Genomic DNA, 134915 nt, shown 5'->3' on the forward strand with positions numbered 1-134915 from the left:
CAGTGCAGCATTGACTGAAGCTTTTGAAAGGGAACTTAAGGTTTCCTGCAAGTAAAATCTGCATTGAGGAAACAGCATTGCATCAACCTTACTCAAGTCGGGGTTTTGAACTTTATTCATCTTCTTCCCCATAAGGAGTATTTCACTGAAATGTAAAATTTACTCAACATGTCTTGATTGTATCAGATCATTTTGATGTATCTGACCTGTGGTTTTACGGGGTAAAAAATTTGCATATGAAAAGTATTGTATGTTTAATCTGATTCATTTTCCTCTTCACGACCTTCATGTACTTTGGAGTTTATTTATTGACAGGTTTAAAACACCCTGTCTCGCACCGAACCAAAGTACTGAATAAAGTTTATTTTATTTACTTACTTAAAAAAAAAAATTTTTACTCTTAGGGCCACCACTGTTACAGTATGTTGACCTCATCCAGATTCAGGTCACATGTTAATGCCAAGTGTAAACGCAGCCATTGATACAAACAATTGATGATTGCATTTGAAGAAAGCATGAAATAAGTACAATTATGTGGTATTTTCATTTAGTACATAGGCTTGTTCATGTATTTGTAGTATACTTAGCATGAAATAAATTATTTTCAAATAAATTTTAGTATATTTATTTTTCACCAGGGAATTTAGGCCAAACAAAAAAACTAAAACACTATATAGACTCCACTGTATAAATCATACATTGATTCAGATTAAGGTTGAAACTACTCATCTATTGTTAGTGTTTGTATATGTTAACTGTTAATAATTTATGGGCACAGCTAAAGTAGCAATGTTTATGTAAAGGGTAGTTAGTACATGTTTGTTAACTAATGTATGAATTAACACTTCAGGTTAAGTTAAATGTAATTCTTTCTCTATGAGAAAGAATGTGAATTAAAAGTGCACAATTTAAAATTGACCACCAATTTACAGCTACATTACAAACACATTGGAGGTGCTGAATTATCCTCCTCATTTAACACACAAAAGCACACTAATAATTAAAATCATTATTTTAATCTCAGCTGTTGATGTGACACAGAATATGTTTAATTGCCTATGAATTCACATTTTCTTTCATTTATTGTTTCTGTATTAAAATTAACTTCCTGGTCTTGTAACTCATGTGTAAGTGTATTCATTTGTCTTTTTGTGCAATCGTGTTGCTTCTGTTGCCGAATAAAAATGACAAAAGTGAATGTGAACATGAGTCATGTACAGTATAGTCAATGGAGGTCCTCATACGCATGTTAATCTTTTTGACAAAAAGAGGAAGAAAGAGGTTCAAGCATGTTTTATTACGCCAGTAAATTAAATTTTACTGTTATAATGTTGACACTGAGTTGACATCACATGAAGAAGAAGCAACATCACCTGTGTACATAGTGAAATACTGTCAAATGTTCTGTGCTTATAATTTCCATAAATAGTCTAGTAGCCAACTAGGTGAACCCGGAAATGTTGAGTACACCAAAGTTTTATTGCAGAAATGTGAAATATGGCTCCCCAGCATACAGAAACTACCGGATGTTAATTTGCATATGTTGAGTAATTTGAATAATTAGTATTATTAGCATTATTATCTTAATCGCCCTGTTTTCATGGTAAACAAAATAATCTAACATTTCAGAAGCATAAGTGCTCTTGTGAATGTTGATGCATTGTTTTCAGGGTGTAGAGAGGCTGAGTCCCCTCCTGACACTTTTGAAGATTCAAAATTTCTTTTTGGAAAACAATGAACCTTTGTTAGGCTGAATGTTATGCATTTCTGGATGAAAAAGCAATGTGGGTATTTGACATATCTTGGATCCTGCAACTCTATGATGCATATTAATGGGGTAGCTTTTTAAGACCCAATGAGATGACATCACCTAAGCCCATCACCATGTGTGATCAACGAACTATGTACAAATATACACTATATACATGCCATACAAGACAGGCACTGCAAGTCGATCCAACGAGGACCCCGTTAAAACTCCGCCAAACGCAAGAGTTAAAACGGAGTCTGGGCAACCATAGTCAGCCCGCAAGGCTAACCAAGAGTGCCTCACCTCCACACCACACAAAGCACACACTGGCTACCACCTTCAAGCAAACTGCTATGCCTCAAAATTAATTAACAGTTAGCAGTGCACCTCTCCAGTCCAAATACCCGCAGGTACTTATCTGCATCATTTGAGGCATATTTGTCAGCTGACTTCTGGAACCGGAGGACTTCATCATCTGGTTACAACAAGACCATGCTCATTTAGGTTCCGAACCAGTTCTGAACTAGCATACTTATGAAGTTTTACAGCTAGCCCCAAAGTTGTCTGATTCCAGCTTTTACTGATGTGCTAATGGATGCACTGAGCAAGTGGGAGTGCTGGTTTGGTCACCGTTTCTTCCCTGGACACAAGACTGGAGACAAGTCTTAGGAGAGTTGGACTTGTATCTTGAAAGACCCTTTCATGCGTAAAGCTGCCAAGGTCGTATTCTGGACCCCTGCCCACACTTTTCTGACAACCTTGTTGACATCATCGTCATTGAAGAGGCCAGTTTGTCCTACTAATTTGAGTGATTTGCCTATGTACTGCCTACAGCCAACAATCGTCTGGGATCCTTCAACTCTCAGTACAATAACAGCATCACCATAATAATCACATAGGTTGGCTAGCATTTGCTTCCGACACAAATTTCCAGAATTATCTACAAAAACATCATGTAACTCGGAGACAGTCCAAGTCATGCACTCATGTGGTCTATGACCAAAGCTAGGCAGCTGTCAATTGGTTTACTAGCAGTTGCACAATAGGTCAATAGGTACCTTCCTGAAAGCATTGTAATACTTGGAGTGATACTGAGCATCAGCTGCAGGTAGGTCCATGATGCCATTCACCCGTAGCTTCACAACTTCTGCCCAATCATCCTGCCGTTCATCACATTTAGACAAAATCTCATCTTTGAAGGATGGAAGGCCTGACCTATCTAAAGTCTGACATTTTTCAAGTTCAAGTTCAAGTCTGCTTTATTGTCAATTTCCACATGTACAGTACATACAGATAATCGAAATTGCATTACTCTCAGACCCCGGTGCATACAGATAACATTAACATTAAAGCCTAAAAAATAACTAGATTAAATATAAAATGTAGATACAACTATACAATAAGGGAATGATAAAAAAAGACATATAATAAAAATAAAAGTTACAAATAAAGTTAAATAAAGCAGCGCAAGGTAAATGACAGATATAGTGCAAATCAATGAAGTGAACAACAGTGCAGTTAAAAGATTTTTTAGTGAAAAAAAAATCACTTATTGAAAATATCTTAAGTCTGATTAAAGTGACAAGTGACAAGTGACCAAGAGCAGTTATTAAACTGAGTGATGAGGTAGTGGAATAACGTCAGTTCCATGCCGAATGAGGTAGTGAGCAGTGAGTGAGCGGTGAGTGAGCAGACCAATGCTGCTGCAAGTGACTAGTGCATGTCATCATATAATTAGTGTGTGGGGGGGGTTCATAGTTCAGTGGTGCCTGGGGAAGAAGAGGGGAGGGGGGGCAGGTTTGGGAGGGAGTTCAGCTTCCTGACAGCCTGGTGGATGAAGCTGTCCTTCAGTCTGCTGGTCCTGGCCTGGAGACTCCTCAGTCTCCTCCCTGATTGTAGCAGGCTGAAAAAGCTGTGTGATGGGTGAGTGGGATCACCTGTGATGCAGAGGGCTTTGCGGGTGAGACGTGTTCCATAAATGTCCTGGAGGGAGGGGAGAGAGACACCAATGATCTTCTCAGCTGCTCTCACTATGCGTTGCAGAGTCTTTCGGCAGGACGTGTTGCAGGCGCCATACCACACAGTGACGCAGCTTATAAGGATGCTCTCGATGGTGCCTCTGTAGAATGTGTACATGATGGGGGCCGGGGCTCTGGCTCTCCTCAGTTTGCGGAGGAAGTAGAGACGCTGTTGTGATTTCTTGGCCAGTGCTGGGTGTTTTCAGTCCAGGAGAGGTCATCTGTGATGTGCACACCCAGGAACTTGGTGCTGCTCACTCTCTCCACAGTCGCACCGTTGATGGTCAGAGGAACGTGCTGAGTGTGTGCTCTCCTGAAGTCTACAACAATCTCCTTCGCCTTCTCCACATTCAGAGAGAGATAGTTGTCACTGCACCACCCAGCCAGATGGCTCACCTCACTCCTGTAGTTTGTCTCATCTTTGTTTCTAATGAGACCCACCACTGTCGTGTCATCTGCAAACTTAATAAAGAGGTTGGAGCTGTGTGACGGTGTGCAGTCATGGGTCAACAGAGTGAAGAGAAGGGGGCTCAGCACACATCCTTGGGGGGCCCCAGTGTTCAGTGTGATGGTGCTGGATGTGTTGCTGCCGACCCGTACTGCCTGAGGTCTTCCAGTCAGAAAGTCCAACAGCCAGTTGCACAGCGAAGTGTTGAGCCCCAGCTGACTCAGCTTGTAGATGATTGTGTTGAATGCTGAACTGAAGTCTATGAACAGCATTCTGACATATGAGTCCTTTTTGTCCAGATGTGTGAGTGCTGAGTGGACGGCAGTGGAGATGGCATCATCGGTCGACCGGTTGGACCGATATGCAAACTGGAAGGGGTCCAGGGAGGGGTTTTGGGCAGACTTGATGTGGTGCATGACTAGCCGTTCAAAGCACTTCAAGAGGATGGGGGTAAGTGCAACAGGATGAGTCATTGAAGCAGGATGGAGATGGCTTCTTCGGGACTGGGATGATAGTGGTAGTTTTAAAGCATGTGGGAACAACAGCCTGACTCAGTGAGATGTTGAAAATCTCTGTGAAGGCATCAGTGAGTTCTGCTGCACAGTCTCTCAGTACACGCCCAGGGTTGTTGTCAGGACCCGGAGCTTTGCGTGCATTGATCCTGCTGAAGGATCTCCTCACGCTGTCTGGGGTCAGCGATATCACCTGGTCGCCGGGAGGAGGTGGAGTCTTCTGTGCATTGGTGCTGTTTTGTTGCTCAAAGCGAGCAAAGAAGGTGTTCAGCTCATTCAGCAGAGAGATGTTGTTGTCACAGGTCCGTGGTGGGGGCTTGTAGTCCGTAATGGTCTGTATCCCCTGCTACAGGTTCCTAGTGTCTCTGCTGTCACTGAATTGGTGAGCTATCCTCCTGGAGTGTTGTCTCTTAGCCTCTCTGATGCCACGGGACAGGTTGGCCCTAGCTGTTCTCAGGCACACCTCATCTCCAGCTCTGAAGGCAGCGTTCCGTGTCTTCAAGGTGCCTGTAGACCTCCCCCGTCATCCATGGCTTCTGGTTGGCCTGGACAGTGATGGTTTTTGTGACCGTTACATCATCAATACACTTATTGATGTAGGCAGTAACAGTCTCTGAGTACTCCTGAAGGTCAGTGGTGTTATTGCATGTGGCAGCCTGTTTAAACATGTTCCAGTCAGTTGTGTTGAAGCAGTCCTGAAGAATCTCTGATGATCCTTCTGGCCACACTATAATCTGTTTGTAAACTGGTTTGGCGACTTTAATGAGCGGTCTGAATGCAGGTATTAGCATAACAGTCATGTGGTCTGAAGCTCCGAGGTGGGGGAGGGGGAGGGCTTTGTAAGCTCCTCTCTGTGTGGTGTAAACAAAGTCCAAAATGTTATTACCTCGTGTTGGAAAGTTGATGTGCTGGTGTATTTTTGGAAACACACTCTTAAGGTCAGCATGGTTGAAATCCCCAGCTATGATGAGAAAAGCATCGGGGTGTGCTGTCTGCTGCTCACTGATGTGCTGGTACAGTTCATTAAGTGCGTCGTTCCTGTTGCTGGTGATGTTGAATGGGGGAATGTACACTGAAATGAGCAGTATGGCAGTATATTCCCTCGGCAGATAGAACGGCCGGCACTTAATAATCATAAACTCCACCAGGGGTGAGAAGTGTTTGCTGATCACAACAGTATCGCGGCACCACACGTCATTGATGTAAACACAAAGCCCGCCGCCGCGGGAGAGCTCTGTCCGCTCAAAAGCACGTCAGCTGGTCGAGCTGAATAGTGCCGTCTAGAACGCTTTTGCTGAGCCATGTTTCCATGAACACTAAAACACAACAGTCTCTTACAGTCCTCTGAGTTGAGCGTAGTAAACAAATGTAGTCCAGTTTATTGTCCAACGAGCGTACATTAGCCAGTACGATGGTGGGGACAGATGGCTTGTGTGGGTTAGCCGTTAGCCTTGCCCGGATACCTCCGCGCTTCCCCCTCTTCTGTTTCCTCTCACGCCACTTGTGGCGCCTCCGCTGCAGGCGAGATGCAGTAGTGGGGGTCGATGATGGTGAAGGCCTCCGTAGCAGATCGAGATCCCGCAGCTGTTCCGCTTGCGCGGAGTTTAACTGTAAAAATGCGGTTCTGCCGACATCGAGCAGAAACTCGCGACTGTATTTGCGCTTACAGACAGGTAGACGCGACGACAACGTGCAAAAACACTGCGACTCACAAGACAAAAAACAAGAAAACACCGTTCTGTCGGGACAGAGAGAAGCCGCTGCGTGTGGACGCGCCGCCATCCATTTTTTAACTGGATTCCACCTGTTAGGATTTTTAGAGTCTTTTTCTTCACAAATAAGAACACAGAACAAGCACTGTTTTGAATACTCAAAGGCAGAGAGTTGAGAACGAATGATTCGCTTTCTGGGCTGACTCTGAAATGAGTCTGACTTGCGTTTGCTCACATTTCTAAAATGAGAAGTATATGAGCTGTAACAAGATTTGTGACATAGCACAGAAGCTGATGAAGCACCATCAGTAGCAATAATGTTTGATAAAATCTCATGTATGGCTGTGTCTCTGAGCTCCTCGCTCTTATTTAGCAGAGTAGCAATTCCTTTGGACCCAGATATTTTAAAGTCGCTATCTTTGCCACTGCATGGTGCAAACAGACACTTCTTTCCCGACATTTCGACCTAATCCAACATCTCTCTTTGTTTTGAAAGTACTTAACCCTAGATCCAAATGGTTAAATTAATACTCCACAACAACTTGAGAAAGCAGCAATAACACTGAATATCAACTGTTTTTAATCCTTTCCTGATCAAATCACAAGTCTGAATTTTAAAAAAAAGAATACAAAAATTTGAAACTATGTTAACTAATTTTAGAACACCAGATTCACCCACAAAATTGATCTTAATATACTGAACAATACTGTCATTATAACTCTGTCCACCTTTTATCTTAATGTGAAAACATAAATAATTTCAACATTAAAATGTCAACATTAAATCCCTTGACTGACTTTTGTACAAATATTAAGGTGATATAAGAACATAAAAATATTTGCAAGGGGAATTTGCTCCCTTGATTTACAACATGCTTATTATAACTACAACAGCTTATTTCCATAAAAACATGACTGGACCTCAAGAAATGCAAACAAATTGAGGTTGTCAACATTCAGATCAAAAAGCAAGAGTTATAAGCTAATAATCCTAATTATCCAAATTGCTCAACATATGCAAATTAGCATTTGGCAGTTTCTGTATGCTGGGGACCCATACTTCACATTTCTGCAATAAAACTTTGGTGTACTCAACATTTTCAGGTTCATAATGGAGCTCTATGGGCTGGCTACTAGACTAAAATTAGATGAATGTGTTGTTGCTATTGCTTTTATCTTTTATTTGCTTGTGTCATTACAATGTGTATTCAAAAACATAGATACCCTCAGTCTCTGCCATATTCAAATTAACATGCTTCCAGAGAATTACAGCAACAAAGATAACACAGAGAAAAATATCATAAAACATTAATGAGGAAGAACAAAACAAGCTTTTGTTTAAAGTAATACATGATGTGATGCTGAATGAGGGATGAAAACAGATATAATAATCACACAGACTGAAGCTGCAGACAGAAAGATCAGACTCAGGACAGAAACACACAACCTCTGAAGTAAGAGCAACTTGCATTTTCAGTCTTCAACTACAATTAGACTTTGACTTGATAATATAGTCTTCATCATTGTATACGGTGAATTTATCCCCCTGTTAAGATGGATTTTATGTTTTATACCAAAATTAATCTGTGAATATTTAAAATTTTGTTTTTGTTTCTTCCTCAGAAATGGACCAAACTCTATATTTCATTCTTCGTCTCACTGGTGAGTGTGTTTGTGGTTTTATTTCTGGTTTCTAGTTTCATTAGGTTTGATTCTGTTAAGAAAAGCATTAATTCAAAGCCTCTCTTTCACAGCTCTCTGCTCTGTATCTCAATGTGTTTTGCGTCAGTATCACTTTATAAATGAGAAGAAGACCTGGACTGGAGCTCAGAGATACTGCAGAGAGAAATACACAGATCTGGCCACCACTGATGACATGAACGACATGAAGGAGCTGAACAAGAGTGTGACTGATAAAAGTCTTGAGTATGTCTGGATTGGGCTGCAGAAGACGGGTCGTGATGAATGGCAGTGGTCTTCAGGTGAACCTGCGCTCTATCTGAACTGGGCACCTAAACAACCAGAAGGCAGAGATGAGTGTGCTGGGATGTTAAATGGACAATTGGATGATATGTCATGTATTAATAACTACCATTTCATCTGCAACAACAGTGAGTTTATTTTTAGATGCACCATATTCCAAATTTAATAATTATACTAAAGAGTATGACTATTTCATTTGATATTTTTATTATATTATATAAAAAATTTTTTTATTAATGTTTGTCACCCTTTCAGTGTTGAGACCATTTCTGTATTTGTCAGAATTGCCATGGAATTGAAAGCCATAGTTAATAATGAGCCTTTTGCCCTATTCAGACAGGACTAGTTTTACATTTCTTGTTAGAGAAATCTGTGTTTCACAGACATACTTGGTGATTTTAAACCCATTTGAATCTGCCACGTCAATGTTTTTCTCACACAACCTCTGTAATAATGATTATACTAATGGTAATCAATCTGAATGACTATAGCCTACGCAATTCTCCCATACAGATGGTGTCATCTCTGAAACTCCCAGATGTACAATACAGACCCTCCCACCTCTGTAACAAACACAGAAATGTTAGTCCCATCCGAATAGGGCTTTTAACAGAGATTTAAAACTAGAAATAATCTGAGCAGATCTGATACAAATGGGCAATGAGTTCCAAAGTTTGGGGGCAGCAACTGAGAAAGCACAAACCCCTCATGTCTGTTTTAATCTAGATCACTTAAAAAAAGATGGTCTGATGATCTCAAGGGTCTAACAGAGGAATGGCCATTTACTAATGTCTCAAAAGTATTTTGAAAGATTTTTGAAAGATTTTTTGAAGATTTAAAAACAAACAATACAAGTTAAATGTTAAATTCAGAGACAGGCCGGCAACCATTTAAGAGAAGACAGGATATGAGTAAAATGATTATGATTTCGAGTGCCTGTCATTAATCTTGCAGCCACATTTTGAACTTTCTTTAGACACGACAGGGCTTTCTGGCCAACTTCCATATAGAAAGTATTACAATAGTCTAAGAATGAAAACAATAAAGGTGTGAATAACTATCTCTAAGTCTCTAAAAGAAATTAAGGACTTCATCTTTGCTAAAAGTCCCAAATTAAAATTGAATTTTCACTGAATAAAAAAAAAAAAGGACATCGTCCAGTCCTTGATGTCAGTTAAGCAGTTCAAAAAGAGCTCATACCGGACCCATTAAAACACCCTGCTAAATATAGTTCTTAAAGGGAGTAAGTAGAGTGAGAACAAAAAGAGATGAGGACAAACCCTTGAGGGACTCTAGACTTTAGCTGGTGTTGACATATGTTCTCCCAGTTTAACTGCAAAACTCCTATCTGCTATATACAACTTAAACCATTTAAGAGCAATTTCATGAATACTAACATGGTTTTCAAGCTGAGAAACTAAAATATTTTGATCAACAGATTAGAAGGCTGCGCTCAAGTCCAATAACATTAGGTTCAAAGAGGCTCCAGAATCATTTTTTTTTTATATTTCCCCTAAAGTCAGATTAAAAAAAAAAAAAAAAAAAAAAAAAATATATATATATATATATATATATATATATATATATATTTTTTTTTTTTTATTATTATTATTTATTTATTTATTTTTATTTTTTTTATTGTAGTTGGATAAAAACTACTTTCTCCTTAAAAAAGAAAAGGCAGTTTCAAGATTGGTCTGAAATTGGATAGATCAGTAGGGTCCAAACCTATTCTTTTTAATACTGGCTACATTATGGCATGTTTACACCAAACCTGTCATCGGGTTATTTAAAAACTACAAAATACTGGGGCTGACAACATCATGTTTCAGTAACTGAATGAAAGATCCAATACTAGCAATTTTAACTATAAAAAAACTTTTGGAACTTATCACATGATCGTGCAGAGACTTCAAACCCTACTGAAGCAGGTGGATTCATCACTGCATTCAGTATATAGAATAAAAGGCTGAGATTACCACAACTTTTTTTTTTTATACAAAATCAGAAAAACAAAATGTGGCCTTTATGGTTTTAAAGGGTTAGTTCACCCAAAAATAAAAATTATGACATTAATAACTCACCCTCATGTCGTTCCAAACCCGTGAGACCTCCGTTTATCTTCTGAACACAGTTTAAGATATTTTAGATTTAGTCCGAGAGCTCTCAGTCCCTCCATTGAAACTGAGTAGGGTATACTGTCCATGTCAGGAAGGTAACATCATCAAAGTAATCCATGTGACATCAGAGGGTCAGTTAGAGTATTTTGAAGCATTAAAAATATTTTTTTGTCCAAACATAGCAAAAACTACGACTTTTTTCAGCATTGTCTTCTCTTCCGGGTCTGTTGTGAGTGCATTCACTGCAGTGTAGTGATATCCAGTTCGCGAACGAATCATTTGATGTAACCAGATCTTTTTGAACCAGTTCACCAAATCGATCTGAATAATTTTACACGTTTCGCATCTCCAATACGCATTAATCCACAATGCCTTAAGCTGTTAACTTTTTAATGTGGCTGACACTCCCTCAGAATTAAAACAAACCAATATCCCGGAGTAATTCATTTACTCAAACAGTACACTGACTGAACTGCTGTATAGAGAGAACTAAAGATAACGAGCCAGATAACGAACAATAGATTGACTCTCTTGAGTCAAGAACCAGTTGCATCGGTTTTCAGATCACCACAGTAGTTCCTTCGGACAGTTCGATTCAATAAACCGGTTGGAGAAAACGGTTCACCAGTTCTTTTGCACTCGACGTAATGCCGTCATTGGTGATGATTGCCCTTGATTCAAGCCTTCGGTTTACCCGCGCTCATAACACTAGCACAGAATCAGTTCAGAATCAATCACCAAAAGAATCAGTTCAGTTCAGACGCTCTGTGTGTCAGTCGGCTTCACACTGAATCACACATGCGCAGTATCATCGGCTCCTCTGTTCTAGAATCGGACGTGTCTGACAGAAACGGTTCTTGACTCATGAGCGAGTCAGTCTTTTGTTTGTTATCTTGCTCTGCTCCAAATGGTGTCTTGACCATTTAGACATTGTCTTATCTCAGTGTGCTGCTATGTTACTCCTCCCAATACATAAATCAACATGATATCTTTTCAGTCACATGATCAAAATTTTCCTGCTTTTGCAGTATACAGAGTATAATTTTGGACATGATTTCTATAATATGATACATTTAACAAAGAATTGATTGGGAAAAAAAATGTTTCATAGAAGAAGATTCAAAAAGACATACTAAACAATAATATGAATCATTAAGCTATTCAATAGTTATTAAAAATACATACACAATGAGTGATTAACAAATGTGTGGGTTACATGATACGGAGTTAAGCGATGGGCTAATACTCATTTATGTAAACTGGAGAATGTGTTCTTAGGAACAAAGGTCAAAAGGATTTAGAAGAAATTTCAGTCTGGTCCTTTTTCTATCTGGTGGGGGAACCTATCCAATGAAACTTTTGATTTCTATCATGGATTTACATGTGATGGTCATGATGTGCATCTCTTTGACCATCATCTTGGATATTTGCCCAGAAATTTGACAATCTCCTTCCTGAGTTGGGATTATCATTGTGTTATTTGTGTTCATGTTGAAAACTGTTCTATGAGAGAGTTGGCTGATTAGGCTTGCTTCAGACAGACTGGCTCTAGGATTGGATTCATGAACACCCTGTTATCTTGGGCCTCTTTGTGGAATTCGGCTCCTCATGTTCTAATACCCTACACTATACTTCTAAATGTTTCTCTGTGTGCGAATGAATGTCTGACTGTATGGGTATTTAATGGTTTGAATGCACACAATCCAGCCAATCAGAATCACATTTTTAGACAGATCATGGTATAACTGAAAATATCTTGAACCTTGTCAATTTTCAGTATATCACCAGCTGTAAAAGCAGCTCAAGTCTTTGAATGATGCGTTTCTGATGTTTCCACCCCTGCTTCTGTTCACATCTAATCCATAAAGCAACAAAAATAATAATAATCTAACAGCTTCATTAATCTTTTTCTCATTTGATTTTCTTAAAGTGAACACAGGACTAGTCCTTGTCAATCAGATGTTGAATTGGAGAGATGCTCAGAGTTACTGCAGACAGAATCACATTGATCTGGTCAGTGTGAGGAACCAGAATGAGAATCAACAGGTTCAGAAGATCATCAGTGATAATAACTCATCTGGATCATGGATCTGGATTGGTCTGTTCAGAGACTCATGGCAGTGGTCAGATCAGACTGACTCCTCATTCAGATACTGGAAATCTAATGAACCTAATAATAAAGGAGGTGATGAAAAATGTACAGTGATAAAACCAGACACCCAGGGACAATGGAATGACATCCCTTGCACCTTGTTTTTTCCTTTTGTGTGTCATGAAGGTGCGTAGATCCTCACAGAACACACACAATCCACATGTCTGACATGACTAATTCCTCCACAGTGTTTGTTTTCCATGTTGTTTCTCTCTCGTCTCTGCTTGTGGTTTGTTTGGTTTCCAGATAAACTGATTCTGATCAAGGAGAATCTGACGTGGGCTGAAGCTCTGAGATACTGCAGACAGAATCATGTGGATCTGCTCTCGGTTCATTCAGAAAGGATTCAGCATCGTGTGATGAACGTGGTTAAACGTGCGTCTACTGAGGCAGTGTGGTTGGGTTTACACAACTACTGCGTCATGAACATGTGGCTCTGGCTGAGTGGAGAGGTCGTGTGCTATCAGAACTGGGCTCCAGGGAACGGAACGACACGCGAAAACTGCAAATTGGAGAACAGAAAAGGAGCAGTTCAGTCTGGAGGAGATCAGCGCTGGATCAGCCTTCCTGAATCTCACAAGCTCAACTTCATCTGCAGCAGAAATTAAGAGCTAATGTGTTTATTTACATTAACAGTTTCCATAGGCCACTTCATTATTTTTCTGATTTCTTTTTAATGTTTGATTTGTTCTGTATGTTTTGCACTAATAATTTATTTTGAACACAAACATGAAATCACATCAACTGATATCCCCACAACATTGAATTTATATGTAACAAATGTCAAATTTATTTAATTGTATAATAAACCCATAAATTATAAAATCGATTCTCATCTCTAATAGTTTGATGAAATAAACTTGAGAAGAACAAAACTTTCTAACTTTAACTTAAAAACATAAGATCATTTACTGCTTTAAATTAGTCAAACTGGCTGCACAAATCATTTAAATTCACTTTAACTATATTAAACCGACTAAAAACAAATAACATCTTGTATAACAAAACATGTTGACAATTATTGATCACACCTTTATATATATTTGTGTGTGTATTTTTATAAGTAGACATATTTTCATTGATGACACGGGTAAGACAGTGTGAAAGTGATTTATGCAATGCAAAAAGCTTAAAACCAAAAAGGGGGTGTTATTTATTTATTTTTTTTTTATAAAAAAAATGCAGTTTCCATTGATGGGTATTTTTAGATGTAGGGCAGGGGTAACCAACCCTGCTCCTGGCGATCGGCTGTCCTGCAAAGTTTAGCTCCAATCCTAATCAAACACAACTGAAACAACTAATTAAGGTCTTCAGGCTCACTTAAAATTTAAAGGCAGGTGTGTTTGATTAGGGTTAGAACTAAACTTTGCAGGACAGTCGATCGTCAGGAGCTATTGGGTGCTGCCTGAAATGTGTGTTGAGATTGGTATTCATCAGGAAAAAGATAAATTGGAGGTGGCACCAAAAATAGAGGAATATCTTAATTCAATTAGTGGAAGTACTATGATTGTTTTTACAGATGGGTCTAGAGATACAGTTAGTGGGAAAGCTGGTTTTGGGGTATATGTAGAACAGCTAGGGTTGGAAATTGGTCGACGTATTTCTAATGGACGTTCTGTTCTCACTGCCGAATTAATGGCAATTGTATGGGCTCTATGGTGGATTGAGGAAGGAAAACCTAGTGAAGTCATTATTTGATCTGGTTCTGTAGCTGCTCTAGAAAATGTAAAAGTAGGAAAATCAAAAGCTCGTCCTGACATTATAAATGATATTTTAATTGTGTTGTTTAGAATTAGATTTGTCTGCAACATCAGGTTTTGCTGGGTTCCTGGACATGCTGGGATGAGGGGGAATGAGCGGGTGGATAAAATTGCAAAGGAGAGCTTAGGAAGAGAAGTAGATGTCCATGTATTATTAGGGAGAGTGGAACTGAGGGAACGAATTAAAGCGGGCTTAATAAATGAATGGCAGAGGGGGTGGGAAAAGGAAATTAGGGGTAGGCACTACTTTTCAATACAACCTATAGTTAAGAAAAGATGTTCATGTATCATTTTGCCCCGCAGGGATTCAGTTATAATGTGTAGATTGAGGCTGGTGCACTGTGCATTAAATTATTCTTTGTGGATTGTAGGAAAGCATGTTTCTGGATTGTGTGAATGTGGGAGTCTTGAGACGGTAGGGCATGTTTTCCTAAAATGCAGAAAGTATAGGGCAGAAAGAAATATGTTATTTTTAAAAATGGCAGGACTTGGAGTTAAGGCTTTTTTAGTCTTTTAACTTTGTTTGGTCACAGTGATGAGCATAAACTGATCTCCAAGGCAGTTCTTCAGTTCTTGCATGATACAGGACCGTATGTAAGAATTTAGTTTAAATTTTGACCTGTGGAGGGCAGTAATATGCTCAGCAGCGTCTACACTGCCGGAATTCTACAAGAAGAAGAAGATCGTCAGGAGCAGGGTTGAGAGCAAACAAAACCTCTACCATTGCTCATGTACAACCATATTCCTTATTCTGCTCTCTCTTCCTCTCCCTCCCTGAAAAGGTTTCACTCAAAGTTTAGTAAGAATATCTATATATATCATATATGATGTATCTTATGAATCTGTTGTTTTTCCCTTAATGTTTGTATCATTTTCTCAATTTCACAGAGTTCTGTTCTGCTGCAGAGGGGTGTGTCCTCCTCAGGGTCTGTGAGAATGTTTTCTTATCTCAAGGCCAGGTGCGACAATGGATCACGAAATCCTAAAAAAAATTTCAAGTTACATGTGTGACTTGACTTGAGTTGAATTCTTTGGTCTCCTACATGGAACACTTGGCTGTTTCCATTATGTTATTCTATTATGTTATTTACTCAATATGGTATTATTTTACTTAAAATATTATGCATGATCATGAAAGCAATCAATATGCTGAATTATTCCCAAATACTGGATGTCTTAAAGAGGATTGAATGTTTAAAGGCCCTCCCATATGGAGGTGCTGGTAGTTGTCCTTTGAATTGCACCTGTGAACTGAAATAACCCTGTGAACTATTGGTGACTTGGCCAAGTGAATTCTTAGCAACAGCGGGTCCTTAATGAATTAATAATTGAAAATGTTTAGAATATGCAATGTCTATAATAATCAAATATCTAAATTAATACATAACAATACCCGATTCCAAAAATATTTTATTCAGAATACAACATAGATGATATATCAAATGTATATTATCAAATATATCTTAAACTGAGAAAATGTATCAATGCATCAACACATCTCAAAAAAGATGGGACAAGGCCATGTTTGTGTGGCATCCCCTCTTCTTTTCATAACAGTCTGCAAACGTCTGGGACTGAGGAGACAAGTTGCCCAAGTTTAGGAACAGGAATGTTGTCCAATTCTTGTCTAATACAGGCTTCTAGTTGCTCAACTGTCTTAGGTCTTCTTTGTCACATCTTCCTCTTTATGATGCACCAAATGTTTTCTATGGGTGAAAGATCTGGACTGCAGGCTGGTCATTTCAGTACCCAGATCCTTCTTCTACGCAGCCATGATGTTGTAATTGATGCAGTATGTGGTCTGGCATTGTCATGTTGGAAAATGCAAGGTCTTCCCTGAAAGAGACGATGTCTGGATGGGAGCATATGTTGTTCTAGAACTTGGATATTCCTTTCAGCATTGATGGTGCCTTTCCAGATGTGTAAGCTGCCCATGCCACACACACTCATGCAACCCCATACCATCAGAGATGTAGGCTTCTGAACTGAGCGCTGATAACAACTTGGTTTGTCCTTGTCCTCTTTAGTCCGGATGACATGGCGTTCCAGTTTTCCAAAAACAACTTCAAATTTTGATTCGTCTGACCACAGAACAGTTTTCCACTTTGCCACAGTCCATATTAAATGAGCTTTGGCCCAGAGAAAACGGCTGTGCTTCTGGATCATGTTTACATATGGCTTCTTTTTTGACCTATAGAGTTTTAGCTGGCAACGGTGAATGGCACAGTGGATTGTGTTCACCGACATCATTTTCTGGAAGTATTCCTGAGCCCATGTTGTGATTTCCATTACAGTACCATTCCTGTATTTGATGCAGTGCTGTCTAAGGGCCCGAAGATCACGGGTATCCAGTATGGTTTTCTGGCCTTGACCCTTACGCACAGAGATTGTTCCAGATTCTCTGAATCTTTGGATGATATTATGCACTGCAGCATTGGGGGAATTGGTGATCCTCTGCCCATCTTGACTTCAATTCAATTCAAGTTTATTTGTATAGCGCTTTTTACAATACAAATCGTTACAAAGCAACTTTACAGAAAATTATGTTTCTACAATATTTAGTAGTAGCTTATGGTGTTGACTGTCAGTTTGTGCACGTTTGACAGGATTTTTAGAAAAATTAATACAAGACGTAGTCAGCCAGACGATGAACATTATTAATATTATTAATTAATAATTATTATATGATGCAGTCACACTTGTAGCAATATTTGTTAGTTCTGTTTGTTGATTCAGGGTTAGCATCATCTGAGGTCCTCTGATGGTCAGCATCATCTCTTCTCAGGTGTTCTGGATCCAGACTGGAGCTTGTGTAAATCCCATCCCGTGGCAAAACATAGAAACAAAATAGAGACATCATTAGCATAGCTGCTGATCCAACAAAGTAAAATTAGTTTAACCCAAGCTAATGAATAAGAATGCACATTTGATCAGATGCAACTACACTCAAAATTTAAGAGATACATTATTCGAATGCTTGGTGAAAGAGATGTGTTTTTAATCTAGATTTAAACAGAGAGAGTGTGTCTGAACCCCGAACATTATCAGGAAGGCTATTCGAGAGTTTGGGAGCCAAATGTGAGAAACCTCTACCTCCTTTAGTGGACTTTGCTATCCTAGGAACTACCAAAAGTCCAGCGTTTTTTGAACTTAGGGAGCGTGATGGATTGTAACGTGGTAGAAGGCTAGTTAGGTACGCAGGAGCTAAACCATTTAGGGCGTTACCAGGGAATTTAGGCCAAAGTGGGCAAAGATAAAAAAAGAAAATAAATTCTTTAATTTTGTCTTTGTTAATAACCTTTATGCATTGTTGGGGACGTTTTGGTCCACTAGGGTGTAAAGTTTACTCTTACTTTGGCCACAACTTTCTCTGTGTTTCAGCAGACGGAATGATTTTTAATGACAAATCTTATTTTTCACATATTTGACACATTCAGAAAAATTCTTTGAAAATTTTCAAAAACTCCACTATACAATGTGGCAAATTAACTACCCTTTTGTTATGTTAGTGGATGAAACATCCACTAAATTAAACTGCTGTAAAACTCTATCAGATTAAAAAAAAAAATCTAATTTCATCAATTCTAATAATCAACCTCAGTCCTGATCAAAACTACTAAATGTTGAAAAAAAAAAAAATCCAAATTCATAAATGATGTTACTGATTTGGGGAAAAACAGACACAAAACTACTATTTTTCAATATAAAAAGGGATTGTGGACTGGAATTTATTTTTTTTTTTTTTTACCTTTTATCACAGTCTTGGGCATATCAAAGATTAGTAGCAACATTCGCTTTGATGCATTGTTAGCTTTTGTGCATCATTAAATGTAAATAAAAAATTCTCCCTCATTTCTTGTTCGTGGCTATTTTTGCCACTTTGACTTCCATTATGATGAAATTTAGATCTATGCATAACCATTTCTAAAACTTCGGTACAAGTCAAGCTCTTTCTCATGTTGCTTGCTGCTCTTCTCAAAAACAAATGACCAGTAGGATGGCATCCAAGTGTTTAAATCAACTTACTTGTTTTTGTTTAGTCTGTACTTATCACCATCAAAAGGCAGCAGGTGCATAAATACACTTACTTTACTTTTAATTTACTCCATTCGTCTGAGAAAAAATCAAAATATGCACCTCAGCTCTCAGAACTACATCAAAGTGCACAAAGGTCTCTCTCACACACTCTCTCTCACACACACACACACACACACACACACACACACTATAATATACTGTTATACTCCATATAAATCCATACAAAAGCCAGAAACTAAGCTTTTTTTTGCACAGGCCTAAACAAAGGGTTAATGGTGCCACCTTATGATCAACAGTAAAAAATTAAAAATGTACCTCTTCCAAACAGGGAAAACCACCAACTATCAAGAATGCATGATTATATGGTGTCATGGCTTTGCAATCAAAAATGTCCATTATAATCTAAGTCAATTGGAGAAAAAATTATAATCTAATGCTGCACAAAAACTAACAATGCATCAAATCCAATGTTGTTACTAATCTTTGACATGCCCAAGACTGTGATAAAAGGTAAGAAAAAATCCAGTCCACAATCCCTTTTTATATTGAAAATAAGTCATTTTGTTTGTTTTTTCCCCCCAAATCTGTGACATAATTTATAAACTTGGCAATTAAAAAGTAATAATCCTGGATTTTATTTTTAACATTTAGTAGTTTTGATCAGGACTGAGGTTGTTTAACAGATTTATGAAAAAAAAAGTGAAAGAAAAAATATTTATCTGATACATTTTTACAGCAGTTTAATTTAGTGGGTGTTTTCATCCCGAACATAACGAAAGGGTTATGAATTTGAACAACGCACAAGGGTTAAAAAAAGAACACAAAACTAAAACACTATATACACTTCACTGTAGAAATCATACATTGATTCGTATTAAAGTTGAAACTATTCATCATTTTGTAAATGTTTGTATATGTTAAAGGTACAATTTGTAAGATATTTGCAGTAAAATATCCAAAAAACACTAGGCTAGTGTTCTATATTTTGTCCAGCTGATTACTGACAATATCTTAATGTATCAATATAATGTTTTCAAATACTTGTAAATCATGAGAAAATTCCCATTCTAAACAGTGACACGGGGCAGTGCAGTCGTCTGTCAATGACGTTAGTTCTTCTTCTTCTTCTTAGATTTATGGCAGATTGCAATCATGGCTTATCAGGTGTATACCGGCACATACTGTATCGGAGAATGTAGTATGGATATGAATCTAATGACGTAAGTTACCCTTTGTTACCGCCTTTACTGACCAAGAAACCACATGACAACAGTGTCGTGGACAACTGCGGAAGTAGCTTGAGTCATGTATTGGAGGTCCTCATATGCATGTTAATCTGCGGGGAAAAAAAAGGATGAAAGAGGTTCAAGTATGTTTTATTAAACCAGTAAATTAAATTTACTGTTATAATGTTGACTGTGAGTTGATATCACATGAAGAGGAAGCAACATCACCTGTGTACACATAGTGAAATAATGTCAATGTTCTCTGTGCTTATGATTTCCATAAATAAGGAGATGAATGTGTTGTTGCTTTAGCTTTTATTTGCCTGTGTGTATTCAGAAACATACATATCTTCAGTCTCTACCACATTCAAATTAACAATTATAGCAACAAAGACAACACAGTGAAAATTATAATAATATCATGCATGAGGAAGAAAAATGAAACGGGCTTTTGTTTAGAGTAGTAAATGATGTGATGCTAAACGAGGGATGAGAGCAGATATAATAATCACACAGTTTGCAGCTGTATACAGAAAGATCAGACTCAGGACAGAAACACACAGCCTCTGAAGTAAGAGCAACTCATAATTTCAATCTTTAACTAAAATTAGACTTTGACATGATAGTATTGTCTTAATAATATATGTACAGTGCATTTTCTGTTCCTGTTAAGATCAATGTTTTGGTTTTTCCTCAGAAATGGACCAAACTCTATATTTTATTCTTCTCATTGGTGAGTGTGTTTGTGGTTTTATTTCTGGTTTCTAGTTTCCTTAGGTTTGATTCTGATATGAAAAGCATTAAATTCAAAGTCTCTCTTTCACAGCTCTCTGCTCTGTATCTCAATGTGTTTTGCGTCAGTATCACTTTATAAATGAGAAGAAGACCTGGACTGGAGCTCAGAGATACTGTAGAGAGAAATACACAGATTTGGCCACCACTGATGACATGAACGACATGAAGGAGCTGAACAAGAGTGTGACTGATAAAAGTCTTGAGTATGTCTGGATTGGGCTGCAGAAGACGGGTCGTGATGAATGGCAGTGGTCTTCAGGTGAACCTGCGCTCTATCTGAACTGGGCTCTTGGACAACCACAAGATAAAGGAGAAGAGTGTGGTATGATGACAAATGGACAATGGCATGATTTGCCATGTAGTGATAACCAGCCCTTCATCTGCAACAACAGTGAGTTCATTTTTAGATTCACCTTATTCCAAATTTCATAATAATACTAAAGAGTATGACTATTAATTTGATATTTTTATTCTATTATATAAAAATATAATTTTGTATTAGTATTTGTCACCCTTTCAATGTTGAGACCATTTCTGTATTTGCAAGAAGAAAAGACTTCATTCACTGACCATACTTTAATCTTTTGTTGTCCCTCTTTATGATAATTTATCACAATGAAAACTTGCAATTAAAGAGCCTTAAAATCTTAAACATCAAAATTTATTTTTTAAATATAATTTTGAATGTATTATTTATAAAGCATTTATAAATTCAACTAGGATTGCCCAAAGGGCATAAACATAAAACAAGCATAACAGAAAACTAGAAATAAAACAAATACACATCTAAGAATTAATCTTAATAAACCTCCATATATATCTGGCCTCCGCATACCGTACTGCTAGTCTCATGCTCTCGAACCCACCCTTCCCTCCCTTTCTCATCCATTCAGCCAACCTTATCCCACGTTATATTTCTATCAGGTTGTATCGGGGGGTCCTCATTGTCTGGCCTAAATATATGATAGAGATGGTACCCCCCACCCTGAGTCTCTCTGAGCCAACAATTCAAGATGCCCCCATTCAACCCGACCATCATCCCATTCCCTCGACCCCTTCATCCTCTTTCTACTTCTCCCTAAACTTCTGGTCAATTAATAGTTTTATAGCTTGTTTGTGGCGTGGCCACAAACAATCCAGTACTTGATGACAGTTAAGCAGTTAAAAATTAGCTCATACTGAGGGTCACGTGGCTCTGGCGAAAGTTGGCTGGTTGATCGATTTACTACCCGCACACAAAGAAGTTGAATCTTCTGGAGGCAAAGGTTGAAGATTTAAAAAACCGCAGCAGGAGGAAGAATCTCTGAATATTCGGCCTCCGTGAGGTTGCAGAAGGCTCAAGGCCGCTCATGGACTTCATTAAGGACATGCTGCCTCGGTGGATGGAGACAACACCTGACACACCATTCTCTCTGGAGCGGGTTCACAAAAAGAACTGGTGTTTCGATCAACAAGACGTAGAGAAATCACCTACGATGCAACGAGGCAATATTTCTCCGAGGACTTTTCGCCTGAAACTATGCGACAAGCCGCAAGTTTAACAATGTGTAAGATTATCCTTGAACAGTCCATTCCCCATCGAATCATTAGTGCATCATAAAACACAGTCATGGTGCCAAGATGGCTAAAGGAGATGTCAAACCCCCTTTCCCTTTTTCTGCCTGTCTAATCTCATACCAGTGGCGCCAGCCAGCAGGAAAAGATTTCTTTTTGTTCACCAATGTTAAGTCCAAATGGCCAAGAAACCTATTCGTAGGGTTTTCTACCTCAGTTTTAGGATCTAATCTAATCTAATCACCAAAAGTTGCTGTATTATGCATGCTTTATATTATTCAAGTTAATTTTGTGTGTTAAACACTTATCACCGCTAAAACCTTATTTGATTCCAACTCAATTATGGGAAGTATATGTATTTTGGTACCTGCTTGATGGGTAAATGATTTCTAGAATTTTGATATAAAGTAGATGTGTTTAGGATGCACCATATTTAAACTATTAAGTTTGCATATTAAAGCGTTTAAACTAAACTCTCAGGAGTTTGGACACACACGATCATGTGGACATTACTCTAATTACATGCAAGAACCGGAGAACGGGCGTAGGTCCAGCCCAAGACAATATCTGATTGGCTGTCGCACTAAGAAGGACGGGTCAGATGGACACACTTATAACCCAATGACAAGCTTTTTGCCTTGCTTTTTGCCCTGCTTTTGCAGTGACTTTGCTCTTGCTTATGTTTTGTGCTGACTTTTCCATCGTCCAGCGTGTACTCTTCAAACCACCAAGAGCTCACTCAAAACTCAACTCTTCTGTAAGATCCTTTGCTGAACTTCGTCAAAGAAAACCCTCTCAGAGTCACTCCAGACTCCGAGGAAACTCCGTTGCATAGCAAGCCGCAATCCAGAAAGTCTCGCGAACGAAGCGCCACCCGGCAAAGCCAACCAACCACTCACGATTGCTGTCCATCAGAGCGCCAGATCAGCGCCAGAGATTCCGTCTCCAGCAACTTCCAGCAACACGCCCACAGGAGCATCCAAATGCAAGTAAATAAGTAACGTTTATTTATAGAGTGCTTTTCACAGATACAATCACAAAGTGCTTTACAAAGTACAACCACATTAATATTAAAATTAAATTAAAACAAAAAGTCCAAAGTAAACTTAAGCCCATCAACTAAAAGCTTGTTTAAATAACAGTGTCTTGAGTTGCCTTTTAAAGGACTCAGCAGAATCAGCCACACGGAGGAACAAAGGCAAGGCGTTCCACAGTCTGGGGGCTACAGCCTCAAATAACAGATCTCCCCGGGTTTTATAACGAGTCTTTGGGACAATTAAAAGACTTTTGGCCTGCTGATCAAAGGAAACGACCTGGGGAGTATGTGCAAAGCAAATCAGTGATGTACTGTGGGACCTGACCATTTAAAGCTCTAAAAGTTAAAAACTAATATTTTAAAATCAATGCGAAATTTGATAGGTAGCCAGTGTAGGGAGGACAAAATAGGGTTGATGTGAGCCTGTCTGCCAGATCCTGTTAAAAGCCTTGCCAGCAGCATTTTGTACCATTTGGAGACGATTTAGAGCAGATTTGTTAAGAAAAGTAAAAAGAGAGTTACAATAATCTAAATGTGAAGAAATAAAAACATGAATTACCATCTCAAGATCAGAGTCCATTAAAATCATCCTCAATTTAGCAATATTTCTTAGGTGATAAAAACAATTTCTGACCAGAAGTCTCGAATGGCAGTCCAAAGACAACGATTGGTCAAACCAGACACCTAGATTTCTGATGTTCGACTGGACATTGAGCTCAGAGAACCAAGGTGTTGGACAATTGGTGGACACAAGTACACAATATCTCCTAATTCTGGCTGAAACTGGTGCAAATCTTATTAAGAAAACAAAATAAGATTAAAGTGCTAGTAGATTGATTCTCTCAGGTTGCGGTCAAGAATAACATCCCTTTTCTCTGTTACTGTTTGAATGAATGTTTGTGTGTTTTCATTAGTTAAGTTAGTGTGTATTAGAGTAGTTCAATAAAGCCTGTGGTGTATTTTGCCGGTTCTCCAATGGATCAAACTCAGTCAGGGATTTTTCTCTCAGAAGAAAAGACTTTATTTTAAGCAAAACAAAGCCGAGAGCTCGTTGCAAGGAGATCTCCCGAAATGCATTATATACACTATATGGGGCGTTTCCAAATAGTCAAACTTCTCCTTATGCTTGCAATTTTGATCCCTCCCTAGGGAGAAGAGGCCCCCTTGCTTGATTTACTCTAAACACAGGCCCTTCCTGGCCATATGTTTCTCCTTAGTTCTGGACATTCCAGCACGTAAACATCTTCCTTTCTCTCCATTACCTATAGGATTATAATGGAAAAACAACTAGCAACAAAAATGGCTTGATTCACATTGATTATTCTTGATTGATTAAAATCTTACTAATAAAAATCTTCCACATATTCTCCCCTTTGAGACTTAATAAGTCTCACATTTGATTATTTTTATCCAGAGTGCTACTCCATAATCCAGTCATATTATTTACACTACCTAGTGACTAAATAAGTCACATTGTATTTTCACCAGTGACTAGATTATGAAATTCCACTCTGAGGGATTACTGGACCAAACATCTCTCTCCTAATTTGACAAGGAGTGAGTAAAAGATCCAGTCTCCCTAACCCCTCTTTAATAGTAGACATTGTTAAAAGCATGAATGTGCAATTGGTTCAACATTTGCCTGGTTATCACAGTTTTGTATAAAAGGCGTAAAAATACATACACATACAAATACAAATCACATCACACATTGAATATCACAAGATTATAAGAGTTGAACTTCAGCTTAGATACCTTATGTATCAATTTCCCATTATTTTGATATCTTTGAATTTAATTTGCTTAACTGTGGCTTTGTCTAGTAACCTCAATATAGGAAGTATACAGTAAAATAGTAAATATCCTGTCATTAATGCCATTCCTAAAAACTTTCCCTATTTAGTTATAAACTATGCTCCACATGCTCCTAACTGTAAATCGAACCAGTCTTACATTTTATTATCTTTTCCAACATTTTCTTTATCTACCATTCTTAGCCTTTTCAATTTGATCAGTTCTTCATTAAATGCTCCCTTATATAAATACAGCATTTTCCCCAAACATAACACATACTTTTCCTTCTTCAATTCACAAATCTTGAGCTTTTCTATTTTGCTCTTTTCATTCTATTTGTTGCATCCAATTGCTCTATTTTCCCTTCAAATCTTCCTACATCCATATTTCCCTTCTCATAACCTTCCAATTCTTCATCTACCATTACTTAAGATTCTCTTTCCATTTTTTCTTTTCTATTTGTTGGCTCATATCTGCACCCAAGTATGTTGATCTCAGTAGCAGTCCCATCACTCTCTCATTCCATCTTCACCAGGGAGACTCTTTGCGAGTCGTTGCAATGGTCTTTCCCTCGTTGGCAAGGGTGGGTCGTTACTAGCACGCCCTTCATCCCTCACTTCATGCTGTGTGGAGTTGTTGAAGCTGGTTGGGGTATTTTAAGGTTAGAGATGTGAACTCAGGTGTCACTCTGTAACCATTTTGCTGATTAATGCAAGGCTCTCTTGAGATCATAACTGCACCCTCATTGGTTCTCTTTAATGGAGCGAAGCATTCCTTGGTCTTACTGGAACTGCTGTCACCTGTAAATGGAAAACTTAAGAATTTTTTGTTAGTGTTATCAAGCATGCTAATTTGTTCATCTTGCCAGTCGTCCTTCTTGGTGTGACCTGTGGAAATGTAATGTGGGTTGAGGGCTGTCTTGGCCCCTTTTTGAGTTTTCACAATTTCAGTGCTGTCTTTACTATTTTTTTTTAATTCCTTTCAATTTTATTCTCAACCATTTGCTTATTTAGTTATCTCTTTGTTTTGTAAACTGAGTTCCACTATATCACTGGAAAATTTATCTAGGCCTATCTTGCTCAGTAGCATAGGCCTTTTGCCCTGGAAAACACTCAACCCACTGTATTTATTTTAACAGTCAGAAAGACAATATTTCATCCTTTTGACACAATCAGCTCCATCATGATATGCTGAAAAGAAAGTTAAATGTGGGGTGGACAGAGCAAGCTTGCTTTGCTCTGCCTTCCCATGTTATACGCTGCGCATGTGTGGCACTGTTTTTCTTTCTGCCACAACAAAGACCTTGGTACTGACCAGGAAACTTAACCAAATACATCCATGGTCATTATTTTACTGGGCATAAGTTTGCCCTGTGGGCCCACATTCAAATTTGTACACAGCTGTTTGGGCAAATTGATTGAATTGCCTCAGTGTCTCGTCAGACACTCTCTTTCATGCCATACAACACCATCATTCATACTTTTTCACACACTTAAACTCCCTCCTTTTCTTTTCTTTTTTTTTTTTTTTTTTTTTTCTTTTTTTTGCCAAAAACTTTTGTTTTCTTTCTTTCCTTCCTTTTTCAAAATCTCATAGATGAATTTGTTTAGAATATTAGGCCTAGGCATTGGGCATTTGAGAGAGCCAATTATCATTTCTCAAATGTCATGTGTTTGTCTAATTTAAAGTTTAATCAAATACTTTTTGTTATTGCTCATGAGCGACTCTGAGAACCGGATTGGAGATCTCTGCATAATCTAGGATCCATGGCCATCAACATTTCCATTTTGTTATCCCCAGTGATGACAGTATATGTGATTACATGATTTTGGATCTTTGGAATAATCTTTTATTCAATATTATTTTATTCAGTTTTACCTTAGAATATTACCTTTAAACAAAATGGAGTGACCAATATTTCTATTTTTTCAACCATATATATATTTTATATAGTGTTCATCAAGATACCCTTTTTTATTTATTTATTTATTCTCTTCTTTCCCAAAGCACTCAGCATTGTTGTCAAGTATTTAGTTGTGCATTTTCCCCTAGTTGTTTAATGAAACTGTCTTACTATGCCAAATCCAGCTCCATGTTTATCTGATTGGTGAGTCAAGTACTCACTTCTGTCTGTCAAAGTTATTATTTTTCTTTAAGACATGAGGCTGGACTGGAACCTATTGAAAAGCAGATTGAGAGAGTTAGTTAACACACAGAATTTAAGGAAGTGCTGTGAGACCAGTGAATAATCAAGATTAAAACATAGTAAATAACATAATGAAATAAAATAATTAACATTTGAAGCAGTCTCTATAGTGTTCACTGAATATGCAGCACCTGTGCACTGAAGGGATGGAAGTCCTTCTGGTTAGATCATCAGCCTGGGCTGTTGTACTGGGTCGTCAGTCTGTGATGGCACTCAAAGACCTGATGTTGTGGCGTACGGTCTCTGTTGTTTTTCTGCTTCTTCTCAGTCTGGCTTCTGGTTGCTTTCTACCAGAGTTTTGCATTTCATAATGTTCTTTTCAACCTCAGGAAAAGTCTCAAGTGAAAGATTCACCTTTTCCTGCTTTGATTCAGTCTTCTCCTTGCTGAAGTGTGTTCTTCTCTTTCAGGAGGCGAGGGGAACATCCATCAGCCCCTCCCTCTTCTTCTCTCTTCAGCTGTTTGCTGCTTTGCCATTCCTCGACAGACTCCATTTCATTGCTTTCCTTTGTCAAGGCACTGTTCCAGAAGTCATCTGAAATTTGAACACTCAGAGACTGCATTAATTAAATGTACCTATGTAACTTCTGACCAAATTGTTTCTGAGCAGTCAGCTCTTTTTCTAATTTTCACTTTTCAACCTCTTCTTTCAGTGGTCCCTTAATAAAAACTAAATCATCTGGTTGAAAACAGCAGTTCTCTTATTCTTTGTTAGTTAAGCAAGTTCTTCATTGCAGGAAAATAGCAAGCATTTTTCTTCTTTGCAAAATGCAGAAATCAGCTACCTTTATTATCTAAATATACTGCAATAAAATAAAATAAACCTTCCTTTTATATCAGCATGACATGCATATGGTAAAATAAAGACTTCAATCATATTTTTTCTTCTATATTTGCATACATGATTCAGAATAATCTGGTATTTGTGAATTAATGTTTCCTAACCAACATAAAATAATTCCTATTATTGTAAATAAAATAATTAAATTTAATTCTTTAAGCAACTAGTTTCCTTCCTATTGTAATATGCCTATAGCTTTTGAATCAAAATGTCTATTAACTTGGTCACCCAATCTTGCTTTCATTTCTTATTGCGCAAGTTATTTCTTTTATTTTTTACATTTACACAAGCCCAATCTCTGAAACTCTGTAATGGATTAACTTTCATACTGTCCCAGGGATAACAAGATACAAATTTTAGATGTCTTCACATATTAGATATAAAGTTTTAAGCACGTGCATCTTTTAAATTCATCTATTAATATAAGTTATTAAATAATAAATGCATATCTTATTTTAATTAATTTATTATTATATCTATATTCCACCATATCTGCCATCTCTATATTAGTCCATTTCTTGGAACATTTGTATTTATTTTTCTCTAAAACAACCTTCCTTTAGTTAACTTTATTGTTTTAGGGCTCCTGCATTCCTTTCTCAACACCAGTCTCTGTAACCTGATCACTCCCAAGTGATGGTCCAGGAGGGGAGAGCACCTCTTGCTCCACCCATGTAATACAACTTTACTGTGGAAACGTCCTCCTTTGTTCTCACTCCCACTGCACTGGGCTCAGAAAATTTTCTCCCCTTTGCCCCAGACATCCTAAATGCAAAAATCTATTATAGATCTTGGTTCAAACTTTATTGATGCTATTTTCCTAGCCTCATTCACACTTTCTGCACTCTTTATTGAGCCAGAGTGCTTATTCTTATTCTTTTTCCCTTCATTTAAGGGATAATCAGTCATTAATTGTCCTTTTATTATCAAGGCTCATCATACATTCATCCCTCTCAAGTGGATACCAGTTGCATCCAACTCCACCCAGCCACCCTGAAGTGACAGTCCAGGAATGGTGCGCAACCTTTACCAACCCAACACAGAATTTATTTGTTCACACATTCATTCGTCCGGACACAAATACATCCACACAACAAAACACAGCTCACCACTAGAGCTCCTTAAGGGCCCACCTATTTCTGTCCTTCGAGAATTTCACTTATACATTCTAAAAGCGGTATCCGTGGGACTTTTCCTCGCGATTCCTTAACTAATCTGCTTATCCGTTTATCACTGTCCTACCTAGGCCCAGCTATCCAATAAACACAGACGCACAGCATGCCATGTCTTTCTGCCTACACCATATTTGTCTTAAATCGAGGTTGCCTTCCAAGGCCTTCCTATTAATAACCCAAATATGTGCATGCAGTTATTTCTTCTGGAGTAAAACCCCTTTTTCAATTTAGATATCCTATTATTTTTCTAAATTTGGAAGAGCAGATTTTAAGTGTCCTTACCACTCAGAACTGACCAGTCAACAACACACACTAATTATATAAGCAAAAATGCTTACCTTATTCTATGGTGGCCACCACTGTGTGTGTGTTGCTCATCAGTCAGCTCAAAAGCAGTCGTCCACTCTGCTCCTTTCCAGTCCCATCTGGGTCGCCAAATCTGTGGTGTATTTTGCCGGTTCTCCAAAGGATCAAACTCAGTCAGGGATTTTTCTCTCAGAAGAAAAGACTTTATTTTAAGCAAAACAAAGCCGAGAGCTCGTTGCAAGGAGATCTCCCGAAATGCAATTTGGTTTCTCCTTATATACACTATATGGGGCGTTTCCAAATAGTCAAACTTCTCCTTATGCTTGCAATTTTGATCCCTCCCTATTTATTTAAAGTTTATTTAACAGGGACCATACAAGCAAACATAGTTACAATACAAAGCCTGTAACTGATGTGCAGCATATAGAGATTATAGCTAGTGCTAATTTTCAACTCCTGTCCCTGGTTGGGCATTTCTAAGAACATTATAAAACAAATACATACATAAAAACAAGAAATACTACAAAACTATGTATATATAGATATACACATATACACATACACATACACACATACATACATACCTAATCATACACAATTATAACAACAATTAAAAATGTATACAATTTTGATTTGTCTTTAGCCAGAGCTTAATCCTGGAAGTGAACTTTTTGAAGTCAGATATGGCCTTAATATCAGATGGTAATGCATTCCATAGCCTACAGCTCTTAACAGAAAAGGCAGTCTGTGCAAAGCTTGTCCTACAGTATGGTATTGTACAGTTATGATTTGTACTAGTTCTAGTAACTCTTTGGTTGTTCTGTATTTCAATAAATTTACTAAGAGGCTCAGGTGCTAAATTATTAATACACTTGAAGATTAACTTTAGGAAACATAAATTACTAAAGCTTTCAAAGCTTAATATTTTATATTTCTCCAGTATGTAACAGTGATGATAGCGGATTGGCTTTTTATCCATAATTTTTATTGCTCGATTGTAAAGTGAACCAATGTGTTTTGTTGCAGACGGAGCTGCTTGCCCCCAAACTGTCATGCAGTATGAAATATGTGAAAACACCATAGCATGCATGTACAGTAGGGCAGCCTGATTTGGTATATAGTGTCTGATTAATTTAAAACAGTTGAGATTTCTTTGTATTGTTTTAGAGATTTTCTTGATATGTTTAGTAAAATTAAGTTCTCCCTAGGGAGAAGAGGCCCCCTTGCTTGATTTACTCTAAACACAGGCCCTTCCTGGCCATATGTTTCTCCTTAGTTCTGGACATTCCAGCACGTAAACATTTTCCTTTCTCTCCATTACCTATAGGATTATAATGGAAAAACAACTAGCAACAAAAATGGCTTGATTCACATTGATTATTCTTGATTGATTAAAATCTTACTAATAAAAATCTTCCACAAGCCTTGGTTGATTTTACATACCAGTGTCTTGTGCTGTGTGCTTACAAGTTACTGCCTTAAACTGTAGATTCTGTTACCTTGCTCATAATCAGTTATCCAAATTTTATGCTATTATTACCGTACGCCACGGGATAATATTTTGTCCAGAATTTATAAAATACCCTAATCTCAATTTATCGGTGGACGAATAGTTGATAAAGTGTTAAATATTAATTCTGAATAATTTGCATACTAATTCGGTTCTTATTCACTATAATTCAATCCCCTTTGAGTTATATTGATCTTACTTCCTTTATTAATCTTACAAATGTCAAAAAAGCGGCACTTTATTGTGCTTTGTTATATTCTCAATGATGATGTTATCAGCCTAAGGGTTTTCTTTCTCTTGTGAAGGTGTTTCCTCTCCAATGTGTAAATAATGATTGTAAGAAAATAAATAAATAATTGATCACAAAAAAAAAACAATGTCAAAAAACTGTTAGTTGAAAAAGGGATCTATCGCGGATTCCTCGTCCAACCCTGTAAACTGTAAATTCTGCATGACAAGAGGATCAACCTGTTCTCATCTCACAAAGAACCCGAGGAGTTCTATCACAGCATTGGCTCAGTGTCCATGATGTGAGTAATGTTAACTGTCGATCGGATTTAAATGATGAAGAAGCTAGTTGGGGTATAGATATTGACCTTGCTAAAACTTATAAAGACTGAAATTACGAAACTAACTTTCTGTTTTGAAAGCTATTTTATGTTGACTTTTGCGTAAATACATGTTACTTCAGTATTATATTCTCATATCTTAGCATTGTTAGTCTTTGATATGACAGGACAAGGTCACTCCTTTATTTGTATTTATTTAATTTGTATTATGTTAGTTTGTGTGCTGTGAGATTTGAGCATGAGTTCACTGGTTATTATATGTCCAGATTTGTTCGATTATGGGCCTGCCTTGTCGTTTGGGGACAGGGCTCATGCCAAAAGGGAAAGGTGGTGGGAGGGAGACAGGAGTTTGCAGTTTGGTTCAGTGTACTGTATTTAATCTTTTAATTTTGAGTATACAAATGATCGGTCTGTGTAACCCAAGTACTGTTGTAAGATGGAAAATGTATGTAAAGTGATAACATGGATTGTCAAAGGTTTAAGCCACCCTATTAAGCTCAAATGAATGCTTACTTTCCTCAAGAAAGAAAAAGTTAACATTGCCTTTTTGCAGGAAACCCACCTGTCGGATATAGAACACTAAAAACTTAAGTGAGATTGGGGGGCCAAGTATTCTTTAAGCAATACAACTCAAAAAAGAGGAACAGCTATACTCATTCATAAAAATTTACCCTTTTTATTTGAAAAACAACTGAGTGATACAAAAAGATTTATTTTAATCAAAGGTACCCTATATAGTCGAGAGATTACTCTAATGAATATCTATCCTCCCAATACAGACACTAAAATGAATGAGTAATCAAAATGAATGAATAACTTTGTTACTTTCACGAGTTCACACTTACATACAATTAGCTGAGGTATGGTATGTGTATTTGGCATGTTGTCAGGGGAAGGGCTCTGAGCTCGGGAATGACCTGAACCTAGAGCAATTGAACAAAAAGGAGAGTCTAAGGGGAACAGTGTTGGAGCGTTGGAACAGTGAGCCCTACCAGCCAATGAGGAAGAGCTGTGTGGTTGTATAGCCACACCGGGAGGGCCCAAATCACCTACTGGCTGATAAGCCCCTGCAATTCAGTGGGCGAAAGGCAAATGGCTGACCGAGAGGGCCCATAAAGCCTGGAGATTAAGACTTTGGGCTGACCGACTCTTGCGACATCCAACGATAGATTGTTACTCATGGCATCGGATTAATGAGACTCGCTTGCAGGCAGCAAGTATAGAAACCTGAATGGGAGAACTCTCGCCAGATGTCTAAAGGGAGCAAACGCATCAGACAGGTAAGACTCGCAGGACGTGGAGAGAGAAAAGGAAAACCCAAAGAGTACTCTTGCCGGTGTTTGAAGGGAGCATGCGCTTCAGATGGGTAAGCCTCTCCAAGCGGGGTTAAAAGATGTGATGGTAGTTGAGAGAGTTTTAGGCAGGGTTTGACACGAGGTCGAGACTCATGGCGTCGAACAGTTAAGCCTCGCCTACCGTCAAATGGAAAGGTAAGTTGTGTGGCCGAGAGACTCTCGCCAGATGACTGAAGGGAGCACACGCATCGAACGGGTAAAGCCTCGCGGACCATAGAAAAAGAAAAGGTAAGGTTGTCTAGCCAGAAGGCCCGAAGGGAGCACATGCATTGAAAGTGTAAGCCTCTCCGGATGTAAGACAGAAGAGGTAAAGTTGGGGTGGGTTTGTGTGGCCATAAGGATCTTTGACGACATCCGATGGGGGCTTGATACTTGTAGCATCAGGCGGGTGAGCCTCGGTGAGCGTAGACTGGGAAATGAGGCTTTCGCCAGCCTCCCTTGTGAACTTGGTACATGCACATTGGGTAGATCGGTATGGCGACTGAAACAACTTGGAAAGGTAATGGTTGTCTGGTCAGGAGGCTCTCATTGATGTCCGATAAGAGCTTAGCTCCCTGCATCGAATGGGGAAGTCTCACTGGCCAAAAGATGGAAAAGTAAGGTTGTCTAAATAAAGTCCAAAAGGAACTCAAGCTCCTGGCAATGGACGGGTAAGCCTTGCTGGTTGTAGAATAGAAAAGGTAAGGTTGTCTAGCTAGGAGGCTCTCATAGGCAGGTTGTCTAGCTGGGAGGCTCTCGCCGGCATCCTGTGGGAGTTCAATACTCGCGACACCCGAAGGGTGAGTCTTTCCTACCATGAGAGGGGAAAGTTAAGGTTGTTGAGTTGCGAAGCTTTCGCCGGTGTTCAGTGGGAGCTGAGTGGGAAAGAAAATATTCACTCAAATGGGAAAGCTCTTGCAGCATCTGACGGGAGTTTAATACATTAAGATGTGTCCAATAACATCAGAATATTTTGGTTCGGCTTGCATTTGAAGGTAAGCATGCAAAGAAATAGAATTTCCTGTGTCAATGTACCCCAAATAAGTGCCATGATTCTGATGATTCATGATTCTGGATGCGTGGTCTCAGACCACAAGATGACCACAAGACCTTTTTTCTCCATGTTTATTTCATGATCATTGTTCTACAGTTTGGAGAGAGATTTCATCAAGAGCAATCAGGGTGATTATTTTTGAAAACGGTAAAGTATATGGAGCTGACAGATCGATTAGGAGTTTCTTATCCCAGAATTTTCAGATTAGCCACACCAGTGGGCTAATGAGAACCGAGAAGGTGGGGCTTCGAAAATGCTGGTCATAAACTCTTCTTTGATTCATGCCACCTGTAGGGGAAAACTGAACAGGGTATTTCAGTGAATTAGCTAAACGTAATGAAAAATGCCAACATTTGATGTCCACGTTCAAGCATTTATGATTTCTGTATCATGCCTGTTGTAAATTATTGTCCAAATATTAAAGATTGTTTACATTTGAATTAAATGTTTAGCCCAACGAGGACTAGATTGTACAGTGACATGTAGAAACTATTGTCGGGACATTGGTGCCTTTTTGAAGGCTATTGATATAATGTGCTTGTACGTATATATTGTTTCCGGTGCATTGTTAAGTTTGTTAAATGGAACAGTATAATTAATTACTTTACATACTTTGCTTCGACCAATCAACATTTCCTCATTGCTATAATAAAGCAATTTTAAAGGCTGTTGTTTTACTAGGTATATATATATATATATATATATATAACCCATAGACTGTAAAAAAAATTGTGCCTATAGTTGTTAATCATTTAGGTATATAGTAGTTTATATTTTCTCGCAAATCAATCTTTTTATTCGTTATCTGAGTGGAGTGTAATTTAAAATGCAGGGGAATCTTTCCCCTTCTCTCTCTCTCTCTATGCTGTTGCGACATCTATAAATATGAAATAAGGTCATCAAGGTCATTGTGTCACATCGTCATTTAGCAACTTCGGCGGCCAATGAAAACTTTAGCAATATACTTACCAATAATTTGCAACACAGCCTGTGCCGCTAGCACGATATGCATATGACGCTGCGGTCGGAAAAGCTGCGGTAAAAAGGTTAAGTTGAAGCGGAAAGCCAGTGGGGCTTTTTTACTGTGAGATCGGGGGCACAGCCCAGGCTTGTTGGAAGCCTGCCACTACGACCCAGTGCTTAGGGAAAGCCGGGTCTTTTGCACCGCGGAGCAATGGAGCGAGGCGAGTTCGGGGACTTGCGATCTTTGCTCGATATATTGGCTGCCCTGCTGCTGGGAGACAAATAATTTATATCATATGGATCCGCTTGTTTACCTTTGCGAGGACTATCGGATTTAATCAGCATTTGCCTCTGACTTAAAAGCAGTCAACTTCCAGATGGAGAAATTGTAGGCTCGACCGAAGATAAGTGGGTGCCAGGGAAAAATGAAAGTGATGTTGGTAGACGCGAAGTCAAGCCGCGGCATCGCCAATTGCTGGCTGAGCAGAACAGCAGCGGCAGCAAAAAATCCCGGAGCTAGCGGCGGTGCCTGTCAGAGAAGGACTGATCCGGCATATTGGCCAGAGAACCGAAAAATTGTCAGTATAGATCTCGTCGTTTTATGGGAGATAGTGAGTCAGACACGTAATGGCAAAAGGTGCTAACCGAATGCTGATAAATTATTCAGCCAGATTATATTGTTTTATTCAACAAGACATAGATCATATTCACGCATAGATATGTTTCTTTTGCCACAAGAGTACATTCCTTTTGTAAACTTATGTAATATTGGATCAATCCTCATATCAGATCATGCACCAGTCTATCTAAGTCTCTCCATAGGTCAAGGTTTACATCAATATAAACACTGGAGGTTTAATTCCTCATTACTTAATAATAACAATGCATGTAGTAACATTTAAAGAATGGTTTAATATTATAGAACAGATAATGCTGCCTCTGGTGTTTCACCAGGAGTTATGTAGGATGCTGCAAAGGCAGTTATTAGAGGGAACATATCTTATACATCTGCAAGGAAAAGGGCAACAAAGGAACGTATGATGGGGCTCAGTGTTGGGAAAGTTCACTTTCTACCTGAACTAGTTCAAAGTACAATTCACACATTTTAAAATGAACTAGTTCAGTTCATAGTTCAAACTACAAAATTTTGAACTAAGTTCACAAGTTCCAAAAATGAACTAGTTCAAAGTTCTTTTTTCCATATGTTGCTTCGAGCTATTACTTTTTCAAAATTATTGCAAAAGCCCATATAGAATCACAGACAGCAATTATTTTATCAGTTTTAACAATGAAGCTATGCATCAGATTTCATCTTCATATCCGATTTTGAATCCTTATCCAACCAGGGTTTACATTAGCATTGAGGGGACAGCATTTCCCGATTGTTGCTTTAATGCTTTGTCTCCCATTCTCACCGACCTTGTCATAAACATAAACTTCTTTTAAATGATCAAACGCCTTCTTGCTACATGCTGCTGTCGCCTCCATGCTTTTTTTTTTGTTTTTTGATGAGGCATCACGTATGCGGCGGACGGCGGTGCGACACTGGTGTTGTTGCCAGATTGGGTGTTTTTCCGCTACATATTAAGACACGTTTACGGTGTGTTTAAGATATCTCTGTACGCAGATGATATTTTATTATATTTAACTTAATTTTATAAAACTTAGTTTATAAATGATTTTGGTAATATATCAGGTTACAAAATGTATTATACCAAGTCTAATGCCTGCCTATTATCCTCTTCAATTTGTGAAAATCTTTGTAGTATATCACCTTTCACTTGGAGTAAGACGGGTTTTAAGAATCTGGGTGTGGTGATAACATCTAACCTTGAGGATCTGTATAGCAGTAATTATCTACCATTAAATAAAAAAAATAAGGGATGACTTATTATTGGTCTCTTTTTCCCATCTCTCTCCTGGGAAGAATTAATGTGGTTAAAATGAATGAACTGCCATGCTATAATTATCTTTTTCATTCAACCATGCTAATTAAATAATGCATTTTTCAAAACTTTAAATAAGAAGATAGCTCATTTATTTGGAATAACCATCCACCAAAGATTGCTCTTAAAACTTTATGCAAATCAAAAGAAAATGGGGGACTAGGGCTTCCATAATTTCAGTTATAATACTCTCGAGACAATGCACAATGGATAGATATTGAGAAACAAGCCATTTACCCATTGTCATTAACATCTTTCCCTTACATTAATAATATAAAATGGATAAATGGCTTTGTAAAGACATTTGAGATGTATAATATAATGAAAGCCTGGCAGGAACTCAAAAGATTTAGCAGTTTGCACTCACAAATTTGTCCTTTTACCCAGATCTACCATCTTCTATGGGAAACACACTATTTATGAAGTGGAAAGATCAAGGTATTGTTTCTTTTAAGCAAGTTGTTAAAAAGGGCACCCTTAAATCTTTTACTGAATTAAAAAGTGAATTTGATATCAACAATAAAGAATTTTACAAGTACTAGCAACTTAGACATTTGATAAATGATCTCCTTGTAAAGGGTCATATTTCACTGGAACTATCTAAATTAGATAACATTCTAGAGAAAACGTCAGTAGAGATTCAGTTTGATATTTTCAGCCTTCAGAATGTCAACACAACCCTACAAGGGCTTTTTTTCATATATAGATTAATTTGAGTCTGGCCTATAACATCCCATTACAACATAAACCCTTTTTCACCAGCTAGGACCACGCCACAAACCAGCTATGCAACTGGGGAAGAGTAGAAAGAGGATGAAGGGGTCGAGGGAATGGGATGATGGTCAGGTTGATCAGAGCATCTTGAATTGATGGCTCAGGGAGACTCAGGGCGGGGGTACCGTCTCTAGCGTATATTTAGGCCAGACAATGAAGGCCCCCAAAGTTGGGAAGAGTTGAGATACGTGAGCTCAGTATGCCTGTTCGTACGGAGAGGTTGCAGAGGCTGATTAGTTCAGGCGTTAGATGGATAACGTGGGTTTTTGTTTTTCGAAAGCCTTTAAATATGAATGTGTTGGAAAGAGAGAAGCTGGGCAATCGCAGCCAGTGGTTATTCGAAGGAATAGTTGATCCCTCAAGTAGGTTTAAATGCACATGGGGATCTGAGGAAGGAATGAGAGTTGGATGTTAAGTTGAAGATATACAGCGGGTCGGTTGATGGGAAGGAAGCTTTGAGACAGTTCCGGCCGGAGAGGTATCGTGAAGATCATGCTTGGAGCAAGGCGATTAAGAATGGCTTCTTGGGAAGCCTATTTGGTGTTTGGTCAGTGGTATGACTGGCGAGAGATGCATGTGTATTCCAGGGGCCAAGTGTAACTTCTGGAATGGGAAACGAGACGAGAGTCGGTTTATGAGATTAAGGAGTCGTGGTATAAGAGTTGCTCGGAGGAGGAGTTCTTGTTGAGTAGATTAAGTTGGTCTATGCATGAATTGCATAACTGCCAAACATAATCGTCCCTTGTTTATGTTTCCAATTTCTTCTGCATCGTCGAAGCAGATGAGTAGAATCGGACTATTCAAACCCCCAAGGATGTTATATTATGACTATGGGACACATTTCATAATGCTGTGGAGACTGCTTTTGACTGTGAATTGTAGGAACTGAATTCCGGAGGCTGTTCAGAATCAACCGGGCAACCACCATATTAACTGCTGAAGTCTACTTAGGGTATTGCATCCATATACAGCTCTTCTAGCTGGTGGCCTGTCGACTATGTCAGGTTGTTGATAGGAGTGCGGAGGTGCTTTGCAAGTCAGTCTGCTGGTATCGTAGGGTTATGAGAGCAGGAGTTTCTCATGTGGCTCCATCACGGAATGCACAGGTGTGGAGGCGCCTGTAGAAGAGAGGCGGCCCTGACAGTGGCTGAAGAAAGGATGATGGGATGAAAGGATGTCTTGAGTGGGGGAGGGGTTGAGGATGAGAGGGTATGGGAGGGGGAGGGGGTAGGGAAGGTAGGTAGAGAGGGAGGGTGGAAGAAGGGATGTTGGGATGAGAGGATAGGAGGGGAGAAGAGGTAGGGAAGGTAGAGATAGAGGAAGGGTGGAAGAAGGGATGTTGGGATGAAAGGATGTTTGTGAGTGGGGTGTGTTGCAAGATGCAGGGAGGGGCAGAAATGGAAAGAGGTTTGGAAATAGAATTGGAGGTTGAAGGAGACCGGCTGGTCTGTGTGGGCAACAGTATAGAACATGCAATGCTCAATAGGTCGCTTAATCACAGGAAGCCCCACCTTCTGAATGAAAGAGCCAAACACTGCACATCACTGGAGTTGCTATTAGAAGCTTCCTGGTTGCTATAGAAACAGTCAGCAGTCTTACACATGCTCTTAGGACTGTGCGCTCTCACTGACTAATCTTAACCTGAATAAGGTAACAATGCTGTTGTTAGGAGCATGTTCGTCCAATTGAGGCGCTGCTGAGGTGGTGCAGATAGCTGCGGGCCCTTCCGCTGAGGTCTAGGTGGAGCGGTTGTTAACTGTGTGATCGTTCACCTGAGGCTCTGCTGTGGTGGTTTTGCTGCTGTAGCGGAATGATCGTTTTATGTGAGGCGCTGCTGTTGAAGCTGTATGATCGTTTCACCCGAGGCACTGCTGGCAGAGCTGTTGTAGCTGAATGATCATTTCGCCTGAGGCACTTCTGGCGGTGCTGTTGTAGCCGAATTATCGTTCCTCCTGGGGCACTGCTGGCGGTGCTATTGTAGCCGAATTATCGTTCCTCCTGGGGCGCTGCTGTTATAGCTGCATGATCGTTTCACCTGAGGCGCTGCTGGCGGTGCTGTTGTAGCTGTATGATCGTTCCGCCTGAGGCGCTGATGGCGGTGCTGTTGTAGCTGTATGATCGTTCCACCTGAGGCGCTGATGGCGGTGCTGTTGTAGCTGTATGATCGTTCCGCCTGAGGCGCTGATGGCGGTGCTGTTGTAGCTGTATGATCGTTCCGCCTGAGGCGCTGATGGCGGTGCTGTTGTAGCTGTATGATCGTTCCGCCTGAGGCGCTGATGGCGGTGCTGTTGTAGCTGTATGATCGTTCCACCTGAGGCGCTGCTGGTGGTGCTGTTGTAGCTGTATGATCGTTCCGCCTGAGGCGCTGATGGCGGTGCTGTTGTAGCTGTATGATCGTTCCACCTGAGGTGCTGATGGCGGTGCTGTTGTAGCTGTATGATCGTTCCACCTGAGGCGCTGATGGCGGTGCTGTTGTAGCTGTATGATCGTTTCGCCTGAGGCACTGATCGCAGTGCTGTTGTAGCTGTATGATCGTTCCACCTGAGGCGCTGCTGGTGATGTTGTTGTAGCTGTATGATCGTTCCACCTGAGGCGCTGATGGCAGTGCTGTTGTTGCTGTATGATCATTTCTCCTGAGGCGCTGCTAGTGATGTTGTTGTAGCTGTATGATCGTTCCACCTGAGGTGCTGGTGGCGGTGCTGTTGTAGCTGTATGATCGTTCCACCTGAGGTGCTGATGGCGGTGCTGTTGTAGCTGTATGATCATTTCGCCTGAGGCACTGATCGCAGTGCTGTTGTAGCTGTATGATCGTTCCACCTGAGGCGCTGCTGGTGATGTTGTTGTAGCTGTATGATCATTCCACCTGAGGCGCTGATGGCAGTGCTGTTGTTGCTGTATGATCATTTCTCCTGAGGCGCTGCTGGTGATGTTGTTGTAGCTGTATGATCGTTCCACCTGAGGTGCTGGTGGCGGTGCTGTTGTAGCTGTATGATCGTTCCACCTGAGGCGCTGGTGGCGGTGCTGTTGTAGCTGTATGATCGTTCCACCTGAGGCGCTGGTGGCGGTGCTGTTGTAGTTGTATGATCGTTCCACCTGAGGCGCTGGTGGCGGTGCTGTTGTAACTGTATGATCGTTCCACCTGAGGTGCTGATGGCGGTGCTGTTGTAGTTGTATGATCGTTCCACCTGAGGCGCTGATGGCGGTGCTGTTGTAGCTGTATGATTGTTCCACCTGAGGCGCTGATGGCGGTGCTGTTGTAGCTGTATGATTGTTTCACCTGAGGCGCTGCTGGTGATGTTGTTGTAGCTGTATGATAATTTCACCTGAGGCGCTGATGGCGGTGCTGTTGTAGCTAAATGATCGCTTCACCTGAGGCACTTCTGGTGGTGCTGTTGTTAACTGCAGGCTCAACCGCTGGGCACTGTAGAGGTGGTGCTGTTGTTAGTTGTGAGGTCATCCACCTGAGGTACCGCTGTGGTGGTGGTGGTGGTAGCTGCAGATTTAATAATTCTATTTGGGCAACATTATGACACGGTGTTTGTCAGATTAGTTAGATAATTAGAAACAAAGGGCCATATTCCTGTAAACAGCTGAAGTTAGGGTGAAAAAAAGGATGTTGGGATGAAAGGATGTTTGTCAGTGGGGCGTGTTGAAAGATGCGGGGAGGGAGGGAGGTTGGGAGGTAGAGAATGAAAATTAGATTTAAATAGAATTGAAGGTTGAAGGGAGACCGGCTGGTCTGCATGAGTGAAGACTAAAGAATACAGAAGACGTGTCACTCCTTTAGTTTTGGGTGGCGTGAGGGATGGTGAATGGGCATCTGGAATTTAGAAGTAGCTGTAGACAATTATTAGAAAACATGGAGCCGTATTTCTGATAGATTCTATTTACTTATTAAGACATACCAGCATATGAAGCTATAAGTCATGGCAAAATCAGTTAATACATAAAATCAATCCATGCACAAGTCTTTAATACATACGTGTCAAGGGGGGAACAGTTTACACTGTTCAATTTGACCAGCCTGCATGTCTTTGGGCTGTGAGCCGTATTGCTGTAATCAGCTGAAAGAAAGGGTATAGGAATGGATGTTGGGATGAAAGGATGTTTGTGAGAGGAGCTATAAACGAAATGTGATCATAGAGAAGGGAGATCGGTTGAATGAGAGTAGGTGGAATTACATCTTGCCTGCCGCTAGGGGGCACTGTGGTTTGATGCTGTGGAGGAGAATTCCCGTGACGTCACGTGTGACGGAGAGTAGAGTTGCCGGAAGTGCTGGGGGGCTCAAAGTTTGTCATGACAGAAGTTTAATTGAACTAAATAAAGTTGACATAACTGTTTGTTATCTGCACAATTGAACTGGATACCTTGGATTTAAGAGCGTGTAGAAGGTGACCCGTGGTTCAGTTGTCCTCGGCTCTGGATTCTAGAAGATGTGCAATGAGAGCGGCCGCGACGGGAGCGGGAATTCCGTTTCGGCATTCACCGCGCTAATGAAGATGGCGAATTCAGCCCGCGGATCTCACTGACGGAGAGCAAGGAGGTTGGGCTCAGGATCCGCCTGAGATGAGTGTGTGAGTGTGTGCTCGAGGCCCAAAATGTGGATGATCGAACGTGAACGCTCTGAAAGAGACTGTGATCAGAATGATGAGAGGTGATCGTCGAGTGTCGTCAGTGACGATGAATCAAACAGCGCCGTTCAGACCAGGCAAGTACACCTGTCCTTCGAGAGAACGAGACTAGCAGAGCGGTATAAGGTGGCCCGGCATTTATCGAGGTTTGGAAGTCAGGTGATTGTTTGAGGCGTGGCCCTGCTCCCGAACTTTAGTTAACCTCACTTAACTCCATAAAGAGAAATGTAATGTAGTGATTCAATAAGTGAAGCTATTTATAATAAAACTCATGGTGCAGGGTTGACATCAGGTTTCTGTTTTAAGGGAAACAGGTCAATTCAGCTCAGAAGGAATTATGAATTAAATATCAACATGGCTAAGTCTTTAGTTTTTAGTGTCTTAGATTTATCCAATAAACCAAAAATACATAGACGCACATATTCACTCATTCATACAAGTTGCAGGAACAGAGAATGTGAGGATAACCCCCTTATATTTTCCTTATGACCACTAAAATAACTAAAATACTCTGTCAGTTTTGATCATACAGATAAGGTATTGTTTGAAACTGCAAAGGGTCTACTTTTATTTGTGTACAGTCATAATAACAAGAAACAAGGTGTTTTTGTAAAATAAAGAAAAAAAAACGGGTGCTGACATCTGTCACCGCTCTTCACAAACACGTAAATAAAACGTCATGAATCTCCGTGAATACATGCCTCAAAGACATGAGAAATATATATATAGAAAGCGTGAAATTTCTACTTTTAATCGAAGTCACATCCTAAACAAGGATTTAAGTTGTCCATATGAAATCAATTCATTACCTCTAATGCAGTCATGCCCACGAGCCAATCACGCTTTTCAAATTGTAAACATCCACAGGAGACAATGCCCACATCTGTAAACAAACATGAAGAGTTCATCCCTGCTACCTTCTCTACTTGTTTCTGGAAGAAGACGTGCTGAGAGAAATAACACAGAATTTATATCAGAAGAACACAATGCAATGCATTGATCCAGTGTAGGATATCATTCTATATTTTGCTATTTTTGGACCAAAATGTATTTCCGATGCTTCAAAAAATTCTAACTGACCCTCTGATGTCACATGGACTACTTTGATGATGTTTTTCTTACCTTTCTGGACATGAACAGTATACTGTTCACACAGCTTCAATGGAGCCACTGAGAGCTCTCGGACTAAATCTAAAATATCTTAAACTGTGTTCTGAAAATAAACGGAGGTCTCACAGGTTCAGAACGACATGAGGATGAGTTATTAATGACATAATTTAGATTTTTGGGTGAACTATCCCTTAAAGCTATACAATAGTCATTAAAAATACAAACACAATGAGTGAATAACATGATACAGAGTTAAGCAAAGGACTAATACTCATTTATAAGTCCTTTTGAGATAATTTTGGTGCATCTAGATCTCTAAAAGACGGTTTCTGTGCTACGCTGTAAACTGGAGAATGTGTTCTGAGGAACAAAGGTAAAAAGGGTTTAGAGGAAATTTCAGTCTGGTCCTTTTTCCTCTGGGGTGGGGGAAACCAATCCAATGAAACTCTTGATTTCTATCCTGGATTTACATGTGATGGTCATGATGTGCATCTCTTTGACCATCATCTTGGATATTTGCCCAGAAATTTGACAATCTCCTTCCTGAGTTGGGATTATCATTGTGTTATTTGTGTTCATGTTGAAAACTGTTCTATGAGAGAGTTGGCTGATTAGGCTTGCTTCAGACAGACTGGCTCTAGGATTGGATTCATGAACACCCTGTTATCTTGGGCCTCTTTGTGGATTTTGGCCCCTCATGTTCTAATACCCTACACTGTACTTCTATATGTTTCTCTGTGTGCGAATGAATGTCTGACTGAATGTGTGCGTTTTATTTAATGGTTTGAATGCACACAATCCAGCCAATCAGAATCACATTTTTAGACAGATCATAGTAGAGCTGAAAATATCTTGAACCTCGTTAATGTTCAGTATATCACCAGCTGTAAAAGCAGCTCAAGGCTTTGAATTATGTGTTTCTGATGTTTCCACCCCTAAACCATAAAGCAACAAAAGAATATTAAACTAATAGCTTCATGATTCTTTTTCTCATTTGATTTTTCTTAAAGTGAACACAGGACTAGTCCTTGTCAATCAGATGTTGAATTGGAGAGATGCTCAGAGTTACTGCAGACAGAATCACACCGATCTGGTCAGTGTGAAGAACCAGAATGAGAATCAACAGGTTCAGAAGATCATCAGTGATAATAACTCATCTGGATCATGGATCTGGATTGGTCTGTTCAGAGACTCATGGCAGTGGTCAGATCAGTCTGACTCCTCATTCAGATACTGGAAATCTAATGAACCTAATAATTCGGGAGGTGGTGAAAACTGTACAGAGATGAAACTAGGAATTCAGAGACAATGGAATGACATCCTTTGCACCAACCAGAATCATTTTGTGTGTCATGAAGGTGAGTAGATCCTCACAAAACACAATCCATCACCTCAAGATCTCTTAAAGTTCCCTTTCGAGGGAACTTCGAACTGCGTCCTCTAGGGGTCGCTATGGGGAACACTTCGTCATGACCCATGTCTGAAGCATACTTGAAAAACACCAACGCGTTGGCCAGTAACAGCCTCTGACGTCACTACTGGTGCGACTATAAATAAGCGCCCAGAGAGCACGTCATTTATCTTCTTCGTCTTCATTGACTGTTTTATTTGAAGCGTGCATCTGAGAAACAACCAGGGTAAGAGCGATCTTTCTTTGTTTATCATGGCATCCACTAGCAAGGCGTTTAAACGGTGTGTACATCTGTGTCTGCATTATTTGACACCTGGGGCCTGTTCTTCGTATCTCGCTAACTCAGTTAGCTGGATTTGAATGTTGACAATTTGGCGTGATCTTGGATCATTTGGTTCTTTGAAGCTCATCCCGGAACTGCTGTCATAGCAACATGTCCGTAAGCTTAAACCTGCTCGGGAGCAGCTTATTTCATGTAAACAGGATTAGACACCTTCTTTTCAAACAGAACTGATACTCAAAATATGTTTGCTACCACTGCTACTTTATTACAAAAGTATCATACTGATCCAGGGACAATAATTTTAAATAATAATCATTAAAAAAATGATTTAAAAATAATATAAAAATGCTGTGTAGTCCATAACAGCCTACTATAGACACAGCCAGTTTTACTGAAATATTTGTCTTACACATACTATACAGATAATAGAGTCGTGCATTATTTTGAGTGATGACTGCTATTATAAGAGTGGCTTGATAGAGCGCAGAAGATACAGATAACATGATATTGACCCTTAAGAAACTTTTTTTTTATTAATGCTGTCACGTAACAAATCTGTCAAAATATTAAATGAAATGAATAGATCATTTCTACATTGAAATAAAAATGTAAAGACTGCACAATTATTTTAAATTGCAAATCTAAATAATTGGGAATCATGAAAAAAACAATAAAATAAAAACATGTATCTATTATCTGTTTCATGTATCTATTATAACATTTATGTAGTTTTGTTTGCTTGGCTGTTTCCTTATAAAAGTCCGGAAATTTGTCAAGTTTTTCGCCGGGTGTCATTTTAAATTATATGACATCATTACATTGCCGTCTTGCCACCAGCCAATCGCTGCACAGCTGATCATGGTTTCGAGTATCGATACATATCCCCTTTTAAGCCAACAAATGAACGCGCAATTATCTCAGATAACTCAATCGATACTAATCATACACAACAGGTGTGTTCGAAGAACCGAATTATCCAGATCATGATTAGCACGATCATATCATCTTGGATGTGTAATTTGATCTCGGATGTAATAAGCGACTTACAGGAACGGGCCCCTGATGACACACACAGTCTTTGCGTCTCTTGTTTGGACGAAGAGCGCGTATGCGCAATGTCCTTGAGGGGGCGATCTGCGTGCATTGTGAACGGTTTCCTATGAAAAATAGGATGGCAGATGGCAAAGAAGCCTTCTCAATCCTCCTGCCCTGCTTATGTGGACCTGTTAGAGGTTATGGATCGCGCCATGGCAAAGTTGGACTTGCCATGGAAGCGTGCCAGCAAAGTAACACCCTGAGGTGGCCTCGATGAGCATTATTTATCTGACCATAGCCCTCCAGCCCAGGTCAGCCTTCCGTTTTTGCCTGATTTACATGCAAAAGTCAAAAAAGAATGGAAGAGGCCATTTTCTTCTTGCATCCATCGATTTCAGCATACAAGTTATGCTAACATCGAGGGTATGCGTGAAAATGGCTATGAGAAGTTGCCCCCTGTAGAAGAGATGCTGGCTAGCTATCTCTCTGTGAGGGAAGCAGCAGGTCAGGCTGTGGCTTCATTGCACACCATGGCAGTGCTTCAGACCTGCTGAAGGACCTGGATAAAGGCGAGGGCCTTTCAGCTGACCAGGTATGCCGAGCTTCACTGCACCACAGACCTCTCTATCCGTGCTACCAAGCAGGCCACCTCCGCCATGGGTAGGTCTATGGCGGCCATGGTAGTAACAAAGAGACATCTGTGGGTGAACCTGGCAGACATCAAGAGGAAAGAAAGGGCTTTCTTCTCGATGCTCGGTCTCGCCTTCTGAGCTTTTCGGTACCTGTGTCGAGACGGTGGTCCAGAAGTTCAGGGAGGCAAGGGCGCATTCAGCTGCCTTTAAATCCTTCATTCCACGAAGGTCCAGGTCTGAGCCCGAACAACATAGAGGTCCTGGCCCATCTCATTCTGAGGATCAAAGACGGGCGCAGAAGGCTAGTGTCGCAGCTCGCGCTCCTCCCCCGCCTGTGAGCAGGGGCAAGAGGAATCGTGGGTCACAAGGAGGTAAGCAGGACCTGAGGGATGTGATTCAGATGAGGCAGCGTTCTTGTCCGTTTCGGAGCGATACCTAGGTAGCTACTCATTCCCTTTGGATGTTATTAACTTCTGCTATTATCCTCCCTTGCCTTATTCCTCTGTAACCACCACCTCTCCATCTGACCGAGGTTAGGTGGAAAAAGTTCTCACATAACAGTCTCCTATGCTGTACCTATGATCTTTTTGGTTGGTTCTATATTCATAGTAACCACCTTACTGATGGTCCGGACTATAAGGAGGCGCCCTGTGAACGGGGCTTCAGTACAGGAGGGTGGGTGAGTATGTAACCCTTTCTGTATATACTTATGGGTTAAATTGCTGGTGGTCTTGTGTCTGCTAACACTCTGTGAGTCTCTTTTACAGTGCTCAGTCATGGCATTTACTAACACCCGTCAGCACTGACCTTCTGGCCTCGTACTCTGGTATTAGGCGGCTGAGATCACAGGGAGCCTCACTGATCATTAGTACTGGAACACAGCACTGCAGGGGATTTCATGAATGTCTGGCCAGGTCGCCAGAGGTTTGTAAAATTGGAGCTTGCCTCTGCAATGCTTAGGAACCTCTTAGTACACACGCTACGCTCTGTGTACTTCCTAAAGTGGTAAGTGTGCACGCAAGACTCTGCACACTTTTCTGAAATCCTGTACGGTAAGGGTTATGTGCACAGCTTCATTCCCTTTTCGAGATGGTTAGACCTTGGTTCCTTTGGCTCCATTCAGCCAGTGTGTATGTTTATACACTTCAAGCATTGTTTCCCTCAACGTGAAAGGATATCTGGGCGATTCTCGCGGTAGTTTAATAGCGGTCCCCTTTCCAGGCAGGGTCACGTATGAATGCGCTACTCTGAATTCGGAGTTCTCCTCTCATATGAGACCGCGTTCTCTGTTTTTTCCCCAGAGCGCTCCACCATTAATTCCACAGATTGAGTTGATATTCTCAAAACATATTTTTTGAGATACATCATTCCATCTCTGAGCTGCTCGATCAGAGTGCCACAAGAGCCCCTGTTTAGAACAGTATTTTAAAAATCCATATTATGGTAAGTGTGCACGTGAAGTCTTAGTGCACTTTCTGAAATCCACACTGTGGTAAGTTCGCACGCTAGTGCTCTGCATTTTTTCTAAAAATCCTTTATTGTAAGGGCTCCGTGCGGTTGCTTCGGGCCCTTTCTTGAGTTGGTGAAAAGCCCCATTCATCTTGGGTGCCACTACATTTATGTATCCTTGAATACCTATCTAAGCAGGGTATTGCTACCAGGGATCTGTTGAGACAGCTCCTTCAGCAAACTTGTGCGAGAGCAAGCGGTAGCCCCTGTGTGACAGGTAAGACTTTGTATAAATACTGGGCTCTTAGCCGTATCCCTTTAAAAGAATCCTTCCTGATTCCAAGCCTTTAGCTCTACCCCGGGCCGTGGCCCTAACAAATAAACTGGGTATGCAGCTTAGGCCTTTGGCCATAAGGGATAATGTAATTGACAGCCATCTAACCATCCCAGGGGCAACTCCCATGGAAATGGTAGAGTTGGTACTTAGTGTTCACCATGATTCTGGCCTGCACTCCCCTCAGCATGGCGGTGTGGGTATAATGTTCCCCATAGCGACCCCTAGAGGACACAGTTCAAAGATCCCTCGAAAGGGAACTGTTTCAGGTTACGAATGTAACCATAGTTCCCGGAGTAGGGAATGAGACACTGCGTCCTCTAGCTCCCTGCCATGCTTCGGACGCAAGCTTCAGACGAAGAAGTAAATTACATGCTCTCTGGGTGCTTATTTATAGTCGCACCAGTAGTGACGTCAGAGGCTGTCGCCGGCCAACGCGTTGCTGTTTTTCAAAGTATGCTTCAGACACGGGTCACGACAAGGTGTTCCCCAAAGCGACCCCTAGAGGACGCAGTGTCTCGTTCCCTACTCAGGGAACTATGGTTACATTAGTAAACTGAGACAGTTCATGCTACATGTCTGACATGACTAATTCCTCCTCCATAGTGTCTACATGTTGTTTTTGATCAGTCCCTCTCTCGTCTCTGCTTGTGGTTTGTTTGGTTTCCAGATAAACTGATTCTGATCAAGGAGAATCTGACGTGGGCTGAAGCTCTGAGATACTGCAGACAGAATCATGTGGATCTGCTCTCGGTTCATTCAGAAAAGATTCAGCATCGTGTGATGAACGTGGTTAAACGAGCGTCTACTGCAGTGGTGTGGTTGGGTTTACACAACTACTGCGTCATGAACATGTGGCTCTGGCTGAGTGGAGAGGTCGTGTGCTATCAGAACTGGGCACCAGGGAACGGGACGAGACCAGAAAACTGCAAACTGGAGAACAGAAAAGGAGCAGTTCAGTCTGGAGGAGATCAGCGCTGGACCAGCCTTCCTGAATCTCACAAGCTCAACTTCATCTGCAGCAGAAAATAAGAGCTAATGTATTTACTTTCACGCTTTTCATTGGCCACTTCATTATCTTTCTGATTTACTTTTGTGTTTTTTTTATTTAGTAAGTTCTAAGTGAATTTCCTTATTGGGTTTTAAAATGGCAAAAAATCTTTTTTATTCATGTTATGATATATGTGCATTTCCGGTGTGGCTATGACTAATTTTCTCAGTTTAAACAATTGATATATCATCTATGTTGTATTCTGAATAAAATATTGAAATTTGAAACTTCCACATCATTGCGTTCTGGTTTTATTCACAATTTGTTACAGTGTCCCAATCGGGTTTGTATAATAACCCCATAAATTATAAAATTGATTCTCATCACTAATAGTCTGATGAAATAAACTTAAGAAAAAAACTTCCATCATTAACTTAAAAAAATAAGTTAATTTACAGCTTTAAATAAGTCAAACTGGCTGCACAAATCATTTAAATTCATTCATATTAAACCAACTAAAAACAAATCACATTTTCTAAAAGAAAACATGTTGCCACAATTATTGATCATACCCAAATATATATATATATATACATATATATATATATATATATATATATATTCATGTGAGACAAATTCCCTATGATGACATATGGGTATGACAATGTTAAAGGGATTTATGCAATTCAAAAACCTTAAAACCGAAAAGGGGGTGTTTTTTTTAAATAAAAGATAATGCAGTTTCCAGTGATGGGTATTTTTAGGAGTAGGGTTGGTGTAGGGCAATAGAAAATACACTTTTTGCAGTATAAAAACCATTTCATCTATGGAGATTCCCCATAAAACCTAGAAAACAATGTGTGCGTGCGCATGTGTAAGATGTTAATTAATCTTCCCATGAAATCAAAGTCCAGAAACTCTCAAAAACAGATTCCATGCAAAAAATAAAAAATAAATAAAATGATCCCATCGTGTCTTTCTTAGGGAGGGGCTTCAAAAATTAGGACATCGAGTGATTATCGGAGAAGGGATAGAGTGGTGTAGAATGAAGGTAAATTATGTAAATAAATGTTATTTATATAGCGCACTTAAACACAACGTAGCTGACCAAAGTGCTGAACAGAGTATTAAAAAACAACAATAATAAATAAATATAAAATAAGAATAAAAAACATGGAAGACAATATACTAAAAAACACAGTACAAAGATTAGATTAAAACACCTGGGAGAAAAGATATGTTTTCAGCCTCTTTTTAAAAATGATAATGGAAGGTGCAAGACGAATATCCAGTGGCAGCTGATTCCATAAGCGAGGGGCAGCAACTGAAAAAGCTCTGTCGCCCTTGGTTTTTAAACGTGATCTAGAGACATAAAAGATACTGATCATCAGACATTAAGGATCTACTAGATGAATTTTAATACTAGGGGGCTTGATCATTAAGAGCTTTAAAAACAAACAAAAGAATTTGAAACTGAATTCTGAAATGGATTGGGAGCCAATGGAGCGATGTTAAGATCGGGGTGACATGGTCAAATTTCTTTGCTCTGGTTAACATCCTTGCAGCTGCATTTTGAACCATCTGGAGACGAGAAATGGTTGACTGAGGAAGGCCTAAATACAAGGAGTTGCAATAATCTAAATGTGATGTGATAAAAGCATGAATGACCTTCTCCAAATCCTGCAACGACAAGAATGATTTAAGTTATGAATAATCTGTAGTTGATTAAAACTATTTTTAAGAACCACATTTATTTGGATTTTTAACCATTTCTTGACATCATCAATACAGTCCTCTAATAATATTCCATAATGGAAGCATATATAAGTCAAAAAGGAGCGGGCCCAAAATGGAACCCTCAAGTCAAGTCAAGTTATTTTATTTGTATAGCACATTTAACCGAACAACAGTTGACCCAAAATGCTTTACAAGTTAAAACAGGGAAGGCAGAAACAAAATGCCTTGACAATACATAAAAATGAGTACAAGACTCCTTGAATACACTTAAATAATTAAATAAAACAAACATAAATTATAAGGCTATAGAATATAACATATCAAAAAAAAAAAAAACCCTGAGGGACACCACTAATAATAGGTGCTGAAGAAGAGAAAAATTTGCCCAATTATACAGAAAAGGACCAGTCTCTAAGTTATGAAGTGAACCACTGTAAGGCGGTACCTTTGATACCAATCAAATGCTCTAAACACCAAAGAAGTACATCATGATCAACTGTATCAAATGCAGCTGTAAGAACTAGTAACATTAAAACAGCATTTTTACCAGCATCAACTGCAAGTAAAATATCATTAGATACCTTTAACAAAACAGACTGTGTGCTATGATAAGCAGCGAAGCCAGATTGGAAAGGTTCCAATAAATTTGCTGAATTTAAAAACAGGATCAATTGTGGTTGTACAACTTTTTCAAACAACTTTGACAAGAAAGACAGCTTAGAGACAGGGTGACAATTATTTAAAGAACCCTCATCCAAACCCTGTTTCTTAAGCAAAGGTTGAATAGCAGTATGCTTAAAAAAATTTTTGGCACTAACCCAGCATCCAAAGATGAATTTATCAACACTTGGATACTGGCAACTCAGATTAATTATTGAATTAATCATGGGAAATAAAATCTTAGGCCTATGAAGATATGTGGCAATTAAATCCGAAAAATACCTGGATCTAGCTAATTTTGCAGCATGCTGAAACTTGAACAGCAAGGCTTTAAAAATCTCAAAGGACACCGTTAAAAAATAATGCATCTTTTTAAAAAAGCAAACCATTAAAGTACACATGAAATCAAAATGAACTATATTTATTTTGTTAATGCACATTGCTATTTTTGTGGTGAACAATTTATCTGTGCAAGTCAATCCACAATAAAAAGAAAAAAAAATAGACTGCATCCCGTAAACACAATCAAGCCTAAAAAAATAAAATTAACCCCTTTGAACCACAATTCAAGAACATTTAGATTCATAATGTATCTGGTTCTCGTCTTATTAATGACAGTAATGTAGTTTGCAAGTAAAGCTGCAAATTCCACCATTAACCTCAGCTGCCCCGTAATAATCCTCTGATATCTCAGTTAAAGAAAGGACAATCACGTTTGGACTTCAGTACGAGGCAACTGTGCCTAGTGTTAGTATGCCCTTAGAACAAATTGTTTACTTTATATCTTTATTATTTACATTATAATTATCTGTGTCCAAAGGTACACACACAGAGAAAGTTGCTTATTGCTGATTTGACGTGTCAATGACTCCTGCTCAATAAAAACTCCACAGATATATTTGCATACATGACGATATATATATCCTATATCCTACAGTAGTTCCATCTTAGGATACAAGAATGAAAGGATATAAAAATGAGAGTGGAGGAGATTGAGGAAACGTAGCTAAAAATAGAAATATCCCTCCTCACGCAAGCATTATTTACTCACTCAACCATTATACAATCACTCAAGCATTATATACTATAGTGTCGATGCCAAAATAATATCTTATTCGTCTTACTGTTAGATTTCTAAAGAAGATTTCCAACCTCAGATGTCAAATCCTATCAGACAATATCTGTTTTGTGAGGTATCCAAACTAGTAAAATCTATAAAGAGCAAGTCTTGTCTGTTCACCAAAGGTGTTTTATCAGTCTTGTAATAGCCTGAGAATTTGACCATAATAAGCAGAAAGTGGAAAACAAAAGTGATGGTAAAAATGAGCAATGTTGGTTTATTGAATAATCTCAGTTGCATGTGTTTCAAATGCTCATACAATCAGTACAAATACAGCGAGTCTTATTATGTTATGAAACCCACTGTCATAAAATTAAAATAAGGATAAAGAAGCATAAAATAAGGAATAAATGATTAATATGTAATAAAATGAAAGTAACAATTTGGTTTAGGGACCAAATCTCACTATTAACATATTCTACATCCCAATACCTAAACTTAATAGCCAGAATTGGATCTTAAAATAAATTGTGACCAAAATGATCAAATGATAACTACATTAATCATAAGTAATGATTATTACTTTTGGAATTAAAAAAAAAAAAAAAAACAGAAAATAACACAGATGTCTGCTCTCTTGAAGTAATACATTAACACACAAATGTTGCTGATGAGAATCCATAAATCACATTTCAATTACTCTGAATGCTGACTGCACATTTATTTGTTTTTATTTTATATAGAAAGAAATATTTCGGAACAATTTGTATTAATTTTTTACCCAGATTACCATTTTCACTAATATTCTTATAGTTACTGTAGCAATGATTTTCTTTATGTAATTATGTTGTGATGTGGATCCAAATAGCCCAGTTAAAACCGTTCCTGCCAAGTTTTTCTGCATATTTCCTTTAGATGCTAAGCATATACTAGCAAAAATCTATGTGTTTTGGAAATGTTTACCATAGATGCTCTCTCAGATGGCCACACTGTTGGGGATTCTGTCTGGAGACAGATACCAATAGGGCAGTTTCAGTTTTTCATTTCGGCTCTTGATGATGTTGGTCACTTCAAATAATTTCTTGCGGAAAGTCTTAGTGGCTTCTATGACGGATTGCTCAGTGAAGTACTTATCTGGATACACGCCTAAAAACAGCTGGGGAGAAGATGTGGACAAAACATGGTTTACTTTGTTTAAGCAATTTTGTGGGAAGCAAGTAGAGTCAAACTAGTTATGAATAATCGGTCATCGAACCTCTTCGTCCTGGTACTGACTGAGGGCCCAAACTGCTCCTAGATGCCAACTGGATCGCCCACGGTCCGGAAGACTCTCCATGATATACTTCATATCCACCTGGCCCTTCTGTGTGGGAGGAGGCTTCCGCATGGTGCAGGGACTGTTGGGGATCCAGGAAAACCAGTCATACTGGAACATGGGACAAGCACACAGATATCAGCATATAGATAGTAACCCAGCCACACTTTATATTCATCCAGAAAAGTGTCCAATCCCACCTGTCCGAAGTTGACGGCAGCATGTTGTGCTGAAGCTGTGAAAATCACAACAGTCAAGTACTCGACCAACTGCTCCCGGGTTTTCAGGGAATTTGGAAACTCTGTGAAAATGGGCAACATTTTATCCTCATGCATGCAATTAAAAGGTGTCTTTTCTGCCATGTAATCACAATATCATACAAACATTTACATGTGTGCTTGCGCACATACAAAGATACTTAGATTTGAGTAAATTTACCCTATACTCACCACATTCCTTGGGAGAATTCTTCATACCAGAGAAACAAACATCTTGAACAAATGCCTGGATCTCTTTGTCCTCCTGAACGGTCTCATCACTGCTGTAGTAGATCTTGACCACATCAGAAACAAAACTGGAGGAAGATCAAACTAAATGATAAATCAGCAAATTCCAAAACAGATTTGAGTGTCAAATGCTTCACTAGTTATTTCATTGTTATTAATGCTCAGCATTAGTGTTTGAAAATGTCATTTATCAACTACCTTTTCACCGCCTCCCAGACCATCATGCCATCATCTCTGTAGTAATAGTTGGGCAGATCTTCCTTGTTGTCCACTCCTCGAGCTTTCATGGCCTCAGGGAAGCACAGGGACTTGTAGGTTAAAGTTTTCATGGCCTTTTGAATCACTTCAACTATTCCATTTCCACCGGTGCCATTAGCCTTTGAATTAGAAGGACAATGGTGATTTTTTTGTTTTGTGTCCGATTTTGCAGTGAATTAAAAAAAGAAAAGAAATTTGCGGGTGAAATTATCGACGCAACATAGAATTGCAGTATTCTATATATTTATTAATACATCTATAGAAATAGAAGTTCCTGCAAGCACATCAAATCTTTCTGTCAGACTGTAAAATAAAAACAAACATACAGAAGTTATTCTATAATAAAGAAGTCCTATATCTATTATAAGGAGGTATAGTGAATCATTCTCTTATGGCTGGATGGACAGTCAACAGGAACGACCTGTTTGTTAAATTCCTGAGATGCGCTCAGAGGACCCACAGTTTTTTTAGGACATCATTTTAATTGTTAAATGGTCCTGGGATTAAAAATTGCCATTTTAATGGGTTTCAGTGGCCCTTACTGTAGCTATTTTGTGTACCTAAAGTAAAATAATGTAGAGAAATACAGGTGAAATATTGAAATTCTAATACAAATGCGCACTTGTGTCCAAGTAAAAACTGAAAAAGACAAAAGATCCATAAGATAGTTTAAACCTAGTTGTATCTTCAGACCTTATAGTCAGGTGAACAAAGAAGTGATAAACATGAATGCAAAAGTTGTAGTTCCTTACAAGGCACTGTTTATGCAGGGTTAAATATACCTTTTCAAAGAGCCCAGATTTACAGATGAGTTTTTCACGAGCTGCAGTGTTGATGGCAATGGTGAAACGAATATGAGGTATCAGCAACTGTAAGAAAAAAAAATAAAAAAGACTATCAGCAAAACACTGGCCTTCAATTAAGAAATAAACCACTCTAGGCCACTATATGACATTGCCACACAAGACACATTTAACCTACTCAATGTATTATGTTTTTATATATACACTGGTGTTTTAATAGGTATTTCTGTATTCTAAGCTATTTTATTCCTCTGATTTATTTTTACATGTGTTAGTCTTTTAATTATCTTGGTTTCTGACTAATCACATGACAGGAAATAGATTCTGTAAAGGTAGTAGCATGGCAAACAAAATGGTGGTCACAAACTGGTGATCATGATTAGCTGGACCTTGGATTCACTGTATAACTGTTGATATAACTCATCTTTTGAAACACACCTAACCTCAGTTTTAATCTGATCTAATTTCTTAAATTGTAACATCTACTAATAAAGTCAATCATTACAACTTCAATTAGTGTTTGCACCACAGGTAAGGGGCTTTGTGCCAAACTCTAACACCCTGCCTTTTTGCTTTTATAGTAAGAGCAGTAACAAAGGACACCTATGTTCAATAAGACTTACTACAAATTATAACACTAATAAGACTCATTAACAATTATAAGACGACACATAAGCAATGCCTTTACCAGAAAACCCAACTATAAGCTTTTTCCAGTGGCCAAGCATTTTGGCCCATTATTACAGAATGAGTCACAGTTGTGCATTTATAATCATTACAATGACTTGAACACACTTCATCCAATCAGAATTTAGAAGTTATTATGAAATTCGGAAAATGTATGTTTTATGTTAGATCCTCAAGATACTTTGCTGATTTCATTAATCAAGGGGACAAAAAACATTATTAAATTCTAGAACAGTGGTTTTCAACCTGTGGTCCGCGGCCCCCTAGTGGGCCGCGGTGGTATTGCAGGTGGGCCGCCAATTATTTTCTGTTCATTTCCAGTCCATTCTAGGGCTGTGCGATTAAAAGAAAACGTCCTAAAATCACGATTTGAGCGTGCGCATATGCCTAACTCCAGGTTCACACACTGTCTGTGATGCGCCTTTTTTCTGAGCCAATGTTGACGGATCAGAGCGTTCTCACTGCGGTAAAAGGCTAGAAATAAAAACTTGCGAAAATAATTCATGTCTAACACATGAGCATAGAGTGAATTTGTTAGTGAACAGGATGCAGTTTAAGTGAGAGGAGACACGTTTTAAGTGTGCACACTCTCTCCTCGCAAAGCAGCGTGTTTCTGAGCAAGCACGACTGGTTTTGTGACAGAGGAAAGGAAATCTGCTGCGAACAGAGAGATTCGCACTCGTGCATTATTTTAATGTGCTTTCGCGTTATATTTATGCGCTCTCACTGCTGACCACATACACATACTGTATACACACTGCAAACACCTGAGGCACCGCTACAATTAATGAGCTCTATGAAGAATGCATGGCAAAAAAGAAAAAAAAGTCCCTGTATACAGGATTTTTTTATTTATTTTTTTTTTTTGCCACAAGTCTATACATTTTTTTTACATCTTCACTATAGTGATAATTTTGACTTATGTCTGTTCTAGAGATGTTACAACTTTTTGATAAAGCTCTGATTGGTTTTCTTTTGGAAATATGTTTCAAATTAATCCTGAATGCATTTATGACTGTAAAAGCACAATTGCAAAATTGATCAAAAAAATCGCGATAGTTTTTTTTTTTTGTCCATATCGCACAGCCCTAGTTTATTCAATAAATATAGTTTAAAATCTAGCTTCTGAGTACTAAGTTATTAACCCAACAATAGCGGGGTCAGTTAATATTTTTGAAGTGGGTCGCGCAAACATATGTGTTTGGTTGTGTGGGCCGCGAGTTGAAAAAGGTTGGGAACCACTGTTCTAGAAGTACAGGAACCTGTGTGTAATCTACTACTGTAACAAAACAGGCACTAAATGGGTTAAAGGATTAGTACACTTCCAGAATACAAATTTCCAGATAATTTACTCACACTCATGTAATCCAAGATGTTCATGTCTTTCTCTCTTCAGTCTTAAGGTAAATAAGGTTTTTGAGGAAAACATTCCAAGATTTTTCTCCATATAGTGGACTTCAATGGTGCTCAATGGATTGAAAGTAAAAAATGTAATTAAATTTATATACTTTCTAACTAAAAACGATCACCTTGAACCAACTCGTCCTCACGCATTATGTAAATCAACATTTGAAAGGTCACTTGTGACGTAGGCTGAAGTTCCAACCCAGTGTTTTCAAAGTGAATGTGTGAAGAAAGTCAAACACCCTACACAAAAAAAAAGTAAAATAATGATGTTGGATGATTGGTTCAAAAAGGTAGGGTATTGTGAAAAACTCATTTTCTCATTTTCACAAAGTACACAGGCGAAGAGTAATGTGGAAAGTTACAGCAAGATGAGCATTTGGGGTTAAAAGGTATATGGATTTCATTTATTTTTGGAATTTTGTTTGAGATTGTTAAGAGCTCTTTGAATCTGCTTTGAAACTGCATTTTTAACCATTAATCCATTGAAGATCTCTATATGGAAAAAGATCCTGGAACGTTTTCTTTAGAGCCCGACCGATATATCGGCCGATATGAGCTTATTGCATTTAAATCGGCATCGGCGTTTATAATGGCCGATGGAACATGAGAAACGGAGTCTCATGCTTTACTCATGTTATGAGTGTTGCATAGTTTACCCACCAGAGGGAGCTCTGCAGCTCCAGAGTTGACAACAGCACCAGAAATCCACTAGCGAAGAAAGCGATAAGCCAAGCCAGCCACGGAGATTTTTTTTCTGTTTTGACGGTGAGTCTGTCGTTCTTCATGTGAAATGATTTAGTTCATACACTGTATATACAATGATGTGGTAGTTCTAGCTAACGGTCCTATCATTATCACTTATAAATATTCTGTAACATCACTTACAGCCACTAATGCATTGCTATATTAGATTAGCCACAAAGTTAATACCATGTTTATCAGTGGAAGAGTGCGAACGTTAATAAGATGTCAAACTATAACGTTATCGTTTAACTTATTCTAAATATATCTGCAGTGTTTCCCACATAATGACCGGGTAACTGTGGCAGGGGGGCAATGACTAGAAGTTATGTACAGCGTGCCTCGAAAAAACAACAGCTGTTATGTTATTGAATGAATTCATTAAAAATAGGTCATTGCACTTACATCAAATCACGATATGGACGAATGTCTGTAAGTATTAAGCCGGAATAGTCTTTTTAAATATGAATCCTGCATGTTCTGCGCGTCTCTGTTAATGAATGGCGCAGAAGCGCCTCTTCATTCATTAAACACACGTAAGCGCATTAAGCTCGCGGTGAATTCAGCGTCCGCTGTCTCACTAAATAATCACGTGAACACATGAACAACATCCCCAGAACTGCTCTGACAGTCACTTCATGAGCATTTGACCGTTTGATTTAAGTAAAAACAGCGCCACATCACATACACAGAACTGTAAATGTACGCCAACCCGTCAAAATAAAAGTCCAGTTAAAGGCTGTTGTTCAGCAGAATGTACAAAAGCCTATCATAGACCCGATTACTAAAATATTCGATATTTACAGCCTTATGTTATTCTAACGCTAATATAGCTTCCTTTTTAGCAGGCCCCTTAAATGCTTGCTATTAACTTGATTGAAGGTGGTTCTTCTCAAAATTGACAGCGGTGTGTTCATGACACTAACGTTAACCATTCAACTTCGAGTAGGTGGGTCAGAAATGATTAACCAGAGGGGACATGTAAATAAATGTGAGCTGAACAAGCGCTTTTTTTTATTTATTTTTATTTTTTACAGATTGTTTCAAAGCAGCTTTAAAGACATAACAGGAAAATGTTGTAATATTGTTAAATAGAAGTAGGTAATAGGTAATACCTATTGGTTGACAAATAAAAAAAATATATATTTCTCATTTTTGCCTATGTAGGAGATCCCTGTTTATTATAATTCTAATTCTAATGATGACACGAGTAATGATACATGGTGATATTATTAATACACATGCTTATTCTTTCTCTGTCTCTTTCTGGCCTACAGATACCTGAAAAAGGTGAATGCTGTAGCAGCAAAGTGTGGGACTACTTCTGCAAATACTTTAACTTTAGTATTATAATTTATTTACAGAACACACACAGACTGTTAAAACCAGCTTCAACTGGAAGAAAGTAAAAGTGTTTTTTTGACCATTAAAAAATATATACTTTTGATGTGCAATTGTTTAGTCATTGAGACTATAATCTAAGGCTTTTTTTTTTACATAATCTCTTCTGGAAAATGGTTTATACAGCCCACATACATAGAACAGGCAGATATTTTGCTATTGAATGTTGTGTAAGTGCAGTATATAGGAAATGGGTCTAATATCCAGTTTATTTTCAAAATCAAAATATCGGCTTATAAATCGGCTCTTTTCGAGTTAATATCGGCATCGGCCCCCAAAAATCCATATCGGTCGGGCTCTAGTTTTCTTAAAAAATCTTAATTTCTTTTTGACTGAAGAAAGACATGAACATCTTATAAATGATACAGAACTTATTATTCTGGAAGTGAATTAATTATTTTAGACATGCTTTCTCTGGACATTTAATAATGGTGCAATCCACTAAATGGATTATCACAAACTTAGTAAATCATGTTGCATGATTCATTAAAAAAACCCACCTCCCATAAATTGTGTATGAAATAAAAAACTCCAAAAATACATACATAAGGGTAGTAACCAAATTAACTGCATTCTTGCCTTTTTGTCACTAATGTTTAACTGCATGTCTTTGGTAAACCCTGACAGTATTTTTTTCATGTCAAAAGAGGGTTTGCGCTGGTACGAGTTGTTAGTAAATCTGCCCCTAAATCTCACTGCAATGAAAGCGTTAAAAGATGGCTACCTTAAATACGGGATGGACTGCAGCGAGCTGTCTGTACATGGCTATGGCAAAAACCTCCGATATCAGATGTGTCCTGAGAAGGTGTGTGACCAGCTGGTGTACAGTGAAGTCAGTGTATTTCACCCACATCTTGGCTAGCATCCAGTCGAACTGATTATCGCTTGGGAGAAAGACTGTGTTCCCCACTCCTACAGTGGTCTGACGACTGAGCTGTTTCAGATAGCAAAAAAAAGCCCAAAATTAGTACTTGGTAAAACTCAAACTTTTTTTAAGTAATGTTTTACATTATTTTTATTTCTACAGGCACCTGAATAGCAATTGGTAGGATTTCATTCTGGCTGTTCTTGTACAGCAGGCAGAAGGGAGCAGCCAAATACTGCTTGGTATCTGGGTCTGTGGCATTGGCTTGCACTCCCTCCATTATTGCATAGTCTGCTATGTAGATGTTTCCCGCCTGTAATAGAGAGGTATTTGGTATTGGAGCCATAGATTAACACAGGACATTTTGTATTCCAGTCTATATAACTCATTCACGTCCAGAATTTACCACTTCTTTTTGGTGCATCATCAAAAATCCAAAAATAAACTCCAAATTTTCTACACCCAAATTTTTGTTTAAAACTACACTCAAAATTGAATTAATTTGTGCACTATAAGTTTTATTGTACCGTTTTTTTATGAATCTTTGTAAATCATGTAAAGTGTCTCCGAGCACCCTGATAAGTATAAATATATTTTATTTGTATATTGTATTATTTGATTTTTATTAGTGTGGTGTAATTTTTTCTGACTTTTAATTCCTCCTGTAGCGTGAGACCTCTATCCAGGGAGCCCTCCACCATCTCCTGTGTGACTGCAAACTTGTCTGGAAGATTCAAGCACTTGCTGATTATCACCGGATTGGAGCCATTCAAAAACTGATAGCCAAAAAAGTAATCCTTATTCCAGTTCTGCATCACATACTCTGTAAAAGAGAATAATAAAGTCAGCTGCCAGTGAGTTTAGGAGCATGCAAACGATTTCTGCCTTGGCCTGGTAATTGTTGCATTCTCACAATCATTTTTACTCAGTCATTGGACAGATTGTGTAAATAAAATAAAAGAAACATTTCAAACCTGACTCGGAGTTCTTGATTTTCACAAATATTTTTTCAAAGTCTGCAATATCTTTCCAAGAGGACAACTTCAAAAATTTATTAAGTCCAAGATTCCTAATCCTGAAAGAGAAGATGATCATGGAAAATTACAGCTGAATCTCTCAATCAGATTTTCAGTGTTTACGCTAGGCTTATTTCTCTATTTATTTTGAGATATTTCCTAGCAACAGTCAAATGGTGTCACAGGAAATCTAGAACATACATACTTGTTGGAGATGCATGCAAAAGTATGGACACAACCTACGCTGTAATGTAATTCAAAGAGAAGTCCACAGATTTCGCAGCTTCAAACTGAATGTCCAAATGAAGGTCATTGCTTGAACTGGCATCGATGCTCAAGGGGAAACCAGGGCGCCACTCCTTCCACCTTTAAGAAACAGCAATATTAATCTTTCAGTTGTTTGGATTGAAACTTATTTTAGGTGAAATAACATTTTTTTAAAAGGCAATAATTTTTTTTTTTTTTTTGGTTTCATGTGCATTGGTATTTGCCAACCAATTGAAAAATATTTACACAGGATTGTAACTGTGGCATCAAACCTGAACAGCAGTTGTCTTGATTCCAGTTCCATGCGCCTGTACTCTTTCATATTATCATCCTGAGGCAATCGATCTAAACAAACATGAGTATATATATACATTAACAAAAGTATTTATGACATGCTTCATTCAGGACTGGATGGTGAACAGATCGAAGTAGGCCTAACCCTTGCCATCTCGAAGAACCACTTCCTTTTCCTTGTCTATCCAGCGATAACAGGGGAACTCGAAGGAGTCTCCAGAGGGTGTCGTCACACTGATGCATCTGCAGAACCACTTATCACTGATCAAGATTTTCTCCTTCCCGAGTTTCACCAGCACTATGTCTCCAAGGACCTCCTTCACTCTGATCTCAACAGATACCACCTTTAACGACAACTTCTGTTAGCCATAACTGAATCACACAGCTTGTGTGCAAAAATTATCACTGGATTTGTCAGATAATATCATTTTTAATTTATGAATCATAATGATTAATGTTATGATTTATAAATCTGAATATATGACATAATGCTGTGAAAAAAGTATTGTCACAATGACAATACTTAATGATCACAATTAAACATTAGTGTACCTAATATGTGCGATTGGTGTGACAGTGTCACACTTATACCTTATAGAAAGTAGTGCTTTGCTCTGTGAAAGTGACGTGACATTCAGCCAAGTATGGTGACCCATACTCAGAATTCGTGCTCTGCATTTAACCCATCCGAAGTGCACACACACACACACTGTCATACTTAATAAAACAGACTGTAGTTCCTAATATGGTGTAATCTCATTTGTATTCCCTACCACTAGATGGCAGACATGTAGTACTTTGATTCTAGACCAACATTACATCATGTTGCCATTCAAAGAGTTCAAGGAAATAGCAGAGCAAGTTAGCACTGGTGTCATTGATGTGGAAGTAGTTCAGTTCATAGAGTGTGTGTAAGTTGTGAGATTTGTGAGAAAATGAGATTGGTCCCATACTCTCTCAAGAACTATAAACTGTGTCACCTAAATATCTGATTGGGCAGATAGCTGGTCAACTGATCAGAGAATAGCATGCATTTTACTATAGCACAGTAAAAGAGTAATTTACTACTCTTTCCCGGTTCTTTTTCTAAATGTTTTCCTGATCCTTTGAAATGAGAATAAAAACACACACACACAAAAAAAAAAAAAAAAAAAAAAATCTTGCTAATAAGTTCAGACATCCATGCAATATCTATTATTTCCTGAAAATTACTGATGAACTGACCAAAAAGTAGCTACTGTTTAACTGCTATATAGTGTAGTAATAATTTAGTACTTTCTCCTGTTTTATTGTTGGCTTCCTCTTTTCTGATCACTTGGAATGAGGATAAACACACACACACACACGCAAATAATTTCAAACATCAATTCAATATCTAATATTTCCTGAATATTATGAAATTCAAGATGGCCACACCCGGTGACGTCATATGCAAATTAGATGAGTATATTTACAACCCAAATAAACTTTAGGTCATGCCCAACATTATTCTAATTAACAGTAGATCTCTATCTTCAAGATTTCAAAAGCTTATGGCTTGAAAGAACTTATTGTCAAAATACAGCATTTTTTCCAAAAAAAAAAAACAAAACAAAAAAAAACCCTGGTGCCTAAAGGTTTCAAATCGGAGCTTTGATTTCTTACATTCAACTTAATACTGAAGCATGAACATTACGGTTTAAAAACAGCAACGCCAGTGATTGACAGTCAAAGGAAAGCATGGTTTGAATGCCCCGCCCCACAGATCAGTTCAAGGTTTTGATTGGTTTTGACCCTGTGTCAAAGAGTAAAATGTGCCCGTCAAACGCCAAGCTTGCCCTGTTTCTCCATTAGCACCTTTTTGTACTTTTTTAATTTCAGTAAAGTTCAATTATTTATTTTTATTCCACTCAAGGAAAACATTTTAATTATACTCAAGAAAGTAGAAAAATTAAAAAATGCACAAGTGCTGTAACCAAAGTACTATCCACCTCTGACATCAGTAAAGAAGTTAAATCAGTTCAACCTGTACAATTTAAATGTGCTATATTTGATTCATTTAATACATGACACCACAGTTTCCACTGAGTTTGAATAGAAATTGTAAGGGAAAGCTCAATTCTTACCGATCCTCTTGTAAAATGGTCAACAACAGATTTGTCCAGTAGAGTCCGGTCACTGCTTCTCTCCGTGCCCACCAGAGTCAAGTATATTTCATTAACCGTCTCAGCAAACTCCTGTTTGCCAGTGGTGACAGAGACCGTGTACGTGAACATCCTGCTCATATGAGAGGACCAGTGTAACAGACTCTCCCTTTTCACTGCTGCTTTGGGGGTGTGGCCTATCAGTCTACCTTGTGATGATATCTGTGTGTTCTTTGAGTAGAGGTGATAACACCATGTTTAAATCAATTAATAAATGTTGCATTCTAAACGGCCAATTCAGACAATTTAAAATTCACTCTCTTTAATTTGAAGGGCTCTGATAACACATTATCTTTGAAAATAAAAGACTTAAAGTGGCCATGGCAGGAGAAATCAAATTAGCCTTGATCTTTTGGCATATAAGATGTCTTTTGTACAATTAAAACATCCTGCAAATTTCATAACTTAAAACACCCTCCTCATAAACATAATCTATTTAATCAAGTTCCAAAAGTGTCTTGTTCGGATCCGAGGTCACATAACCGGAACAGACATTTGTATAAACTCAGAGCAAGACATTGATGAATAGTCTTCTTTTCAACATAGGCCCCGCCCACTGGTGTTTAGTTGATTAATGACTGACACTTGATCACGCTGAATATGAGTGTTGCATCAAAAGCAGTAGAGATTACGATCAATCCCACTCTCTTGTGAGTACACAGATGCGTATTCACTTTCTGACAGTCCACACGCTCGCGTCTGTCGTCAGTGAAAGATCGTATCTGAAGGATCCCAGCAGGCAATTTAATGCATCCAAAAGATTTAACACAATTAACACAGGAGTGGAACTAGGGTTAGCCACCCCACTCACAACTGCTGCCTCTGTTTCTTATTTTTCTTGTCAAGAAGTGCATTTATTTATTTGCAGAACGTAATGGGAGATGATTCAGATATGTGCTCCACTTCATCTCAGCACCAGGTTAAAGTCAAATAAAAATCAGTGACAAAAAAATAATTTTTATTGCTTTAAGTATCGATTCAAATTTAATTCAGAATTTAGTGTTTGATATTTTATGTGAAGTCTGTTTTAAGTTTACTTAAAAGTTGTTATTTAAAGTCTTACAAATGTTCACATTGATAGCTCTCATTCATACTGTATTGTTGAATGGCTGTAGTCAGTGGCATAATACCAAGGGGAAAAACTTGTATGAGTATTATTGATACTGGTTTCAGTCATAAACTAAATATAATAAATATACTGTGTTTGTTGCATGTACATTAATTTGAAGATTGAATGTATTGCAAAATAAATGCTAAATTATTGCAATATAAATGTATATAAAAAAAAACCTTTAATGTTAGGTTGGATTCATCACAATTAATCGTGGTCAATTTCAGAATAATTGTGATGAATTATTTAACATTAGTATTGACTGACAGAACTAAAAGAATCAAATGTTATGTTTATCTAAAGTCATTGTTCCTTGCGGTGTTCTTTTATCTAGAGGGAGAGGGAGAATTGACAAGCTGGGATCTCAACCAGCGCATCTGAAGAAAGATTGGATGATGTTCACATTTCAGACGAGACACCACCACAGCCCACCTTCAGACCCATAATTCACCAGGACCGAAGCTCATACAAACAGCCAGCTACACAGCTTTACCAACTTTACCAACTTTATTTTTTTATAACTCTTGTTACAGACAATAATTCATAACACCAATGACTACAACTTAACTCACCACTCAAGACCCTCCAACCAGTGGATTGACGTGACATTACCCGAAACGTTAGCATTCATGGCTATGGTAATCTATATGGGTCTAGTAAAACTCCCTTCAAACACAGATTACTGGCGAGGAAGTAATCTGTACAATTTGCCGTTCCCTAAAAAGTTATTCACCGAATAAAAACTGCCAGTCCCTTCATCTCAGTAGCTTGGAGAACGATGCTGCTAATGAACACAAAAGGGCGTACCCCAGAATTTGATCATCTCTGCAAAATAAAGCCACTGTACAATGAGATAAGGGATGCCTGCAATGCAAACTATCCCCCTGGGCAGGAGATTTCACTAGATGAGCAGATGGTTGTCTCAAAAGCACGTATCGGGCTAAATCAGTACATGAAAAATAAGCCTGTTCGCTGGGGGTATAAACCTTTTGTACTTGCAGGCTCGAGCAATGGCTACACATGGGAACTTAGTGACACTCAATTGCTTGGCACAGGGTACAAGCTGTTTGTAGACAATTTCTACACAAGTCCTCACTTTTCTGCGACCTCGTTCATAAGGGGATCTGGGCATGTGGAACCATACGCACAAACAGAATTGGTTTTCCAAAAACAAAAATAGCCTGGACTCAAACTCGCCCTGTGGCAGCATTGGCTGGATTAGAAAGGACTCCCTCATCTTTGTCCAGTGGAGAGACACAAGAGATGTGTTCATGTGTTCAACTATCCACACAGCTCATGCGGGGGATACCGTTCAGAGGAGAGCATCTTTGTTCCCCCAAGCAGTGAAGGAGTATGAACTGGTATGTTTAGAAATCATGCCAGACTACTGTTTGTGGACTTCTCGTCAGCCTTTAACACCATTCAGCCTCACCTGCTGGTTGAGAAGCTCTTAGATCAGTTAAACTGGAGGCCAGCCTTGTGGGCTGGATATAAGATTTCCTCACAAATAGATCCCAGCGAGTGAGAGTAAATGGCCATCTCTCTGACTGGGCCCTTACATCAGCTGGCTCACCACAGGGGTGTGTTCTTTCCCCCTTTTTATATATTCTGTACACTAATGACTGTCGCTCTGTGATTAAGGACCGATACTTTGTGAAGTTTGCTGATGATACGGTTATTGTCAGCTTATTGAACAATAAGGAAACTTCACACGGTTTGGTCATTGATCACTTTGTTACATGGTGTCAGGGTGCTTTTCTTGAACTGAATGTCTCTAAGACCAAGGACATGTGTATTGATTTTAGACGCAATGTCACTAACACTGGAAAAACTTGTATAAATGGTCAGGAAATAGAGGTTGTTACAGAGTATAAGTACATAGGATGCATTATTGATAAGTTGTGCTTTGACTCAAATACCAGTTTGCTTTGCAAGAAAGGCCAGCAGCGCCTGTATTGCCTGAGGAAGCTGGCAAAGTTTAATGTGGATAAGACCCTGCTGACCCTTTTTTATAGGTCTTTTGTTGAGTCAGTTGTTACTTTCTCCTTAATCTGTTGGTATGGGTCCATGACTGTAAAACCGAAAAACTCCCTTTCGAGGTTAATTAAGGTGAGCAGCAGCATCACAGGTTCTATGCAGAAAGGTCTGGAGGATCTTTATCAGAAGCAGATGTAAAGAAGGGTTGAATCTATCCTGCTAGATAATTCCCATCCCTTACAGGCTGAATTTCAGATGCTGCCATCGGGATTACGCTTTAAACTCCCAAAATTCAGAACCAACAGATATAAACACTCTTTTGTGCCTGCATCCATTCTGCTTCTTAATTCTATAAAGAATCACAGATAACTCAGTGATTTTTTATTTATTGATTGTTTATTGTTTTTATTATTTTAACCATGCCTGCGTGGTAGGCAATTTTTGTATTGGTACTGTGTGTGTGATTATGTGTGATCTGTTATACTATCTGTTGCAAAATGAATTGCCCCATTGGGGACAAATAAAGGAATAAAGAATTTGAACTTTATAATCAATGAAATAAAATATGTGGCTCAATGTTGTTTTGTTCTGTCCATACAGGTGCATGGGTGGAGTGGACCTCTCTGATGCGCTGATCAGCTATTATAAAGTCATCCACAAGACCCAGGAGTGGTACAAGACAATTTTTTTATCACTTCATGGACATTGTGAATACCTTTTGTGATATCCTTGTAAAGAAGGAAGGCAAAGGACAGGTACCAGTGCACCAGAAGGCATTCGGTTGACAGACCTGATCCATCGCCCGCATCCTCCATCCTCAGTAATGATTGACAGTGAAACTGTATTGAAAGGAATAGAATAGCTCTGAGTGTAACCTTTCATTAGAGACCAAAATTATGACTGCACGTTAAACCATTCAAGAATAACAACATTTTATGGTCGATGGAGTCTCCAATTGGCCTTTTTTGGGGAAGCGCCCAGACATAAACTTATATAAACATGAGTAAAACACTAATTTTCTAAGGTACTGTTATAAAATTGGTAAATATTGCTCAGTAAGGCTTCATGCTTTGATCCCATTGTGTTTTCCAGCTAATAGCTCCCAACTACAGTCATCTGCAGGCATCTGTTTACAAATAAAAGGTAGGCGGAATGTTTTTAATGTTTCCCCTTTTTTAGTGTTTTCCAAATTATATTACTCAATATCAGTAAGACTTAGAGTGATTCTGACTATATTACTACCTTAGAGTGTCATCTTCCACAATATACTCCAAATGGTTCAAGAACAGTGTGCAATTTACTTTGGGTATGTCTTTTTTTAGGCATGTTAGTCAAATTTTACAGAAATTTAAAAGGTAGGATAGATTATTCAGGATAGATTAGGATAGTCGAATCTAGCCAAAACGGTGAAATACTCACCCGCACGCAGGTTGAAGTTGGAAGGATGTAGAAGACTCCCTTGTGGTTGTTCTTGTTTGAGGCTCAGATTATAGTCATATAGTCATAAAGTTCAATAATAATAATACAAAAATATATATATCTTATTTAGAGTACAAAACAATGAAATATCTTATAATATCCTACAAACCAGTTAATGCAAAAATAAAACAAAAATTCATCTTAGCTTAGAGTTCTATTATCAAACTCTTAACAGTGGTAAAAGTTTATAAGTTTATAAAAATGTAAAAAAACAATAAAAATTAATAATAAAAACCGGGTAAAAGAGGAAACAATACCTTTTTTTTCGTAGAGTATGCTTGTGACACTTACAGTTGAAGTCCTTCTTTTGAATTTGTTGTTTGAAACATCACTTGGCAATATTTTAAAGATATAATTTTTATTTGGTGTTTTGCATGGTTGGAATATTGTCAACCGGTTGGGAGATTTAAGTCCTGTTCACCAGGAATTTAAAAAATAAATCATTCAATGGATGCAGAGACATACCGGGGGAATCCCACCATCTCCCACTCTCTGAATATTTTGTCTCATGATTTAACTACGTGTAAAAAATGTTTTGTAGTTTTTACTCGGGAAGGGAACTGTATGTTTTTCTAGCATTCCAATAAATATGGATAAACCTGAAACATTTAGAGATGAATTTCATTTACAAGAAGGAAATGTGCATACTTTTAAATTGACACCTGCCACAGTGTTTCGCTCTTTGAGTGTGCCCTAAAAGCCGGAGTTAACATACTTGTTTATCTGTAAAACAATGCTACAGTCAGTTATTCTCCTTTGAAAATGTGTGTTCTGGGCCAGAATGTCTGTGGGTTTTGGGTTGTGAAACCCACCCACTGCCCGTTTACCCAACTCTATTTCGACACCCCGGGTTGCCAGTTGGCAGAAAACACTGCCTATTTCGTTTCATTCTATTTTATGACTGATTTTGGGAAAAATTTGCTGTATTGTTCAAATGGTGTGAACCGTGTAATGCATTGCAAGTTTTTGAACAGCTGATCACAAAGTGTGAACTGCCGACTTTGTGAATAGAGTTTTGGATAATTATATATATATATATTTTTTTTTTTTTTTGCAAATTGTGAGAAACACCGGAATAGTGTTTATAGAGAAATAATTTTTCATATAGTTTAAGATATTTGGCTAAGGGTATGGATTTATGTCTCTTGAGCAAATTGAGAAAAACTGCAAATCTGGATTTATATATACATTTGTCACATGAACTCACTTGCCCATTGAAAAGTGTATGCCATTAAAATTACAGAACATGTCCCGGCCCCTTTTCCTCATGAAAAGGAAGTTATCAACAAGTTATGTAAAGTTTTGATCTTTCTAACGGTTGACAAGTTAAATAACCTGCAATCTCTCCTGCACATAGACAGGGATATCTAATTACTTGAATGGAATTGCTAAGTAAACTCACCCCACCAAGGAGATGTGTCTTAGCATGTTAAAGGAAAATGCATTCTTGGCTGCTGGTGTTGTGTAATGATGCAAGATGTCCCATCCTGTCAGATATCTTTTTTTCTAAACATAATAACCAGGTCAACACCTCCAAAGAAACCAACCTTTCTCTGTCTGAAATGTCAGTAAATTTATTTACTCTTAATAAACTGATTAAAAAAATTAAATTACATTTATTAATAAACAGTAATTTTCCTAGTAGCAGAGGTGCCAGAAACTAAATCATAGACTACTAAAATAGAGATTATGTATATAATTATGACTAATTTGTATAATCAAATACAAAAATAAAATAATTTCTTCTATTTAAATGAGTACTTTTGCATCATATCATTTTCCATGTAAAACATATAAACTGTAAAGTGTTGATTATCTTATTGAAGCAGGAAAAAACCTTTCAGTGTAATACTTAAAAAAAAAAAAAAAAAAAAAAAAAAACTGATGGTATATTTTTTTCCAATTGCTGAAAACATTTTCAAGGTTTCAGTGATTTAATGTATTATTATTCACATAAGCAACATACAACATCACAAAACACGACTGAAACACAGTGGCTTATATTCACAGTGAATATGGGGATAATGTGCACGGCAAGCACATGTCTTCACATCTTGAAAAGACACAGCATTTTGTTTCCCTTCTCAGGGATCTGGGTTAGATATGTAACCAGAGATGTTCCCTTTCGGAGTGGCGCTGCAACGCTGCATCATGTTAATTCTACCAGAAAGACTCAAAGGGCTGGTGAACATGTATTTATTCCAGAATGAATTAACTGATGGTAGTGAGCTGCATTTATTCATGTCTCATTATATCTCATTTACTTTACTATTTTCCCTGTCAGAGCCACATGTGCACGGTTGTTCAGAATTCAATATAATTTCTTGCCATAATGCAACCATCATGTTATTGCAGTGCTAATTTTGTTGCCATTTTGTTTAGCATTGTAACATTTAGCATTCCTTATGAATGCTTATACACTTACTTACTAAAAGTAGTTTGAATGTAGCTAGCTAATTCTTGGTAGTATCTTGTAATGTAGTTTGCTACTTATTCAGAAGTGTAGCTTGACTGCAGCTTGATAAGTTACAAGCTAGTAAGTTGTTAAGCTACAGTTTTAGAGTAGTTTCCCCAAGTTCACCTATTGTTCATAATGGATCAGCACAAATAGAAAGTTCTGAGCTCATGAATTTAATTTTTTGTGTTGTGTTTGATGCACATTTTGATGCCTTGATGATGGGGGTAAGTGGCTATCACTTAAAGCACTGTGGCTCAAGGTCAGAAATTCATAAGCTGAAATGTATACACTTTCTCTTTCTCTCTCACACACATAAAAAAAAAAGATTTTTAAACCTTTTAATACGGTAAAATAATATTGCGCTCTGCAATATTTCTATGAATAAATCTCTGACAGATACTATTAGCCAATCACTGTGTGCATAGTCAGTAAGCGTGCTGACATCATCCATCGCAATGAGGTCAACCCTGCTCTTACTCTTAGCTTAAAGGGATAGACTGCCAAGTAAAATACACTGTCAAGATCCAGAAAAGTATGAAAAGGATCGTCAGAATAGTCCATCTGCCATCAGGGGTTCAACTGTAACATTATGAATGGACAAGAATACTTTTTGTACGCGAATAAAACAAAATTTTGATTTCTAAACTACAGGAACTATAGATCGAAAGAAATGTAATAAAACCTTGGATCAACTTTTGACAAATTTAATATGTTTAAATGGTATAAATAATGCTAAACTTAAATTACAGATTCCTTAGTAGCAAAGCAGATAACAGCTATATTTACATTTCCCTAAACAACAACATTTGAGCAAGCTAATGGTGAGGTATATGACTTTAAATGCAGAATGACGGGAGCAATATAATTCACATTGTGCTAAACAGTGTTGACAACAGAATAGCAGAATAGTGAACATCCACATTATTGCACATATTCATTAAATGCTTGAAAATAGTTAAGTGCTTCAAAAATCAAGTTTTTTTTTTTTTAAAACCTAAGTCACTCACAAATTGTAAAACGCCTGGTGTGTAGGGTCAGCAAAGTGGCACGTGAGAGAAAATGCAAAGCATTGGGAAAAAAAAACCTAAAACACATGGGTCGCCATTATAACTGCGTCGTATCACATGGCGAGGCTGATGTGCTGCTATGGAAATCAGAACGTGATTCAGGAATAATAACAGTCTCGCGATGGGGGCTCAGCTGGAATATTTTAAACTCACGTGCGAAAGGGTTAAGAGAAGACTCTTAGCTAAGAACTTTTACTGCTATTTAAGAGAACTCTTAGTGGAAAGATCAAATATTTTGTGAATATGTGGAGTTTTTTACTGTATCAAAAATAATTTATCACAAATTTGGCTGTATTCCCCAACATCCCTTTGATCACAGGCAAGTGATTTCTGTAAAACTGTCAAATCAAAATGCTAAAAAAAAAAAATGAAGGGGTTACCTAAAACTGAGATATAGAGTTAACTGAGCATGCTCACAACAATATTCAATTCTGTAATGCTAAACAACAATTACTGTATTTGAATAATTTTAAGGGGTAGATTTAGGGTTGGGGTAGGTTTAGAAGTTAAAAAACAGAATGTGATTGTAAACAAATTAAAGTTTTAGTTATTTTATGGCAAGGTTTTTTGTCACTTCCAGCTGTAACTGTATCTCTTCTGGCCTCAACCCATGTATGTGCGCTCATCCATGTTATCTACTAACAAATGTGCTTGCCGCTGGATCACGTAATTTAACCGGAAACAATGGATTCTAATTTCTAATTGGGAAGGTGACATTTAACTTTGCATAACTCAAGACAGCAATGAAACGTGTGCCTGTGTCTTGTCCATTAGTTGTATATAGTGGGACGAATTAGCCGTTATTTCTCATGGTGAGAAACACAAGGTGTGGTGTGTGAGCGTGTAAACTGGTTATGTGCGTCTCAACAGCACAAGACTGGAGACTTGTTGCCAAATCACTATATTAGTCATAATGTTGACTCTTTCAAAACAAAACCACACCCAATTCATGTATTAAAAAAAGTAATAAAAAAGGTTTAAAAAAACAACAACAGAGAGTGCACCAAGAACACATTCTAATTAACCAGAGGATACACTGTTCACATCACCCAGACTTGACACGAGTCAGTGGTAAAGTTTTTAATCTCAGAGTCTTGTATGATTTGTGTTCTGATGTTTTTGATCTTATTATCTGTAATGTTGAATGTGGTGTGTGTGTGTGGTTTGGCTATTTTAAATCCTTGTTACACCTCCCAAAAGCTCCGTGCACAATAATGCCCTCAGGATATCATGGCTGGTTTTAACATGAATATGTTCATCCTATCCACACCCTTTGTTTTTGTGCTATCTGTACATCAACTAGATCTTTCTGATTGACCCTTAACAAGAATTCTGCAGGCTATTCGAGCAACTGTAAAAGCAGTGATGTTTTGCAACCTTGTTCTATGTAACTCATCCTCGTAAAACACACCATTGATAACATTCCCTGCTGTTGTTATCAATTCATATGTCTATGTGAATGTTTATGGAGCTGTTAAAATACCAAAACTTTCTACTTTTCCAGGTAATTACATGTGACGCATGTAATTTACTTGCAAAATAAATGTAACTGTAATCAGAAAAAAGTTACATTTAAATGTGTATTTAAAGTTATGTTCAATTATGTCTCTTTTGCAGATGTATTATTTTTACATTTGCAGATGTATTATCTTTACGTGAGTTGCGCATTGACACGGCTTCTCAGCGCGGATAAATCAAATGTTTTAAGGGTTATGTCCAGTAGAGTTAGGACTATTACTTGGGTAATAGGGTCTGAATGGGGAGAGTGCAGGTAAAATTTTAATTTTCTCGAGGTCAGACTCGGCAATAAGAGGGACATGCGGTGAATCTTTGGGTAGACAGCGATTCGATTAAATTTACAAAGAATTTTATTCATGATTAAATTTGATTAGATTATTACAATTTGATTCTGCATTCTTTAAGTGCATAAACACCAGTATTTAACCCTTGTGGATTGTTCAAATTCACTACCCTTTCGAGTTGTTCGGGATGAAAACATCCACTCAATTAAACTGCTGTAAAAATGTATCAGATCATATTTTTTTCCAATTTTTTTTTTGCTTAAATCTGTTAATCAACCTCAGTCCTGATCAAAACTACCAAAAGTTTTAAAAAAATCCAAGATTTTACCTCTTTAATTGCCAAGTTCATAAATGATGTCACTGATTTGGGGGAAAAAACACACAAAATGACTTATTTTCAATATAAAAGTAATGACAAAGAAATTTTTCAAGACGAGTTTTAATATAATTCTTTATCATTCATTTACCAGTCAAATTTATAACTAAGACAAGATGATTTAAAAAAGCAGTCACATTATTACCTTTATTTTATTTTTAATAGCCCATCATGCATCTAACCATCCACTCAGCGTTAAGAGCTGTTCAGATTCAAACTGGTCACTGATGTGGATCGTGTCCAGTGTATCCATCACTGTGTTCTGTTTGTCGGATCACGCCACTTGTGTCCGGTGTAGACCTGGAGTGCGTTTTTTTAATGGTTTATGTTACAGCCCTGTTTGTTTTTAATGTTTTTAATGTTTTTATAAAATATCTTTATTGACTGCATGGTCATATCATCGTATTATTTACTGTCATGCGACCTACATTACTGCAGGTTGCTTTTTGGTGGATAAGCTGTGTTTGTAGTGATGTCCGATATGCAAACTTTTCGTTCAATTTAACCGGTTCATCTTAGTGAACCGGTTGAACCAGTTCACCAAATCAAACTGAATTGTTTGAAAAGGTTTGCGTCTCCAATAAGCATTAATCCACAAATTACTTAAGTTGTTAACTTTTTTAACGTGTTGATGGCCGCCAGCCCAGCACCACTGCACAATAGGGTGGCCACAGTTGATCTTCCAGAGTCAAGTCAGGTCCCCGCTAACCGTCCAGAGTCAAGTCAGGTCCCTGCAAACCGTCCAGAGTCAAGTCAGGTCCCCGCGGACCGTCCAGAGTCAAGTCAGGTCCCTGCAAACCATCCAGAGTCAAGTCAGGTCCCCGCTAACCGTCCAGAGTCAAGTCAGGTCCCCGCAAACCGTCCAGAGTCAAGTCAGGTCCCCACAAACCGCCCAGAGTCAAGTCAGGTCCCCGCAAACCGTCCAGAGTCAAGTCAGGTCCCCGCAAACCGTCCAGAGTCAAGTCAGGTCCCCGCAAACCGTCCAGAGTCAAGTCAGGTCGCCGCAAACCGTCCAGAGTCAAGTCAGGTCCCCGCAAACCGTCCAGAGTCAAGTCAGGTCCCCGCTAACCGTCCAGAGTCAAGTCAGGTCCCCGCAAACCGTCCAGAGTCAAGTCAGGTCCCCGCAAACCGTCCAGAGTCAAGTCAGGTCCCCGCAAACCGTCCAGAGTCAAGTCAGGTCCCCGCAAACCGTCCAGAGTCAAGTCAGGTCGCCGCAAACCGTCCAGAGTCAAGTCAGGTCCCCGCAAACCGTCCAGAGTCAAGTCAGGTCCCCGCAAACCGTCCAGAGTCAAGTCAGGTCCCCGCAAACCGTCCAGAGTCAAGTCAGGTCCCCGCAAACCGTCCAGAGTCAAGTCAGGTCCCCGCAAACCGTCCAGAGTCAAGTCAGGTCCCCGCAAACCGTCCAGAGTCAAGTCAGGTCCCCGCAAACCGTCCAGAGTCAAGTCAGGTCCCCGCTAACCGTCCAGAGTCAAGTCAGGTCCCCGCAAACCGTCCAGAGTCAAGTCAGGTCCCCGCAAACCGTCCAGAGTCAAGTCAGGTCCCCGCAAACCGTCCAGAGTCAAGTCAGGTCCTCGCGGACTGTCCAGAATCAGGTCAAGTCACCATTAACACCCATGAGTCAAGTAAAACCACAGTTAAACTTCTTGAGTCAAGTCACCAACGATCTTCATGATCCCAGTCAAATCACCACGGATCTACCAGAGCCTTATCACATCTCAGCCGAACTCTTAGAGACTCGTCACAGCTCAGCCGAACTTCCAGTGCCCTGTCACATCTCAGCCGAACTTCCAGAGCTCTCGTCCTATCCTTTCACGGCCATGGAGGCTGTCTATGAGCTTTCATTCATTCCTGTCACGGCCACGGAGGCCAGCTACCATCTCATCACGGCCACGGAGGCTGCTATTAACCTGTTTATGTTCTCTGTTTCAATCCCACCTGACCACTGTGGTGGTCCTATGCTCCACCCTGGTGGGCTTCTGTCTCGTCTGTAGGTCTACATTTTCCCTTTGTTTCAAAGATTATAAATCACCTAAACAGAAAAATGCAGCAACTAAAAGTGGAGACCCAACTAAGTTTCTGAAGCCATACAAATATGCACTTATCCTAGAATTTATGATCCAACAGCTTCAGTACAGTGAGTTAATTCTTAATAATCATTACTTTACTTTTGCATTAATTTATTATTTTATCATCTATTTCAAAATCTCATGTGAATTGTAGTGCAGACCACATCTAAATATAGTTTTTATAGAACATCCAGTAACCTACCAGATGATTCAGAGGAGGCAAAGGATGCAGATGAGAGACAGCTAGAACCAAAAGGGCAGAAGAGAGCAGAACCAGGGAATAAATTCACCTCTGCATCCAAAATGAGTGCTGTTAGTGCTCCATCTGCAGTTGATGCTGCAATAATGGAGTATTTGAGTAGCAGGAAACACCATCAGGAGGATGAGCTTGATGCATTTTTAAGTCAGTGGCTTCCTTTGTGGGAAAAACGCCAGTGGATCCTCTTTTAACTGTATGTTACTATGGTTATAAATGTTTATAGGAAACGCATTAATATAGAACGTGATTAAACTGATCTGGAACTACCTGTGCAGATAAAACAAATTAATCATCACCTGCCAGCCAATCAGACTCATTTATGACAATGGCATAAATCGCTCAGCTCATATTACATAAAATCATGCAAATTATCATAGTTATATCTTGTTCTCAAAATGTTAATGTTAACAACATTAGCTTTGCATGACTACTTGTATTTAGTTTGTATTAACGTTACCTGTAGATTATTTGTTAAAAATGCCATTCATTTGTTAGAATAATATGAGTGCTGATTTTTCTTCTGCTGAGATTGACAGATGTGCAGTATCCTGCACCGCAGCCAATCAGAATTTGTCCAATTCCTCCCATCCACTGTGCTGAGAGTTCGTCAGAGCACCGATGCGGTCACCAAACTTCTGCAGTTGCGTGGACTTTCACAGGTGTTGGGCGTCAATGAAGTGTGTGATATTTGATCTTTGTAACTATTACGTGCATTACATTTACCGTATTTTTCGGACTATAAGTCGCACCGTATTATAAGTCGCATCAGTCCAAAAATATGTCATGAGGAAAAAAACATATATAAGTCGCACTGGACTATAAGTAGCATTCATTTAGAACCAGAACCAAGAGAAAACATTACCGTCTACAGCCACGAGAGGACGCTCTATGTTTTCAGTGTAGACTACAGGAGCACTGAGCAGCATCTTTGGCAGCATAGAGCCCCCTCTCATGGCTGTAGACGGTAATGTTTTCTCTTGGTTCATTTCTCTTGGTTCATTTCTCTCGGTTCATGTCAAAGTTTTAATTTCTAATTATTCTTATATTGTAAATAACCTAATGCTTATGTGTGTGGACCCAGCTCAGACAAAGCACTGCTGTATTCTACTCTATGTGATAGCCAAATGGGAATGCTGTTTAAAATATCTTAGGTACAATGTGTATTTTGTTCATTATGTGTAGTAGATATATGTACAGCGTCTTGAGAAATGTTAGCTGCTACGTTGTTCAAGAATTTTCATAATAAATAACCAGGGTAAACAACTCTCATGCATTGGGTGCGAGACATGCTTCAAGCTGTCTCACGCTCTTACTGTGCCCATGTAAATCTCACGCCAAATTGGGAACACTGATTGTGATATGAAACGGTCTTAGCTTTCAAATTTTGTACGTTTTAATACTAAATTCTAATAAGAAATACCAATTTGGCATAATGTGGTGTAAATCATAAAATGTAGCACTTCACTTAAAACCAGAGCCTTTGAAAAACACCAAGTTGCGGCAAGCTTTTATGTCGCTGGGGTAAATATGTATTGCAAATTTTAGTTCAGTAATATTTATTTAATATTTTGAGGAGATTTTTGGTACTAAATGCTATTTGTGCAAAATTTTGGTCCATTAATGACTTTAAATATTGTTTTTCTAATAATTGTATTATTTATATTACAATTAGAGTAATATTTAAGGTTAAAGTAGAGGAAATGGTTTTAAATTCCAATGCAAAGAGGACAATTAGAGTCATTTTGTTGTCAGAAAAAAAAAAAGCAAAATCATTTGTAATGCCATGGTTTACCCACTAGGTACATGTATGGCTCTTTACTAAATATATATAGAATATTGCAAGTCTTACCTGACTTAGCTATTCATATACTTGGACCTCATTATCATTTTAGTTAAAAAATGTGCCATTATTTAAAAAATGCTTTATTGACTGAAGTGTCTTAGATCTAGCTGTTATGCTTTCAAATTTCATGCCATTTGTATGTAATTTCACAGTATTTTCACCTCCTTAATTACTACACTACTTGTGCAGTCATTCTTCCATGGTTAAATTTACTCAGGCTCATGCCATTTGTATGACGTGATAATGACACCCAGATGCCTCCCAGATGCACTCAACCACTTTTATTCACGGTTTGACATGCAGAATGACACACCTGCACAAAAACTGCCCACACCTTCCAACGACCAGGTTCTCTATCTAGGATTAATCCACACAAGGCTGCAGGTCCTGACGACACACCTGGCAGTGTACTGAAAGACTGGGCTGCACAGCTGACAGATGTCCTAACAGATATCTTCAACACCTCGCTAAGCCAGGCAGTCGTCCCCACATGTCTCAAATCCAAAACAAATCATACCTCAGTACCAAAGAAATCACCTGTGCCCTGTCTAAATTAAACAGTCCCATAGCACTAATTCCAATCATTATGAAGTGCTTTAAGAGGTTAGTAATGCACAACATCAAAACCAGCCTCCCCAACACACTCAATCTGCTCCAGTTTGCATACCGTCCAAACTGCTCTACAGATGATGCATTTTCATCCACCCTCCACCTGGCTCTTACCCACCTAGAAAATAAAGACTCATATGTCCGAATTCTGTTCATCGACATCAGCTCAGCATTCAACACAATAATCCCACAACACCTTATTTATAAACTTAACCTGATGGGCCTTAACAGTTCCCTCTGTAATTGGATCCTGGACTGGAAGACCTCGGTCAGTCCATGTCGGCCACAATACCTCGAGCACTACCACACTGAGCAAGGTGCCCCACAAGGCTGTGTACTCAGCCCGCTGCTCTTCATGCTGCTGACCCACGAATGCACTGCCAAGTTCAGCTCCAACCAAATCATCAAGTTTGCAGATGACACAACTGTGGTAGGTCTCATCAGCAACAGCGATGAAACACACTGAAGAGAGGAAGTGGCACAGCTTGCTGAATGGTGAGGGTGCTGTTGTGGCTTGTTGGAGAGTGACATGGTGTTGGTGCCCAAGGTGAGATCCTCTGTGATCAGGGAATTTGGTTCTGCTGACTCTCTCCACAGTCGAGCTGTTGATGGTCAGTGGGGGTTGGTCAACAGAGTTTCTCCTGAAGTCCATCAGTCCTAGTGCCACACCATAATAATTTCATTTTATTCCAACTGATGACTATCCTTTTGAATAACGTAAGCAGTATGTGGCCAATTAAAAAGAATAGTATACAACCTGTTTGCTTTTTTTGGGAAGAAAATAAAAATGATTACATATTTTCAGTCCTGTATCTTACCATCCAGAGGAGGTAAGAGGACAGAGTATGGAATTGGAGTGAACAGAGCAGTGTAGTAGATTGCACATTAAAAGGCTAGTTCACACAAAAATAAAAATTATGTCATTGTTTACTTGCCCCTCAAGTTGATCCAAACCTGTACATTCCTTTTTTTCTGCTGATTGCAAAATAAAATATTTTTGAATGAATATTTTTTGCCTACATTATGGATAGAAATACAAAGCAAGCCAATGGTGACTAGAAACCATTTGGATACCCACATTATTGAATAGATCTTCTTTTGCATCCAGCACAAGATATATGTTCTTCAATATTTTATTGTAATTCAATAAAATCAAGAACCTGTGCTTTGCTTTTTTTTTTTTTATTCTTTTGTAACCTTTATTTTACTGACAGAATTACAAACATTGGGATGTAACCAAAATATAAGTTACAGAATTTGGTTATTATTCCAGTTTTGAAACATTCCGTTATAAGCAGGTGAAGGCATTATGATTTAATAAATAAGCAGGCATCCTTCGGTTTGAATGGGCATGACACCTCGGGTTAGGAGGTGTACGTCTCCTCGGTGTGAATCCTCATGTGCCTTTGTAGGCTTCCGTTTACTGAAAAACATTTTCCACACAGTTTACAAGTGAAAGTCTTCTCTCCAGTGTGAATCCTCATGTGCTTTTTTAGGCTTCTGTTTATTGAGAAACATTTCCCACAATGTTGACAGGTGAAAGGCTTCTCTCCAGTGTGAATACTCATGTGGACTTTAAGAGGTCCATGTTCGATGAAACATTTTCCACACAGTTTACAAGTGAAAGGCTTCTCTCCAGTGTGAATCCTCATGTGCCTTTTTAGGCTTCCGTTTATTGAGAAACATTTTCCACAATGTTGACAAGTGAAAGGCTTCTCTCCAGTGTGAATCCTCATGTGGACTTTAAGGTTTCCATATACAGTGAAACCCTTTCCACACTGTTGGCAGGTGAAGGGCTTCACTCCATCGTGAATCCTCAAGTGGACTTTAAGGTTTCCATATTCAGTGAAACCCTTTCCACACTGTTGGCAGGTATAAGGCTTCTCTCCAGTGTGTATTCTTATGTGGGTTCTAAGAGTTTGTCTGTGTGTAAAACCCTTTCCACACTGAGGGCAGGTGTAAGGCCTCCCTCCAGTGTGAATCCTCAAGTGGATTTTAAGATTTCCTTGTTGATCGAAACTCTGTCCACACTCTTGGCAGGTGAAATGACCTCTAGATCCAGTGTTTTGAGATGAATTTTTTTCAGTGGTTGACCAACTGAATGATTTTTGTCCAGTTACAAAATCATGTTTCTTATGCTGACTTTTATCTTGCATGTCATTCAGTTCTACTCTTTCCTCTTTCAGCCCCATCATGTCTAGGATGAAAAAAGACATTAAAATACAAGTTAACATATAGTTATGCCATAAATAGCCATTAAAGTTCAAAATGGTGGTCAAATTCAGCTTGTGGAGGATCACAGTCCTGCAGAGTTTAGTTCATACCTGCTCTATCGCTTACCAACACCTGCATTAGTTTTCAAGGAACTAAACTCTGCAGGGTTGGGAGCTTGACATTGGTGGTCTAAAACATTAATGGGTTAGTTCGCTCAAAAATGAAAATTATGTCATTAATAACTCACCCTTATGCTGTTCCAAACATGTAAGGCCTCCTTTTATCTTCAGAACACAGTTTAAGATATTTTAGATTTAGTCCCAGAGCTCTCAGTCCCTCCATTGAAGCTGTGTGTACGGTCTACTGTCCATGTCCAGAAAGGTAAGAAAAACATCATCAAAAGTAGTCCATGTGACATCACCAAAAGAATCAGTTCAGACGCTCTGTGTGTCGGTCTGCTTCACACTGAATCACACATGCGCAGTATCATCAGCTCCTCGGTTCTCGAATCGGACGCGTCTGACAGAAACGGTTCTTCACTCGTGAACGAGTCAGTCTATTGTTCGTTATCTGGCTCGGCTCGGTGTTCATCACAGCAGTTCAGTCAGTGTGCTGTTTGAGTACATGAATTACTCTGGGATATTGGTTTGTTTGAACTCAGAGGAAGTGTCAGCCACATTAAACAAGTTAACATCTTAAGTCATTTGTGGATTAATGCGTATTGGAGACGCGAACCGTTTAAAACGATTCAGTTCGATTTGGTGAACTGAATGATTCGTTCGTGAACCGGATATCACAAACTGCTTTGATTTGAACTCTCTCTCACAACAGACACGGAAAAGAAGACAATGCTGAATAAAGTCGTTGTTTTTGCTTTTTTTGGACCAAAATCAATTTTCGATGCTTCAAAAAATTCTAACGGACCCTCTGATGTCACATGGACTACTTTGATGATGGTTTTCGTACCTTTCTGGACATGGACAGTAGACCGTACACACAGCTTCAATGGAGGAACTGAGAGCTCTCGGACTAAATCTAAAATATCTTAAACTGTGTTCTGAAGATAAAAGCAGGTCTTACATGTTTGGAACAGCATAAGGGTGAGTTATTAATGACATAATTTTCATTTTTGGGCGAACTAACCCTTTAAAAGAATATTGTCCTTTCTCAGTTCAGGATTTTTGAAGCCGATCACAGAAAGCAGTATCTCCCAAACTATCACAGATACCTATCTTTTTATTTTTAGTGACGATCCAGTCAAGATTTTTAAATCCAGACAATGTTATCTAAAATTCTTTTTCCAGTATATATTTATTTTTTTACACAGTACAGTAATATAATCTTTCATAGATTCGTAGAAATCGAAATAATGGATAAATGTTGTGTTTGTGGTAAACAGCCATGGATCAGTAGCAGACTCTTTGTGTAAAAGCACAGTCCGTTCTACTTCCCCTCTTACAAGAGTAACTGCCCCATTTTCAAAAAATGAAATTCAGGCCATGATTATATCTCTAAAAAACATGGGATCACGAAGAACGGGAGCTTTAATACTTGTGTCAGAAATTATTTAAATGCAAAACCAAAAAAAAAAACTTTTTTTTCTTTTTCTTTTTTCTGTTGCTTGTTTTGAATACTGCGCATGGACAGAGGCATTACTAAATTTTTGCGGAGTTTAGAGTGACAAATCATACCAGCGTACTTTGAGGGCAAATTGCGTAGCCGCTACGCAAAAAACGTACAGGTTGGCAGGTCTGGAATTTCAATAACGTACTTTCTAAATGCAATTTAACAGAATGAATCTTGCAGTGAAAGAATGCACTCTAAATGCGAACACAATCCATTCTAAACTACTAGAGTTCAATAACATAATGTATGTGTGTCGTAACATCTAGCTATTGGGGTGCCTCAATGCTAAGTGCTTGGACCTCTTGTCTTCTTTAATAATTATAATTTAATAATTCCTTACATTTATATAGCACTTTTCTAGGCACTCAAAGCCCTTTACGTTGTCAGGGGGTGTGCAGTGTGCAGCATCCACCTGGATGATGCGACGGCAGCCATATTGCACCAGAACGCCCACCACACACCAGCATACAAGTTCAAGTTCAAGTCTGCTTTATTGTCAATTTCCACATGTACAGTACATACATACAGAGAATCGAAATTGTGTTACTCTCAGACCCCGGTGCATACAGATAAAATTTACATTAAAGCCTAAAAATCTTGATCAAATATAAAATGTAGATACAACTATAACTGCACATGATCACTAAGACTTGTCATTCAGAAACATAGCTTTTCATATCATTGCTGTGCTAATGACATTCAACTCCACCTTCTCAGTCCAGCTTAATGTGAACATAACTTCTTGAGGGTTAAAGGGCTATCACTTTCAGCTTAACCCAGCCTAGACAGAATTGCTTGAGATTTTGGTCAACTCGGACCGCGAAAAAATCAAAATAAAATATTGTACCCGATCCGCTTCCTGACCCGCATTTTCTAAAAGCAGTAAATGCTCATCGTAGCGTCATTGGGCCATGGGAACATAGGCAAAACTAACCAGGCAAAAAAAAAAAACTTAATTTATTATAATTTTGTCAAGAATTATAAAAACAAAATCGTCATTAAGCTCATAATTTGTACTAAAATAGTCTAGTCTGGCTATGTCTATTTGTATTCTTCTGCAAGGTCAGCAGCAGACATTGAGGCTCGGGTTTGTTCCGATCAGAGCTCGTGAGCGGAGAGCACATTTCTGAATATCCCGATCTGCTCGCTCATTCCGTGCGGTCTTCCTCAACCCAGAATGGCCTGCTGGTTCCAAAATATGCAAGCAGTCATTTAATTGAGTAGTAATAAACTGGTGTTTTCTGTGTCGCTACAAAGATGAAGTTGACGATGCAGACTCGACATGAACGCCAGAGAGAAATGCACATTTCATATGAATTACATCATCAGAGAGTAGTCCATTTATTTTGGTTTGAATATTTTAGTTTAAAAGAAGACATTTCAAGCTTTCTGTAATACATAGCCTATATTTCTCAAATCTGTGAGACACAAGCTGAGTTTCTGCGTCCTCCGGATCACATGCAATGCAAGTGATCGTGCCGGCGTCTTATTACATTGTCTTTACACAACTTAATGAAGTCATCAAAATCATGTTTTACCAAAAATTGTAACGTTGCTCCCCATGCAGTCTTCTTTGACACCTCCATCTCTACGTGCAGACTGAGCTTGTGCGTTATCTTCATGCCAGTTATTTAGCCAATAAAGTGTAGGCCTATGTATTTAAAAAAATTGTCTAGTACTAGGACCCGACTGACCGCGACCCGAATATCATTAAAGATATTTTTGAATGACGGCGACCGCAGGCACCCGCTCATTTTGGATCAACCCGCGCATCACTGAAGACAGAGCGCCCTCTCGCGGCTGGAGACGGTAATGCTTTCTCTTGGTTCTAAATAAATGCGTCTTATAGTCCTGTGCGACTTATATATGTTTTTTTCCTCATCGTGACGTATTTTTGGACTGATGCGACTTATACTCAGGTGTGACTTATAGTCCGAAAAATACGATAACAACAATTAAGTGTATTTTTATGATAGCACTGACTGTAAAGAGACTAATGGAATCCTCAAAAGAGCCTCACACAACTCTGTGCTTTTGTTCTCTTTTATTTAAATTTTTAGTTTAGTGAATTTCAATTCTGGTTTAAAAGCCCTATTTTTGTTTTTTGATTGCAATGTTACAATGTTAGAATGAAATGTGACTTTAACCCTTTTTTGCACAAAATATAAAGGCTTACATGGTAACGTTCACTTTATTTGTATTCATAGCCTTTAATATGTATTGTTTTGTTGGACAACATTAGGCAGTAAGTATATATTAAATACAGATTTTTTTAAATAAAAGTACAAATAAAAAATACAGAGAGATATATTGCATATTACAAATTCGGCCAGAAAATCCTGAGATACGAATCTTTGCCCATATCTCCCAGCCGTACTATGTTATATCTTATTTTGTTTTCCACAGGAGAAGGTCACTCAGGTTTGGAATGACGTGAGGGTTAGGAAATGATTTTCTGCATTCTAGCTCAAAATACTTTCAAATGCACTTCTATGTGACAAAAATGTATGATTAAGTGTGTTGATTTTATAGACAAACCAGTTTGCAGTGATGGCAAAGCTACACTTGTGATACCTCGTGAGATGCCTGAGACACTCATATGACTTTCTTTAAAAATACTTTTCATTTCTGTTGAGAATAAAGTGAGTTCAGCTTTGAGAATGAAAACCAACCTGTTTGTGTCTCAGTATCTTCATGTTTGACTTCAATCTTAATGTCTTCACTCTCCTGTTTAATAATCTCCATCTTTATAATCGTGTGTGGATCTCAGCTGTTTCTCCAGTTGTTTTCTGTGCGTTTGTACACTTTGTCCTGTTTAAGAAAATAAATAAACACAAAGTAAATCTCTGGTTGTGTCTCAATCAGCTCCCTAGTTCAGTAGTCAGCACACTGGTGAGGGAGTCAGTCAGAGAGAGAGAGTTAATGACCTGTAATATAACAACAAACTAATATAATAAAATAAAAATAATATTAAAAAATAATAATAAAAAAAATAATAAGGCGTATATATATATACAGTGCGCGCTGATTCGAATCACTGAATCGTTTCAAGCATCGATTGATTCAGTTGACTCGTAGTTTGGGAAAGCTTCGTTTCTCCATCCAGTGACTGAATTCATCTTTAAGGTGGAGAGAAATGAGATGCACATTATCTGTGTCTCATGAACTTTACGAGCACAACATATCCTTTGTTAATGTCAGATAAAGCATTACAATGCTAATAACAACTTATTCATTTTACAGTTGCTGCCAAATTTACTGAATGTTTAATATCCATTAAAACCATTTAAATGATTAAAAACACAAACCTGTCTTCATCCGAATCACAACAGATGCAGGAGCGCAGCCCTATGACGTCACGCCACAAATCCAAAATAAAAGTCCCCTTCACACACTGCTCCCTAAAATCACTCCAGTTCATAGACAATTACACATAAATACACTTAAATAATACAATGGATGAGAACAGAGTTTATTTCTTGGTTGATACAACTTATACATAAAAATTTCCACAGAAAATGACTTTTAAAAGTGACCCATGACAGTGTTGCATTACTCCTTAAAAAAACATTTCATTAAGTACTTTCTATAAGAAGTAATGCATTACATTGCATTTGGGCTGAGTTTGCTCATTTGTTTTTTAATAAAAACCCTTGAAGTATTACAAAAAATTGGCTTCATGATTTGTGTCAATACAGTGTTGTCAAGAGATGCTGTTTGATCCATCTAATGATGTATCTATGTACATACATAAGATACACAAGAAACATTACAAACTTTTATTTTATTTTTTGGTAAAACTCCAGAGCTTTTTGTTAAGTTCAGAAGGTGTAATTTTAGACACTATTAATTTGATTACAAATAATTTGTATTAGTCTGAATCAGTAGTTATTTTATTGCATACATTGCATTATTAAAGTATTAACGGTTACATTTCATTAAGTCACATGATATTTTTCGCCTTTAAGACAGAATCTCACACAATTTCTTTGTATGGTTTTCAGTTGTTAGTGTCATCACACGATTGAACGTCATGTATTCAATTATGTATTTTTCCTCTATTTCTGAACCGGGCTTTTATTTTGGTTTGACGGAATGACGTCATAAGCCGGCGCCGCGCTCCCACTATTTGTTGTGATTCGGCTGAAGACAGGTTTGCGTTTATTAAGCGTTTATAGTGATATAATTAAACGCAATCCATTTGGCCACGACAAATGTGTAGGAGTCTTGTGTAATCAATCTAACGTTAACATCAATGCTTGTTATTTAGTGCGAGTAAAGCGCATCCAACACATCAGGAACAGAAAGGTGCGTCTCATATATCTATATATATCTCATTATCAATCAGTTTATCATGAACACGAGTTCAGTCACTGACACACAAACAGAAACATGTGGAATGAGCACCTTTACAAACCAACTGAGAATGTTTTTGACGAAACTGGACTCTGAAATGTGATCCATACATCAATAATCACACATTAAAGCCTAAATATGAAGAGTCTGACCTATTTTATTAATGAATAGTGTTAGTGTTTGTGGTTAGTCAGGTCATCTCACTGAACTAGAACTGATTGAAACACTCAGAGACTTAGTTGTCATTGTCATTTCTTTATTTCTTAATTATTCTGATCTTAAACACAGATACGTGTGATAAAGATGGAGTTTATTAAAGTGGAGACTGAAGACATCAAGATTGAAGACACATTTGACGTGAAGCTTGAAGATACGGATGAAGATATAGGTTGGTTTTGATCATCAAAGCTGTGAATCTGCAGAAGTCATGTCGTGTGAGTGTGATAATTAAAGTGGTTTTATTAGACGTGGAGCAGGTCTCTTCATGTGGACAGACGTGAGATCACACGACCAGACAAATACTGACGCTGCCTTCAAGTGCAGCTGAGAAGATGTGAAAATGTTTCCTATTATTATTTAGTTATTAGTGCATTATTGCTGTTTGATGATTATTGATGAGATCATTGACCGTGGCAGCTGTAACAGGAATGCACAGATCTATTAGCACATGTGAGAATAGTTTCCCTGCTCTGAAAACACAACACACTGCGTTTACATCAGTTTCATGTCATAGAAGTTCATAGAATTTCACCATGAGTTTCAGCTGTGGCGGTTCTAGGATTTGTCTGTAACAGGGGCCATTAAGCGCAAAAAAGAGGAGTATTTGGAGAAGCTCTCATGCATCCAAAACATCGACCCATACGAGCTCCCTGCAGCAGCACAGAGACCTGGACCATTTACCTCCGTGCACAAATATGGACATTGTGAATTATCTTGTTTATGATGTAAGTCACCTTGCATTCACGCTGTTAATTGCTTTAATCTAACCAGGACATTTTCATCCTACAATCACACATTTAACTACCCTAGCTAACCCAGAACTGGTTTGTCCACTTTGCAGCCCCCAACACAAAAACCTGGTACAGTATGTGTCCTAAACATACTAAACACAGCTTTAGCCTACATCAAAACATGTTGGAAACGTTCGTATACATTGAACATCTCGTTACAATCTAGTGTTAACGAAACAGTCGCAGTTATTTAAGTTACTTTGTCATTTTGGTCAAGAAGTGTCTGCTAAATGCAATGTGTAATTACAACACGCTAAAACGCATGTGAACAAACTTACTTTGTCCAGTGCAATGCTGTTTTCACCACCTGAAGGCTTGTAGATGGACCCATCCACAGCAGAAAACCTCGTAACTTTCCAAAGACTTGTGGCTTTTAAACTCCTGCATTGTGTAGTAACTTACACCAAAAACAAGATAATTCCCAATGTCCATATGTGTGCACGGAGGTAAATGGTCCAGGTCTCTGTGCTGCTGCAGGGAGCTCGTATGGGTCGATGTTTTGGATGCATCAGAGCTTCTCCAAATACCGCTGTTTTGCGCTTGGTGTAACCTAAAAAAACTGTATTCCATTGTTCCTATGTGTTCCATATGTATCGTGTGAGGTACTGGAGCAGTTTTAACGCAGCAGTAACTTCCAGGCATTGGTTTGGGGGTGTAATTGCATCTGTGATCGTTGTAAAGAATTCTCCGGTTGCTCTTCTTGTCAACGATTGATGGAACGGGGGCCAATCAGATTTCAGCAGGGGCCAGGGCCCCCATGGCCCCGCCTCTAGAACCGCCCCTGAGTTTCAGGAAATCAAGAAATCAAAAAAAGTCTGTCAGTGCGTGAGTTTCTGCATCTAATGCGTACTGCACTCCAAACGTGGAAATGAAAGGATAACTAAAGTAAAACAGTGAAATAGCGGTGGGTGGAGGCACAGGTCAACCAATACACACACATCTCACAGCGTGCATATGTGCACTGAATCGCACCGCGTTTGTCTCTAGCGCACACACCTGCCAATATAAGCTCGTTTTTTCCTAAATGTGCTCAATCAAGATTTTTAAAAATAGAGAGTACATTTTATATATTTCAATTCCGGCGTAAAAATCAAGGAACTGTGCTGCCGCAGTTATTATGCCGGAATTGAAAAATAGGTCTTAATCATATCGGCCTAGAAAATTGCAACTTTTCATTTTACGCTGGTCTTAGTACACAATATAACTACAGAAGACCCAAGTCTTAAATAGGAAAAATATCGAAGCTCTTTGGTCATTTTTGAAGACTATTCTACTGGTCTATTAGGATTCAATTATGTATGCTAAGCTATGCTAAAAGTGCTATTGCCAGAGCCGGAGATCGTTTGAATGGATTCAAAAACAGTAAGACTCAATTTATTAACTTTGGGGGAGTTGGAGAATGAGCTTATTTTCAAAAAAAGTGGAGTGTTTATTTAATTCACAGGTATTTCCAAGTCAGTTTAATTCCCGTTACATATTAATGTGCGGCTTTAATTAATGCACACTAACCAACACAAATCACTCGCACACTTAGAGAAAGTGAAGTCGGAGATTGCAAATTGTGCTTTGCACACATAAACTTGTTGTCAATGCTTCCCCGCATTTTTTATTATTAAAATAACCTAGATATAAATTTGCTAGATTATATTAGCTAACGAGGTGGTAAAATCACTTTTTTTTTTAAGTAGCCTAATTAATTGTTTGTAGAGCAAGCCGCAGATAATGCACCTTACTCTCAATTGATAATTAATTTTAAAAAATGCTAGAATTAATCTAAATAAATGTTTAATCACACTTTCATTTATTCTCTGTGTCTGATTTGAAGAGGACATATTGCGAGCACTCATAAGACGTAACCGATGAAAATTACTTTTTAAATTACCCATTCAGTAAAATATTGATTTACAAAGAGCAACACTAGATTTAACTTCTCTATAACTTGACAAGTGACCATTAAATAAGTGGGATAATCAACAGCTTGGCGTAAATTAAATTGTTTATATTTACAACACATTGCTCAGCTTCGCGTCGGGTGGTTCTTGGCCTCCATGTCATGTATTTAAAATCCTTTAATGCATGGCAAACCATTGATTATCCCTTACTTAAACCACTACTGCACATAGGACAAACAAAAATGCCAAGCTGACCTGATGCAGACACATACAGCTAAAGCTGACTGATATAATCTTGGTCTGGATCGAGATGTTAAAATGAGTGGGGCAGTCTCAAAACTGCCCAAATAGCTCCTGATTAGAATGTGCTGCAGTTCCACATTTCACCACAGATTTACAGTGTAAAATCACTGACCGAAGCTTGCGATTACTTTTAATATATCCTGCGCATTTTATGACTTAACATTGTCAAGAAAATCCAAAAAATGTTTGTTGCAGAATGCGGAACACATTCAGTTTATTTACTTATTCCGTTAATAGAATGTGTATTTTTATTCTATTTAACAATATTAATTTTAAATAGTGACAGACAACTTGTCTTTTTGTTCATTCATTTCTTATCTGGCCAGATGTTAGGCTCATGAAGGGTAATCACTTTATTTGCATTCTTCTCACAGCCTCAATGATTTGACACTGCAAGTTGTCATAGATCATTGGATCTCTTAGCACAACTTTTTGCTCTTTCAGTCGCGTTAATTGTTTTTACATTCCATCTCCATTATCACGAAACCACTACACACAACAGAAACAGCTCAGATCATGGTATCCTCCACTCAGCAGTTGTTAACTTGAGTTCCTGCTGCCGGTGTAACCAGGAAAACGTCCCGAGGGAGAAATTGGTTCTCTAGGAAACCACCCTGCTGGCTAGATCCTAGAAATAAGTGTAAAACCCACTTATTATGTGTCTTTAATGTATGGTTTACACATTTGAAAAACAGTTTAACATGAGCTAGCAGTAGGACTGTGCGGTAAATAACATTCTTGAAATTAGTTCAAATAATCTAATGCAAGAAAATTACAAACCATCTCATATTTGATGTTTTTAATACACTCCGTTAACTTAGAAATGTGTGTTTCTTCAGGCTGTGGGGAAATCCAAAACTCTGTTATAGGCGTAACAGTGAGATCTAATGATAATGTGTCAAAGAGGAAACAGAAAAGGAGAATTGCAGAGGGCCTGATATCGAGCCTTGCAGCACTCCATACTTATGTTTGATGACTCTCTTCATTTACACAAACAAAGTTGTCATAATCATATTAGGACATAAACCACATTCCTTTCTTGTCCAGGAATGTCTAGTAATTATCAAGCTATCCATGAGAGTGTTGTGATTATGCTGTCAAAGATCTAATAGCTCTAGAAGAAATATAACATAAGTAAGCTCAGTTGCTGGTTTACAATGGGGCTTAGATCCTGACTGATATCAAGACATCTGTAACACTGAACATTGTTGAAAGAACATTAAGACCAGGGATACCCCAAAGCCACAGTTTTCAGCTCCAACCCCAATTGAATCAAGGTCTTAAAAAATGACTAAAATTACTGTCCACAAGCTGGACAGTATAATTTGACCTTCCTTAATAAATGGCTTGCCTAATTTTGCCATTGTTACTCTCTTCTGTGCTTTTAAACAGGGTTTAACTTGTATCTGTCTCTTTTCATCCTAGACCTGATGGTGCTGATAGAGGAGAGTAGAGATCGGTATAAGAAACTTGATTGCAGTACTGGAGAAAACTCTTTAAGTTGTTCACCGACTGAAGAGAATTCATTACACAAAAAAGCTCGGAAGACTCGAATTAGAAATCCTGTCATCTGCCCAGAGTGTGGAAAGTGTTTCAGTCATCAAGGAAACCTTAAAGTCCACATGAGGGTTCACACTGGAGAGAAGCCTTTCACCTGCCCTCAGTGTGACATCAGTTTCACTCAGCAAGGAAACTTTGATCGACACATGAGAGTTCACACCGAAGAGAAGCCTTACAGCTGTGAACTGTGTGGAAAGAGCTTCACCGCACAACTTAGCCTTGACTTTCACATGAACAGTCACACCGGCGATAGGGCGTTTTCATGTGATCAGTGTGGAAAGCGCTTCAGACATAAAGCAGCCGTTGATAATCACAGGAAGATTCATTCAAGATTGGAGCGTTTTTCATGTCGTCAGTGTGGAATGAGTTACACAGACCCGAACCACCTCAGGAATCATGTAATAACTCACACTGGAGATGAGCCTTACATGTGTGAACACTGTGGAAAGGGTTTCACGGACAATCGATCCCTCAAGGTTCACATGGTAATTCACACTGGAGAGAAACCTTTCGACTGCCTTGAGTGTGGAAAGAGTTTCAAGTTTAAAGAAAACTTTCAGACTCACATGAGCGTTCACAGTAAAGAACGGTCTTTCATCTGCCCCGTGTGTGGAAAGATTTGCAAACCTAAAGGAAAACTTAAGCTTCACATGAAGCTTCACACTGGAGAGAGACCTTAAATGTGTATCCAGTGTCAAATCTAGCATCTGTGACATGTTCCTCAGTGTGATGAGATAAACACCAACACCAACTTTTTCTTTCACTGAAAAAGTGACATTTTTTGTCTTTGTGGGTTTCCTTTGTTTTGTTTTGATGTTAAATTATTAATAGCTGCATCCATGTCTCTGCTTCCTCATCTGCCTGACCATGACTCTTCTTTTTTTGCACTTTTTGACTGTCAGCATCCATTTCATGCACAAAACAATATATATATATATATATATATATATATATATATATATATATATATATATATATATATATATCAGTCCCTCCAGGATTTCGCTGAACTTTTTTCTGGCCTAAAATGACTGATTTTGCAGCAGCTTTTCTCAAAATTTACGGTGATATTTGTGGGATTTATTTTTATTTTGCATTGAAAATAATACCACAGACAACATTCTTCTATCACTGTTATGGTTTTCTGACTTGGAGAACCACTGTAGGTCTCCAGACTAACGTTTGTGACGCCAGCACTCGAGCCATAAAGACCTACAGAAAAAGGCTCCAGCACCTGACAGTAAAACACTAACACTAATCACACATTTACATCTTGGAGATGTCTATTTAATGTCTGCATTTACATATGCAAGATGGGTTTTTAAGAGTGCTTGTTCATCTGTTTCCTGTCAAGGAGTGGCCTATAAGTACTTCTCTGCAACCATCCACTAATGGTAATTTAATCTTTTATATTTTTAAAAAATTTGTTTGCTTTAGTCTACTATTAAGGATGTACACTTTAAAATCGTCACATTAAAAATAACTTTCAAATTCAGTAATACTTAAAGGTGCCATATGCAAAAATTGAGGTTAAAATATCCATAACATGACCTACATGCATCAAAAGAATGAGAAGAAATAAGGGCGATGATGTCATCAATAAAATGTCAAGTTATAGTGCTGCAGAGATATCAACCTTAATTAGCATTAGCATCACTAGCCCCGGCCCGACAGGTGTCGTAATACCAGTTTCGACCATGGGAGGTGGTATGCGGGCAACATAACCACCAGCCAACCTGCAATACACGAATAACTCGCAGGGCTTGTGGGCGTGTACTTGAACCTGATGTCAATCGTGTGGAAAGTACAGCCCACCAGTTCATTTCAGTTCAGGGAATAGAGAGAAAGGATGTCTCAAGCCCTTGGAAAGAGACCCCTACCACCACCACCCGCTACAGGGAAACAACCGCGCTCGGAATCACAAATCAAATCCGATAAGAAAAGGAGCCGAACCAAAGTAAACATCGGCACTGTTTTCAATCGCTGGAGACAACTGATGGACCATAAAGAAATGAGGTTCAACTCCGAACTTGCAACATTTCTAACAGTAAGTTAGATGCTGTTAGTATTTCGCTAGAAGTTTGTTTTATGTGTTTGTGTATTTGTTTTCGGGAAGTTATAACATAGCAATGTATCCAAGGCTGTTCGATAAACGTGCTTATGTTAGCGATGGCTAACCATAGCTGCATTTGATAATTAGCTAGCTATAACTTAACGTTACCCATTTTATTATATAAAAAATTGATGTGTGGCGTGAAAAAATTGATGTGTGGCGTGAAAGCGTGTGAAAAGAGTCAAAAAAGCTGAATGCGTCTTTGCTTGAGAGTTGGCACATTATTTCCCAAGCAGAATAAAGGACAGGTTGATTATTGCCGTTTAGCGTTTGTATTTATCTATGATGTGCCCCGTTTTGCGTACAGGGACATAAAAAATAAATTAAAAGTGATACGTGGACCAAGGTGTCTGAGATTGTTCATTTTAAGTAAAGGATCCTAATATTTCTTCCACAACAATATTTAATGAGGTTAACTTATTACTCCTTGTGGTTAGTCTGCACGAGATCAACAAGCTTGTTTGCTTTGCGGCCGCTTTAAATACAAAATAAGCATTCGATCTACGCTCACAAATCTTTCTGCAGCGTCGTGAGCAGAGCGGCAAGAACGATTTTTGATGCTCTAGACGCCGGTGGTGTGAACGCACAGTTAGGCTTCGGCTATGGCTGTAGTGTTGTTGTGAAAGTAGGGGCGGAGCACAGAGACTATGCCGTTTCTCTTTTGTTACTCTAGAGTAGACCAATTCACTTTATTGAGGCATACTGCCCCCATCTGGTATGGAATGTGGAGTATGACTTGATTTTTTTTGCCAAACATTACAGATGGCACCTTTAAAGCATTGGAGTGCTGGGAAAAGTTGTGTGAAGCATTTAAAATCACTCAAAAACATTAGACCATTTTTGCCACGAATTGTTCCTGTAGTTTTACTGTAAAGGCTGTTCATTACATTTTTGGAACTGAAAAACAACCTTTCTTAGACTGAATGCACATTGAGATGACGTCACGGGATGCGTCTAAGCCCCAATCCTTCCGAAAATTTGCAGCAATTGTGAAAATTGCAGCATTAGCTTGATTTGATTGATGTTGCAAAATCCTGGAGATTTTTAACTACTTTACTACACTGACCTCATCACATCTCAATATGATCTGCTTATAAATTTCTTCCACCAGCATGGGACTTGTTTGGTTTGACACTATGTTATCCCTGATTAAACTGGAGTAAAGTGGCAAGATTCTGCACCAATCGAGTCTCTTCCTGCATTTCATAAAATGTCTCTTTACCAAAATCACTTTCAAGTAAAGTCAGTTCCCCTCAGAGGCCATATTTGCATATGCAAAAGTTTAAGGATACCCACACTCCATAACCCTTCTCCCAACCAACGTATTCCGGTTAGCGTGATATATTTTAAAGTTTCTTGTTTGTTTTTCTTTTTGGAAAATGTTGAGGACAGATCATTTGCAAGATGCCTTCCAAATTTAGTAGAAGCAACATTAATACATTTAAGCTTCCCTATATCGCATACCTGAAATTGCAAGGAACCACTTCATTTCATCATATTTGAGTTGGTATAAATTGCATGGTTTGCGTTCTGACTGAGCAGATATTTTTGTCTATTCATTGATGTTTGATCATTAACCCACAACTGAAGTATGCCTCTAGTGAACAGCAGAATTCTCTTCAACTTCACAGGTGCTAGTGTGAATCTCCTTTCAGAAGAAACAAAGGATGGTCATGAACTCCCTGCATTTAATATTCTGCCATTGTTAGGAAACAGACATTTCCTGGAGACGTCTCACTAAAATGTTTTTCAGTAAGCTATTTGTGGATATAGATGAATTTCTAGACCCAAGATCTGAGTATGATTACACAGATTTAAAGGATGACTCAACGTGCATAAATGTGAATGATCCGTACAAACGCCACTTTGGGTGGAAACGTATTGCCATAAAAGTTCTGGATAAGTATCTGGATGAAAAGGCCTGGTTGGGCACGGATGGATGGAGGAGTTACTCAGTGGATGGCGAGTGGCATCATCTCTCATCATGAAACAAGCATGTACAATGTGAAGCCATGTGAAAAGACAGGAATAACCTACGATGTGATTCTGCAGAACTGAATCAATCCAAAAATGTGAAATTCTTGCATGAACCACGCCTGAAGAGAGAGAGATCATGGAGAAGTCCATTCGTTCTTCTGTAATTCTGTTTGAAGAGATTCTTCCCAGGTTCCTGCTGTCCTGACAATGAGGGGCCATGTGTGGACACTTACTGCTGAAGGAAATCTTGTCCTTCTTTATAATATTTTATTCAGTGTATTTCTCTATTATATGTTAACTGATGGGTGTTTTTGTTTTTCTTCTTAATTTAAAGGAAGATTTAAGCAACCTATAATACAAAAAAAAATCTATACACACACAAATATACTAAGATACATATGCACGATTGTTTAAATCCACTTTATAAGCACAGATTTGGTGGAATACCTTTATTTGCACTTTTTGATTTTAAATACCAAAAAGGAATGAGCTCTGACTGTTCCAGCACGTAATTAAAGCATGTGTTAGTTTCAGGTCATAACCAGTGATGAAAAAAAACCTAATTACAACTACTTTAAATTACGGTACTTGTGTTAAAAAAAAAAAAAGAAAAGAAAAAAAAGAAAAGTTCAATTTTGGTACATTAACCTGAATAAAAAAAAAAAAAAGTGTTTCACTTTCGCTAAAATTACACAGTGCAAAAAAAAAAAAAGGCAGTGGGATGATCTTAAGAGAGAGATTGAAGATCTTAATAAGCTTGATCAACAAGTATCATGTTAATGACAACCATGTGTAACCTCTAAACTAGGATTTATCGGAGCCCTGTTGTGTTTTATCTGCAGAAGATAGCATTGTCTTGCTGTTTTCAGGAGGAAACTGATTGTGTATTTCTCAAGTGAACCTGGGCCGATAAAACAAAAGGCTGAATTTAGAATAAAACATTTCTACAAAGATTAAAAAGGATGTCTTTTAAAGGAGTTTCATCAATTCGTCTGCATATATAAATCGTCCTGCCACATGACCTTATATTGTATATTGCATTTGCATCCACATGTAGGATAAGCAAAATGTTTAACATGAAATTATCAACAAAAAAACTTCATAAACCATCCACACTGAACAATTATATTTGGTTGTTTTATATAATCAGTTGTGATTTTCAGAAGAAATGTGACGTCGCTCCTAGCACACTGCCCAGCTTTACAAGCTTTGCTGTTGTTTTGGAGGAGGCGATTGTTCTCAAGACATTTCAGACCTCCAGTCTGCTATCTTACCTGTTTGGCCTTATCTTCACCTTGGATTTTTAATACCCAAACTCGAATACACTTTTGATGTAAGAAGGTGTTTATGGAAATGGGCACTCACTGCTCTGCAACGTACAGTCCCTGAAAACTAAACTCTTGCTGTGAACATATTTTGAATTAAACAAATAGCATCTTTATGATAAAATTTTAATTATTCAAAGGGATTGTAAAAACAATTATATTCACATTTTCTTATACATTTTTTTTAGTTGATTGTGCGTTTATTTATTTGTCATCTTACCAGATTCTTTAATAACTGTACCATTTTATTTGTATTTTTTAATTTTTTTTTATTTATTCTTTGTTTTTATTTTAATGCTGATTGCAATGTATTTTGTAAGGAGTATGTTACTCTGTTGAAAGGTGGGCAGACCATCCAGTGTTGAACTGCTGTGTTTTAAAGCTGCAGTTCTGAAAACTGTGTATTTTAAGTTTATTGGCGTTTTAATGTTTTAAACATTTATGGAATAGTCAAAGCCTTTATATGTTAAAAGGTTAAAAGTGAATCTTCATATATGCATCTTCATTTTTTTTTTTTTTTAGTATTATTTGACCTTGTTTGTATTTCTTTCTACATTCAAGATAATAAACAAAACTTGAAACCTGCAGTTATAGTTTTATTTTATAACATTGTGTAAATGCAAACTAGAACAAAACATCTTTGTCCGTAAAACTTGCACACAAAAAGTTCACAGAACACAATTTATTGAGACACACTAGAAAAGCATTTCAAGTTCTTTAACTAACAAAACTGTGTTAGCTGAACAAAAAAAGAGACGTGACCTTACTCAGTGACTTGAGTAAACTCAAGAGTTGTGCACGAAGAAATTTGAAGTTGTCATCCTTTCATTTTTTAAAGTGTAGGCAAGACTAGCACTCAGCACTCCCAAAGGTACTTGCCAATAGGAAGGGATACTAATAAGACAGAAAGAGACGTGATACCCCTGGGGAGTAGAGTAGTACTGTCTATTTCCTAATTACACTTGAGACAGCATCCATTTGCCAAGGTCTCAAATTCCCAGCACTCCCAAAGGTGCCTAACAGCAAGAAGTAGGACTGCACAATAAATTGCAATGAAATTGCTATTAGGCAAAAGCTGTATGTGAAGCATTGTTCTGTGATCAGTATTAAATTAAAATTAAAAAGTCTGTCACAATTCCTGGGCGGAGCTAATGACTGGGAATGCTGGTGCGTCTGGCTGCCGCTCCTCTCTCTGGTTTTATTGATTTTAATGTTTATTGGACTGAGTGTTTAAAGAGAGTTTTATAGCTTTGAAAGTTCCCTCTTAATATACACTCAATTGCATTGCGGAACTACGTTTTAATCTTTGGCCTGTTGTTTTTATTTTTGAACCATATCAGCTGGAATCAACTCTTCTGTTGCCGGGATCACGATACACGTTATCACATGATTGCCATTGGTGTGGATCCTTCCCTCATGGCTTTAAAGTAGGCTGCTTGCAATCTGCTGAGCCTAAAAAGGAACTATTATTTAGCGAAGGACACCCTTGGACAAAGGACAACTTTGCTGTAATGTCGGAATTCTTTGACCACCGTGATACATACACAGGCACAAGTTTATCCATGACGTGTCAGACTGATTCTCTGTGCCGGTATTTCAATGTAAAACCAACAGACTTCAATGGGGTGGATGTTAATAATGTGCTACCGCTTAAACACATGGAGCTTTCTCCGTCACTCCCTATGACCCCGTGCCTGGTGAAATCGGCTCTCTTTAACGCACGCTCTGTTAACAATAATGCACAGCTGTTATCAGATATCATCAACGAAAACCAACTGGACTTGGTCTGCTTGATGGAAACATGGCATAGACTATCTGATGGGCTTGTGCTTAATGAACTTCTCCATCTGGCTATGGATTGTTCGATCCTCTGTCAGGGGTGGGGGGACTTATTGTGTTGTACGTATAATCAACAATTCACTACAAGTCCTGTGGTCACTCCTCAGTTTAATTCATTTGAATGTCTTGTGCTGAGTGTCTCTGCACCCATCTCGACTGTCATAGCCGTAGTCTACAGCACAGACCTCCTAAGACTGCTGAACACTTTTTAACTGAATTTGCTGATTTTCTGTCTATGTTGTGTCTTAAGTCAAGTCAAGTCACCTTTATTTATATAGTGCTTGAAACAAAATACATTGCGTCAAAGCAACTGAACAACATTCATTTTGAAAACAGTGTCTCAATAATGCAAAATTATAGTAAAAGGCAGTTCATCATTGAATTCAGTGATGTCATCTCTGTTCAGTTTAAATAGTGTCTGTGCATTTATTTGCAATCAAGTCAATGATTTCGCTGTAGATGAAGTGACCCCAACTAAGCAAGCCAGAGGCGACAGCGGCAAGGAACCGAAACTCCATCGGTGACAGAATGGAGAAAAAAACCTTGGGAGAAACCAGGCTCAGTTGGGGGGTCAGTTCTCCTCTGACCAGACGAAACCAGTAGTTCAATTCCAGGCTGCAGCAAAGTCAGATTGTGCATAAGAATCATCTGTTTCCTGTGGTCTTGTCCTGGTGGTCCTCTGAGACAAGGTCTTTACAGGGGATCTGTATCTGGGGCTCTAGTTATCCTTGTCTCCGCTGTCTTTCAGGGCAATAGAGGTCATTTCTAGGTGCTGATCCACCATCTGGTCTGGATACGTACTGGATCCGGGTGACTGCAGTGACCCTCTGATCTGGATACAGACTGGATCTGGTGGCCACGGTGACCTCGGAACAAGAGAGAAACAGACAAATATTAGCGTAGATGCCATTCTTCTAATGATGTAGAAAGTACGGTGTTATGTGAAGTGTTTCCGGTTCCGGTTTACCTAATTAATGCAGCCTAAAAATCCTTTAACGGATTTAGATATTAAAAGCATATTAGTATGTTATGTATAAGCCAGGTTAAAGAGATGGGTCTTTAATCTAGATTTAAACTGCAAGAGTGTGTCTGCCTCCCGAACAATGTTAGGTAGGTTATTCCAGAGTTTAGGTGCCAAATAGGAAAAGGATCTGCTGCCCGCAGTTGATTTTGATATTCTAGGTATTATCAAATTGAGTTTTGAGAACGTAGCGGACGTAGAGGATTATAATGTAAAAAGAGCTCATTTAAATACTGAGGTGCTAAACCATTCAGGGCTTTATAAGTAATAAGCAATATTTTAAAATCTATACGATGTTTGATAGGGAGCCAGTGCAGTGTTGACAGGACCGGGCTAATATGGTCATACTTCCTGGTTCTAGTAAGAACTCTTGCTGCTGCATTTTGGACTAACTGTAGTTTGTTTACTAAGCGTAAAGAACAACCACCCAATAAAGCATTACAATAATCTAACCTTGAAGTCATAAATGCATGGATTAACATTTCTGCATTTGACATTGAGAGCATAGGCCATAATTTAGATATATTTTTGAGATCGAAAAATGCAGTTTTACAAATGCTAGAAACTGTTACGTAACACAGAGACAAGGATGTAATCGCAAGGCGTGGTTATTAACAAAGCTCAAAAAGTCAGGAAGTCACAATATTCAGGGCAACACTGGGGCGGACACAAGGCAGATGGCACGGTGACACAGGGACCTCGGTGGGCAACGATGATGGTGCTGCTTCGGTGATGATCCCTCGAATCCCGGTGAGTGTGCAATCCTCGTGAAGGTGAAGTAAAGAATCCAGAGAAGCGTGAAGATCCAAGACGACGACGACGACGACAACAGGAAGACACAGGAAACAGGTACGGGAGCACAGCAGGGAGAACAACGATCTGACAACATGAAACACCAGTTACTGCACTTAAATAGGCCACAAACAAATGAAACCAGCTGGCGCTGCTGATCATCGCTGATCAGTGACCACGACCATAGACACACACATAACAACACGATAGACGAGAGAGAGAGAGAGAATTCATGAACCGTGACAGAAACGTGGCTTTCTAAGGAAAGATTGCGATCAAATAGCACACCTAGGTTCCTAACTGATGACAAAGAATTGAAAGAGCAACCGTCAAGTCTTAGACAGTGTTCTAGGTTATTACAAGCAGAGTTTTTAGGTCCTATAATTAACACCTCCGTTTTTTCAGAATTTAGCAGTAAGAAATTACTCATCATCCAGTTTTTTATATCGAATAGGCATTCCATTCGTTTTTCAAATTGGTGTGTTTCACCGGGCCGAGAAGAAATATAGAGCTGAGTATCATCAGCATAACAGTGAAAGCTAACACCATGTTTCCTGATGATATCTCCCAAGGGTAACATATAAAGCATGAAGAGTAGCGGCCCTAGCACTGAGCCTTGAGGTACTCCATACTGCACTTGTGATCGATATGATACATCTTCATTCACTGCTACGAACTGATGGTGTTCATATAAGTATGATTTAAAACATACTAATGCACTTCCATTAATACCAAGAAAGTGTTCAAGTCTATGCAAAAGAATGTTGTGGTCAACTGTGTCAAACACATCACTAAGATTCAATAAAACTAATCGAGATAAGAGCAGGTCATTTGTAACTCAGTACTATGATATGGTCTAAATCCTGACTGGAAATCCTCACATATACCATTTTTCTCTAAGAAGGAATATAATTGTGAGGACACCACCTTTTCTAGTATCTTGGACAGAAAAGGGAGATTCGAGATCGGTCTATAATTGATAAGTTCTTTGGGGTCAAGTTGTGGTTTTTTGATTAGAGGCTTAATAACAGCCAGTTTGAAGGTTTGGGGGACATATCATAATGACAATGAGGAATTAAAAATAGTCAGAAGAGGATCCATGACTTGAAAGGACTCTTATCCTAGGGGACTTTAACATCCACATGGACATAAAGGACTTTGTAATGACTAAGGACCTTGTGTCCTTATTGGAATGTTTTGATTTGAAGCAACATGTGGATTGCTCAACACTTATTAACCCCTTTACGTGCAAACATCGCTGACGGCCCCAGTTTATTATTGTTTCACTTTCACAGCACATTAAACATCACTGTCTTACTTCATCTGGACAAACTGTGCATCAATGGAAAGTTTAAAGACTCAAGCTTCGATATTTGACCAATATTTTGATAAAACATTGTTGCAGTGACAGATATTTAGTGATTTATGTCAGGAGTGCAAAATAATAAATCCGTATTATGCCACATTTTGAATAGAAATTCACAACTCACTCCTATTCAGTCACGTCAAGAGCGGTTTATTTGTGTTCACAAAGACTCACTGAACAGCGTCAATAAGGATTTTTAGACCAAAGATGCATATCTGCGGAGATATATGGATATATTTACTGATGTTTACTTCATATTTCTTCAGACAGAATCGTCATTTCTATTCATTTTCCACGGATTTACGCGATCAGATGATAAACAGCCTCTCCCAGCGATCTGTGTGTGCGTGCAGTAGTCACAGCTCGTGCGGTGTGTGACTCAGACTCTGATTGGGTCTTTCAAACGTCAATCTTAGAGTTTCATATCTGGACACCGCCCCATCGTGTCACATGCTTCCTGCTCACTTCCTGGTAGTATCTGGCCAAAACAACACTGAAACACCTCTGTACACACAAAATATCCGAATAATAAACCCGCGATTACGATAGTAAAGCTTGGTATGAGAATTTCTTGAGATCTGGGGCGTTTTTATAAAAAAAAAAATCGAAAATGTACATCGGAAATGCTAACTTGTGCAGCGATGAAAAAGGCTACAAATAACATATTTTTACAACAGTAAACGACCAAATTCCACCCCTGATCGCTAAAGGAAGTTATTATAAACACTCGATCGGGGTTTAAAGTGAGTTTTGAGTAAAAGTGTACTAATAATTTCATAAATTGTCAGATGTAGCTTGATGCTAACGTTAGCACCAACGCTACTAATAGCAGGTGCTTTTCTTCTTCATAATGCATTTTTGTCTCAATAATTCACGTAAGGTCGTAAGAAAATGTTTTGTTGTATTTTTATAGTAAGACTTTTGATAAATAAGGACTAAATGCAAAGAGAGACTGAAGTGAGATCGCTGCTTTGTTGCTTTGTAAAGCCTGAAAAACCACAATCAAGGCTAATAAAGGTGGAATAAAAACAAAAGAATAATGATAAAAGAATAATGCGGATAATGTGTCATACCTGGCGGAGGTGTGAAAGACTCGTTTGGTGAGAACAATACAATCATGAAACGGGCAGTTTTCACAGCCAAACACACATAAAACACACATCAGTGTTTACATGTGAGATTTTACAGAGATGACAAGGGCCATAAATCAATCTGATTAGCCTTCTCTAAAAACACACATGACATGGCCTTAGAAAATATTTCATAAAATTCACAGTTTTACAGATTCGATTATGAAATTTTTTATGAAGTTTGGAAGACTTGTGGCCTTAGCTACACTGTGTTTTCAAACTCATTTCCTACATCAACATTTTTAAAAATACATTTAAAACATATGTTTTTGATATTTTTATTTTTGTTTTTATGTTTGAGCTTATATATCTCTATTATCATAACAGTCTGAGTGATTCTGATTCCTGAACAGTAAACTTTAAAGTGTCAGCTTTGTGAACAAAGGTTGATTATGTATCTAGTCAGAAAGAATCATGAGCAGAAACCTTTTTATTTTGGGTATGTAATTTCGGTCTCCATGCCAAAAAAGGGGGGTTACTAGTAAGGGGTTAAGGGGCACACCTTAGATCTGGTTATCTCTCATGGATCATTCTTGTCGTAGTTTTTTTTGTCACGGATTTAATATTGTCTGACCATTTTGCTATTCTTTTTAATATGGAATTGTCACATACTAACATTTTCTCTTTTCGTACTGTAAATTATTGCAATTGGAACTCCATTGATCTCCATGACTTCTCTGATTTTATTGAATCCTCCTTAATCGGCCTTTCTTTATCAGACCCTCTGAATAATTTTCATCCCATCTCCAATTTGCCCTTTTTGGCTAAAGTACTTGAGCGAATTGTGGCCTCTCAGTTAAATACTCATCTTACTTTGCACAATCTTTTCGAGCCCCTCCAATCTGGCTTCCGTAAACTGCATAGTACTGAAACAGCGTTGGTTAAAGTCACCAGTGATTTGTTGATTGCTGCTGACTCTGGCTCTCTGTCAATCCTGATTTTACTCAATCTCAGCACAGCTTTTGACACTGTAGACCATTCTCTTTTACTCTCTCGATTGGAAAAAAGTTTTTGGTGTTACTGACGCTGCTTTAAATTGGTTCAAGTCTTATATATCAGATCATAGGCAGTTTGTGTTCCTGTGTGGTTGCAGTTCCAATATTGGCTCAGTGCAGTTTGGTGTTCAACAGGGTTCAGTTTTGAGTCCCTTACTTTTTAGTATGTACATTTTCCACTTTGGGCTATTTCTAAAATCACTTGGTCTTAAGTTTCATTTTTACGCAGATAACACTCAGATTTATATTCACTCAAAACCTGGTGATAATTCAGCTGTTGCCTTTGTTCAAAATTACATATTGGTAACATTATGGATGTCTCAAAATGTTCTTTGTCTCAACAGCAAGAAGACTGAGATTATGCTGATTGGTTCACCCCATCAAATACGTATAGCTAGTATTTTAAACTTAAAGATGGATGGGTCTATTATTGAGTTTCAAGCTAAATTAAAAAATCTGGGGGTGATATTTTATTCAAACTTCATTTTGATCCTCATGTTCAGAACACGATTAAAGTATCATTTTTTTATCCTTAGAAACATTGCAAGACTGCATCCCATGTTATCTTTTTCAGTGGCTGAAAAACTGATCAATACGTTTGTCTTTTCTCAAATTGACTACTGTAATGCTTTGCTCTTGGGGGAAAAAATCTCAAAATCTACTCTAAATAAATTGCAGTATGTTCAAAACGCAGCTGCCAGAATCCTGAAAAGTTCCAGGACAAGTGAGCACATCTCTCCAGTCTTAGAGTCCTTGCACTGGCTTCCGGTCAGGTTTTACGTTGATTTTAAAATTCTTATGCCTACCTTACAAGGCCCTGTATGGTTTAGCTCCAGAATATCTGACTTAACTTATAACAGTCTACACCTCAATGCGTAATCTTCTCTCATTGGATTCTGGCTTTTTAACTATTCCTGTAACTCGTTTACACTCTATGGGTGACCGGGTCTTCTCTTCTGTGGCACCTAAACTCTGGAACTCTCTCCCTAACTCGGTTTCTCTGATGGTTGGTCTCAATATTTTTTTTTCTATATGCCTTGGTAAAGCGCTTTGAGACGTAACTTTAGAACTAAAAGCACTATAGAAAATAAAGTTTATTATTATTATTATTATTATTAAATCTCCATCTAAAGGCCTGAGGGAAACTCCAAATTCGCCCTACATAACAAATCCAGGATTCCAACGTTATACTATGCAAAATGTTGCATGCCTTATTCTTTGCAAGAAGCCACATTATCTCATAGAATTTATTTCAATCACTTGACTGACGTTTCATGTTCATTCGTTCATGAATGAATCTTTTAAGTAAACTAATCATTCACGTAATTCATTGACTCATATTTCTCGTTCACTGAAGTTCCTCCCTCCTCTATTAGCAGTGCATGTATGTGAACAGCTCTGTGAACTGTTTCTTCCTGTCAGAGAGTTACTCTACCTCGACCCAATAGATTTTAAGTATGACATGTGACAGAGCATGTGATTTGTTGAATGTAGTGAACCAATACGCCCTTCACTGAACGAGTTTCATTTGAGTCTGAATGAGATTGAGAGATCTGACTGAACTGGTACATGTCGTTCGTGAACAGATTGGATGAACTGATACATCTTGTTCGTGATTTAAATGAATGAGAGTATACAGGGTCAACCGGCCATTTAGCATGTCAATCTTGATCAGCAATCAGCAGATACAAAGTGCAGTTATAGTTACTGCGCTTGTTTTCATTTTTAGCATACTCCACATTTAATCCCTGATTTATTCATGTGAATATATTATAGCCTATATGAACTTTGACCAAACAATTAAAATATAATTATGCAAGAGAACCTCATGCTTTGTTCATGTGAACAATTTATTTAGACTTTATTTAAATGCAATTATGCACACATTTTTATAAAGCCAAATTTTTGTTACAAGTCAATACGTTCGTTGACTTAAGACATAACACACATCTTCTAACACCACCACATACATTCATATCTTCACATTGCTCTTCCACAGCCACCAATTTTGAATGTTCAGTTTACATGTAACACGTTTCTACAGATGAATGTACCATACAAATATAAATTATTTATACAGTACTGTTGTAGCTGCTGTTTAGCTACTAGTTTAGGTTTGTGAGATTGCTTCTTGTTCAAAAACTCCATATTTATGGTTCCAAACATAATTGATTGGCAAGATTGTGATTCCATGTCAATACAATGGCAAAGCATTTGTCAGCTTAGCAGACACTATAAACATCACACAAATCTTATGGAATACACAGGTGCATCTCAATAAATTAGAATGTCGTGGAAAAGTTCATTGATAAATAAATTCAATGGACACAGACTGAAGTAGTTTTAAGTCTTTGGTTCTTTTAATTGTGATGATTTGGCTCACATTTTACAAAAAAACCCATTCACTATATCAACAAATTAGAATATGATAACATGCCAAATCATTTAAATTAATCAACTCAAAACACCTGCAAAGGTTTCCTGAGCCTTCAAAATGGTCTCTCAGTTTGGTTCACTAAGATACACAATCATGGGGAGTACAATCATTGACACCCTTCACAAGGAGGGAAAGCCACAAACATTCAAATAAATTCAGTTGAATTACTGAAATAAATTAACTTTTCCATGCCATTCTAATTTATTGAAATTCACCTGAACCATTACCATAATACCATTAACAAATTGTATGTATATAGTTTGCAGAATGCATTCTTAATGAGGAGCGTATCAAATTTTCCACAACCCCAAATGGAGTAAAAGCTCTCAGGATGCCTGTTTCACAAAGGAGGTTAAGTGAAAACTCTTGAGTATGTTAACCCTGAAATGAGGGAAACTAGGTCTTCTGTTTCAGAATGGGGGGGTTTCTCAACAGTTTCTGTCGGTCTCCTCCTCCTTTTTTAAACAGAAAGCGGTGTTTAAACACCTCATGTATTGCACACATTTCAGTTACGCAGAGAGCATTAAAGGGAATTAAATGGCATGTCCTTTTATGGACGATCCTGTCGATGAAGAGGCTGTATTAATTCCAAGGGAGTTAATTTTACAGGAGGAGAGGATTTTGAGGCCCAGAGTGGAATTTTTGTCATATCCCTATGCATTTTTATTTGAGCGGTAACGTTTTTCTTTACAGTCAATAAGATACATCCATAATCTCATCCATCCTTACATCAGAAACATCAGCCATCATAGCCATGCTCTTAAATCCGAGCAGATGCTTTGCATTGCTTTAACGCTTCTTTGCAAATGGTAGTTTTCTTTATAACTCGCGGCTGCACATGGTAACTGGGGATATTACAGACCCAGGCTAATCGACAGGGGATGTCGGAGCTACAATGGTCCCTAGAGGTGACACCCACCAACCACTGGCACACTGCCTTAGGCTGTGTGTGAATTTGTATACCAAATCTTTGACATTATAACTACATATCACATACTTGATCTAAATTACAAATTATTTACTTTAAATCCAAAATTTCCCAAGGTGTAAAGTCCTCGTCTTGTACACATGCTTTGAAAAGAACATACATTGAATTATTTTAAAGCGATGCCCTACAAATGAAATTGCTAGTATCAAAGTCCCTTTAGATCTTTAAGAAACCTGTGAAAATTACCTTACTGAAGCTGCTGAAGTTAATTTTCTTTCCTCATCATGACACTATGATAAAAATGTTTTTAATACTTTTCCTTTTGGTGGTGCTTTAAGCTCTATTATACTACTTTGCCAAAATTATGTGATTTTGTTTTAAGCTTTGTATTGTGTATCCATTTAAAAGAGTGTGTGGGCATTTATCTACATTGCGGCACTTGTTTCAAAAACCATCTGGAATCTGCTACAAAATACAAATACAAATCACAAATACAATACAAAATATTAATTACTCAATGCCACATATTAAGCACTTTACAACTGACAATCTAGCTACTGCAAATCCCTGGGAATTAAGTGTTTTGTAATAAAACTTGCAAAACCAGCATGACACAGTGAACTTATTAACAAATAAATTAAAGAGAGTGTGTACCATTTGATTCCTTTATTTTTTTGCAATTATTTCTAAGAGCTGAAGAAATCTTTCCTCTCTCTCTTTTGTCTCCCTTTCTCTCTCTCTCACTTCTCGGTCTCTTCTTTCTTCTCTTTCTCTGGCCTCCTGTTCTAGTCTCTTCTCATGCTCTCTTCGTTCTCTTTCTTTTCTTTCCTCCTTTTCCTCCATCTCTCTCCATTGCCTCTCCTCCCTTTCAATGGCATCTCTTTCTCTTTCAGCTTCCCTCTCCTCCATCTCTTTCCTTTTCCTCCCTACTCTTTCACGTTCTGACCTCACTGAGGATAGAGAGGTAACAGCAACATCCGGGCCAGATGAGGCAATAAGGGTGGGTGGTGTGATGGAGGGTCTGCCCCCTATTGCCTCATCCATGGCAGAATACCATTTCCAGGATGCTGCTGTAACCCCCCCATCCTCAGTGCTCACCCCAGTCTGTGGACATTTCAGATCCTACAAATATTTGAAAACAGAATATCAAGACAGTCAATTACATTGTAAACATATGATTTATTAAATGATCGCATTACAGGGCCAAACATCAGCATGATTCAATCATGACAATTCTCATTTTAGGGTACAATAATAATAATAATAAAAATATCTTACTTTATATTTTTGTTTCAGGTTCTCCCATTTTTTTTTATCTGAAGAGCAGACATTTTGCCCTCCAGCCTTTGCTCTGTGATAAAAACTCTGCAATAAATGCACAGAAATCAAGCATAACATGAATGCAGTAAGAGCTTGAGTAGAAATTTTAACATCTACAACAAACTTACTATTGAATCTACACTAGAATAAATTAACATATTACATTTGTCTTGTATAACGTTACTTACTCAAAACCTTTAATTGCTGCATTTCTTTTTCCAGTGAAGAGGGCTTCATTAGCCACTCTCCACTGTATAAGAACACGGGTGTGTTCATCAGTCCCTACAAAATCAACACAGAATTTAACGTGATGAACCATGGTAAATCTATTAATGTTTCATGGAAAAGCTGAGGTAACGTTAACTTGTTAACAGTTGTTAACAGCAGCTTGCTATGTAACCAACAAATATTTCATAGTATCAACACTGGTAAAGGAGAAATAAAAACGTTTTAGTTTACTGTAGTTTTGTAACCATCTCATTAAACTGCTAAACAACGAACTTCTTTGTTTAAAGAAAACAGTGTTAGCTAGCTGATTTACATCTGTTCGGACTATTCCGTAATAATAATAAAACTATATTTTTTCTGAATTGGCTGGAAAAGGACACCCTCAATTTAAATTTTTTTAACTTTTAACAAGCCAATCGTTTACTTATATGATGTTAAACAAATAAAATTTAACCACAAAAAATGCTTTATAAAGTACTTACACTTGAATAGAGCCACGTCTCCGCTTTCCGCCATTTCCGCCATTTTCAAATATAACGACGAAAACTCCTCCCCCGTGGCATCATGGGATAGTAAAGTGTCCATCGTATGCACACTTCGGAATCTCGCCGGAAGTAGTAGGTCATCCGGGTACTTTTCGCCTACTGTTTTTCGAATTCTATGATTTCGGACATACTACTCTGCTCGCGTACTGTTTTTCGCATACTATATAGTAGGGAAGTATTCGATTTCGGACGCAGCTGAAGTCTTTCATATTTCGCTTTACCTTGTCAGTAGTAGAGGGAAGTTCGGATCATTTTACTGACTCGGATCTTTGAGTCTCGTTCAGCATATATCCGGCAATTAATAATAATAATAATAACGTTCGTTATTTTGAATAGAAATCATCACTCTTACAGCAGCCATTCATCTCATCTCCGGTTTATTTGTGTTCGTATACATACAATATCCACGATCCGCCAATATAGTCCGATGGTGCGCACATTTGAAGAGATAATAATTTTATGACATGTTTGTAAAATATTTCTCATACAGAATAACATTTATATTCATTTTACACTGATTTATGCGATCTGAAGAGCTCAAACAGCTAACAGAGCTAACGATTACTCTCCTCTTATTGATTCGCGTCAGCTTTGACATCAGTGCAATATCATTAGTTTGTAAAGCTGTCAATCATTTCACGTGAACCACGTGACCAAAAGGCTGTCCTTCTGCAATGAAGCTCTCTGTGTCATTGCAGTCTGTGTCATTGATAAAATATATGAAAGCCAAAATTTTAAAAATATTTGATTCCAGCTTGTAAAATGTGAATATGTTCTAGTGTCTTCTCTCCTCTCAACTGAATATCTTTGAGTTGTGGACAAAACGAGACATTTGAGGACCATTCCTGGGCTTTTGGGGAAACACTGATCCACATTTTTCTGACATATTATAGACCAAACAACTACCCGATTAATTGAGAAAATATTCAAGAGATTAATCGACTACGAAAATAATCCCAAATCCCTAATCACTCTCTATTTCCTCTTTAAAAAAATAGTTCTCTCTGTTGTCATTTAGTAAACTTTATAGATTTCAACCTTATTATTTCTTCTTGAGTCTCTTTAACAAGAACTTGAATAGTGAATGAATTGAATAGTGATTGTGTGACCTATATGAGGGAACAACCAGTGATACCCTTGGTAGTAATATCAAATGATAGCCTATAGCGATGTCATCAGGATACACATACACCGGTAGGCAGTGGCCCACCTTACCGTGACCACGATGTGGTCACCCAGAATTTATAGTTTACCCACCTCTTTTTTTACCACTACACCTCTGATTAAAAGCAGTTCACTTCCGCGATTTGGTACGATTGCATTCACATGAGCAGCGAACCGTACCAGAGTTCACATGAAGCGTACCCCCAGACCACTGTTTTTAAGCCGACTCGGGTACGGTGTGCGGGTGCGCTTCCGAGTACGGAAGACAGCGTTCACATCATCCAAACGAACCGAACTCTGACATCAATCGAACCCGGGTGCGCACCAAAAGTTAAAAACGTTCCAGAGCATGTTTATATATGATACATTTAGGATTTATATATTTAACCCCTTTACGTGCAAACATCGCCGACGGCCCCAGTTTATTATTGTTTCACTTTCACAGCTCGTTAAACATTTTGAATAGAAATTCACCACTCATTCATATTCAGTCACGTCAGCAGCGGTTTATTTGTGACTCACTGAACAGCGTCAATAAGGATTTATAGACCAAAGATGCATATCTGCGGAGATCTATGGATATATTTACTGATGTTTACTTCATATTTCTTCAGACAGAATCATCATTTCTATGCATTTTCATTTTCATCGTCATTTATATTCAGCTATTAGATGATTTTTAGTGATAAAAATGTATTGCACAAATTACATATATAAGCCATATCTCAGATTTCCTTAATGTCTTGTACCTTTGACAGTGGTAAACATGGTGTTGTGAATGAGAATACGCATGGAAATAATATGCAGATAAGGTTATGCATAGCAAAACTAGGCATTGTAAGCTCCATATATGGTGATTTCTGGGAGGAGGTGTAATCCACGTACGCACAATCTTTCTCTAACTGGGATTTGGAAAAGGATTTTTGCGCAGCTTCTATTTTACGCATGGTTTTATAAATCTGAACACTTTTGTGCAGAATCTAGCTTTCGTGCGTACATGCACTTTTAGGATGAATTATACGTAAAGTTTTATAATTTAGGCCCCTGTTCTGTAGTTTGTTGCGTAAAGTCGAATTAGTTTCAGAGCACTTCAGCCATACAAAGAAAAGCTATTGAACTGGATGATATGTATTGAAAAATCTACACAGCACACTGCTATTAGAAACTGAGCATCTCAACAAAATATTTCTTCATTGAAGAAAAAAAAAATGCTATTGAACTGCTTAATGTGTCATTGAAAAAAAACAATACGAATGTCATTAAAAATATTGGATACATGTACAAACAGATAGATATCGACAGATAGATATGTGTACTAGAGCTCAAATGATCATAATTAAATTTGATGACGCTAATTTTACGAAGAAATAACAACACCGTTAATGCTGCCTCTCTGCATGGTGTTGCTTTTACAGAGATTACCTAAATGGTCTGATAAAGTACTATTTAGCAATTTTTAGTGTTGACATTTTAGTCATTTCAAATCAATAATTTCAATATAACAAATAAAAATTACTAAATAAAATAAAAAACCCCACACACGAAAGTTGATTAGGCAAAAAAAAAGTGTATCCTTCAAAAAACTAATGTAAACATAGAGCCAGAAGGCCAAAGGTATAATAAACATTACAGACAGAAAATGTAGTTTTTTTATGCATTTGGCCGAACAAATAAAAAGAAAAGTTACAAACACAGGTGCAATGAACTCCTCTACAAAAATTATATGCACCATGATTGGTCTTTTGGTGGGACCACTATGTTAAGGCAGTTTACATGAAACCACATCTGGCACAATTCACACTGACTCGGAGAACAAAAAGGACACTTTGTTAGATTTGTTCTTTTTTAAATTCACTTTCTATTTTGTCACTACTGAAATCATGACATATTGATTACCCAAATCTCGTCCTTTTTCGGTGCAGGTTTTTGCCCACAGATGGAACAATATTCTTCCCTTGAGACGGCAATAATTAAAATGAACATAGGGATATGCTTTTAATAAATGGTCTGTCAAACAAATAAACAGGACAAAGCTATAATACCTGTTGCTAGTAGAATGTCTTTTGCCATATTTCTCCCGCAGTTGTGCATCCAGCCTTTGCTGGGATCTATGTCAATGCTCTCCGGAATTTTGGGAAAGTCCTCCACAACCTGCGCGGCTATCAACACAAAAAGCATCAATTATTTACAAACACACCACAGCTGTAATCATCGTTCTGAAATGTATGGTCTATTGTGCCAGGCTGCCATTTCTTCTCTTCCATGCCGATTTCTGCTCATTTTGAAGAATTCCCTGTTTTGGCCAAAAACAATGCACTGTGATTTTGGTGTTCTTCTGCACACTCCCAAATTACACCAACAACAGAGTGCTCTGACAGAGCAGAAAAGTTATAGGTCATTTGAAAAGAAAGCTAATGTACCCACATTTTTTACAGGCCCGTGCGGCTGCCTCCTTTTCATTATGTCCACATTGAGGGTCAAGCACAGAAATTTGTTCTGATACAGCATGGTCATACTAAAAAGACTAAAGAATACATAGTTAAATAAAATGTGCAGAAACGTTAATATTGGAATGTCTTCATGTGTAATATGCATTTTTAACAAGATATTTATTTTCTACTTACCACAAACTTCCAGTGTGCATTGTCGACATTCACAGCAGCAATTACGCCATCATATTGCTCAAAGTTGACCTGTATGATATTAGAAAATATAACCAATATTGTATGTATGACCTAAATACTCAGAATCATAATTAAAGTTTCACTCACTTTTTTTAATCCTTGTTGGGCCAATTGCTCTCTTGTGCCGTTTAAAATTACACCTGCAGTGTAATGACTCGGTAGAGTTTAGCAGATGCACCCATTGCATTAAGAATTGCTCTTAGATAGCATTAAATAGTCTGGAAAAGCGCACATACAAATTGTAATTTAACAACTGAATTCGGTTAGTAAATTGAACATACATTTTACACTGAGTGTATTTGCCAAATGGTGCACTATTGACCATTCATACTTTATTCCCGATAGACATACCTCTCCAAATATCCAGTCATGGGGCCGTAATGTATGGAATGCACTATGATGAAAGAGGTACTCCTGTTGGTGATCAGGGGACCTCAGAATGGCAACAACCAGATCTGTGGAGGGTTTTGTCCATGGCATTTCAACCTACGATAACATCCGCCTTATGAATTACTTTCCCTCAACTTCATTGATTAAATGAAGTACACAGTTTTAAATGTTTACATTAATGACAGTATTACCTCATCTTCTACAGAAAGGATCTCTGCAGGTAGATCTTGCTGGTCCAGATTTGAACCTGTTGCCTGGCTCTTTGCCAGGTCCTTTCCACACTTCTGGGTCCTTTGTTTTTTATCTGGAACTGGTATGTTGTGTGGTGCTGAAAAGTATTTGGATTTATTCCCTGATAATTGTGTTTTCCTTCTCTTCATCCATGTTTCCTGTGAATGACTGATGTCCATTGGTGGCCGTGGCTTTAGCAAAATATCTTCGGAGAGGTTGTGCTGAATGATGTGTTTGGTGTATCTTGTTTGCATGGAGCAATGCCTTTTTCTGATGACAGTTCCTGGTCTGAGCTTTTTCTTCGAATTCATGATGGTATGTTTTACAATTTCAAACCACCTTTCCACATGGCAATTAGTGTCTCTTGTGTGATTTTGTTTTTTATGTCCTTCTGATCAGGTGATGCACATTCTAGATGTCTTAACAGCAAACCACTCCACATAGGAAAAATGGCAAGATAGCGGTCAAACAGCATGTCGTTGATACCTGGACCAAAGTATGGATTGTTGTCCTTAGAGAAAGATGTCTCTCTTTCTGGGTGTTCCTTGGCTTCTTCAAAGGTCTGTCTGATATACGGTATGAAGGGTGAGCTATCCACAATTGTAGTAGCATTGTTTGGGTCTTCACAGCCCTTCCCAAGCTTGCCTTCTTGGGGTTTAACAATTGCACTTTCAAGAATTGGCCGGCTTGCCTTGAGATTTTCACTGCTTTTTGGAGTGGTCAGTACAGAACACGGTGCACTAGAGATACATTTTGTTTCATCTAGTGAACAGGCATTCTGCAGTCTTGCAAAGGTAAATGTGACAGAGTCTCTCAGGCCTTGGTCGTCAGTTTTCTTTGATATTGCCTGTCTGACTGCTTTGAGGATGTGAGCAGAACATATGTGCAGCACAGTGTAAGGCTTCATGTCATCCTGACAAGCTTTTTTGCCTGTGCAAATATCAAAAGCTCTTTCTAGGTAAGTAGTGATGTGCTCTCTGTTGAAAGCTAGCAGAACAATTTGCATGAGAGCCCAGCTATAGTCGGTCTCAACCTGGTGTATGTGCATTTGTGTGTATTTGGACAAATGCAATGTAAATTGCATGAGCCAATATGTGATTGGAGGTACCGAATGCTCATTTGATAGCATTTCACAGATTGGTAAAGGGGGAGCATCCCGACCCCGTCCTGGAAGTGTGAGTGAGTAGTACAGGATTTGCTTTGGCTGGTCTGTAATTTTTGAGACCACTCCTCCATTGGCATCCAGATAAAGTGACGCAGGAAGCCTACTGCGTAAATGGCGGACATGAATACTGATTCCAAGCTCAGTGTACATATGAACACCAAAGGGGTCCATGCTAAAATGCTGTATGTATCCTGGTAATTTAAAAAATCTGGTGTCACATCCTCTTCGTATTCTTTGCATGAGATGTATTTCCATTAACACATCAGTGTGGAGTAGTTTTTTCTTCCTAATTTCCGAGCGAATTACCTTCAGCACATTCCTGTTGAGTCAGCTGGACATATTTCCACACACAAGTTCTTCTTTGCGTGTGGTTTTGAGTGTGGAGTAAAAATAATGACTAGGTCCACGTGTAATTGCTCTTGCAAGTGCTCCTCTTTTGAGGTTTGTTGCTGGCCTAAACCTTTTGTCACCCAATCTGTGTTTTATTTGTCCATGTTGACTGACCAGGATCTTTACCATTTTGCACATTCTTTCAAGTTTGGTTTTCAGTTTGAAGTTGTATTTTGCCTGGCATGATGAGAAAGTGCAAATTGCTACAATGTGTAAATATGGACATTTTGTTTTCCTGCTGTGGGCAGATTTTATGTTCTGATATTCAAAAGACAGAGTGCAACAGGGATTTTCTCTTTTAAATGCAATATATAGAGAGTGCGTCCAGGGTGGCCTTAATTTAGTGGAACCTTTCGAAGGTCTTATTTTGTTCCTTTCCTTTCTGTTAAGAGTGATGGAAAACTGCCAATGGTGTATTCTCACTTGTTTCAGTTGCTTCCACGTTCACTCTGGTATCCTCTGGGGCAATGTTATTTAGATCACTATCCTCAGTTACACTCTCTCTTCCCAGGTCTGCTCTGTCCTCCTGTGAATCCATGTTATTTTGGACAATATCTGCCTCAGTGTCCTCTTTCCATCTCATTACCATGTCTATGGTAGAACAGTAAGTGTATATTCATGAACATTTCAACATGAAAATGAGATATTTATGATCAGCACTTGTTTTGATTAAATCTGAACAATATAAGAATAAATGATTGCTGGTACACGTTAAATGGAAATAAAAGTCTGGTGTGGTATCAACAGTGGTTTGAATATCTTTGTCCATGATTAATATATTATGCTTTTATTTACAAGAAAGCAAAAAATGTTATCTTTTATAAACAGTCTGTTAACGTTTGTTTATGGTTAGACCGAATACTATTTGGTTTGATAGTATGGTTCTTAAAGCAATTAATTAATAATTGTTTAACAATATGTTGGGCCACAGCTAAATTGTCTTAATATGTTGTGGGTCCACTATATACAGTTGCTGTTGGATGACGTAATTATAGAGGGAAACAAGATAATTTACCTTCGTTTGGCATAATGTCTCCTGGCTCCAGTGTTGTTTGCTAACTTGGATTGATCCATATGATTTTGGTCCATATGACCCATAACCAGTGCTGATTTTTTCTTGTGTCCTCACCAAACAAAGCAATGGATACATCTCACCATATGTCAGATAAATATCCCTGGTCCCGGGTTTAAAATATCAGCTTTCAAAAACTGAAACACAACGGCTTCTTTTCCTCCTGCTTCTGCCCATACAGCTGTCCTTTTTACTACTTTTCCTTTTTTTATGTCTACCCATGTTGATGGATTTTGACCGTAGTCTTTTTACTCTTTTGTTTTGCTCTAAACAACCCACAGTATTACACCTTTTAAAGGTTTGGCTTATCTAACACCTGCTGTTCATCAGATGATTGCTCCAATTTGTCCTGAATGGATAGAAGTACCTCCCACAGAGGTACATTCCCACAAAATGTTATGTGAACACTACCAAAAAAAAAAAAAACCACACAACAAAGGATTCTGCAGAATAAGATAAGTTGTCTCAATAAAAAGCACATTCCATTTAAATCTTAGTTTGGACTTTAAACATACCATTTAGATTAGATTTAGATTATTTAGTTTTCAATATAAGTTGACACAGCCTGATGAACATAATGTTGTTGAATGAACCAACTTAATATTCTCTCTTTTATACTTCCCTGATGTATTTAGCATTCATTTTATATTGAACTCACACAATATCATTATAAATGTGCACTGATTTAGTTTACAGCTGTAGTTGTCAGATGACCTCTCTGTCCCTTTACCTCGGGGCACCAGCTAAGGAATATCACCTTAACAATATCAAATGATCCAAATGGATCATACAATAAGAAAAATTATTAGCATTGGAGGAAGGAAATCAGATGGTTTTCTTAAGGGTTTTGAGATTTGGTTTGTGATTAACAACACAAGAAAAACTAAACATGCAATGAAAAAAGTACTAAAGTACTAAACAATGTTAATGACAAATGTAAATGACAAACACTACTAAGGAATAGCAATTAAAATGATATTTTAGGGGTGTGAAAAGTTGAGAAATGTCCTTTGTTAACTGCATGGCCAGCAAAATTGCATGCTGCATCTGAAGGTCAAAGGAATTTATTTAGAAAGTGTTAACATTAACAAATATTTGTGCTGTGGTAGGTAGGCTATAATGATTTGTTTTAGTGCAACTATAAAAGCAATGCACTTAGCTTATTATCAAATAGAACATGGAAAATGTACAAAACATGTTCTTCATAAACATGAAAAATTCACAACCATGGACAGTGACAGTTCTGCAAGACTGTAAATATTGATCAGTGAATATGGATTATGATAATCAGTTAATGTTAGATGAATAACATAAAACATAGTATTTATGTTAATTCAACACCTTGTCAACAATGTTGCATACCTCATTAATAATAATAATAATGATAAATTATATTTATATTGGACTTTTCTTATACCCAAAGCGCTACAAAAAGCAAAAAACAAAACAAAACAAAGAATACATAAAAAATAAAGAATGCAACAAGAAGTAGAATACAATGTACATCCAGTGTCACCAATCAAGACTCAAACACCTTCAAGGTACGCACTATGAAAAAAGCAAAGGAAAAATTATTTATTTGCATTTATTATTCAATTATGATAACAATAACAAAAATCTGTAGTTTTTTTAATGAGACCCTACAGTATTTTAGATACAGTCCTCTACCTAACGGTTGAGATGTCTGTTCATAATAAAAGAACAGCATTCAGAACAAGTCATATTAAGTGCAAGTTCTTGGCCAATAAAAATCTGATGACTGCTATTGATGGCTCCAAACACATCAAGTGTGTGTGTGTGTGTGTGTGTGTGTATGTGCTGGTGCAAAACTTCACAGATTTTTTTTGTCAGTGGGAGAAAAAGAAAGCCTCCACTGTTCAGTAAGGGCTGAACAATGTGGTAAAAACATATTTAGTATTTTGAGGGATATTGCAATTGAGATGTAATTCACGATTACTGTAGGAATTAGGGCTACCCCGACTAAAGATTAAAGAATGGTAGCTAGATAAAGCCAATAGTCACCTTGCTGACACACATTTATGATACTCATTTAACTATATACAGTGTAACATAACACAGGTCTCATTGTTCAAAACACGGAATAAATAACTATCGGCACTGAAACAAATACTGGTGGACTTATTGATACGATGGATAATGTTCCATTACACAGTTACATAGACGATATAAAACAAATACAACAAATATTTTTGACATGCTACAGCATAGGGGTGCAACAGCACTTATTTTGTCTTTGGCCATTCATTTGTGATGGTATGCTGCAAAGCATTCCTTCTTTGCACTCATGCACAGGAATACATGACATTTCTGGCACTTCCATCTCGACACTCCCTTTGGACAAAGGTTGCATCGCCCCCGCTTGTTTGAGTGAAATGGAAAATGTCCGAAATTATCATACTGTACATCTGGTTGTGGGTGGGAGGGTCTTGGGGTATTGGACTTTTGCTTTGACCACATCTGTGGTGGAGAGGATGATGAAGGTCGACCAACTTTGGATGCTGGCTTGTTGACTTGAGCCATAGTGTGTGCGACTGCCAGACGGAACTTTTTGAGAGGCGGCGGTGTTTCTTTCAGGGTGGTTAAAACTTGAGTCTGGAACCTGGAATGTCTCAATGTCTTCATGCCGCCACAATCTTCTTCTGCCTTCCTTTTCATCTGGGGGTGATGGTTCAGGTGTGTCCTGTAGCTCTGCCAAAGAAACAGTTTTCAGGGAGTTTTTCCCCATTCTCCTCTTCTTTTTGGATGGTGGTTTAGAGGATGAACTTGTTGAGACAACCTCCTCCTCATCCACTGAATTAAAAGAAGTCTCTTCTGCTGGTGTGGGCAGATAATCTGGATCCTCTACAGGGTCATCATCACTTAGATCCGCATCTGAGTCCTCAGGATTTTCGGGCACTAAGGCCAGAAAAGTGCATGGTCTCGAACTGTAAAATGATTTGACATCCATCTATCATATCTAAAACATAAAGAAAACTATTTGTATTACAAACCATGTACTCTTAAAATGCTAGTCATATAGTAATTGTGGTGTGGAAAGATGAGGACCCAAGAGCGATTATGCAAAAAGGAAGCGTCTTTAATAGAGTAGCGTTGTAACAGAAATAAGTCTTTGAAATAACAACAAAAGGCGGCCGATGAGCCGGTACCCAAAAGGTAAACACAGTCTTTTATGTGAAAGGGCAAACAGAGAGTTCTTGTAGATCAACGGGCCGGCGCTCGGGCAGCGTGTTGAGATTAGCGTTAGCTGGATAAACTCAGGCAGCAGGTACGGTAACTGTCCAGAGTACCTGTCAGCACCAGCAGGACTGGACAGAGAGCAGAGCAATAGGTTAACCCAGGGCACCGTTAGATCTGACCTGTGACTGGAGCACGAAAGGCAGGATAGGGTCCGACACGACAGGACTAGACAGGACTGGCACAAGATGATTGCGAAGCATCAGCATCTACAGCAAACGAAATAATCAAGCAGAGAACACAAAAAAGGGGACTTAGAAATAGCCAGGGTGGTTAGGGAGAAGCGAGAACAGGTGTGAATCTATTAGCGAGACAGAGGAGAGATGATGAGAAACGGCTGAAGAGGAGTGTGAGTGGGGGGGGGGAAGGAAAACCGAATCCATGACAGTGCCCCTCCCCTAAGGAGCGTCCCCTGGCGCACCCAAGGGAGGAACCTGGCGAGTGCGGAGGAAATCATCGATGAGAGAGTGGTCCAGCACGTCCCGGGAGGGGATCCAACTTCTCTCCTCAGGACCGCAACCCTCCCAGTCAACGAGAAACTGGAGACCCCGACCACGACGACGCATATCCAGGGGTTTACGCACTGTCTAAACGGGGGCATCCTCGACACGAATGGGGACAGATGGGGGGGTGGGAGCAGGCGCACTTTCTGACCACAATGATACTTAGGCCCTCTGATACGATGCTTATTGGCGTACTTTCGAGTACGGGACTTGGTGCGACAAAGCGCGGATCTAACTATTCTCCAGGTGCGCTTACAGCGATTGATGAACGCCGTCACTGAAGGGACATTGGAGTCCGCATTCTGCAAGGAGAATAAAGGAGGCTGATAGCCAAGGCAAGAATTAAACGGGGATAAACCGGTTGCGGACGTAGGTAAAGAATTATGGGCATATTCTGCCCAGGGCAATTGCTCTGACCAAGATGATGGGCTACGAAAGGCTAAGCTGCGTAAAAGGCGGCCAACGATCTGATTGGTGCGTTCAGCCTGGCCATTAGTCTGGAGATGAAACCCAGAGGAGAGGCTGACAGACGCGCCGATGAGGCGACAGAATTCTTTCCAGAACTGGGACGTGACCTGAGGGCCCCTATCCGAAACGACGTCAGAGGGGAGATCGTGTATCTTAAAGACGTGATTGACCAAAACCTGAGCCATCTCCTTGACCGAAGGAAGTTTAGGAAGGGGGATAAAGTGCGCGGCTTTAGAAAATCGATCCACTATAGTCAGAATGACAGTATTACCTGCTGACGGGGGTAAGCCAGTAATAAAATCAAGGGCTATGTGAGACCAGGGCCGGGACGGAGTGGGTAGTGGTATTAAGAGACCCGCCGGCGGAGAACTGCTAGATTTGGTCTGTGCCAAGACCGTACATGACGCAATGAAACGTCGCGTGTCACGGTCAAGAGTAGGCCACCAGAAGCGCTGGCGAATAGTGGAGAGTGTTTTCCCCCGAACGCCAGGATGGGTGGTTAATTTGGAGGAATGAGCCCACTGAAGAACTACTAAGCGCGCCGAAACAGGAACAAAAAGGAGGTTCTTAGGGACATTACACTGAGCGATGGAGTGAGACAGGGCGCATGTAACTACCCTCCCTATTCCCCAGACCACCGCACCAACAACACAAGAGGGAGAGATTATTCCCTCGGAGGTGGAGGGTGAGTCTGAGGAATCAAAGAGGCGAGAGAGAGCATTGGCCTTCACGTTGTTAGACCCAGGGCGATATGAGATCGAGAAATCGAAACGGGCGAAAAATAGAGCCCATCGAGCCTGACGTTCGTTAAGCCGCTTAGCGGAGCGAATGTACTCTAGGTTACGGTGATCTGTCCACACGATAAACGGTAAGGAAGCACCCTCTAACCAATGACGCCACTCTCTCAAGGCCAAACATATGGCCAGCAGCTCACGATTGCCTACGTCATAGTTGCGCTCCGCAGGTGAGAGACGGTGGGAAAAAAAAGCACAGGGGTGCAACTTATTGTCGGATGAGCGTTGGGAGAGGATGGCTCCCACCACACCTCTGACGCGTCGACCTCAACAGTGAATTGTTTAGAGCTATCAGGGGTCATGAGAATAGGAGCTGAGATAAAGAGGGACTTTAAGTGGTCAAATGCCTTCTGAGAGGACTCTGACCACCTAAAACATGACTTGACTGACGTTAAAGCTGTAAGAGGAGCCGCTACTTGACTAAAGTTACGTATAAAACGTCGATAAAAATTAGAAAACCCCAAAAACCGTTGGAGCGCAACACGAGAGTCAGGGATTGGCCAATCGAAAACCACCCGAACCTTAGCAGGGTCCATACTAACGCCATCTGCGGAGATCACGGAACCGAGGAAGGTGACGCTGGGCACGTGAAAAGTGCATTTCTCAGCCTTTACAAACAGGCGATTCTCAAGTAGGTGTTGAAGGACTCGACGCACCTGCTGTACGTGTACCTCGAGAGATGGAGAGAAAATCAATATATCGTCAAGATACACAAACACAAAGATAATAAGCATGTCTCTAAGAACGTCATTGATTAATGTCTGGAAAACAGCTGGGGCATTCACGAGCCCGAGCGGAAGCACCCGATATTCGAAGTGCCCTAACAGTGTATTAAACGCAATCTTCCATTCATCCCCCTCCCTTATACGAATGAGATGGTACGCGTTGCGAAGATCCAACTTGGTGAAAACTCTAGCCCCCTGAAGCAAATCAAAAGCGGATGACATGAGCGGTAAGGGGTAGCGATTCTTGACGGTCACGTCATTAAGCCCACGATAATCGATACAGGGACGTAAAGAGCCGTCTTTTTTCTTAACAAAGAAAAACCCTGCCCCGGCTGGCGAGGAGGAAGGGACTATGGTACTGGCGTAAGAGACTCGGACAGATATTCCTCTAATGCCTTTTGTTCGGGCGCGGATAGAGAGAACAATCTACCGCGAGGGGGTGTGGTCCCGGGTAAAAGTTCTATACTACAATCGTACGGCCGGTGAGGAGGGAGAGAAGTTGCCCGTGAACGACTGAAAACCGCCCTCAAGTCATGATATTCCTCCAGCACTCCGGTCAAATCACCCGGCTCCTCCTGAAACACAGAAACAGAGGAAACAGGGGGATTAGCTGACAATAAACATTCGACATGACAAGACAGGTTCCAAGAGAGGATGTTATTATTAGACCAGTTAATGTGAGGATTGTGTTTAACTAACCTGGGATGTCCTAAAACTAAAGGAGCAAAGGGGGAGCGGAAAATTAAAAAGGAAATGGTTTCGTGATGATTACCAGAGACAGTGAGAGATAAAGGAGCAGACTGAAAATGAACCCTGGGTAGGGGACTTCCATCTAGGGCAACAAGCGGAGTGGCCTCCTCCCGCTCCCTCAAAGGGACACCTTGCTTGCCGGCCCAGGACTCATCTAGGAAATTCCCCTCAGCCCCAGAGTCTATTAAGGCATTACAAGACACTGACAAACCAGACCACTGCAGAGAAACGGGAATGACAGTGCGTGATCCTGAAGGAGAGATTGAAGTAGCGCTCGCCAGTAATCCCTCACCGACTGACGAGCGTTTGCCCTTTCCTGGACATGATGCCACGAAGTTGTTGGCTGCGCCACAATACATGCAGAGACGATGAATAATGCGACGTTCCCTCTCCCTGGTGGAAATGCGCAGTCCACCTAACCGCTTGGGCTCTGGTTCAGGCTGAGTAGGTTGGGGGAAAGAGACAGGTGCAGCGGCGGAACGAGTGGGGAGATCCATGGGCCTGGAGCGGCGGCGGAGATCAAACCTCTTCTCTGTACGTATGGCCAGATCAATGAGGAGGTCAAGACGAGTCGGCAGATCATGGGCGAGGACCTCGTCCTTGATGTTGGAACTGAGTCCCTGAAGGAAACGTGCCACGAGCACCGGCTCATTCCACCCACAAGTGGTCGAAAGGGTACAAACTCAATGGAATAATCCACGACAGAGCGTCTGCCCTGATGGAGGGTGGACAAGATGCGAGACGCCTCTTTTCCACGGACCGAACGGTCAAACACCTGAATCATCTCCTCCTTGAAGTAGTCAAAGCTGGCGATGAACTCGACCTCAGCCTCCCAAGCGGTAGTTCCCCACTCGTGTGCATGTCCAGTCAGGAGCGAGATGACGTAAGCGACCCGAGCTCGCTCTCTAGCGTAGGTCACTGGTTGGAGAGAGAAGACAAGTTCACATTGGTTGAGAAATGACCGACACTGTGTGGGCTCACCGGCATAACAAGGAGGGTTGTTGACTCTGGGTTCTGGGGATTCCAACCCCCTGGAAGCAGGAGAACCCGCCTTAAGTTGGTGAACCTGCGTAGACAAATCCGTGAGCTGGGCGGCCAGAGAATCTACCGCGCGCCGAACAGTGGCTAGCTCCGTGTGATGTCTTCCGAGCATGACTCCTTGCAGCTCAACGGCAGTCTGAATCGGGCTTGCACTCGCTGGGTCCATTATTGGCTTGATTATTCTGTGGTGTGGAAAGATGAGGACCCAAGAGCGATTATGCAAAAAGGAAGCGTCTTTAATAGAGTAACGTTATAACAGAAATAAGTCTTTGAAATAACAACAAAAGGCGGCCGATGAGCCGGTACCCAAAATGTAAACACAGTCTTTTACGTGAAAGGGCAAACAGAGAGTTCTTGTAGATCAACGGGCCGGCGCTCGGGCAGCGTGTTGAGATTAGCGTTAGCTGAATAAACTCAGGCGGCAGGTACGGTAACTGTCCAGAGTACCCGTCAGCACCAGCAAGACTGGACAGAGAGCAGAGCAATAGGTTAACCCAGGGCACCGTTAGATCTGACCTGTGACTGGAGCACGAAACTGGACTGGAGGGGGGGGACCGAATCCATGACAGTAATACACAAACATAGTCAATTTTAAATTAGGAAATTAATAGTAACACCAGAATTGGTATTAATTCTTCAATTTTATTTTTGATATTTACCATATACAGTACAGAAATGGTGAAAAAATTATACTGATAAAATATTTTTCATCAAATATGTAATTGAATAATATTAAATTAATAATTTTAACAATACTAACCCTTTTGCTCATTGTAAATAGTTAATTTAAGCAACATTAGCTCTTTAGCAACATTAGCTAGCTTTTTTTTTGTACATTCTTGGTAATATAAAAAAATACTTACAGAGGACATTCTCCACACGTAGATTCATCTTTACTTGGTAACTCTCCATCCAATGACACAGGTGCACTGAGGATCAGTGACCAAGCTTTCACACTGTTGTGTTTCTCAATAGAGCAGGTGAGGTAGTCAGTCACCAGTGACTTGTCCTCCTCGGCCAAACTCTTTGACACTGTCTCAAAGACTTTTAGGGCTTTTTGACTGGTCACTGGCTTGAGTTGGTATCTGAAATACAGATAGCATATTAATATTGATTTTCACATGATATAACTATTAATTGAAATACATATTAGATAAGGAAATTAGGGTTAACTTACTTTGTGTGAAGCCGATTTAAGTCATTTGAGGCATTGAAATAGACCAAAAAAAACACTCTTCTCCCTCTAAATCCTCTCTTTTCCTCTTTCCTGTTTTGGAGGAGAGGAGTTCTGGCCTCACATGAATGTAGGAAAGCTCAAACCACTGTTGGCAGAGAAAAATAAGAATAATCAATCAATTTATGCATTCAAACTATATATACACACACACACACACATATATATATATATATATATATATATATATATATATATATATATATATATATATATATACTCTAGAGAATAGAGAATAGACTTTCAAAACATCACCAGTCATTTTTCAAGTTTCAAGTTTGCCATTTATGTATCAAGTTGTTCTGCTGTTATAATCATGTATCAGGGGTATGGTATTTGGTGGAGCTGCACACCCTATTTGGACATTACACAAAATATATGATGAGACCTCCTTGGTGCAAAAATACAGCATATGGTAGAGTTGCATGTCCTGTTTAGACATAAGATAAAATATATGATTAGGCCTCCTTGTTTCACTTCAAATAAATTCTACATCCTAAAAGCTGGCTTTTTTACCCCAAAAAAGGTAAAAGAGTTGATAAACAGAACCATATGTATGAAATGTATTGAACAATGGCACGCCTTCGGAAGCAATGTATAAAAAAGAGAACCAACACAGACTCGACAGACTGTTCTGCAGAGCTTTCTCGGTTTTATTGTTTATTGAGAATAAAATTTAAATTCTGGTATCAAAATCCAAGACTTCGGGAGTGATTCTTGATAGACACGGCAGAAGCCACAGCCACAGTGGGTACTTGCTGTGATGTGGTTATTTACACAACACAATGACTGGGCCATAAATCCACCTTCACAACACAAGTTTATGACAATGATTATTATCCACTGTGAAGAGACTAAGGCCGGGCATACACTGTGCGATTTTCATCCAATTTTGAGCCGAATTCTGACTCGTGCGACTCTTTTTCGGGTCGGGCCGAATTTCAGCATTTGTTGTGCACTGTTCGTGCAGTGTACATGGGGGAAACGAGAGGCGATAAGCCTCTCTCGACCGGCAATCGGTTGGTTGGATGGATTTCTGACATGTCAGAAATTTTGGTCGCCTCTTGTGAGGGATCGCACTATTGAAGCAGGGCTACGAACCGATTTTCCGCATTTCAAAACCATAAATGAAACCATGGTGACACCTGACACGGCGTGTACTGTGGACTGGGATGGAGGGATAACTTGTGGAGTTTTGGCAAAGAAAAATCAATCAAATCAAAATCAATTGTATTAGCCTTTTATGAGCCTTCTCTAAAAACTCACATAACATGGTCTTAGAAAATGTTTCATAAAATTCAGTTTTACAGATTATATTCTGAAATATCAAAATGAAGTATTAGGTAGACTTGTGGCTTTAGCTTCATTATGTATCTAAAGTCATATCCTACATCAACATTATTTTATACATTTAAAAAAAGTTTTTATTTTTTTTTTCATGTTTGATGAATGAATCACTTACTCTGCCTTCATAAGCTCAAAAGACTTGTGTGTGATTGGTTATATGCGCAACACTTTAAAAATGTGGAAATACATTCATAATGCAACATTTAGCATATATAAATTTCTAAATATAAACATTCCTCAAATTATTACAGTAACATTTATTTTAACATAGTTGAAGTTATCAGTAGAATATAGACTATAAATTAATTTATCAAATGGTCAGTAATATGTTCACACGATATGTTGTGACGGTTAGACGAACCTTGTATCCCTCGCTAATCATCCACACTCCTTATCCCATTGTGCCACTTGTACTGCTTCTTGACATGGGTTTAACGACTTATAAAAATTATATAATACACTTTTATATTAATAGTAAGGTACTTTACAATCAGAATTGATTGGCAATCAGCTGCAGTTACTTCTGTTAATGCTGTATTGATTGCAACTGGTTTATGTTTTTAATAAAAAAGCAACCTATCTACAATGAACAGAGAGAGAGTTAGATACAAAATATGCTGGGGAAGCAATGTAAAAAAGGAGGAACTAGAAGTTTTGCTGGACCTTGCCACCAGGTCAGATATCACACCCCTATGGTCCACTATATGGCACGTTTATGGCCGTGTATCCCTTTCGCGATATGTACGCCTGATCAATCACTGATGGATTGGCGATAGGGATGAGTGTGCCATCCACCAGGATGTAATCCCCGGCATGGCGCAGAAGGGCGTTGGTGACAGTTTGGACGCACCTACACAACGAGGTCTTGATTAGGCCGTAGCCCTCTCCCACGACCTCGATGAAGCTCTCTGTAGCAAAAAAAAAAAAAAAAAAAACGTAGCGCTGGACTTCAGGGCTTAAAGCTAAATTCCGCCGCGTTAGCCTGGCAAGCGCAGGTCTGAGAAGGTCCAGCAGCTACATAATGAGTTGTCTTGGGAGGCGAGTTGTGCAGTTGCGCGTCTTCTTTATTACAGTTTTTCTCCATTGGTTTGGCTCATTTCTTGAAACAGAAATTACATTCTCAAAACAACATGGACAAACCTCCAAACCACTTGGCAATTGTTCACAACAGAATGGAATTTCTCATTAATTTCATCAAATTGCAAATGTCTTAGTACATGTCTCAATGTCTCAGTACATCTTTGCAAATGATTAAGTACAGGTAGCCTACATTTAGAACAATTTCCAAGTGAATAGATCTTGTTGATCTAAATTGATTGTTGATTCTCAGTCTAATGGTTGTTCGCTCCAAAATGAGTCAGCATCATTTCATTGTGTAAGTCATCACATGCACAATAGTCTGTTCAATCGTCAAAATTAGTCAAGAACATAATACCATGAATACGATATATGAATCCCTTGGAACATTTGCTAAATTTATTACAGCAATTGACAGTCAACTAGAACTTGACTAACGAAGGAGGAGTTTCACACACCTCAGATGACCAATCAAACAGTATGTTTAGTTACCTGACAGGTGCTGTCCATGACTGTGAATGCTGCCAAAAATGTATGTAAAGAGCTTGACCATGCAGGACCAGTACAATGTCTGAACATGGAGGCGCCTGGCCGAGTAAATGAACAAGGGCAACTGCCTGCTCGAGGAAGAGGAGGAGGAGGAAGAAGAGGAGGAGGAGGAAGAAGAGGAGGAGCAGGAGGAGGAGTAAGGGTGCGTGGTGGTGGAATAGGGGGAAGAGGCCGAGGAGCACGAAGACACCATGCTGTCCCGGATGAAATTCGGGCCACAATTATAGACCATGTCATCAACCATGACCTCACAATGACGGAAGCAGGTCGCCGAGTGCAGCCTAATGTGCCTTGCTCTACAGTCTCCTCCATCATCCAAACCTTTCGCAGAGAAAACAGGTATGTAGTCAGTCAATGGTGGAATTATATGTTGTATAGGACAGGACACTGTGCATAGAGCAAGAAATATATTTCTTTACACATTTACCTATTCATTTAGTGTGAGTGTGATAGGCCTGGGATGTTATGATACTAAAAATGACAAGAAAAACATTGGAGAAAATAAACTATGGAACTATTCCATAAACTATGGAATAGTTTATTTTCTACAGTATTGATGATGATACAGTTTACAGTAGTATTCCAGTCACTGTGCAATGATGCATTAGAATTGTGGTAAAGTTACTGTTAAGTAAAACAACAATACAATTACATATGTAACTCATTCTGTAAGGATACATAAGGTATACATTAAGTGTTGTCCTTTGAATTCTATGTCTAGGATTAGACAACAACCTTACATGGGTGGCAGAGGAAAACTTCTCAATGAACAACAAGAACAAGAGATCTGTAACATGGTGCTAGCAAATAATGCCATCACACTGAGACAGATCCGCGCTGCAATCCTACAAGACAATGCCATATTCCAAAATGTCAACTCTATAAGCATCTCAACAATAGACCGGATATTGAAGAAGCATCAGATGACAATGAAGCAAATTTACAGGGTACCATTTGAGAGGAACTCTGATAGAGTGAAAGATCTGCGGTACCAGTATGTACATGTAAGTCAGTTACAGTTTTTCTCAATCGCTTTGGTGCATTTCTTAGATCAAAAGTGCAATTCTTGATACTACTTGTACAAATTCCAAATCATCTAGTCACTTGTGCACATCATTAAAGCAATTTCTTATTCCTTTGAACAAATTGCAATTGCTTTTGTACATATTGCAATTGATAATGTACAAGTGTCAGCTTTTTTCCACATTTTCAATTGCTCATGTCATGTTGATCAAAATGTAGTAAATGGTTCTCTGTTGAATAGTCTTACCCCTCAAAATATCTAGGCATTAGTTCTTTGCATAAGCCATTACATGCAAAATTGTTGAACTATTTGTCATAAACTGTCAGGCATAGTTTTACACATTTTTTTTATTAGACTTTTTGTACAAAGATGTGAATTGATGAATCGTGCAGGTGAAATTGACCCTCACTCAAGGAATGTAAAGTGTTAGTTCAACCAACAATCAACCAGTTGTCTAAATTGCTCAAAGGTGCATCTCATGAACAATCAATTGGGAAGCATATATAGACAGACCACAACACAGAGTTGCAACTTTCCAACAATGGATGGACCAGGAAACGAACAGGGTCAACAGCCAGGAGGAAGAAGAGGAGCAAGGATGCGTGGTGGAAGGCAAAACAGAGGACGAGGCAGAAGAGGACATAGGCGCATATCTGATGACATAAGGGCCACTATTGTAGACCATGTTGTCAATCATGGCCTTACTATGGCTGAGGCGGGTCGAAGGGTGCTGCCGAACATTGGGAGATCAACCGTGTCCTCAATAGTTCAAACGTTTCGAAGAGAGAACCGGTATGTCCACCAATGTACAGTGCACTGTTACTTTATATAAGCAGTATACTGTATACTTCCTATAATGCTTCCTATTACAGTAATCCACTTGTATTTCACAGCATACATAAATATACTCTATACAGATAGATACTGCACTTTACATCCACCCAACTGTATGTTTTACAGTAAAATGTGTTTGCATAATTTTTGTCTATGTGAAAGTGTGCAATGCATCACTGCATTTGTCCCCACATAGGACAGCAAAATTACCACAAACCGGTGGCAGAGGACGCCTTTTCACACCTCAACAGGAAGAGGCTATATGCACCATGGTCCGAGCAAACAATGCTATGAGACTCAGGGAAATACAAAGGACCATTATAGAAGACAACGATGTCTTTGAAAACATCCGTACTGTTAGCATCTCAACCATTGACAGGGTGCTGCATAGAAACCAGATGAGTATGAAACAGCTGTACCGTGTACCATTCCAAAGGAATGAGGACCGAGTTAAGGAGATACGGTACCAGTATGTACAGGTAAAACATATATCTATGTAACTATTTTACAGAATAATTTTATTGTGATACATAGTACAGTAAGCATAAACTGCACACACTTCCATCGCTGTGGAAGGAACATACAATATATGCACATTTTATGTCACTCTTCCTTACCAAAACTAATTCAACTGTGTCCTGGGATATAGCGTATAATGGAGTTGGAATCAAGTGAACCCTCTCACAACTTTGTATACATGGATGAGGCTGGCTTCAACCTGACCAAATGCAGAAGGCGGGGTAGGAATGTCATCGGTCAGAGAGCTACTGTGGATTTGCCAGGCCAAAGGGGAGGAAATATCACCATGTGTGCTGCTATTTCAGAGCATGGCGTCCTAACCCATATCCCCCTTATAGGACCATACAACACCCAGCATCTACTCAACTTTTTAGAGACTCTCTACAGGGCTCTCATCCCTGATGATGAGAGGGGTCTGTTTAGAGAGGATTTGCCAAAGTATGTTGTCATTTGTGATAATGTGAGTTTCCATCGATCAAACATCATAAGGCAATGGTTTGTGACCCACCCGAGGATGCTCATAGAATTCCTTCCACTTTATTCTCCATTCCTTAACCCAATTGAGGAGTTCTTTTCAGCATGGAGGTGGAAGGTGTATGATCATCAGCCACACACACAGATGACCCTGCTGGCTGCAATGGATGCAGCATGTGAGGACATCACAGTAGATGCCTGCAGAGGATGGATAAGGCATTCCAAAAGATTCTTTCCACGTTGCATTGGAAGGGAAAATATCCGGTGTGATGTGGATGAGAATATGTGGGCCGACAGACAGGAACGTCTGGATGTGTAGAGACAGCACTAGAAACAGTGCTGCAGGCAAAGTTGTGCCTTAGGGGTGTTTCCTGTGTTTTAGTTTTTATTTTACTTTGTGCCCCTTGTCTTTTTCTTACTGTAAATTATTTTGTTGTTTTCTTTCATAAAGTAGCACTAGTAAAGCTGTGAAAAACAAAATCAATTTTGTCTCTTTCAATCAATAACCCACATAGAGTAATATGTATATAGTACTGTTGAAATTGATTTATGCCATAGAAGTGCAGCCTTGTGCATTTTCAGTACAGTAACCGTCATCCAAACTGTAGCCTAAGTTTACATCTGGTAATACTGTCAAAGTACACACAGTTACATTGACAACATGCCTAAACATTTTGACGAGCTTGTTCGTGAACAATGACTCAATGACTTATCATTCTGATGGCACTGACATGATCGTTGGCATGAATATTTACTTTTGAGAGATGTACTAAGGATTTTTAGTGACTGACTAGCTTTAGAAACATATCTATTGTATATTGCAATTTGTACAAATTGTTCTGAGGAATGCACTTATTATTTTGCACATGTTAGGGATGATGTGAAAAACGCACCAAAGCGACTGAGAAAAACTGTAAACCTAAGAGGCTACTCTTACCCTAAAATCCTTTTTCTTTTTTTCAGTTTTATACAAAATTGTATTCAGTTAGCTATACAAAAACAGTACAGTAACCATTGTCAATAAAGGACTGAGCTAAGACTGAAAGGTGGACATGAGGGATATTTCAATGGTCCTCTGCTATAGTGACAAAACATCTAATCATTTTGTCTTGCAGTGCTTACACAATGCCAAAGGGACGAAGTGTTTTGGGGGCACTGACTGTTTAAATGAGAAGGAAATTTAGTTTTGACACATGAGTGAATTGTTTTGGGAGAGATATGAGCTTTTGCAGGTGAACCATTGTGTTGTGCCGAACCATCCACATTATTTTGGTAAAAGCACCAAGAGTATTGAGAACGTCCGGTCTGCTTCGAGAAATGAGCCAAAGCAATTGAGAAGGATCTTTGCCATTTTTGTGGCATTGACTCTTTACATGGGAAAGGAATTTAGTTTTGAAGCATGAGTGAACAGTTTTGGGAGATATATTAGATTTTGCAAGTGAGCTATAGTGTTGTGCTGAACTGTAAGACAGGTTTTGCCAAATGATCTTAGAATTTTCAGAATGTAATTTCTGTTTCAAGAAATGAGCCAAACCAACGGAGAAAAACTGTAAAGCGCTGAGAGACATGGCGACCGGCGGTGCTGCTGATGTGGTAGCTGTAAATCCACTTGTTGAGAAAAAAGGAGGAAAGAACCGTGTGTGGGAATATTTCGTATTTGCAAACAATGTCATCAAAGTTTTCTCTCAAAAGGAGTTCAAGCAGGTAAGTTTCAAACTAATTTCAAAAATAGAGCTTCTGTTATGAATTATATATCATATTTTAATTTGAATGTCGGAATCAGTCAGATAGAAATAAACAGCTGTTTGTGTAGTAAATCGTTAGCATCCGTGATGATAATAAGTGTTAGAATCAAGATTCTTTATTAACTATTTAAAGCTCCTATACATTTAATTAGGTTAAAAAAACAAACGGGACGACATAAAGGCGTTAACTGCTTTTACACACAATAATTTTTTTAAATAAATGTATGTCCAAAAGGTGTACAAAAATGGTTCAGTGTTTATGTCCTCAAAATCAGTCTATCAAAAAGCAGTTCTTGCCTAGGCTTATTATTGGCTGGATAACTAGCAGGTTTAAAAAAATAAAATAAAATATGAACACAGTTTGATTAAATTAAAGTGCATTATAAAAACTTATGATAGTAACACAATCTCCACCTTGCTGTAAATAAGGCATTAGTCATAAACAGGGTGTCTGCAGTGCTGTCAAGGCTTTACAAGATCACCAAAACCTTCACGCCAGCTGACCAAGAAACAGAAAGATCTGTCCTCTCCAGACCACAAACTCATCCATGATGAACCCACTCGCTGGAATTCTTCATACGATATGGTGGAGTTTTAGAAACTGTTAAAGCAGTTCTTGAGCCACTCAGTCCTTTTACTGATGCACTTAGTGGGGGAAAACATACCACCCTGTCTTCAGTCTTGCCATTACTCTGGAAGATATTTGAGTGTCTCAGTCATGAACAAAGGGACTCTGCATTAGCCCAAGAGATGAAGGAAAAGATACACGAGTATCTTCAGCATCACTATGATGACCTGCAGCTGC

The 134915-nt window shown here is 38.8% G+C and overlaps 5 protein-coding genes and 1 long non-coding RNA gene across 6 annotated transcripts; 4 read left to right on the forward strand and 2 right to left on the reverse strand.

Annotated features, from left to right (window-relative positions):
• Positions 1 to 7571: 7571 nt before the first annotated feature.
• LOC127956016 (macrophage mannose receptor 1-like) lies at positions 7572 to 49649 on the forward strand. The gene is made up of 5 exons (XM_052553766.1): positions 7572 to 7894; positions 8064 to 8102; positions 20546 to 20905; positions 44327 to 44674; positions 49131 to 49649. Exons 2-5 carry the CDS (start codon positions 8066 to 8068, stop codon positions 49490 to 49492), a joined length of 1107 nt encoding a protein of 368 aa, XP_052409726.1. The 5' UTR covers positions 7572 to 7894; positions 8064 to 8065; the 3' UTR covers positions 49493 to 49649.
• A 1665-nt stretch (positions 49650 to 51314) lies between these two features.
• Positions 51315 to 64723, reverse strand: LOC127955930 (polyunsaturated fatty acid 5-lipoxygenase-like). The gene is made up of 14 exons (XM_052553591.1): positions 64574 to 64723; positions 62614 to 62812; positions 62447 to 62519; positions 62151 to 62273; positions 61866 to 61966; positions 61542 to 61714; positions 61058 to 61204; positions 60751 to 60960; positions 55770 to 55856; positions 54928 to 55106; positions 54673 to 54797; positions 54424 to 54524; positions 54164 to 54334; positions 51315 to 54064 (listed from the first exon to the last, which is right to left on the reverse strand). Exons 1-14 carry the CDS (start codon positions 64721 to 64723, stop codon positions 53885 to 53887), a joined length of 2019 nt encoding a protein of 672 aa, XP_052409551.1. The 3' UTR covers positions 51315 to 53884.
• A 10797-nt stretch (positions 64724 to 75520) lies between these two features.
• On the forward strand, positions 75521 to 75895 carry LOC127956134 (uncharacterized). The gene is made up of 3 exons (XR_008153500.1): positions 75521 to 75648; positions 75679 to 75708; positions 75829 to 75895. It is a non-coding gene; the product is annotated as an uncharacterized LOC127956134 (long non-coding RNA).
• A 3206-nt stretch (positions 75896 to 79101) lies between these two features.
• LOC127956038 (gastrula zinc finger protein XlCGF8.2DB) lies at positions 79102 to 86922 on the reverse strand. Its single transcript, XM_052553792.1, has 3 exons — positions 86847 to 86922; positions 86211 to 86349; positions 79102 to 81895 (listed from the first exon to the last, which is right to left on the reverse strand). The coding sequence occupies exons 2-3, from the start codon at positions 86281 to 86283 to the stop codon at positions 81063 to 81065; spliced, it is 906 nt and encodes a 301-aa protein (XP_052409752.1). The 5' UTR covers positions 86284 to 86349; positions 86847 to 86922; the 3' UTR covers positions 79102 to 81062.
• A 718-nt stretch (positions 86923 to 87640) lies between these two features.
• LOC127956039 (gastrula zinc finger protein XlCGF7.1) lies at positions 87641 to 98661 on the forward strand. Its single transcript, XM_052553793.1, has 3 exons — positions 87641 to 87846; positions 88183 to 88282; positions 92525 to 98661. Exons 2-3 carry the CDS (start codon positions 88198 to 88200, stop codon positions 93337 to 93339), a joined length of 900 nt encoding a protein of 299 aa, XP_052409753.1. The 5' UTR covers positions 87641 to 87846; positions 88183 to 88197; the 3' UTR covers positions 93340 to 98661.
• Positions 98662 to 131451: 32790 nt separating this feature from the next.
• On the forward strand, positions 131452 to 132684 carry LOC127956321 (uncharacterized). Its single transcript, XM_052554161.1, has 2 exons — positions 131452 to 131851; positions 132022 to 132684. The coding sequence occupies exons 1-2, from the start codon at positions 131642 to 131644 to the stop codon at positions 132682 to 132684; spliced, it is 873 nt and encodes a 290-aa protein (XP_052410121.1). The 5' UTR covers positions 131452 to 131641.
• The last annotated feature ends 2231 nt before the right edge of the window (positions 132685 to 134915 follow it).

Source organism: Carassius gibelio, chromosome B4, assembly GCF_023724105.1.
Source record: "Carassius gibelio isolate Cgi1373 ecotype wild population from Czech Republic chromosome B4, carGib1.2-hapl.c, whole genome shotgun sequence".
NCBI classification, from domain to species: Eukaryota; Metazoa; Chordata; class Actinopteri; order Cypriniformes; family Cyprinidae; genus Carassius; species Carassius gibelio.

Bases quoted from the DNA above. Each gene is read 5' to 3' on its own strand.
- LOC127956039 (XM_052553793.1), top strand. From the start codon at position 88,198: ATGGAGTTTATTAAAGTGGAGACTGAAGACATCAAGATTGAAGACACA. The intron at 88,283-92,524 runs GTTGGTTTTGAT...TTTTCATCCTAG, and splicing joins AGATACGGATGAAGATATAG to ACCTGATGGTGCTGATAGAG.
- LOC127956016 (XM_052553766.1), top strand. From the start codon at position 8,066: ATGGACCAAACTCTATATTTCATTCTTCGTCTCACTG. The intron at 20,906-44,326 runs GTGAGTTCATTT...TTTTTCTTAAAG, and splicing joins GCCCTTCATCTGCAACAACA to TGAACACAGGACTAGTCCTT. The intron at 44,675-49,130 runs GTGAGTAGATCC...TTTGGTTTCCAG, and splicing joins TCATTTTGTGTGTCATGAAG to ATAAACTGATTCTGATCAAG.
- LOC127956321 (XM_052554161.1), top strand. From the start codon at position 131,642: ATGGTCCGAGCAAACAATGCTATGAGACTCAGGGAAATACAAAGGACC. The intron at 131,852-132,021 runs GTAAAACATATA...CCTGGGATATAG, and splicing joins TACGGTACCAGTATGTACAG to CGTATAATGGAGTTGGAATC.
- LOC127955930 (XM_052553591.1), bottom strand. From the start codon at position 64,723: ATGTTCACGTACACGGTCTCTGTCACCACTGGCAAACAGGAGTTTGCT. The intron at 62,520-62,613 runs GTTAGGCCTACT...ATGTTTGTTTAG, and splicing joins GGTTCTTCGAGATGGCAAGG to ATCGATTGCCTCAGGATGAT. The intron at 62,274-62,446 runs GTTTGATGCCAC...TGTTTCTTAAAG, and splicing joins TCAAGACAACTGCTGTTCAG to GTGGAAGGAGTGGCGCCCTG.
- LOC127956038 (XM_052553792.1), bottom strand. From the start codon at position 86,283: ATGGAGATTATTAAACAGGAGAGTGAAGACATTAAGATTGAAGTCAAA. The intron at 81,896-86,210 runs GTTGGTTTTCAT...TTTTCATCCTAG, and splicing joins AGATACTGAGACACAAACAG to ACATGATGGGGCTGAAAGAG.